Source organism: Megalobrama amblycephala, linkage group LG2, assembly GCF_018812025.1.
Source record: "Megalobrama amblycephala isolate DHTTF-2021 linkage group LG2, ASM1881202v1, whole genome shotgun sequence".
Classification (NCBI taxonomy): domain Eukaryota; kingdom Metazoa; phylum Chordata; class Actinopteri; order Cypriniformes; family Xenocyprididae; genus Megalobrama; species Megalobrama amblycephala.
In genome coordinates, this window is record NC_063045.1 from 3,139,149 (window position 1) to 3,275,468 (window position 136,320).

General features: G+C 36.5%; 7 protein-coding genes and 12 non-coding genes across 24 annotated transcripts; 11 read left to right on the forward strand and 8 right to left on the reverse strand.

The window, feature by feature from the left end:
- Positions 1 to 1,055: 1,055 nt before the first annotated feature.
- Positions 1,056 to 1,127, forward strand: trnac-gca. Its single transcript has one exon. It is a non-coding gene; the product is annotated as a tRNA-Cys (tRNA).
- Positions 1,128 to 1,289: 162 nt separating this feature from the next.
- trnac-gca lies at positions 1,290 to 1,361 on the forward strand. The gene has a single exon. It is a non-coding gene; the product is annotated as a tRNA-Cys (tRNA).
- A 293-nt stretch (positions 1,362 to 1,654) lies between these two features.
- Positions 1,655 to 1,726, forward strand: trnac-gca. Its single transcript has one exon. It is a non-coding gene; the product is annotated as a tRNA-Cys (tRNA).
- A 149-nt stretch (positions 1,727 to 1,875) lies between these two features.
- trnac-gca lies at positions 1,876 to 1,947 on the forward strand. The gene has a single exon. It is a non-coding gene; the product is annotated as a tRNA-Cys (tRNA).
- Positions 1,948 to 2,268: 321 nt separating this feature from the next.
- trnaq-uug lies at positions 2,269 to 2,340 on the reverse strand. Its single transcript has one exon. It is a non-coding gene; the product is annotated as a tRNA-Gln (tRNA).
- A 187-nt stretch (positions 2,341 to 2,527) lies between these two features.
- trnac-gca lies at positions 2,528 to 2,599 on the forward strand. Its single transcript has one exon. It is a non-coding gene; the product is annotated as a tRNA-Cys (tRNA).
- A 247-nt stretch (positions 2,600 to 2,846) lies between these two features.
- Positions 2,847 to 2,918, forward strand: trnac-gca. The gene has a single exon. It is a non-coding gene; the product is annotated as a tRNA-Cys (tRNA).
- Positions 2,919 to 3,066: 148 nt separating this feature from the next.
- On the forward strand, positions 3,067 to 3,138 carry trnac-gca. Its single transcript has one exon. It is a non-coding gene; the product is annotated as a tRNA-Cys (tRNA).
- A 17,752-nt stretch (positions 3,139 to 20,890) lies between these two features.
- On the reverse strand, positions 20,891 to 23,621 carry aqp12 (aquaporin 12). Its single transcript, XM_048182107.1, has 3 exons — positions 22,958 to 23,621; positions 21,687 to 21,803; positions 20,891 to 21,567 (listed from the first exon to the last, which is right to left on the reverse strand). Exons 1-3 carry the CDS (start codon positions 23,553 to 23,555, stop codon positions 21,440 to 21,442), a joined length of 843 nt encoding a protein of 280 aa, XP_048038064.1. The 5' UTR covers positions 23,556 to 23,621; the 3' UTR covers positions 20,891 to 21,439.
- A 356-nt stretch (positions 23,622 to 23,977) lies between these two features.
- trnam-cau lies at positions 23,978 to 24,050 on the forward strand. Its single transcript has one exon. It is a non-coding gene; the product is annotated as a tRNA-Met (tRNA).
- A 698-nt stretch (positions 24,051 to 24,748) lies between these two features.
- On the reverse strand, positions 24,749 to 24,822 carry trnai-aau. Its single transcript has one exon. It is a non-coding gene; the product is annotated as a tRNA-Ile (tRNA).
- Positions 24,823 to 25,159: 337 nt separating this feature from the next.
- Positions 25,160 to 25,231, reverse strand: trnad-guc. Its single transcript has one exon. It is a non-coding gene; the product is annotated as a tRNA-Asp (tRNA).
- Positions 25,232 to 25,734: 503 nt separating this feature from the next.
- On the reverse strand, positions 25,735 to 25,805 carry trnag-gcc. The gene has a single exon. It is a non-coding gene; the product is annotated as a tRNA-Gly (tRNA).
- Positions 25,806 to 28,194: 2,389 nt separating this feature from the next.
- On the reverse strand, positions 28,195 to 41,187 carry pak2b (p21 protein (Cdc42/Rac)-activated kinase 2b). Of its 2 annotated transcripts, none has more exons than XM_048182101.1 (15): positions 40,943 to 41,187; positions 38,330 to 38,492; positions 37,821 to 37,927; positions 36,218 to 36,365; positions 36,106 to 36,137; positions 33,460 to 33,579; positions 33,198 to 33,336; positions 33,052 to 33,115; positions 32,936 to 32,984; positions 32,743 to 32,855; positions 31,432 to 31,549; positions 31,191 to 31,290; positions 29,455 to 29,651; positions 29,224 to 29,361; positions 28,195 to 29,134 (listed from the first exon to the last, which is right to left on the reverse strand). In XM_048182101.1, exons 2-15 carry the CDS (start codon positions 38,463 to 38,465, stop codon positions 29,048 to 29,050), a joined length of 1,548 nt encoding a protein of 515 aa, XP_048038058.1. In that variant the 5' UTR covers positions 38,466 to 38,492; positions 40,943 to 41,187; the 3' UTR covers positions 28,195 to 29,047. The 2 variants fall into 2 exon arrangements, with proteins under 2 accessions (XP_048038058.1, XP_048038057.1); XM_048182100.1 differs by having other exon boundaries at positions 38,330 to 38,605.
- Positions 41,188 to 43,029: 1,842 nt separating this feature from the next.
- pigx (phosphatidylinositol glycan anchor biosynthesis, class X) lies at positions 43,030 to 46,785 on the reverse strand. Of its 2 annotated transcripts, none has more exons than XM_048182112.1 (6): positions 46,607 to 46,785; positions 46,443 to 46,515; positions 46,226 to 46,358; positions 45,938 to 46,133; positions 45,766 to 45,866; positions 43,030 to 43,333 (listed from the first exon to the last, which is right to left on the reverse strand). In XM_048182112.1, exons 1-6 carry the CDS (start codon positions 46,671 to 46,673, stop codon positions 43,196 to 43,198), a joined length of 708 nt encoding a protein of 235 aa, XP_048038069.1. In that variant the 5' UTR covers positions 46,674 to 46,785; the 3' UTR covers positions 43,030 to 43,195. The 2 variants fall into 2 exon arrangements, with proteins under 2 accessions (XP_048038069.1, XP_048038068.1); XM_048182111.1 differs by having other exon boundaries at positions 46,443 to 46,518; positions 46,607 to 46,782.
- cep19 (centrosomal protein 19) lies at positions 46,729 to 50,436 on the forward strand. The gene is made up of 3 exons (XM_048182118.1): positions 46,729 to 46,853; positions 47,307 to 47,460; positions 49,611 to 50,436. The coding sequence occupies exons 2-3, from the start codon at positions 47,331 to 47,333 to the stop codon at positions 49,967 to 49,969; spliced, it is 489 nt and encodes a 162-aa protein (XP_048038075.1). The 5' UTR covers positions 46,729 to 46,853; positions 47,307 to 47,330; the 3' UTR covers positions 49,970 to 50,436.
- ing5a (inhibitor of growth family, member 5a) lies at positions 50,314 to 58,803 on the reverse strand. 2 transcript variants are annotated; one of them, XM_048182109.1, is made up of 8 exons: positions 58,647 to 58,803; positions 58,088 to 58,159; positions 57,757 to 57,923; positions 52,714 to 52,825; positions 52,519 to 52,621; positions 51,770 to 51,905; positions 51,618 to 51,679; positions 50,314 to 51,525 (listed from the first exon to the last, which is right to left on the reverse strand). In XM_048182109.1, the coding sequence occupies exons 1-8, from the start codon at positions 58,681 to 58,683 to the stop codon at positions 51,486 to 51,488; spliced, it is 729 nt and encodes a 242-aa protein (XP_048038066.1). In that variant the 5' UTR covers positions 58,684 to 58,803; the 3' UTR covers positions 50,314 to 51,485. The 2 variants fall into 2 exon arrangements, with proteins under 2 accessions (XP_048038066.1, XP_048038067.1); XM_048182110.1 differs by lacking the exon at positions 58,647 to 58,803 and adding an exon at positions 58,500 to 58,580.
- A 1,038-nt stretch (positions 58,804 to 59,841) lies between these two features.
- impact (impact RWD domain protein) lies at positions 59,842 to 102,463 on the forward strand. Of its 3 annotated transcripts, none has more exons than XM_048182104.1 (12): positions 59,842 to 59,941; positions 60,104 to 60,175; positions 60,239 to 60,367; positions 60,449 to 60,501; positions 60,585 to 60,647; positions 60,737 to 60,816; positions 76,279 to 76,410; positions 78,330 to 78,424; positions 86,784 to 86,857; positions 92,840 to 92,930; positions 95,669 to 95,803; positions 102,209 to 102,463. In XM_048182104.1, exons 2-12 carry the CDS (start codon positions 60,134 to 60,136, stop codon positions 102,266 to 102,268), a joined length of 954 nt encoding a protein of 317 aa, XP_048038061.1. In that variant the 5' UTR covers positions 59,842 to 59,941; positions 60,104 to 60,133; the 3' UTR covers positions 102,269 to 102,463. The 3 variants fall into 3 exon arrangements, with proteins under 3 accessions (XP_048038061.1, XP_048038062.1, XP_048038063.1); XM_048182105.1 differs by having other exon boundaries at positions 59,843 to 59,929; XM_048182106.1 differs by having other exon boundaries at positions 59,844 to 59,941; positions 102,212 to 102,463.
- A 3,598-nt stretch (positions 102,464 to 106,061) lies between these two features.
- On the forward strand, positions 106,062 to 123,313 carry LOC125263181 (histamine H3 receptor). Its single transcript, XM_048182102.1, has 3 exons — positions 106,062 to 108,291; positions 111,744 to 111,910; positions 121,310 to 123,313. Exons 1-3 carry the CDS (start codon positions 107,970 to 107,972, stop codon positions 122,186 to 122,188), a joined length of 1,368 nt encoding a protein of 455 aa, XP_048038059.1. The 5' UTR covers positions 106,062 to 107,969; the 3' UTR covers positions 122,189 to 123,313.
- The last annotated feature ends 13,007 nt before the right edge of the window (positions 123,314 to 136,320 follow it).

Consider the following 136,320-nt stretch of genomic DNA (forward strand, 5'->3'; position numbering starts at 1 on the left):
AGGATATCCCGGTATATTTTTCTGTTGACATTTTTCGGATGGGATCCTGTGCAAATTCCAGCAAAAGCAGGCCCCACCAAGATTTGAACTCGGATCGGTGGATATAGTCTAAGTTGTTTTTTTTTTTTTTTTTTTTTTTTTTTTTTTTTTTAAAGAAAGAAAGGTTTACTGAAACGGGGTATAGCTCAGTGGTAGAGGATTTGACTGCAGATCAAGAGGTCCCTGGTTCAAATCTGGGTGCCCCCTTATCTTTGACAAAATACTAAAGAGTTTTAGGAACTACTTTGGAAGGTTACATCAAGTCAAACACTTCTTTGTTGTGTTACATTGTACTTATCTATTCAAGGAAATTGCTTGGGTTTTTTATTTTTTTACAGGAAAAACCGTCACCGTATGGGGGTATAGCTCAGTGGTAGAGCATTTGACTGCAGATCAAGAAGTTCCTTGTTTCAAATCTGGGTGCCCCCTCTGCCTTGACCAAATATTGACGTGTTCTTAGGAACTAATTTGGTAGCTTATGTCAACCCAAACACTTCTTTGTTATGTTGCATTAGCCGCATTTCCACTGACGGGCCAAATTCGGGCATGCTAGTGCGTGCCAGGGCCGGTCGCGTTTCCACTGTCACTTCCGGGGCTTGATCGTGCCTCTTCGGTGCTTCCTCGGTGCCAAAGGCATGGGTTTTTCGGCCCACTGAAGACCTTGGTCCAAAGCGGGCCAGCTGGGGCTTGAGGCGCGGTCGAGGTGAAAGGCGGAGCTAATCGTAGTCAGGTGATGGTCTACACGCTGAAATGGGTTGGGTTGTGTGATGTTTGATCAAGGGAGGTGTGTTTAAGGGCGGTTTTTAGATCAGCGCTGCGGAGCTAGCGGACCGACAGTGGAAACGCAACTTGATTTTGGCCTCGGTGCCTAAGGTCTGTGGCCATAGGCCCAGCCCGGCACGCTGTTAGCCCTGGCTCGCACTGGCCCGACAGTGGAAAAGCGGCTATTGTACTTATCTATTCAAGGAAATTGCTTGGGTTTTTTCATTTTTTTAGAGGAAAAACCACCACTGTAAGGGGGTATAGCTCAGCGGTAGAGCATTTGACTGCAGATCAAGAGGTCCCCGGTTCAAATCCGGGTGCCCCCTCAGCCTTGACCAAATACTGATGTGTTCTTATTCTTAAATGTTCCTAAGTTGGTAGGTTATGCCAACCCAAACACTTTTTTGTTGTGTTACATTGTACTTATCTATTCAAGGAAATTGCATGTTTTTTTTTTTTTTTTTTTAAAGGAAAAAGCCTACCTGTAAGGGGGTATAGCTCAGTGGTAGAGCATTTGACTGCAGATCAAGAGGTCCCCGGTTCAAATCCGGGTGCCCCCTTAGCTGTAAACAAATACTGCTATGTTCTTATGAACTAATTTGGTAGGTTATATCAACCCAAACACTTCTTTGTTGTATTAAATTGTTCTTATCTATTCAAGGAAATTGCTTGTGTTTTTTTATTTTTTAAAGGGTGCCCCCTTAGCTGTAAACAAATACTGCTATGTTCTTATAAACTAATTTGGTAGGTTACATCAACCCAAACACTTCTTTGTTGTATTAAATTTTTCTTATCTATTCAAGGAGATTGCTTGTGTTTTTTTATTTTTTTAAAGAAAGATTCATTACTCTAAGGGGGTATAGCTCAGTGGTAGAGCATTTGACTGCAGATCAAGAGGTCCCCGGTTCAAATCCGGGTGCCCCCTTAGCTTTGACCAAATACTAAAGTGTTTTTAGGAACTACTTTGGAAGGTTACATCAAGTCAAACACTTCTTTGTTGTGTTACATTGTACTTATCTATACAAGGAAATTGCTTGGGTTTTTTATTTTCTTAAAGGAAAACCATCACCATGTGGGGGTATAGCTCAGTGGTAGAGCATTTGACTGCAGATCAAGAGGTCCCCGGTTCAAATCCGGGTGCCCCCTTATCTTTGACCAAAATACTAAAGTGTTTTTAGGAACTACTTTGGAAGGTTACATCAAGTCAAACACTTCTTGTTGTGTACATTGTACTTATGTATTCAAGGAAATTGTTTGAATTCGTTGTGTGTGTTAACCATTACACCATAGAACCTTGGCACAGGCTGCTTTTGCTTGGCAAGTCACGAAAAGCCAGTGAAAGTTTTGCTTTTTAAGCCAATTTTTCCCCGACGAGTTTGAGACTGCCAATTTCACCGCCACTTTACAGGTACATCAGGAGTTGCGCAACACCTTTGTTTTCTCCCCCTGCCGCAAAAAGCTACAAAAATGTTCCACCGAGATTTGAACTCGGATCACTGGATTCAAAGTCCAGAGTGCTAACCATTACACCATGGAACCACCGATTCCTGAGAGATGGCAATCTGAGAGGCAAGGAAGCGATGTGTTTAGGTGGAGGCATTTGGTCATTGGAGGCCCTCGACCAAAAGCACACGGTCCGGTGCACATTCGAGAAATCTTTGTGTTGTTACATTGTACTTATGTATTCTAGGTTTTTTATTTTTTTAAGGAAAAACCATCACCGTAAGGGGGTATAGCTCAGTGGTAGAGCATTTGACTGCAGATCAAGAGGTCCCTGGTTCAAATCTGGGTGCCCCCTCATCCTTGACCAAATACTGATGTGTTCTTAGGAACTAATTTGGTAGGTTATGTTAACCCAAACACTTCTTTGTTGTGTTACATTGTACTTATCTATTCGTTGACGAAATACTAAAGTGTTTTTAGGAACTACTTTGGAAGGTTACATCAAGTCAAACACTTCTTTGTTGTGTTACATTGTACTTATCTATTCAAGGAAATTGCTTCTTTTTTTTTTAAATTTTTTAAAGGAGAAAGCATCACCGTTCGGGGGTATAGCTCAGTGGTAGAGCATTTGACTGCAGTTCAAGAGGTCCCCGGTTCAAATCCGGGTGCACCCTTAGCTTTGACCAAATACTAAAGTGTTTTTAGTAACTACTTTGGAAGGTTACATCAAGTCAAACACTTCTTTGTTGTGTTACATTGTACTTATCTATTCAAGGAAATTGCATTGGTTTTTTTTTTTTTAAAGGAAAACCATCACCGTGTGGGGGTATAGCTCAGTGGTAGAGCATTTGACTGCAGATCAAGAGGTCCCCGGTTCAAATCCGGGTGCCCCCTTATCTTTGAAACAAAATACTAAAGTGTTTTATAAACTAATTTGGAAGGTTACATCAAGTCAAACACTTCTTTGTTGTGTTACATTGTACTTATCTATTCAAGGAATTGCTTGTGTTTTTTTAAAAGGGTGCCCCCTTAGCTGTAAACAAATACTGCTATGTTCTTATAAACTAATTTGGTAGGTTACATCAACCCAAACACTTCTTTGTTGTATTAAATTTTTCTTATCTATTCAAGGAGATTGCTTGTGTTTTTTATTTTTTTAAAGAAAGATTCGGGGGTATAGCTCAGTGGTAGAGCATTTGACTGCAGATCAAGAGGTTTCAAATCCGCCATCTTTACTAAAGTGTTTTTACTACTCATCAAGGTTGTGTTACGTTGTACTTATGTATTCAACAACCATTACACCATAGAACCTTGGCACAGGCTGCTTTGCTTGGCAAGTCACGAAAAGCCAGTGAAAGTTTTGCTTTTTAAACCAACCGCTGCTGGACCATCTTTTGGGGGAAAATAAACTCCATAAGAGGAATTAACTGTGACAATAGGTGTGTATATTGAATGGATCATGAGATATTTATTAGAAACAAAATTAACTGTAAAACTGCTACATATCCAGTTAATACTGGACATGTCTTTTTTAATATACCTGCACATGTATTAGACACGTACATGTATAGTACAGTGCATTACTACACTGAAATATATCTTTCTGCTTTATGATATTCCAAGATAAGGCAATGTAAAAATCACTTGCAGTCATTAAATGAGATAAACTCACAAACTATTATGAGCTCTTCAAACATTTTACAAATCTTCTGTACTTCCCCAGTGAACTTAAAACTATGAGTATGAAATAACAGATGTATTTAAAAAGATAAGATTTTAACTGTTAAAAGTGAATGGATCTCCAATAGAAAAACAAAAACAGGTCATGAGAAAATCAGCTCAGTGTCACTGGGATAAACATGCTGATATCATTTAAACATAACCTGCTTTTAAACATAATGACTCACCATCAACAGTAACAGTGAAGATAATTTCTTTGTCGCTGATATTCAGGATCATTGATATATATTCTCCAAAGTCTGTGCTTCTGATGTTCATGATGGTCAGAGATCCAGTCTGATGATCCAGCTTCAGTCTGTGTTTGAATCTCTCATTACTTTCATTACACTGAACATCTGTACAAATATCACTGAGATTTCCATTGATGCGCGCGATGCGAATGTCATTAAAATACCAATGAATTCTCTCTTGTTGGTCTGTTTTAACTCCAGTCTTTAGAGTGACTGAATCTCCCTCCATCACAGACACTGACACTGAACCAACAGCAGACACACCTGAAGAAAGAGTGAACAGTTCATTATAAATCATGCCTGTGGATTGGAGTATGGGTTATTTAAAATAAAATATAATTATATTTTCAGAATATTTTCAATTTTTTTGTTTGTTTGTTTTTTGTAAAGTATTAAGCAAATGGTTTTGTCCGACTGGAGACATTTTATCGCACCTGTAGGGCAAAACGGCCTCTTGGTACAAGTGTAATTTTTGTTAAAAATCTAATAACATGAAAAGTACATCTGGTTTTAATTTTCTGCTTTGGCAGGGGAGTCATGTGACGTGATGCGAGAGGAGGCAGCTTAGTAGCGAGCTCCGCTTCAGTTTGCTACAATTATCCTGTTAATAATCTTGAACCGGTGAAAACTGTAATTACACGGTCACTTAAGCAATACTGATATTAAAGAATGTCTAAAACGTCGAATTCCTCAGCTTGTAGGGATATAAAAAGGCACTTACGTTCTCATACGCCCGACGCCACTCAGAATCAAGATGGCCGGGAGCTAACGTTAGCTGATCCCGAGACCGAGTCCACTGACGGGAGTCAAGACATCGCCAACATTTATACTATTCTGACAAAAATCTCAAGTGATATGGAGGGAATTGCGGAGACACGGAAAACTACCGCGTTGGTGGAGGCTAAACTATCCGCCCTGATTACAAGATTGGATGAGGTTGAAAAACGAGTGGAGTTTCTAGAAGGGGCCGAGAGAGAACTACAGGTCAATCCACCTGCCACCAAAGCCGAGCTGGAGCAAATATGGGATAAAATAGAAGACATGGAGAATCGGAACAGACGCAACAATGTCCGTATCGTCGGAATACCTGAAGGAAAAGACGGCCAGGACATGGTGAGGTTTCTGGATGGACTTATCCCTCAATTGATAGACTCGTCGGGCCGGCAACTTGAGATAGAGCGCGCACACAGATCTCCCGGTCAGCGCCTCAACTCGACAGGCTGATTTTGGCAAAATTCCTACGGTCTGCTGACAGGGACTTCGTGTTATGGGCGGCGAGAATTAAAGGTAAACTTTGCTGGGAGAACAATCATATTATGGTCTTTCCTGATTGGAAATATCTTAATTTCGGACCATGCTTGGGTATGTTTAGAGTTGAAGCCTTATATAGAGAGGAAAAAATCATATAGATGGCGTCTTAATACATCTCTCTTACAAAACCCAGTATTTCAACAAATGTTAAAAACAGAAATTAATGGGTACATAGAAACAAACTGGTCATCATTATCTTCGGTGGGAGTGGCTTGGGATGCTTTTAAGGCAGTTATTAGGGGACGTATCATTCAATTTGCGGCGCATTCCAAGAAACTTAAAGCACAAGAACTTTTGGAGTTGGAAAATGGCATTAAAAGGGCTGAAACAAAGATAAAACGTCAAGTGACATCTAGTGGTCTTCGAGAATTAACTCAGCTGAAATATAGATATAACACCATTCTGTCTCAAAAGATTGAATTTTTGCTATTGACAAGACAGACATATTTTGAGTCAGGAGATAAAGCAGGAAAACTTCTAGCTAATTATATCAAGCACAAGGAGTGTTCTTCCATTATTCCATCTGTTAGGTCCTGTTAGGGGAGATATATTTACTACTGCTACAGATATAAATAATACATTTAAAGAATTTTATATAGATCTTTACAAGTCAGCATCATCATCAACTGATGAGGATATTAGCAGATTCCTGGATCCGTTAGATCTCCCTAAACCATCAAATGAGCAGAAGCAACTTCTTGACTCCGATATAACTCTAGAGGAAGTGATTGAGGTGATCAGAGCATTGCCTACAGGAAAAGCTCCTGGTCCAGATGGTTTCCCCGCAGAATTTTTTAAGGAACACATTAAAGACCTTGCTCCTTTAATGCTAGAAGTTTTTATGGAGGCATTTCAGAGGGAGGAGTTACCACCAACAATGTCACAAGCTCTAATTAGTCTTATACTTAAAAAGGATAAGGATCCAAGTGATTGTAAAAATTACCGCCCAATATCACTGATTCAACTTGATATGAAAATCTTATCAAAAATCCTAACTAATCGTTTAAATAAAGTTATATCATGTGGATCAAGTAGGGTTCATTAGTGGCCGTAGCTCTTCTGATAATATTCGTCGGTTTATTGACATTATGTGGTCAGTAAGGGAGGAACAGACCCCAATTGCAGCCATCTCATTAGATGCAGAGAAGGCTTTTGACATGATGGAGTGGAGGTACCTTTTTAAAATTCTAGAAGTCTATGGGTTTGGAACCACGTTTATAAGATAGATTAAATTATTGTACAAGCAACCGGTAGCAGCGGTACAAACCAATGGATTAATTTCAGAGTATTTTGTACTAGGTAGAGGGAACACGGCAAGGCTCTCCACTCTCCCTGTTGCTGTTTTGTCTTGCTTTGGAACCTTTAGCTGCTGCAAAAACGAGGATTTTCCTGGCATTGTAGCAGGGAGACTAACACACAAGCTTATGCTTTATGCAGACGACATCTTACTATTTGTCTCTGAAATCGGAAGCCCTTGCACTGACTGCATTTTGCCCTGCCTCAGCTTTTCACCCTGGCATGTTCCAATGGCCTAAGCCAGGTATTAGATATTTAGGAATTCTATTTCCCCCAAATTTAAATGACTTAGTAAGAGCTAATTTCGACCCCTTAATGAAGAAGATTTCCTGCGATATGGATAGATGGGCTCCACTCCATATGTCTATGGCTGGAAAAGTCAATGTAATTAAAATGAGTTGTACACCAAAATTGAATTATTTATTACAGTCTCTCCCTATACAAATACCGCTTTACTACTTTAAACAGTTTGACAGAATATGTAAGGTTTTTATTTGGAATGGTAAGCGTCCTCGGATGCATTCTAATAAGTTGTAGAGACCTGTTGAGAAAGGTGGTTTAGGCCTGCCTAATGTTTTATTTTATTATTATGCTTTCAGTCTCAGACACCTGGCTAATTGGTCACTGCCGCCTGAGCGAGCTCCCCCTTGGTATACGATTGAACAATCTGTCTTGCCTTTGATTTCATTATTGCAGAGTCTGTTCATTAAACTGGATAGTGAGGTGAAAAAACATCCTATTATTTCGCATTTGCAAACAGTTTGGTTAAAGATTTTCTGTCTGCGTAGCTCTGACCCTTACCTAAATGCTTGTTCAAGTATATGGTTGAACCCTGAACTATGTATTAATAAAGCCCCTTTTCTATGGAGGGAATGGATTAAGAAAGGTGTCATTATATTAAGTGATCTTTATGAAAATGGTAGCCTGAAGTCATTTGAACATTTACGTCAGCAGTATGGTATATCTAGATCTCAGTTTTTTTTGGTATTTACAGTTACATTTACTTTGTACTACTTTTGGTTCTAGTACACAGCCTCCTAAGACAGCAGACATTCATTGTATGATAATTTCAGCATATGGGAAGGGTCATGAAGCATCAACATACTACTCCTGGCTGATTCAAAATCATGGTGATGGAGTGTTATTAGCTCTTAAGAAAATATGGGAAAGGGACTTGAATTTAACATTTGATGATGATGAGTGGTATAGAGTTTTAAAAAATGTCAAAACGGCGTCTAGGGATGCAAAAATACGCCTTATACAGTTTAAGATAGTGCACCGTTTTTACTGGACCCCTTCCAGACTGTTCAGGCTTGGGTTAAAAGACACACCCTATTGCTGGAGATGTAAGACTGAGGATGGATACTTAACTAATGCCCTCTGGTCCTGTACAAAAATTCAGGATTTCTGGATAAGGGTTCATGAACACATTTGCACTGTTTTGGATACTCAGGTTTCACCATGTCCTCAATTGTTTATATTAGGTGGATGGACAGACAGTGACATAAGAGACAAACACATAAGACACTGGGTACAAACCTGTTTAATGATTGGCAGACAAATTATTCTTAGGAGCTGGAAGTCAGAGGAGGCCCCTTCCTTTCAGGAATGGATAGCAGAACTAGGTAGAATGGCTACATTTGAAAATATGTCTTATAGACAGATGGATAAATTAAATTTATTTTATAAGAAATGGTCCAGATATTTATCTTATTTGGAAAAGGGGTAGTAATCACTCTGTGAGAGAACATGTTCACATGTTTTTTTTAATGGTTATTTATTTTTTATTGTGCTATTATTCTCCTTTTTTCACCAATATATCAAAAGATGTAATATAAGTCTTAGGTGTCCCCTGAATGTGTCTGTGAAGTTTCAGCTCAAAATACCCCATAGTTTTTTTTTTTATTACTTTTTTTAACTGCCTATTTTGGGGCATCATTATAAACGCGCCGATTTATGCAGCGCGGCCCCTTTAAATCTCATGCTCTCCACCCACGGAGCTCGTGCTTGCCTTAAACAGCTATAAACAAAGTTCACACAGCTAATATAACCCTCAAAATGGATCTTTACAAAGTGTTCGGCATGCAACATGTCAAATCACGTAAGTAGAGTATTTAATTGGATGTTTACATTTGATTCTGAATGAGTTTGAGGCTGTGCTCCGTGGCTAACTGCTAATGCTACACTGTTGGAGAGATTTATAAAGAATGAAGTTGTGTTTATGAATTATACAGACTGCAAGTGTTTAAAAATGAAAATAGCGACGGCTCTTGTCTCCGTGAATACAGTAAGAAACGATTGTAACTTTAACCACATTTAACAGTACATTAGCAACATGCTAACGAAACATTTAGAAAGACAATTTACAAATATCACTAAAAATATCATGATATCATGGATCATGTCAGTTATTATCGCTCCATCTGCCATTTTTTGCTATTGTTCTTGCTTGCTTACCTAGTCTGATGATTCAGCTGTGCACAGATCCAGACTGCCCTTGTCTAATGCCTTTCATAATGTTGGGAACATGGGCTGGCATATGCAAATATTGGAGGCGTGCATATTAATGATCCCGACTGTTACGTAACAGTCTGTGTTATGTTGAGATTCGCTAGTTCTTCGGAGGTCTTTTAAACAATTTAGGTTTATATAAGAAGGAGGAAACAATGGAGTTTGAGACTCACTGTGTGTCATTTCCATGTTCTGAACTCTTGTTATTCAACTATGCCAAGGTAAATTCAATTTTTGAATCTAGGGCACCTTTAAAAATCTTACAGTTTCCATACTTTTGACTGGTAGTAATATATATATATATATATTCATTTATTTGGTTTCAACCTGAAGAGAAATAAACAAATGTCTTACCGTGCAAGAATGCAGTAACTGCAAACAAACTAAGGAAAAACTTCTTTGTCTCCATGTTTCCTCTCATACCTGCTTTATTACTGTGAATGAATGGAGCTGCATTTATAGACGACTCAGATGTTACGTATCAGGGGTGTGTGTCCCTGTCAGAGATCATGTGATCATTTGAGATGCTAAACACCTCCACTGGAAAGTAGACGAGAGTACGTGGCGACCGTGACTCAAGCATAACCCAACCCAATGAGCATTAAACTGGGTGATCAGTAAGTCTTTTTCCATCATCAGTCAGCACAGCCGAGGAAGAGTTTGGCATCAGAAGAAGCTGGTCCACACTTAGTTAAGTGACTCATCATGAATGACTCATCACTAAAAGGCGGTGGTGGCTGGCTGGTAATGCAGAACCTAATGTAATGTCATGTACACACACTCTTGTGGCCAAGATTGCAAATGTGGGAATTTGGACAGGCCCATTAAATCCCAGTAAAGGTTGATTCGTCATTCAAAGCCCAGGTCTGTGCAGTCGTGACCCTGATGTCCCGCACACACTTCTGCTGTCAATCATGATGTTACACCCCATTTATATAGCATTAAATTACAAACTAAAACCAAACTCATTGGAAGAACTACAGCGATGTTGAGTATCGTGAGGTGGAAAAACAGTATGACAGTATGCAGATTCAGTGAGAGGAGTGAATATTTTGTTGCGTTAAATTATGATCAATAGACCAGGGGCCGTATTCACAAAACATTTTATCTTACCACTAAGAGTTCTGCTAAATATCAGTAAAAGTTCTTAGTTAAGAGTTTTCTCTTAAAACCTATTCACAAAGCTGCTGAGGCAAACTTTTACTAAGGAACAGATGCTGCGTCCCAATTCGCCTACTTATGCTACATCCTAAAAGTATGTACTGTTTTTGTAAAGAAAAAGTACATACTTTTGAGTGTGTAGCAGAAGAGTATGCAAGCTTTGGGACGTACTACCTTGTCATAATTGCGTCTTTAACGGATGTTCTGTCGCTTAGTTACGCAACCTGTAATTGTATAAACTGCCCTGTCACAGTTAAAATCCTCCACATTCTATTCAATTTAATTTCCTACCATTTCAGAGAGAAATGTAGTCGCACATTGATCTTCCAGTCGTGGGTCTTTCATGCAGAGAACTCTCCTCATCTTTGCATAATGATGTATTTAAAAGTTAATGACCAAACGCATCGTTATACAAGTTCACAATGCTGTTGCAGATGAAATATAATGTGTATAACTTTTAACAAATATCCTTTCCAATAAAGTAAACATGGAGATATTTCTCTTCAGAGTTTGACCTCTAACTTTTATTTAAAGGTACACTATGTAACTTTTGGCCCTCAAAAACATTGTTTTGTTTGTGTTTTGAATGCAGATGAATATGATTATCGTACTAATAAAACATTCACTACTATTCTTCAGAGATATAACCAGTTTAGATGGAAAGGATCTCAAGCTGACTAGCTGAAGATGTTTATGTATCTTTACCCATTAATAGACACAATACTTCCTTGAAAATAAATTCCAGCACAGCTACAGCAACCATAATGAAATGAGCTTCACAACAGTTAATGCTTTACAATCAACTCTGTTAGAGAGCTATGGCAATTTATCTATTCAATAAAACACCTAAAAACACCATCATCTCCCTGTCGCTTTTACAACATTTCAAATCCCTGTTCTGCTGCCAGTCATGACTCTACTCACCAGACTGACTTTATTTCTGTCCAAGTATGTCTGGCCGAGTAATTACGATGCTTCCTGTAGGAAAAAAACTTTTTTTGTCTGGAAATTTCAGTCATTTTTTTTTTTACAGAGGAAAAGGAAACAACATGGATGTACAGCATATATTATGCAGGAAAATGTAAAAATTAACATCAGAGTCTCCACAAAGGGAAACTCCCACCACTAACGCCTCAGGGTCAGGGGTCAATAAAGATCAGCATGTATTCTGAAATAGACTAATATGTAGATGGTGCAGACTTTTTTAATGTTGTGTGTAAACTATATATTTATTTCCTTGCATGTTAAAGAAATAAAAAATAAATAAATATATATATATACGGGGCTGCGTAATCTCTAGTTGGTGAAACAAGACACGAATTGCTTAGTTTTAATAGCCTATTTTGGTATTAGTTTTATTTTTTAAATTCACATTAAATAAAGTACTTTGATGATATTGCTTTTTACTTGACTTTATTTATAAACAGTATGTGACCTTGAAGTAATCCAAAAGTAATCAGATTACATTAATTTTGTGGTGTTTGGATTACGTTACTGAATACTTTTTTATTAAGTAATTTGTGACTGTGACAGAATACATCTGAAAAGTAACACTTCCAACTCTGATGACAACTAACCTCTGCCACTCCCACACCAGACACACATCAAAGGAGGACCAACTTTTCTCTATTTATGGATATTACGAGACACACACGGGCGAGTGATGGATGTATGCAATTTCACACAAAATGCATCCCACTTGTCTAAAATATAAACATAGCGGTCTATAGTACCATGAATATAATCCGGTGACCAATGTTCCTTCTAAGCTGCGCGCATGCGCGCACTTCTGAAGCCGTAGCCACGTAGAAAAAATAATTGCCGTGCAGAGAACAGACATGAAAATAATTGTGGTAGTTTAAATGAGAAATAATTGCAGTGCTCTGGACAACCGCTATAGAGTTATTGTCGCTATAGAGTTGGAACCGGTGAATGCGGGTTTACAGGTTTCATAGAAAGAGAACGACTTTGAGCGCGTGCGCTGGCTGGCCCTGAGCCAAATCAGTCGCGGTAAGAATACTGTCATGTTTGCGGACTAAATACATCAATACGAAGAGGCAACGCGAAATGAAAAGAAATGTGAAATAAAACGTCATGTTTTAATGAAAAGTGGTGGAAATAACGGATGATGGGCACAGAATGATAACAAAACTCTGAGACATTTACAATCACACCCACCACAGGTGAAGCGTGCAAACTCAAAATACATCAGTGATATACCTCAGTTTAAATAGATTATTGTGTGTGGTAGTGGTGTGGGTTTCAGGGATGTTTAAATAACTATAAACGAGTTAACGTTCACTTTTCTTAAAAATATTTAGCTATCAGTTTAAATGCTTCAGTTTGTTTTCACTTTATAATATATTAAAACAAATGGAAGCATTTAAACTGATATAATACTGTATATCAGTTTAAATACTTAAATATTATATTATATTTTATTATATCATAATGTAAGCCTAATAAAAAATTTATCTCACAAGGGGATTGTTTAGGGCTCCTTGCCACGAAAAATCTTAACGTCCTGGTATATAAAATCTTCGAAATTCATAAACAATAAACATGTAATTTTGATGGTTTAACACTGTCTGTTGCTAATAATTGACTGTACAAAAACACATTATGGTTGTCCAAACCATCATTGTAACTGCACATATTATATTATTATAAAGAATTGAACTGTCCTGCAGGAGAACAGAAATCATTTTTTAATAGAATTTCTTGGTAAAGACTGGTACAGTTAATACAGCAATGTGAAAAAATCTCAAGTAACCTAAAATGTGCTTAATTTAGTTTAGTTTTAGTTTAGTTATTTAGTTTTAACTGCTTGTTTTCAAACATATTATTTAATAAATCACTAAGTTACATCAAGGGTCAAATAAAATAGAAACGCCACATTAAAGTTAAATGTTACAGTTGCATGATAAAACCATTTTGTGTGTGTGTGTGTTTACGTTCATTGTACAGGTCTGATATAAAGTATGTTTTTGCTCAGGTGGCCAAAATGTGCACTCAACAGAGAAAAGTTTTGCTCAGCGAGAAAAAAAAATTAGAGGGAACATTGCCGGTGTCACAGATCCCTTGTCTCCTGGACTCCAATTCCCATCATCCTCCTGTTCTCCTCACCTGCACTCACTTCCCTCGTCATCTCCCCATCATCACTCATCATCATCACTTGGACTTCCTTGTTTGCACTCCCTTTATATTGGACTCACTCCCTTCACTCGTCTCTTCTTAATGTTATATTGTATGTGGTGTTATGCTTCGGCTCCGTGTTTCTTTATTAAATCCCCTGATTTGTGGATATCCGTTTGTGCTTCATCTCTATTGCATACACGTCACGTAACAGCCGGTGACGTAGGACTATATAAGCATATAAGCTAAATAAAGCCTGAACCTCATCGTCAGTGCATCCGTCGTATTTTTTAAACTCCATTGTTCATTCGAATAGCAAACAACTCTTACTGAACGCACCACAACAGACTTTTAAAAAGATGGTTGAAATAAAACCAATCAAAACGCTGAGTGAACTCAACCAATCAGCATGTTCAGAGCGAAAGTTCCGGAACATTGAAAAAGTACTACCTAGCGAGCAGATACTTTCAGAGGGGGATTTTTTTGGGAGGAACTTTATTTAGACCCTGGTTCCTGTGGTCGAAACACCAACTACCACCCCAAAGATCCTAGTTCTATCCGACTATAGTGAATCATGGTAAAACAAAAGAAAGTATTTATGGTGTATTGACTAAACTTGTTTTGATGGAGATGTTTTTTTTTTTCTGTTCTGTGAAGTCAGACTGTGATGTTCATAAATAGCAGGACAGGATGTTGATAAAAACAGGAAGATGATGACCTTCAAACATGCATATATGGTAATTCTTCTGTATAAGATGTTTTTCCAACAGAACGAATCATGTTTCTAAGGAAATAAAACCGCAGCAGGTTTCGGTTTCTCTCAGAAGCTGAACTCCAAATAATAATAGTCTGAATAATATTTATATATAGGCTATTACATCCGTTCAGTGTGTGTGTGTGTAGGAGGGTCAAACTCATGGGAGGATTCACACACATCAGATGAACAGCCCGATCGTTTTCAGCGGATGATCTCATTAGATCATTTTTACTGAACAACTGAAGAAAATGTTTCAAATGCTTGCTTTGTTCTGTTTGTGCTGTCGGCGTCTGATCTGTAAGTTAGAAAACATTTTCACGTCTTAAAATCAGTAACAAGCTAAGATGATTTTAACTTGCAGTTCTAAAACTGTAAATTAAATTTGAAATTAAACTTAAAATTACAATTGTGAGATCTGAATAATGGAAATTACAATAATGAATTTGCATTTCACTCTAAAAATTGCGGAGTTGTTTCAACCTATGTTTAGGTCGGGATTTTTTCATAAAATTCTCTTCACATTTTGTAACAGTTGACATTTAAACAAAACTGTAAACCAACAAAAGTCTTAATATGTTCCTGTTTGTGTTCTTCAGGTGTGTTTGGAGCTGAAACAAATGAAATACAGTCAGTGTCAGTGATGGAGGGAGATTCTGTGCTTCTTCACACTGATAATACTGAAATACATAAACATGATGACATACTGTGGAAATATGGAGCTGAAAAGTCTCTCATAGCTAAAATCAATAGAGAGGCAGGAATCTTCTCCACATATGATGTTCCTGATGGGAGATTCAGAGACAGACTGAAGCTGGACAATCAAACTGGATCTCTGACCATCACAAACATCACAATGAAACATGCTGGACTATATGAAGTAAAGAACATTGCAGCTAAACTGTCATCAAAAACATTCAATGTTTCTGTATACGGTGAGTAGGCAATCTTTGCGACTGAGTGACTCGCTCATAAATACAATCTAATGGTGTAATAAATGTAACTTCTGTTGCTGTTCACGGTCAGGGACTATTTCCTCCAGCGGAAGGAAGCCTTTTAATGATGTTACTTCATGAAAGTTGCATTGATACACAGTTTTTGGCTTTAATATTTGTATTGTTTGATAAACGTTTTATAAAAGCAATAATATTGCTTTAATTGGTTTTCCACAGAAGTCCACGCCTGTAGCTGTGGTTCTACTGAAGCTGTGATCCGATTGGTCGTCTCTGCTCTGGTGGGCGTGGCTACTGTTGGCGTTCTGGTTTATGACATCAGATCCACAAGAGGAGACGAGAAACAGATAACAGAATTATTGTGACTTATCTTGGAGTTTTAATCTGTAAATATAAACTTCATATTTACAGATTAAAACTTTATATTTACAGATTAAAACAGGGACTATTTCATAGTCACAATATTTCATATATGAAAGGGTTTGTATTTAAATGCAGTTAACATTTGCCACACTGTTTGATGAAAGATATATAATGTGTTGTAAGTATAATTTATCATGTAGGAGAAAGAGCCAGTGACTTCTGCCAAAATATTCATTTTAGTGTACAGGAAGTTCCTACAGGAAGTTACTTTGTTTGCATATTATTCTCATTATAGAGTCTTGTTTAGGGTTTATATATTTTATATAAATTGTGTTTAGAGTGGCAGATTAAATATTACAGTGTAATCTGTGATGGTGTGATTACCTCTAGTGATGAGTTTGAGGAACTGCAGATGCATTTACATAAGTTACATAAAAAATGCTGACACATGTTTAAAGACACACTGAAAGTTCACTGGGAATAAAAATTGTGTAACTGATGCCCATGATACTCTTCATTGAAAAAAGTATTTAACAGTATTTCTGCCAAAAGAAAAGCTTAAGGATTTGAAATGTTAAAATTTGAGGGTTTGAACGTTTCAAAGCGAATAATTTAAGACATAAATATTAATATTGGAATTTGTAATTTAAATCAGTATTATATTATAATATAAAATATAAAGTAGTATAAAAATTAAAATGACTAAAACAAACTAAAATGAAAATGAAAACAAGCAATATAAATATAAATCAAATGTATAATAGAATATTAAAGGGATAGTTCCCCCAAAAATGAAAATTTGATGTTTATCTGCTTACCCCAGGGCATCCAAGATGTAGGTGACTTTGTTTCTTCAGCAGAACACAAATGATGATTTTTAATCCAACCGTTGCCATCTGTCAGTATAATGCATCAATGGGAACTTTATCTATAAGAGTAAAAAAAACATGCACAGACAAATCCAAATAAACCCTGCGGCTCGTGACGACACATTGATGTCCTAAAACACAAAACGATCGGTTTGTGTGAGAAACTGAACAGTATTTATATCACTATTTCCAACTGCGTTCAGCGCTCGGTTAGTGAGGTCTGATCGCGCTCTGATGACGGAAGTGATGTCTTGCTCTCATTGAAGTATATGCACAAGACATCACTTCCGTTGTCAAAGCGATATCAGACCTCACTAAACGAGTGATGAACGCAGTTGGAAATAGTGGTGTATTAGAGGTAAAAAATGATATAAATACTGTTCAGTTTCTATGATGTCTTAGGACATCAATGTGTCGTCATGAGCCGCAGGGTTTAATTTGGATTTGTCTGTGCATGTTTTATTTACTCTTATAAAAGAAGTTCCCATTGACCCACATTATACGTCTGACAGACGGCAACGGTTGGAGTTAAAAGTCATCATTTGTGTTCTACTGAAGAAACAAAGTCACCTACATCTTGGATGCCCTGGGGTAAGCAGATAAACATCAACTTTTCATTTTTGGGTGAACTATCCCTTTAAGAATATTAAAATAACACTGACACATGCTTACCAAGCAATGTTTTCACTTAAAATATAATTTGCTAAAGTAATAAAAACATTTAATGCATTTAAAACAGTCTGTTACATTTATTCACACTTTTATTAAGTAACAGTAAAAATGATATACTCGCAATACAAACATGCAACTAGATTCATATACTATTTAAAGCGGAACTCAGTAAGATTTGCGAAGCTCCCCCTACAGTTTCCTTCAGTGAATCACACTGTCATAAATACTCCAAGCGCAGCTCTGGACTACAATGACTACAACGCTAACCAGCGCAGTAGTTTTGCAAATACAGTACAAGAAAGAGGAGGTGGGTAATTTGCAAATACAGTACACTCGATGGAGGTGGGTAATTTTCTAAATTGTCTTATAAAGTCATAATATATACATTGTGTTTGAATTACCGTAAAGCATTTTCTCACTCTCGCGTGAACGTGAACATGAGGCGAGATTGTGTCGGGTCGGCGCAGCTCAACTTGCAAGTGCTGTATTCTGGCGTAGACGTGCCAGAGGGGGTTAGTGCTCGCCTCAAACACACCACTACAAGTCAATTAACCATCATAAGGACTAAAAAAACTATTTATGAAGGTAAAACATAATTATCTCATTAACTTCAACACTGTTTCAGTGTTTATTTTAACATTGTGGAGTTTGGACTCATATAAACACTGAGCAGTGTTCACTGAGGATTTTGTTGTACATTTCAGCATCAATCCAAACAGAGTTTTGTATCTGTATTTATTTATTTCTTTTTTTACATATAAACATGGAAAAAGTCTGATATATATATATATATATCAATCCAAAGATGTGTGAATTACACATGCTAAGTTGTCTAAAGTGTGATTGTGTGTTTTACTGCCAGACAAAAAGTCTGAGAAATCAGACTGACATGAACCACAAGGGGGCAGAAAAGTTTAATTTGCACAGTCGAACGAGTCTGTCTAATGGACATGTTTCAAATAATAAGAGCTTATTTGGTTATGGAAAACTCGAAACATCCCGCTTAGTCTCTTAAAAATTGTATTCAGTGATCTCACATGCATATATATTCTTTTAGTGCAACAGGTTAGGTAAGTGGTTCTCAACCTTTTTGACTACAAAGCCAAAATTAGGCTTCCAAACATATCCAAGTTTATATATAAATAAAATAAAAATATCTTGATTTTGGAGCCAAGCAGCCACAATGATACACACATAAGATCTACAAATTGATGCTGATGCTTATTACACATTAAAACTCTTAACGTCTCTCTGATGGTAAAAGCTGATACTCAAAAGTTGTACACCAACTAGAAAACACTAAGGCGTGTGACTTTATGTCGCAGTTTAGCTGTGTGCTACTGTTGTTCACACTGTCCCAGAACCAAGAAAGTGTGTAATAATAACACAAAATCACTCTGCATGTTCGATTAGAAACTTCCTGGCGTCAACGAGTTCCTGTCTTGTTCAACTCCTCCGGATCTGGTGTCATAAAACAGTGCAGTGACAGTAGCCACACCCACCAGAGCAAAGACGACCAATTAGATCACAGCTTCAGTAGAACTGAACCGGCCTCCAACAGACTGAAACACAATTACCACTTTCAAGGCCCACAAAGGTATTAAAGACGTCGTTTAAATAGTCCATGTGACTACAGTGGTTCAACCTTAATGTTATGAAGCGAGGAGAATACTTTTTGTGTGCAAAACAAAACAAAAATATTGACTTTATTCAACAATTTCTTCTCTTCTATGTCAGTCTCATTGACATGCAGCATTTCCGGGTTCTATGTCAGAATGCTGGCTTATATTGAACTTTATTCTTGTACAGATGCTGTATTAAGCAATACAAAAAGTATTGAATGAAAACGCCTCTGAAACGTCTTTGTCTAAGTGTTTTGGTGCTTGGTCCGATCCACTTTCAACAGCGTTTCTCAGAAATCACTTATAAATAATTATATTGAAATAAACATTTTGAACTATTTGACCACATATTTATTGATTAAAAATTGTCTACAAACAATAAACAATAATTTACTAGTACTCACCATGTTGGATGGAAAAAAAGACATTTCTGATGACACTTTACACCATCACTTTTAAGCAGGGTTATCTTATGGCGCTTTTTCACTGGCTGGAACGACTCGGCTCTTCTCGCTTACTTTCGGTTTGCTTTTACACTGCAGTTTAGTACTGCTTCAAAGTGTGTGGGATTAGTGACTGATCGTTATGGTTACGCCGTCTTTACTGCCGTGGATCCGCTCCTCATCTACCAATGAGTCTGCACCTCATCTACTGACCACGATACAGACATTTCCTTTTTAAAGTTGCGTGCGACGGTCGTTTAAAGCGAGTCGCTTAAAAAAAAGTTGCGCAAACAAATGATACTGCGGTGGCTGTTACTATTTAAATCTAGCGGGTTTGGTGTCTCGTGTTTCAAATCTAATGACGCTGGTAGTGACGACTCTCTCTGACCAATCAATGATCTGCAGTGTTTACATCACCTTTAGTATCGGTTTGGCACGCTTAGTACTATTTAAGCGAGCCGTCCCTGTAAGGAACCCATAGCTGGAGACGGAGTTGAATCCATAATGCAGAGGTTGTTTATTGACAAAAACAAACTTAGAATGAACAATACAAGACGGCAGGCAAAAGACGTAGTCAAAGTCCAGGCAAGGTTCAAAAACACAGCAAGGCAAGCAGGCAACAGGCCAAATCCAAAACAGTAGACAAAAGGGTAAATCCAAAAACAGGCTAAATGGTCAAGACACATGGAATAGACAGAGATAAGATTAAAGGCTTGGTAAGGCAGAGTTAACATGCAATACGTCGCAAGGTATTCAGAGAAGCACATGGCTTATAAGGCTACAAACAGGAAGAACCGCTAAAACTCAGGTGACGGCTCCCTCTGCTGGAGGGATGAACTGTGCATGGGCTGAACTGTTACAGTCCCGTTACGTACCGAGCCGTCCCATGCAGTGGAAAAGCGCCAGTAGTTAACTGAAACTAAAACCTAAAATGTTATTAGACAGACTGAAACTCAAAGTATACTTCAGTTATGGCCGAAAAAATATCTTCTTTTAATCTAAAGTTGAGGCTATCTCATAATAACCCCCTCACACAAGCGCTTGTCAATGCGGGCCTCTGTTGTTGTTGCTGCAGTCTTTGGTATTTTCTTGATGCTATTCTGTCTCTTTAGTTTCATTTTCTACTGTGAAGCAATGGTCCAGGCCAGTGTCCACCTTATGGAACAACTGAGTCTGCAAAACAGATTCAATGCATATGTGCGACAAAGTACGTGCAGTTACAAAAATCGGGCGGTGCGCGGTCTGGTGACAAAATTTGCGTCACGCGTACTAAAACGCATAAAAATTATACTTTAAGATGGGCCTACCAACAGATGATTAATTCACAAGCCTAACTTAATAAAAAAGTTTGGTTAAAAATCACCCAAATTACAGAATAATAATTTTTGCAATTATTTTTGTAATCCGTAATCATAAATCAAGAGTGCTAGTTTATCAGTTGTTCTGGGCTGCACTCAAAACAGTGATACTGTTGTTTGAAGTGACAAATGTCAAATGTCATGTTTTGCAAATGCATTTTCTAATTGATAAGACATCTTGTTTATTCTATATTCTCTAAACAGGCCGGAATGAAGAAGACCAACAAATTATGGAAGACTAAAAAATGTACAAATGTTTTATTGTAGCTATTGTGACATTGTGGCACACTTGCAATGTTTTATGAGTGCCATTTATACACATACAACATATCACAATGTTCATACTTGTGATTTTATATGCTATTTCTCTTTTACCCTTTGTCTCTCTCTTTTTCATAAGCAAACCAGCCAATCAGGTACTAAATTTGACAACTTGAGTATAATGCCACCTGCTCATTAAATATTATTTGCTATTTATTAAATTAAATGTCTATATAACTTAAGGCAGCTTGTCTATTCTTTGGCTCATAGATGTTAGTAGAAAATTCACATCTGACAACTAGAACAAACTCAACATTTTTACTCTGTAACAGGATAGATTTAAGTAGACACCTGACGTGATGAACAAAGTGTTTTCGTAACTTAAGGTGTTTGTTGCAACTGGCTGCAGCTTAACCCAGTCGAAGAGATTTAACATTTAACCATATGTTTTGTGACAGTAAAATATGTTTTACAAAGAGACCACATAAGTACTGATTTTAATGTCTGTCAGTCATCTCAGTTTGTCTTGTCTTCAGAAGTTTTCCCTTTGGGCACCCGGAAACGTGCCTTCTTGGAGTAAAGTAGATTCCTGCTGAACAGAAGTGGGATGTTTCCCAAGTACAGGAAGAGCGCAAGACTCATGCCTGAAAAATACATGATGTAATTGTTTAAACAGTACAATTCTACACATTGACTTAAACTTTGGATGTATTATTTGAATACTTGGCATTAATGAATATTTCTGACAATTACAAGGACTTACCAATAAGAGGCCCGAGCCAGAAGACTAGAGAATATGTTAAGAAAGTGTGTCCAGGACAGGTGAATGTTAGCGCATAAGCGAGGGATGGATTCACATATCCAGATGTGTAGTTGTTTCCTAGTGCAACAGAGAAATTTGTGAGGATGAAGGCGTTAAAAATAATACATCACCACATCATTGCCAATAAAGAGTGATGTTCTCCAGAATAACACAGTGCAGCCCTTACAGGACATAACTTTAGTGTGTATTTTTAAATAAAGCTATTTATTTTGTATGTTATTAAGTTCACATACATGCTAGTTTACCTCTAAATAAATGCATTTGAAATCTACAATCCTTATAAAATCATGTTATACATGCACTCTAAATTTATATATACATATATATGTGCATTTGAATTGCAGTCATTGATGTATGCATTTGAAACCTACAATATTTAAACTTAATAGGTGCATTTGAAATCTAAAATCCTTGTTCAATATATGTATTTTAAATCTACAATCCTCATGTAAAATATGCATTTTAATTGCAGTCATTATTTTAAATATGTATTTTAAATGCAAAATCCTTATTTAATATATGCATTTGAAATATGAAATCCTGCTTCAGTACATGCATTTTAAATATATAATCTTTATTTAATATATGCATTTTAAATTTATAATCCTTGTGTAAAATATGCATTTTAATTTTAGTCTTTATTTTATATTATGCATTTGAACATTTGTAATACATGCATTTTAAATTTACAATCCTTGTGTAAAACAAGCATTTTAATTGCAGTCATTTTTAAATCTACAATTTTAATTTAGTTTAATATATGCATTTTAAATCTACAATTTGTATTTAATATATGCATTTAATTTAATATGTGCATTTGTAAACTCAATTTTAAATTTAATAAGCATTTGAAATACAGTCCTTATTTAATGCATTTTAAATATATAATCCTTATTTAATATAAGTAATTTAAAATTAGTATTTATTTAATATGCATTTGAAATCTACAATATTAATTTAATATATGCATAGTCTACAGTCCTTATTCAATATAAGCATTTTAAATGCATAATCCTTATTTAATATATGTATTTTAAATCTACAATCCCCTTGTGTAAAAAATGCCTTTTAGTTACAGTTATTATTTTATATCCATTTGAAATCTACAATCTTTATTTAATATATGCATTTTGAATCTACAATTTTTAATTTAATACATGCTTTTTAAATGTAAACTTCATTCTGCCAATCACTGTCCGCAGCAGACCCACCTGCATAGGCGATGAACGTCAGCAGCAGAGCGAAAATGGGAATCCTCAGCAGCTGTGACCGGTTCTTCAGGGCGAGGTAAACCAGGTGAAAGGTCATGGCGCCGAGGGCTTCAGCGAACACTCCCTGTAGTGGCGAGACCCGCAGCGACGTACTGCACTCGGCCATCATCAGATTCTTGATCATGTGCATGTCGGTCAGCTCCATCTCCCAGTACTTACCGGCAACTACGAGCGCAAAGTATGCACCGAGTAACTGCGCGGCGACACTGAGGACGCCTGCCACGGCGCTGATGTCTTTCTGGAGGAGTTCCATTAAAGTCACTGATGGATTTCCGCTTACGCCTTGCATGACGATGGCATGAACGGTGATGGATAGGAAAAGCATTGTGATGGCCACATCGGGCCCAAGCGCACCGGCCCACTGACCGACCTCCGCAATGGTGTCCACTTCAAGCCTACAGGCGGCGAGTGCAAAGGCGGCGATGAACTCTGTCAGGAAAGTCCATCGCGGCCTCCATCGGGCGAATAGCACCCTTCCGACCGCACTTACACCTACTATAGTTAAGAAGTAGCCCAGCGAGGCATTAAGCCCTGACATGATGTTCAAACGGCGTAGTGCACAGCTAGCTGTGCTGAACAGAAAGAAAGATATGAGCTGACCAACACTGTATTTGCTCACAGCATGTGATAACGTGGCACACGGAGATGCCGTGTTCTTATCAAAGGGGTTTTTTGACACAAACCTTAGGCCAAAAAAAACACACTGACCTATTCAAGGCCACCTTTCAAAGTGGCCATTCGCTTTGGCTCCCTCTAGTGGAAGAGCATGGATCTCATTGTTTAAACTGGTCTTTTGTTGCTCAATCATGTTTGCACAAACTAGCTTTTGTGATTGTAGTAGATACACACACAAACATGTCAAGTACAACTGCTACTGAAATGTAAACTCAGCCTTACCTGATGAGTTGGAAAAACAGCACCTCGTGTAACATAAGGAGCAACTGCACACATGCACATCAAGCCTCGTTGGCGCAGTAGGCAGCGCGTCAGTCTCATAATCTGAAGGTCGTGAGTTCGAGCCTCACACGGGGCAAAATTTTTCATTTTGCACGAGCAATGACGTTTATAAATGTTATTTAATGGTCTAGTCTGTGGAAACTTACTAGAGTGAAATTCAGACATTTCTACTTAAGCATTGGTATTTTTTTATATCAAGATTACTGATAAACACTGCCACCTAGTGAGTCTCTTACCTAAAACCATAAAAAAAAAAAAACATGTTACTTGAAATAAAAAATAATATAAAACTTATTTTATTTCAGCTAGTTGCCAAGGCAACATTTCTTAAAAATGTAAATAATTTCTCGAAAAATGTCTAAAAGTGAAATTAAAACTCAAATCAAAATATTAATAAAAACTATAATAGTACATGAATGAAACTAAAATAACTAAAAAATAAAGATTAATGAAAATATTAAAAAATAATAAAAAATAATATAAATGACAAAAACACACAACAAAATTACCTAACATGAACTAAAATTAAAACGGAAAATATAATATCTATATATTTAAATATAAATCAAAATTAGTAAATGATGTAAAAAAAAATTGCTCATGTTCAGCTAATGCATTAATTAATGTTAACAAATAAGACCTTTTAGTGTTACTGAATTTTTATTTCCTCAGTGCCAGCAAAATCACACATAACCTGTTCAATTATTCCTCTTATTATGAATGAGAATTTCAAAGCTAAAATATGAATAAAATGGTCGCAGAAACAAAAAGCGTTGGCCCGTACGGGGATCGAACCCGCGACCTTGGCGTTATTAGCACCACGCTCTAACCAACTGAGCTAACCGGCCTGGGAGAGCAGATTAAGAATTCAGTGTTTAAAAATAACACAATAGTGCTGATTTTAACTACTTATACCCAAATTGTTTTTGAAAAAGTAGTACATTTTGTCTTTAAAGTCAGTGAGACAACAAAATGGGACATTCAAGATCCTTGAAAACTAAGTCAAGTAAAAGAGTAGCAAAGATCTTTTTCTTTTCTTAAGTAAAATGATCTACAAGTGAGATTTTGTCTATTTTAAGAATTAAACAATTTGTTATTTCTCGGTGATCGTAGGTTTACATCTACAAAGGAGAGTCTAAAAATCAAAGTTCTCCAGTTAAAACACGTGGAGAAAAAAAGTGACATCTCCCCGTCGGGGAATCGAACCCCGGTCTCCCGCGTGACAGGCGGGGATACTTACCACTATACTAACGAGGAGTGATGGTATGCATATCGCAATGCCCATTTGCTTGATACAACGCTTGATATTAAGAATGAGGCAAACAGGTTTTGTAGTATTGCAGTGACAACATAACACCGTTTTAACTCAAATCTTACCTTGAACACTTCTTAAGTTGAGGTCTCCTGATGAATCTCTTACGTTGAAGCACTCCTTATTTCTAAACAAAAAATAAAATGAAATTTAAATAAACTGAAATGTGTTTAAATGTTTTTAATTAAAATTGGCAGATATAAAATCTGACTTGGCCACAATATCATAATTTGCACACAGTAATGCTTTCCCTCCTTTAAACTGGCATACATTTCCATACTAATATTGTCCCTCATGCTAACCAGTTTTACTGTACACTGTAACAAGCCTACAGACTGGCACACTAAAAAAATCAATCTGGACTCTGTTTTTAAGTCATAACACTACACACTTGAACAAAATAAAACCACTAATTTTACGTGTGTAAAAGATGTTCAAAAGAAGCTACTGCATTGGCCGGGAATCGAACCCGGGCCTCCCGCGTGGCAGGCGAGAATTCTACCACTGAACCACCAATGCTCGCATGAAAGTGTCTTTTGCTCGGAGCATTTTGTGTTGTCCAGTATCAGTACTGCATTACAAGTAAGCATGTGCATTAAGCATTTACTCATCACTATAAATCTCAGCAGTACACGGTTACACAAGAGGACTAACCCCAAAAATACTCACCTCCAACAGACGTCTCAATGTCCCAACAGGCTGCTTCCCCTTTGAGAAGAGAAATAACACATGAAAAACTTAGAAATAGCATTATGTGCCTACTGACTTTAAAGAATGGTGTCCCAAACCTATAAACAGTTGTTAAAACTGTTAAGAAAAACTAAAGTCAATCTATCTTTACAGAGAAACGTTTTTGGACTGAATTTGGTATTAATCAACCATTAGGTGGCGCTCCAAACCAAAGGTTTATATGCTACAGTCTACTTCTAATGCGTTTGGATTAAGGTTACTATTATACTTTGATCTCACATAATTAAATGACAACAGTGATTAATTTTTCACTTAATGTGAATGGTTTTCACAAACAGACCAAAGGTTTGACAGCTATAAACATCTAGAGATCTTAACTGAGATCAATATTTGCAATTTGATCTACTGAGCAAACTTAAGCTTTACTTAAACATGTATAAAAATGCCAATTTACCAAGAAAACCCGCTGTAATAATAAAAAAAAAGAGCAAAATAAAATATTTAATAAAAGAAAACACGTTATTTACGTTGATAGCTGCACTTCGGCTGATCTTGCAGGCTTGGAATAATACTAATAAATTTAAAACCCATCAATTTACATAAGAAAAAACAAAAGAAATAGAGATTTTTGTTGTTATGTTATTATTGCACTTGAAGGTGGGCCTAATGGGAGCGTTGAGATTGATCTAAGGACAATCTTAATCAAGAAACGTGTAATAAAGTATATTCAATCTGATCTGTCGAGCAAGAAATCTTAATAAAATTAAGAATATTGCCATTTACATCAAGAGTTCATTAAAGAATACTAAATAATTCTATTAAAAATAAGTCACGAGGCACGACCATGTTTAAACAGGCCATCTTTTTGCCTACGCACCATCGCTTTAAAACAAAACTGAATGACGTTTTTTTATTAAATGAAGATGAAAAGCAACCTTTGTCTTACAGAAACCCCTTTAACTACCGTAGCTAATAAGAAAACGTTGCCACTTTAGTTTTCGAACAAATGTAAACATTTTCAGGTACTCACCAAGCCGCCCGTGTTATTCATATATTTTTCATCTCCAACTAAATGCAGATTTCGACGACCAATTACTTGAATAACCTTATTGTTCCGTTCAGGAGTGAATTCGAGATAAGAATGGACAACTTTATACAGAAATAATCGATGATTTTCATCTTCGCCAGTCTTCGTGATGATGCTGCTGGTGGCCCTGACTGTGCGCGCGACCGTTGACGTTTGTATTTTTGTGGCGGGAAAGAAATTTAAATTGAACAGTAGCGCCAACAAAATCAACCCAAATTTACTTTTTTGTATATAATACTGCTTGACTTTTTATTTTATTATTATTTCTTGCAAGTGTAAAATGGATATTAAAAGTAACACGAAAATGTAAATTGGATATTAAAATGAAACACGTGACCTAAATGAATTGAATATTAACAAATAGATTGAGTCATTTAGTACCTTTTCATGACCCTATCACGTTTTAATAAATTGATAAAATATAATATTCATGTATATGAAAATCATATTATTTTTATTAATAAGTGAATTGAAAATATTTTTGTTTAGAGCAGATGTTTTTAACTAACAAAAGTCCCTTCATGTTATCAACTTCCAGAAAGTTTAGTAATTTTTGATGGGAAAACAACAGCACAAACATGAAGTATTGATTTTATCAACTTCCTTATGATGTGTGATATTAGTTTGTCCCACTAGCCCACACCCTGTTAGTTGAAATTACAGATATCAATATATCAAATTCAAAGAAAAGTCAACGTTAACATTTTTATATATATATATATATATATATATATATATATATATATATATTATATTATATATATATATATATATTTTTTTTTTTTTTTTTAAAGGTAAAAATAGCTTCAAGTTGACATTCCCCATGAAAATGAACTCTGAATCACTCACTAAGCAATCTGAAAATAATTGTTTAAACAACCAAACTATAATTAAGTTAATTAACATATCCCTGAAAGGCAACTAAGCCTCTTTAAAGAAAAAAATCCTTAAATTTAAACACATGCAAGGATATTAATTTAGTAGTACAAGTTAGAGAGCTCAAATGGTTTTGTATAACAGGAATGACCATGTTAACTCATGACGAGGTTTAAACAGACTATAAAAGTGCCCTAGAGAGAGTTTATTCTAATCTCAAGTTTCAAGTCCTCTTTTAATGAAGAACAAGAGATGTACACAATGTTGCAATGACTGTATTGATCACAGAATTTGCAGGAATCCGGCTTTTACTTGCAAAACAAGTGACTGAAAAGCATAAAAATAGTTATCAATTCTTACATCATGACTTATCGACAACTGCATTTACTTCATAATAAACTGTTAGTTACTAAAACAACAAGAAAAGTGTTCATGTACACACACATACACATCTAATCTACGTGTCCTGCTTTTGGTTAACTACATCAACTGAAATGCTACGCTTCTTCGAAGTACGTCATATACACATTTCATCACATGAAAGTTTCGTCTCAGGTTAGAGGAAGTTCAATGGCAAAAATCTGCCTTAGACAAAGTATAAAGGTGTTTGCTGGAATAACAACAAAGGCACAAGTGACTACAAAAATCATTCACTGCTCGCAGTTGGCGTGTATCAGTAAGGTGCTCTTCCCTTCGGGTCAAGAACAGGAGTAGGCTACACAGTTTTCAGTCATGATTCTGGCTACAGAAAGACTAACAAAAGGTCTCCAGCTGGATCTGAAATCACCATAATTGACTTTGGTCATCAATTATGGAGCATACGAGGTCTACAGAAGCCAAAGAGTGGAAGAGTTCATACATAAAACACAGACAAAGTCCCACAAGAATCTAATGAGCGCATGAGGACAAGGAGGACATCTAATTGTCCTCAATACCACAGCGGCCAATACAGGTTTAAAAACAGGCAAAGGCCCAAATGAAATGCTTGGAGTTTTGTTTTGGCAACATTGATATGTTGTTGACACACTGGTAAAAACACCTGGCACAGAGTTCGAGAGTGTTCAGCAGTCCGCTGCGCTCGCAGGCACAGCTCGTTCGGAGCGGGAGGCTAGCGGTTGTTCTTCATGGCGTCCTTGGCAGCCAAAATGAGAGGAGTGAGACTCGAGAGAGGTTTGGCCAACTTCAGGAAGGGATGCTGAAGACGACATCAGGTTTGATCAATGAACAAGTTCACACAAGTCATGCTATTCCTTAATCTCTAGTACTAGTTGCTGACTGGTTTACCTGCAAAAGCTCTTTGCTTCCACCCCTCTTTTCCACATCCATTTCCAGACAGCGACTTAGGAAGTCTCGGAAGATGGGCGACAACTTTTCAGGACTCTGCAACTCTGGAGTCCCATTGGTGGCAATCAGGTAGAGCGCCTGAGGAAGAAAGAGTTCGAGATTTCAGACGCTGTAAGTCGCAAATTGGCAATTAAAATTGAATTCGTTGGAGAATCAATGACACCAACATACCCTCAGTGGATTCTCATTGAGGTACGGCGGTTCTCCTTCCACCATCTCGATGGCCATGATGCCCAGGGACCAGATGTCGACTTTGGGTCCGTAGGCTTTGCGCGTCACGACCTCCGGAGCCATCCAATATGGCGTGCCCACCATAGTGCTCCTCTTACTCTGTTCAGGAGTGATCTGGGCACAAAATCCAAAGTCCGCTGCGAAGGAGACAAAATCACGTTAGAGACATTTCTAGACCTGGTTTGTGTAATTTCACTGATGAGTTAAGGTCTTGAGGACTTGAGCAAAATCCATTCATTCCAATAGGAATCCATGCAATCAGGAGTTTCATGTGAGGGAAACAGATTTTGTTTATGCACAAGTTGATACACAAATTTGCAGTGCATTCTGCATTCAACTTACAGAACGAACGCAGCGGCAATTCCATTTTTTCCGTAAGTAGAATAGGGAAGGCGTACGACATACAGCATAAGCTTTTTGAAGAATATGAATGTGAACCGCTTGGAAGGCGAACATTTGTTTATATAAAGCATATTTTTCAAAAATGACCGATCGTTTCACTAGAGAAGGCCCTTATTCCTCGTCTGGTGTCGTTTAAAGCTCTTTGAAGCTGCACTGAAACTGCAATTTTGACCTTCAACCGTCTGGAGTCCATTGAAGTCCACTATATGGAGAATAATCCTGGAATGTTTTCATCAAAAACCTTAATTTCTTTTCGACTGAAGAATGAAAAACATCAACATCTTGGATGACATGGGGGTGAGTAAATTATCAGGAAAATTTAATTTAAAAGTGGACTAATCCTTAAAGGTCTTGAGGACTTGAGTAAAATCCATTCATTCCAATAGGAATCCATGCAATCAGGAGTTTCATGTAAGGAAAACACAGATTTTGTTCATGTTCAAGTTGATACACAAATCTGCAGTGCTAAATAACAGAAAGCTGCTTGGTTTGAAAATGTCTTCAGTGTGAGCAGTGCTTAATACATCTCTAAGCTATTGATAATGGACCTTTTTTTTTGCACGCAAATTTGACCGTACCTTTAGATGAATCTTATAGACCTTAGTACTCAGTCTCTGTAGATGCCATATTTGACGCCAATGACAACAAGGATGTGATGGATTGAAGAACAGCTCGTTTACTAAGTCATACGTTTGCATAATTTGGTGTTGTTGATCAATCAAGATGGTGCAACACCGAAAATACTTAATTCCAAAACAATTCCAATGGACTTGGGGAAACTAGATGCAACCCAAGGCCACAAGAGATACACTATGGCCCCCATTAATGAAACAAGAGCAAATTGTTTGGAAAACCTGAAGTATGTAAATTAAATGGGACAACTGACAAAAATATTGTTTCATAACCAACTTATACACAGAAGTTTGCTTTGCTTGTTTCATGATTAAGGCCCATTCACAGTTTTGCCTTCATTGTAGTCTAAATGCCATCTACCTTGACTAAAGTCAATTATCGATTTTATTTTGGGCTAGTTTGATTCACACTGCAAGTCTAGGGTTTGCAGTTTCTTCATAGTCACCTAGTTTTGGCTCTACATTTCAGAGCAAGCTGCTAAACCAAACCAAACATGACGCTTTATGCGTCTAGGAAAACCAGGTGTGAAGGCACCACAATCAAACTCTTTGTTCTGTGATCTAACTGAACTTCATGCTTAATGCAAAGTCTGTTTCTACTCGTAAAAACCAGAGCGCTAGTGTGCAGAACCAAGAACATACTGAGCTTGACAGAACCGTCCATTCCTAGAAGCACGTTGTCACTCTTGATGTCTCGATGAATGACCTGATTAGCGTGCAGAAACTCCAGTGCCTGCAAACACTGTAAGATAACAGACAAGAGGAAGTTCATTAGTTAAGCGACTTGGTTATTTCCTGTTAACACATACTAGGCTTAATTTAGAGCAAAGTTGAGTTGTGCATTAATCAGGGTTTCCCCCTAAAAAAAAAAAATTCAACGCACCTCTCGGCACACAGCGGCGATCTGAGCCTCGTCCATGCATGTCTCGGTTACGACATCTGTGAGCGAGCCGCCAGCCAAGTACTCCATCACTACAAACAGCTCCTCACCCACCAGAAAACTGTAGCAGAGACACAATTAACACTCTTATAACTTCATGGCTGTTTCCATCCAAAGTTACGAATTAAATTTGTGCAAAAAAACTGAAATATCGCATAAAACATTCGTATCCCATCCCATGTGTTCAAAATGGTCACTCATTGGGAAACTGGTGTAAAGTATCAATAATAAAAATGGACGTTTCTGTGGCTCATTTTCTCCACATAATAAATTACGCATTAACAATAATGTTTTCCAACATAATAAATTAAACAATTAGAAATGCAGTTATCCAATTACATGATCTGTTGAGGTAAAAGACACAAAAGTATTTGTCGCGCAAGAAGGAATTTAGAAAATAGGGGTGTGAGGAGCTCTTGTGCCACAAGATCTCGCAATATTAAAATGGGACCGATTTCACACCTTTTCCAAGATGTAATATAAGTCTCTGGTGTCTCCAGAATGTGTCTGTGAAGTTTCAGCTCAAAATACCCCACAGATAATTTATTATAGCTTGTCAAATTTTTGTGTGTGTCCCTTTAAATGCAAATGATCTGCTGCTCCCCGCCCCCTTTCCAGAAGAGGGCGGAGCTTTAACAGCTCAATAACAACAAAGCTGGAGAATCTCACGCAGCCAAAACGGGGATTGTCAGTAACGGTGTTCAGCCTTACATTGTTCAAACCGGAGTCGACACTGATGGAGAGACTCAGGAAGAAGTTACAACTTTTAGAATGAAACTGGACGTTTCTGAATGGTTAGTGGATTTTTTCGTACATAAATTACACAATAGCACAATAATAATAATAAAAATTAAAAAAAAACGTTATCAAATACTGTCATGTTATCTAGCATTCAGGCATTTGAAATAGTGTGCAATGAGGTCGGTCCGCTGGTTAGTACAGTTATACATTCATATGAACCATTTTAAGTAAAAGTTTTTGTTGCACATCGAGAAAAATATGTTTGCAAAGCAGTTTAAGCGCATGTCTTATATCAAATAAAAAGGGTTTTAATGCACATTTTAAGCGCGTTTTGGCACTTCTGTGCAGCACTTTTTTTAATGCATATCTCAAAATTCACATAAAAATCCATTGATTGAAGCATAGCTATTGTTAAACAAAAACTTTTCAATTATTAAGGTGAACCCAAAACTTTTAGACAGGGACTGGAGGCCAAGTTCAAGGCGAATTTAATGTTACTTGACGAACGTTTACCTGTCTAAGAAGTTGACAATGTTTGGATTTTTCAGCTCCTTCATGACAAGAATTTCATTAATGATTAGCTCTTTCTTGGGCTGCTTCTGCAGGTTGATCTGTTTGATGGCCACCTAAAAGACAGAAACGCACTGCGATGACGAGAGTGTGGAAAAACAAAGAAAATCAAATCCATTCCTCTCTTTTGCATTACCTCCTGTCCAGTGGCAACGTCGATGGCGGTGAACACTGTTCCTGAAGCTCTGTGGAAAGACACAGTTATAGATCCTCATCCATCAACATGAACATGTGCAGAATTGTCAGACCTACCCTTGTCCGATCTTCTCGTATCGTGTGTATTTCTTTTTTGGATCTCCAATACTGACGATGGTTCCTGTCGGAGAACGAACGGAGGACAGGTTTGAGTCTCGCAAAAAAGTAAAATTGCACAAAGAACTACACATAAAGTGACATACTGAGCTTGTCCATGATCTCCTCGTCGGTCATCTTGCCCTTTTTGGGTCTCTGTCGGTCGGTGGCCTTCGACGCGACCTCGCTGTCCGGAGACGTCACGGGGGGAGGGAGGGGGTCGATGACCGATGGTCGAGTGTATACCTGAAATAATTTTAAACATTAATAAAAACTAAAACGGTATCTCAAAGATACTAAAATAACACTAGTTTATATAGAATGTACTTGTATTTTTTAGGTGAACTATGAACTCTAATGGCTTCTTACGCTCTTGGTGTGTTCTGGTCGGGGTGCGACAACAGGTGGTGGCGCCTCCTCATCGTCATCCTCATCATCATCATCCACTGTTTTGATTGGGGATGAAGGCTCTGGTGTTTTTTTGACAGGCTTAGGTTTAAGGGAAGGAAAGCAGCGTAATTATGACACGGAAAGAAGCTTGACGTGGTTTGGTCAGCGTTTCTGTTATTCATACAAGGGATGATATAGTTAACTAAAACTAAAATCATTAAAACAAACAAAAAAAACATTGTCGTCACCCGAAATAAAATAAACATTAACATAAAATAGAATAAGTTTAAGTTTATATCAGGGTTATTACAGTTAACTGAACCCCAAAAAACATTTCTTAAATAAATGTTAACAGAAATAAAATATGAAAAAAAAACTTAAACATACTTTATTTCAGTCAGTTGCTAACATTTTCATTATCATTTAGTTTAACTTAATGTAAAAAAAAAAATGTATATAAAAAAAAACTATAGACAAAAAAAAAAAATAACTTAAAACGCTATACTATACGTTAAACGTAAATAAATAAAGTTTATATCAGGGTTATTACAGTTAACTAAAACTAAACCATAAACATTTTTGTTGCTTTAAATAAAGTAAATGTTAACAGAAACAAAATAATAAATAATAAAATAACATAAAAATGACAAAAAACAACAAAATAATTCACTCTAACTAAAATGAAAATGGAAAATATACTAAAATAACACTGGGTTATATTTCAGCTGAAGCAATATTTCTCATAATTTAGTTTATCCTGATGTACTAAAAGAACTAAAACTGAAAAAAAAAAAAAATGAATAAAAGTAAAAACTAATAACAATAATATAAAAATATCAGTTACAACTTTCATGATCATTTAGTTTAATTTTATATGTACTAAAATAACTAAAACTGAAATAAAAAATACATTTTTTAAAAAAGGCAAAAACTTATAAAGATGAAAAAATGACTTTACATTACTTGAAATAAAATAAACATTAACTTAAAAGTTAAAGTTAAATTTATTAACTAAAACTAAAACATAAAAAAATTGTTTCTTAAACAGAAATAAGATATTTTTAAAAAAACAACGTACTTTATTTCAGCCAGTTGCTAACATTTTCATTATCATTTAGTTTAACTTAATGTACTTAAATAACTAAAACTGAAATAAATAAATAAATAAAACTTATAAAAATGACAAAAAACAACTAAATTAATCTACGTTACTTGAAATAAAATAAAGTTTATATCAGGGTTATTATAGTTAACTAAAACTAAACCATAAAAAAAGACATTTTTGTTGTTTTAAATAAAATAAATGTTAACAGAAACAAAACAACATAAAAATTTTAGCTAGTTGCCAATATTTCATGATCATTTAGTTTAAATTTTAAGTACTAAAATAACTAAAACTGAAATAAAAATGTATAAAACTAGACTACTTTTTTTTAAAAAGTAAAAACTTATAAAGATGAAAAAATTTAATATATATTACTTAAAATAAAATAAACATTAATTTAAAATTATTAAGTTAAACCATAAAAAAATTGTTTCTTAAAATAAAATAAACATTAACAGAAAATATTTTTAAAAACTTAACCATACTTTATTTCAGCCAGTTGCTAACATTTTCATTATCATTTAGTTTAACTTAATGTACTTAAATAACTAAAACTGAAATAAATAAATAAATAAATAAATAAATAAATAAATAAATAAATAAATAAAACTTATAAAAATGACAAAAAACAACTAAATTAATCTACGTTACTTGAAATAAAATAAAGTTTATATCAGGGTTATTATAGGTAACTAAAACTAAACCATAAAAAAAGACATTTTTGTTGTTTTAAATAAAATAAATGTTAACAGAAACAAAACAACAAAAATTTTAGCTAGTTGCCAATATTTCATAATCATTTAGTTTAAATTTTAAGTACTAAAATAACTAAAACTGAAATAAAAATGTATAAAACTAGACTACTTTTTATTAAAAAAGTAAAAACTTATAAAGATGAAAACATTTAATATATATTACTTAAAATAAAATAAACAACTTAAAATGAATACGTTAAATCATAAAAAAATTGTTTCTTAAAATAAAATAAACATTAACAGAAAATATTTTTAAAAACTTAACCATGCTTTATTTCAGCCAGTTGCTAACATTTTTCATTATCATTCAATTTAGCTTAATGTACTAAAATAACTAAAGCTGACATAAAAATGTATAAAAATGTATAAAAATTACTATACATTACTTGAAATAAAATTACCTTAAAATGAATATGTTAAATTTATTAACTGAAACAAAAACTAAAAAAAAAAAAGAAAAATATTTATGTTGCTTTAAATAAAATAACATAAAAATGACAAAAAAACAACAACAAAATAATTCAATCTAACTAAAATGAAAACGGAAAATATACTAAAATAACACGGGTTTATATTTCAGCCAAAGCAATATTTCTCATAATTTAGTTTATCCTGATGTGCTAAAATAACTAAAACTGAAATAAAAATGAATAAAAGTAAAAACTAATAACAAAAATAACTAAGTTACTAAAACTTTAACACAAAAATAAAAACCAATTATGAAATGAACTACAACAGCATCTCAACGACTGTAAAATAACATACCGATTGTTCACCAGAGGGAAATCCATCCTTCTCTGTGGATAAAGAAGCAGAGAGAAGCGGTCAGTACGACGTGACACTAACATCAGCATCAAACACTCGAGCTCCAGCAGACCTGAGGAGAAGCTGAGGTACTTCTGCCGGCCGTTGCCCGTGGAGTCGTAGAACTTGAGGACGTCGAGAACGGCCTGTGGGTTCTTCTTCTGCTCGGACTTGGTGATGTTGGAGGTCTGCAGTAATCTGGCCCACTGCTCCGGCATTCCCTGTGGGAAAACACACACCGTCTCCACTTACACCTCCAGAAGCAGGCCCGTATTTTAAGCAAATATTATCAGACTTTAGTTCAGCCAATTCAAATTGTGTAAACATAACATACATGATAAAATGTAATATTGTCGTTTTTATCCTGTTGTTTACTATATTTTAGGGCTGGGTATTGACACAATTTTCACGATTTAATTTGATTACTATTCACATGCTTTCAATTCGATTCGATTCGATTATTTTGGATGTAGTATTTCAGTTTCAGTTCATGCCAAATTTTCTAGAGGAAAAAAAATCAACTAATGCTGTAAACTACACATGAGAGTCAGTTGGTACTACTATAATAATATTGAAGGTTAAATTAACTTATTTATATACAAACACTTAAATTACACTCAATGACGTTTTTATTATAAATAAAGTTTAGAATTACATAATCATATTTCTACTCCGATTCGTTTTTTTGAAATATAAACATTTAAATCGTGGCTGTCATAACTGATTTATTCAAACATGCATTAAATATTGAAGAATAATAATGAATATGTAAACGGTGCATAGCTATATTTATCAGAATGTTGCTTTCTAGAGCACTTTTATAACTGACTAATGAGTTTATGGTCACTGAATATGTTTTTCTGAGGTAAATCTGACGTTACGTGACATCGTTTACAAGCTGTTTTATTGACGTCTTTCCGAGGTTGAAACACTGATTGAGCGATTACACGAGACATGATACGATTTCAGTAAGTTGTACTGTATATTTTAACATACCTTCAGATGTTCATGCATGTTTATTTCGCTGTAACTGGTATTAAAGCAGAGGAGAGGATGATCACATGCTTCTCTTTAACTGAGGTGCTAAAGCGATCTGTCACGCCACATTAAACAGCGCCAAAACGGTATTTATTTTTGGAATCTCATAATAAGATGGACGTCATTTGAAATCTGAGACTTTGCTTCATATCAAAAGTAACAAAGATTATTGCGATTTATTGGATGGGAGGCGCTACATATTCTGCTCATTCATCAACTGAAAACAGACTAGACTAATCGATTCTTGGGATTTAAGAATCAATATCGGTTCGTAAAAATGAGAATTGATTAAAATCAATATTTTTTACTCAGCCCTACTATATTTATCTGCATAATTGGTGTCGTTGTGTGTTTATGTTTCTTTCGCAGGCTGTAAGGACCTTTTGAAATCATTTGGCGTAGTGATATGGAACTGTAATGCGGTCAAAACCTGCCTGGAACTACTTTAGTCGTGCGTTTCCCTGAAAATAACTGCACATCTTAGAACGTTCGTCAACCAATCATATTCGAGCATTCAACAACCCTGTAAGTATAACTAGTAAAATATAATAAATACAATTACTATAAATCATTAATTATGCTATAACAACTTAATATCTCCTAGTAAAGCACTGATAACAGTATAGACGTATACCAACCGTAAACTCGCCAGTAACCGCGTCGAATCCCACGTGGATGGTGTGCTCGAAATCTGAGGGCGGCGAGATCTCCGGCCGCTCTTTATCTCGGTCTTTCCTTCGACCTCCTGTCAGGCGACACGCACATGAGAATGAACGAGATTCACACAGATCAGATCACACGTCTCTGAGATGCAATGCTATAAAAAAACCCAAAGTGTGATTCGAGGTGATGCATCTCCAGAGACAACAACATGTACAGTAAGATATGAAACACATCGCTGAGTGAAAGCGAAAGTGCTTAGATTCTATTGCAGATGTGAAAAATGGTTTATGTGAGAGGAGACACTAAAAAAATAAGCACACTGCACCCTGGAGAGGTGACAAATAATAAGTCTATCAACTTATTTCCAACATTCAATTAAAAAAAATGTTACTTTCTCATATTATTTTAGCCCAACAAGCGCGTTTCTGACACACAAATGCAGTTGAATGAGTGCGATGTGACCTGGACGTGTTTGCATACGCACCCTTCTCGGCTCCAGAGAAGATGGAGATGATCTTGTTGCGCTTGCGCTCCTCCGGCACAGAGGGGAGGGGCTTGGAGCTGTGATTGGCGGCGAGGGCGTGGTCCTTCCCGCCGCCGCTGAAGATCGTGCTGCTCATCCTCACGGGCGGAGCGGGCGGCTTGTCCTCCAGATCCCCATTATCACACATGGTCCAGGACGAGGAGAAGAGGAAAGAAAGGAGGAGTGGGTTGAAGGGGAACGTTTGCAGGTGGAGATAAAGAAAAGGAGGAGTTAGAGCTGGAAGAGCAGAGGGAAGCACAACGGAGAGATGAGCGACGCACACGCAACAGACACACAAAAACACATTCTGCAGAGCTGCCGTTTTATATATAATAATAATAAATAAATATTAAAAGGAATAATAAAAATTTTTTTATTTTATATAAAGAATATTCAGATGATTTTAGGACCATCAGAACTATTTTATACATATGAAAATAATGTTACATTTTTTTTTAATTGTTATAAAGTTAATAGAATAAAAAAAATAGATTAATATTAATGGGAAAAAAATGGAAAATAAATAATATTTTGCATAAACAATTTTCAGAGGATTTTTAGGACCATCAGAATCATTTCATGCTTGATATTTATAAAAAATAAATTGATTATTATATAACAATAATAGTAATAATATTACTATGTAAACCAACTTATAAAAAGTTAATTATTTATTTAAAAGTTTAATCTATGCAAAATACAATTCATTGTTTCTTTAACTAGTTTGCTTGAAAATAATAAAAAAAAATTTGCATAAACAATTTTCAGATGATTTTTAGGACGATCAGTTAATTATTTATTAATTAACTATTAATTCATGTATTAACTATTTATTAATTATTTTTAATTAACCATTTTATGCTTGATATTTATAAAAACCAAAGAAAAATTTCAATTATTAATTAATAATTATATAATAATATTACTATGTAAAATCAACTTTTAAAACACAAAAGAAGTTTAATTTATGCAAAATATAATTTATTTATTTAATCAGATTGCTTAAGAATTAAAACAAATGATATATTTTGCATAAATAAACTTTTTTAGGTCCATCAGAACTATTTTAAATAATGATGCCACAATAAATTAATAATTGTCCTGAAAATTAACAATAATTACTATTAAATAATAATAATAATAAATGAATATAAACAAGGAAAAAATAAAACAATTAATGTTCTGCATACAAAATGTCATGTTTATTTACCATGAAAATAATGCCACAATAAATTAACAGTCCTAAACATTAATTATTATCACTATTAAATAATAATAAGAATATTATATAAAACTTTTTTTTTTAATAAAAGCTTAATTTCTGAAAAATATAATTTATTTATTTAATTAGTTTGCTTGAAAATAGTAAATATTAAAGGAATAAGAATTAAAACAAATAATATTTTGCATAAAGAAACTTTTTTAGGTCCATCAGAACCTTTTTAAATAATAACGCCACAATAAATTAATAATTGTCCTAAAAATTAACAATAATTACTATTATATAATAATAAATTAATATAAATGAGGACAAAATAAAACAATTACTGTTCTGCATACAGAATTTTAGGCATTTTTATGTTTATTTACCATGAAAATAATGCCACAATAAATTAGTCCTAAAATTAATAATTATTAATTGTGCTAAAAATTAACAATAATTACTATTAAATAATAATAAGTTAATATAAATGAGGACAAAATAAATCAATTAATGTTCTGCATACAAAATTGTAGGCATTTTTATGTTTATTTGCCATGAAAATAATGCCACAATAAATTAGTCCTAAAAATTAATAATTATTAATTGTGCTAAAAAATTAACAATAATTACTATTAAATAATAATAAATGAATATAAACGAGAAAAAATAAATAAAACAACTAACAAAATTTTAGGCATTTTTAGAAACCATTTTACCATATTTACTTATTTACCATGAAAATAATGCCGCAATAAATTAACAGTCCTAAAAATTAATAATTATTACTATTAAATAATAACAATATTATGTAAAAAATTTATTTAAACAATCTTTTAAATAAAAGTTTTTTTTCTTTAACCAGTTTGCTTAATTATAAAGAAAATAATGAATTCTAACAGTCTAAAATTACTAATAATTATTCTATTAAATAATAGCAATGACAATAATTTTCCAAATGAAACACCCTCTTATTTACATGTATTTTTTTTATTTAAATCCTATCATTTAATGACATGAATCCAGAATTCCTCAAACCTTCAGCTCATTATCAGCACAGTTTAATAATTATATATTGCAGACACACTGGTGTTGTGTTTATGTTCAGACAGGATTTTCCCCAGTAAGCTGAAGCAGCACAGGCAGAGAGAAACCTGATCCAGAAGCAGAAGCTGCTATAAACACACAGACATATGCAGAATATAATAACAGAGTCTGTCTCAAACCCTAGAGCGCTCCCTACACGGACAGCAGCGAGCACCTCACCACGGGGCATTCGCACGCTCACATCGAGGCCACACATGCTGTCTATGTAGGCAGCACTCCAGGGTTTGAGACGCAGCCAGGGAATCTCGGGTTTTGTCGCGACTCACCTGTGAAACTGCAGTCAAACTTCACTCTGGAGCGCGCGAGCGCGTTAAACAGGAGCTGCTCTGTCCGCGGAGAGGCGCGAGGTCACGCGGGAGCCCCTCTGCTGCTTTCCAGGCTGTTATCGGCTGGATACGGGTGATTTTGTGTAGTTTTTTTGTGTTGGTTTGGGGAAGGGGAGGCGCCCAGCAGCGTCTCTTTCTGCCCTCGCCTGCAGCAAACAGCCAGCGACTGCTTCCGGTGCGATGGGATTGTGGGGAAACGACCGACAAAATAAAAGTCAAGCTTCAATTAAATCAGATTTAATGATACTTTTTAATGTTATATAACTAATATATTGCTATTAGGAAGTTTTCCATATTTTTCAGAATTATGTTTATTATAATAATTGATTTATTCGATCAGATGACTTAAAGGATTAGTTCACTTTCAAATTAAAGTTTCCTGATAATTTACTCACCCCCATGTCATCCAAGATGTTCATGTCTTTCTTTCTTCAGTCGAAAAGAAATGAAGGTTTTTGATGAAAACATTCCAGGATTATTCTCCTTATAGTGGACTTCAATGGACTCCAAACGGTTGAAGGTAAAAATTAGTTTCAGTGCAGCTTCAAAGAGCTTTAAACGATACCAGACGAGGAATAAGGGTCTTATCTAGAGAAACCATCACTCATTTTCTACAAAAAATAAATAAAAATTGTATACATTTTAACCATAAATGCTCATCTTGAACTAGCTCTCTTCTTCTTCTTCTCTAATAGAATTCCAGCAGTGTAGACACTGCTAAGTGTATTACTGCCCTCCGCAGGTCAAAGTTTGAACTAATTGTTATATACAATATGCTAGTGCAAGTATAAAACAATTAGTTCAAGTATATAACAATTAATACACTTAGCAGTGTCCTTGCCACTGTCGCCTTTGGCTTGCTTAGTTGGGGACACTTGACATTTGATATTCAACATCTGCCTGCATTGACACTATTCTTTAAGAGCTGCTGTGCAGCCAAAATTATATACCAGTTATCAATGTAAAGCTGCTTTGACACAATCTACATTGTAAAAAGTGCTATATAAATAAAGGTGACTTGACTTGACTGTTTGAAATTGTGTGTGTGTGTGTGTGTGTATATATATATATATACACATTACCAGTCAAAAGTTTGGAAACATTACTATTTTTAATGTTTTCGAAAGAAGTCTCTTATGCTCATCAAGCCTGCATTTATTTGATCAAAAAACAATAATATAGTAAAACATTATTACAATTTAAAATTATGGTTTTCTATTTTAATATACTTTAAAATATAATTTATGTCTGTGATGCAAAGCTGCATCATTACTCCAGTCTTCAGTGTCACATGATCCTTCAGAAATCATTCTAATATGATTTATTACAAATGTTGCGCTGCTTAATATTTTTTTATAATGTGATACTTTTTCAGGATTCTTTGATGAACAAAAAGTTAAAAAATATCAGCATTTATTTAAATTAAATCTTTTGTAACAATATACACGACTGTTCAAAAGTTTGGTGTCAGTATTTTTTCTTTCTTTTTTTCGAAAGAAATTAATACTTTTATTCAGCACGAATGTGTTAAATTGATAAAAAGTGATAGTAAAGATTTATATTGTTAGAAATTATTTATATTTTGAATAAATGCTGTTTTTTTAACCTTTAATTCATCAATGAATCGTGAAAAAAGTATCACAGTTTCCAAAAAATATTAAGCAGCATGTTTCCAACATTGATAATAACTGAGTATCAAATCATCATATTAGAATGATTTCTGAAGGATCATGTGACTCTGAAGACTGGAGTAATGATGCTGAAAATTCAGCTTTGAATTACAGAAAAAAATATATTTTAAAGTATATTAAAATAGAAAACCATAATTTTAAATTGTAATAATATTTCACAATATTATTGTTTTTTTTATGTATTTTTGATCAAATAAATGCAGCCTTAATGAGCATAAGAGACTTTTCAAAAACATTCAAAATACGGTAGTAATGTTTCCAAACTTTTGAATGGCAGTGTATATATGCACATTTATTTCTCAAAATATTGATGTAATAACAGACGGAAACAAAGTCTTTTTTTAAACAAAGTAATATTCAGTTTTATTTACAATTGCAATAACACATTTTGCTGTAACAAAACATTAATAATCCACTATGACTATATACTCCTCATTCCAGAGGAAAGAAAGTCCGGATCATATCGTTACGTATATACATAGCGCGTCACATGACGGTGTGATTAAAAGGTGCCGTGTTTCCAGATGGATCTGAGCAGGTAAATGCAGCTCAGCGCGGCGGTCAGAACGGTCCCGACACACACACTGAGGATCATGGAGGAATCACCGACCGGGATCTCCAGACTCACCGCTCCAGTGTCCTGCAAGAGACGCAGACATCACATCAACTTATATGTTATATAAATATTAGTATTATAAATAATACATTCAATTAAAATACAGTTTAATATTATTATTGTTGTTACTATATTAAATAATATATTGTTGTTATAACATTAAAATAACATTATTTACTATATTATATATTTTGTAATATTATAAATATTACATTATATATTAAAATGTCATTTATTATTTACTACTGTTATTATAATTACATTATGTTTATACTGTTATAAATATTACATTAAATTAAAATACAATTTAATATTATTATTGTTGTTATTACATAATATTAAAATAACTTATTTATTATTATAACTATTACTATATTATATATATTTATAATATAAATATTACATTAAAATATTATTTACTATTATTATTAGAATATTATATAATAACATTGTTAAATATTTATTATTTACTTTTATAATTATATTACTTTATATTATTAATATTGCATATATTAAAATTGTATTATTTACTTATTTACTATTATTAGAATTATATTATATAATGTTATAAAAATGACATTATATTAAAATGACTTAATATTATTGTTATTATTACTACATTATATATTATATTTACTATTACTATTATAATTATAGAATATAATTATTACATTATATTAAAATGGTACTATTCACTACTATTATCATTATTATATTATAAATATTACATTAAAATGATTTCATGATATTGTTATTATTAAGTTATATATTAGTATAAACATTACATGATATTAAATTGTATATATTATTTTATAAATATCACATTATTTACTATTATTATTATTATTATTATTATCACAGTACATAATATTATTAATTTTACATTATAGTAAAATTGTATTTATTTACTACTATTGTTATAATTGCATTATATATTTTATATTTATTATTTACTATTATTGTTATAATTACATTTTAATAAAATATTACTTATTAATATTACATTATATACCATTATATTACGATATTACTTATTGTTACATTATATATCATTATATTACGATATGTTACATTATATACCATTATATTACAATATTACTTATTAATGTTTCATTATATACCATTATATTACGATATTACTTATTATTTTACATTATATAACGATATTACTTATTAATTTTACATTATATAACGATATTACTTATTAATTTTACATTATATACCATTATATTACGATATTACTTATTAATTTTACATTATATACCATTATATTACGATATTACTTATTATTGTTACATTATATATCATTATATTACAATATTACTTATTATTGTTACATTATATAACGATATTACTTATTAATTTTACATTATATACCATTATATTACGATATTACTTATTAATTTTACATTATATACCATTATATTACGATATTACTTATTATTGTTACATTATATAACGATATTACTTATTAATTTTACATTATATACCATTATATTACGATATTACTTATTAATTTTACATTATATACCATTATATTACGATATTACTTATTATTGTTACATTATATAACGATATTACTTATTAATTTTACATTATATACCATTATATTACGATATTACTTATTATTGTTACATTATATAACGATATTACTTATTAATTTTACATTATATACCATTATATTACGATATTACTTATTAATTTTACATTATATACCATTATATTACAATATTACTTATTATTGTTACATTATATAACGATATTACTTATTAATTTTACATTATATACCATTATATTACGATATTACTTATTAATTTTACATTATATACCATTATATTACAATATTACTTATTAATTTTACATTATATAACGATATTACTTATTAATTTTACATTACATACCATTATATTACGATATTACTTATTATTGTTACATTATATATCATTATATTACAATATTACTTATTATTGTTACATTATATAACGATATTACTTATTAATTTTACATTATATATCATTATATTACGATATTACTTATTAATTTTACATTACATACCATTATATTACGATATTACTTATTATTGTTACATTATATACCATTATATTACAATATTACTTATTATTGTTACATTATATAACGATATTACTTATTAATTTTACATTATATACCATTATATTACGATATTACTTATTATTGTTACATTATATACCATTATATTACAATATTACTTATTATTGTTACATTATATACCATTATATTACGATATTACTTATTATTGTTACATTATATAACATTATTACTTATTAATTTTACATTATATACCATTATATTACGATATTACTTATTAATGTTACATTATAAACCATTATATTACGATTTTACTTATTAATATTACATTATATATTATTATATCACTTATATGATATTGTCATATAAACATGTGCAACAGTTTATACCTTCAAATCCCGGATCTCCAGCCATGAGCAGAAGCTGTGGTTCCTGACGGTACAGGGAACGTCGGTCACTGCATGATGGACACGGGCTCTCGGTGTCTCGCCTTTATAATGAAACACAGATGAGCTTGAGTTCATGTCAGTGTGTTTATCTGCTCGTGTCCAGCTAACTTACACTGATCTGATCTGAGTAACAGCCTCGGTGATTCGATATCTACTGTCACCCATTTCTGGCTGGAGTTGGAGGGTCTGTGATATCGGCCGTGAACGGGGACCGTCGCCTCGTGTTTTCCAGAGAGAAAAACCAGTGCGGTGAAACCAGAAGACAGATATTCTGGAGCTTCCAGATCAACCTTTGAATCCAGAAGAACCTACAAAACATGTTCAAGTTCATCTCAATTAAAAGGTAAAGTCAATAAATATTCATATGCAAAACATTTAGCATGATATGGAAACCGCTCACCTCCAAACCGGTGTCTTGTTTTAGAGTTTCCAGCTGATATTCATCCATATAAACTCCACTTGGCAGCTTCTGGACCAGTAAAGCTTTCACATCATGATCTACTTTTCCCCACTGAACCTTGTATTGGAGATCCCTATAAACCAAACGACACATTTAACCATTTAAAACATCAATGAACTGCATAAACAAATGAATAGACCTAAAAGTAAGAGGAGACCTGTGAAATCCTGCTTTGGTAATCTTCACAGACATCGACAATGACTCCAAGAATTCAGATGGAAAACAATAATCTGCTGAATGGGGAAAATACAGAAATTTAGTTTAGTACAAGGTTTTATTTTCATTTCTGATAACTAATAAATTAACCAGCTTTATAAATACCTTTTTGCGAGTTTCCATGGTGAATAAAATACAACAGAGTTGCTAATAAATAATAAAAATTACACATTGTCGATCAGCGCTCATGCTGTAATCCCGATTTGTCCATTTACTTCCGTGTTTAGTACATCTCCGTCCGGCAGATGGCGCTAATGAGCGTCTCGTGCGCGAAACTCCCTCATCATCAGAAGAAAGGAATAAAGCAGTGAAGAGGAAGCATGGAAATGTTGATCAAATAACCAAAACAAAGGTATGATTTTGCGTTATACTTAATTGCTGGTTTATTTACGAGTTCATGTATCGCGTATTAAATGTGAGCCTGTGCCTTTAATTAAATCCGTCTCGATAGATTCAGCGTCAATCAAACGATAAATATTGCGGTAGAGTCTGTTACTATGGTTACTAATACTAATATCAGATAGATAGATTGAACTGTAATCATATTTTACTAACACACATAATATTAATAAGCAAATATAGTATCTAGCGCAGCAATAATTTAATATAGCTGCAACAATAAATATATTGATTTAATAGTAAATAAAACAGTAATAATTTTAAAGCATTATTCAAATAAACATTAACATTACTATTTATTCTACTGTCTATAAGATTTGGGTGCATACACATTTTTTTATAATACTATTTATGGATAACTATTGGTTGACCCTTCATGGACAATATTTCTCATTTGATTTTGCAGCTGGAAATGCAAGCATGAGTGAAAATGTCCATAGTGGCAAAGCAATGTGGAGTGAAATTTATTCCACCTTCAATCGTCCTCATTTATAAGAACAAGAACACCAGCAAGATGCGAAAAAGGATCATACCCGTGAGGAACTTCTCTCAGTATTCAGGTAAGTCTGTCTGAAATATGAGCTAGGCTTGTTCTTGACAGATTTTTTGAGATTCACCCAAATACATTTCTCTCAGAACAAAAGTGAATCCTCAGCTAGAACCCCGAGGGATGCCCAAAAGAATTGAAGTTCGAAATATGATCTATTCATTTTATTGAGGAGTTTTGAGAGATTCGCATACAAACATTTCTCTAAAAACAAGAACGGAAGTGGCCCTCAACTAGAACCCTGAGGGATGCCCCAAAGAAATGAAGTTTGAAATATGACCTAGATGTTTTATTGAGGGGTTTTGTGAGATTCGCCCACATCCATTTCTCTTAAAACAAGAACAAAAGTGGCCCTCAACTATAACCCTGAGGGATGCCCCAAAGAAATGAAGTTTGAAATATGACGTAAATGTTTTATTGAGGGGTTTTGTGAGATTCGCCCACATACATTTCTCTTAAAACATGAAAAAAGTGGCCCTCAACTATAACCCTGAGGAGCACCCCAAAGAAATGAAGTTTGAAATATGACGTAAATGTTTTATTGAGGGGTTTTGTGAGATTCGCCCACATACATTTCTCTTAAAACAAGAACAAAAGTGGCCCTCAACTATAACCCTGAGGAGCACCCCAAATAAATGAAGCTTGAAATATGACCTAGATGTTTTATTGAGGAGTTTTGTGAGATTCGCATACAAACATTTATATAAAAACATGAACAAAACTAGTCCTCAACTATAACCCTGAGGGACGCCTCAGAGAAACAACGTTCGAAATATGACCTAGACCAGTGGTTCCCAACCACGTTCCTTGAGGCCCCCCAACACTGCATTTTCCATGTCTCCTTAGTCTGACATTCCCATTTCTGGTCTTGGAGTCTCTGCTAATAAGCTGATGACTTGATTCAGGTGTGCTTGATCAAGGAGACATACAAAATGTGCAGTGTTGGGGGGCCTCCAGGTCCCCCAATATGGTTGGGAACCACTGGCCTAGTCATTTTATTGAGGGGTTTTATCAGACTTGCCCAAATACATTTCTCTAAAAACAAGAACGAAAGTGGCCCTCAACTATAACCCTGAGGGATGCCCCAAATAAATGAAGTTCGAAATATGACCTAGTCATTTTATTGAAGGGTTTTGTGAGATTCGGCCACATACATTTCTCTAAAAACAAGAACAAAATTGGTCCTTAACTATAACCCTGAGGGATGCCACAAAAAAACTGAAGTTCGAAATATGACCTAGATGTTTTATTGAGGGGTTCTGTGAGATTCACCCACATACATTTCTCTAAAAACGAGAATGAAAGTGGTCCTCAACTATAACCCTGAGGGATGCCCCCAAAAAAGTTCGAAATATGACATTTTATTGAGAGGTTTTGAAAGATTCGCATACAAACATTTCTCTAAAAACATGAACAAAAGTGGTCCTCAACTATAACCCTGAGAGGCGCCCCAAAGAAATGAAGTTCGAAATATGGCCTAGATGTTTTATTGAGGGGTTTTGTGAGATTCACTCACAAACATTTGTCTAAAAACATGAACAAGACTGGTCCTTACCTAGAAACCTGAGGGATGCCCCCAAAAAATGAAGCTCGAAATATGATCTAGTCATTTTATTGAGGAGTTTTGAGAGATTCGCATGCAAACATTTATCTAAAAACATGAACAAAAGTGGCCCTCAACAATAACCCTGAGGGACGCCTCAGAGAAACAACGTTCAAAATATGGCCAAGTCATTTCATTGAGGGGTTTTGTCAGACTTGTCCACATACATTTCTCTAAAAACAAGAACAAAATTGGCCCTCAACTAGAACCCTGCGTGATGCCCCAAAGAAATGAAGTTCGAAATATGACCTAGTCATTTTATTGAAGGGTTTTGTGAGATTCGCCCACATACATTTCTCTAAAAACAAGAATGGAAGTGGTCCTCAACTACCACTTGGACGCCCCAAAGAAATAGAGTGTGGCAGTTCTCAAATCACAGATTACAATAATCTACCAAAAGACTACACGTGTAGGCAAATCCACTTATCTGTCAGAGACTATCAAAGAAATTTTTGAGATTGTAACATTATGTAATGCATGAACAAACCATTATACTTTCATCCACATGAAATACTGACTTAATGTACATTGTCATAAAAGTGTTGCTACCTTCTTTCCAGACTGCAACCAGGCAGCAGAGAGGATGAAGCATCATGTCCGTCACAGCGTCTATCTGGAGTCCGTGTCTTTGGCTCAGCTGGAGAGACTTCATCTCATCCTCCGCGATCATCTGCAGGGCCTCAGCCTGGACCAGAGTCTCGCCGCCCACCGGGGGTCCGACCCCAACGATGAGGACCTGAATAAACTGAGCGATGAAGAGCTGAACCGCAGGAAGGCCCAGATGGACGAGCTGTTCGAGCGCAACCGTAGACGCAAAGAGGATCCAGACTTTGTGTACGATCTGGAAGTGGAGTTTCCAGAGAACAGCGTGCGAGAGACGTGCAGCTGGGACGAAGAGCAGTCCGATGATGAGTTTTAGAAGATCGCGGACACTGGGATGGATTTAGAAGTGGAAACACGTGGAGAACTGGTGCATCATGGGGATGATGAACATGCTTTTTGGTCTATTCATTTCCATATTGTTTTAAGGCCACTGTAACAGTTATACCCCTTTGGATCTTTGACATCACAAACTTCTAAATATTGAATTCTGTAAATATAAAAATTGAGGACATGGAAACCCTGATGATGATAAACACACATTTTTTATCATCTATTATCAACATATAAACATGGGTTTCCTCTACTGCTACAATATGAATACTAAAAAGTAATGACACTAAAGCATCATTACTGTTCAATATCATCACAATACTTGACACATTTGAGTTTTAATGGTAAATATTTATTTGTTTTTATGAAAAGCTGTACGGAACGTCTAGTCCATATATCCAGGGACAGTTAAACATGAAAAAATAAAACGCTACTTGATTGTCACACTTTCAACCCTGTGGATTCTACCCACTACTGATGACACGATATAAAGACGTACATGTACTTGTGTTCAATAAGGTAGTCTCACGTCAATATAATAGAAGTAATATCTCATGTTTTATATTTGGATCACATATAGAATCATAAAACAACACATGAGCAGCGTTGACACTGCTTAATCTCACTTTGGTAGATCCTCTGACATTTTGTTTGGGTCGCCGACCTTTACAGCAATAAAAACGGCTTTGAATCCGAAAGCGAGTGCAGATTGCTTAGTCCGGTCGATTAAAAAGTGCATCAAAGCTGCTGGAGAAAAGACGGCAGATACTGCCAAAATCGTGCATTTAAAACATTCAACAACGAGACGTCGCACGTGCACTGTTGCTTTCTTGGAGATGGAGTTTGAAACGCAGTGGTTATCGCTTTGATTTCTGCAAAAGATTCATGGAAACAAAGCAAAAAATGAAGCGGAATTCGATTGTCCAACTCGAGCGGAAGAGCCTCAAATGATGCCACTTATACCTCTTGTGATTTTGGGGTATTGTCTGCAATTACACAATTAGGAACAATAAAACCCCACACTTGCACCTCAAAGTTTCTCTCTAACAACAGGGAGAGTTTCAAAGCAAATCGGTATTTGCAGGAAAAGTAGTCGCATTGTACTTTAAGTGCAAGAGCAGGAAATACAATCGTACGTTGGCTGCGAAATCGAGCCAAACGACTAAAAACATTTCATGAGCAAAGCACAAGAGTGATAGTTTGGATGCTTGAAGCTTCATAAAAATAATCAGTAAGTAAAGAGAGGGGGAAAAAATATAGCCTATATCATATATAATATATCCGAGATTGCCTAAAAAAGACAATTTGACAACACAGAATGAAACTTAAACAAATGGAAACATTTCAAGTACTTTGAAAAATAAAAACTTTGTTTCCTCGTGACCCTCATATATTTCATCATGGCCATATAAAGGAGTATATATTATCCTATTTTACCACAAAATACATATATATGCATACGTATATATATATTCATATAGAAATGTAATCTTCTCAACGTCTCATTTTTTCTTTCGATCCTGGGTGCATCGTGGACAGAACCTGGAAGAAAGAAAAGAAAAGCTGGTTGTTGATATTCCTTAACAAATATATTGACGGTTCCTCATTGAGCAACTCTGAACAGACCGACATACCATTTCCCTTTGGGTTTTGTTGTAAGATCAACACAGGCGAAGTGAAACCACTCAATGGGACACTGTTAGGAAAAGCATGTTTTGTTAAATAATTACACTGAGGAAAGGCTAAAAAACAGTTTAACGTGAATGCACATGAGATCCGCTCCTACATCCGGGTTGTCGCATCCGATCATTTCTCCATATGACACTTGGTGACACAGGCAGTATGTGGGTTCGTTGGGATCCACGGGCATGTCTAAGACGTCTGACGGATGAACTGGTAAGATGGATTCAGAGAACTCAGGGCTGCGGAAAACAAAGTGTAAATAGTTATCGTGTCCGTCGAATTTAACTTATGTGGAAAATTGGAATATTGCATAAAACATTTGCAGCGTTTCCATCCAATGTGTTCAAGAGAACAAAATCATCACTTCCTGAGAAATTCCTGCAAAATATCCGCAAAATATCATAAATGATGAACACAATAAACACCGTCATGTTCTCTTGCGTTCGGATGCTGGTGTTTGGGAACGCAATCATGTGAGACGCTTCTGGAGGGAATTAAACCAAATCATTCTGATGACAGACTTTGACTTTCAGAACGACGAACCCAACATTTGAGATGCTGCGATGCGATTGGTCCGCTGATTAGTCCAGTTATCCAATCAAAGCCTCTGCTGGGGCAAAGTCACCTATAAATTGGTTGCAATTTATTCATTGTTTTTATCGTAGTTTATGCGCTGTCTTTTTATCGCATAAAAAAAAAACTATCCACCTCAATTGCATTTGTGCATTTTTATAATTTATGCACATCTTTGGGTTCCCATACGGCTTTGTTTTATGTGATATCCCAAAATGGATGGAAACATAGCAACTATGGGTCAACTATTTCTTAAAGTTCACGCAATGTGTCTCTCACCTGTTCTTCATTTTCTTTTTCCGTGGCGAGTCGTCGTCTGAAGATTTCCGTCCTCTTCCTTTAGGGCGTCGTTTTTCCTTCAGGCTTCCTCTACCACTTACCTCTACGGATGACAGCAGTTCGTATTTATTTTATCATGTACAGTGTGACATGCATACATTGTATTTGGCTAAAACTAGCCACGTTCAGTCTTACTCTTGGGCGTTCTGCTGTCTGGACTTTCATAGCCGCTGACGTCCAACTTCTCCTTCAACTCGTTCTCAAAGCGAGCGAGGTCAGCATCGAGCCTTCGGATGTGTTTGTCCACCTAGTGAGAAGAAGCTTGGATTTATTTTTAATAATAATAGCTAAAAAAAATAAAAAAATAATGCAGTTTCCATGAAAAAAAAAACGATTTAAATCAAGCTATTCAAAGTGATCTAAACTATTAAAATTTCCTGATAATTTACTCACCCCCATGTCATCCAAGATGTTCATGTCCTTCTTTCTTCAGTCGAAAATAAATGAAGGTTTTTGATGAAAACATTCCAGGATTATTCTCCATATAGTGGACTTCAATGGCCTCCAAACGGTTGAAGATCAAAATTACAGTTTCAGTGCAGCTTCAAAGAGCTTTAAATGATCCCAGACGAGGAATAAGGGTCTTATCTAGAGAAACCATTGGACATTTTCTACAAAAATGTAAATGTATATGCTTTATATAACCAAAACCGCACTTTCGTATTCTTCAAAAAGTTTACGCTGTATGTCCTACACCTTCCCTATTTTACTTACGGAAACTGTAATTTTGACCTTCAACCATTTGGTGCCCATTGAAGTCCACTATAAGGAGAATAATCCTGGAATGTTTTCATCAAAAACCTTAATTTCTTTTCCACTGAAGAAAGAAAGACATGGACATCTTGGATGACATGGAGGTGAGTAAATTATCAGGAAAATTTCATTTGAAAGTGAACTAATCCTTTAACTAAAATGATTAAAAACATTTCTGTTTATTTAACTAAAGCTGAAATAAAGTAAAATATAAATATTAGTTGAAAAACTTAAAGTAAATGAAAATTACAAATGTTGCCCGGGCAATAAACTGAAATAAGTTTAACCCTCAATTGGACCTTGGGGTATATATGACCCCAATGGACATTTCATTAGTTAAAAAAAAGGGTTCCCTTAATCTCAGAGGATTAAAATTTTGTGACTTTTCCTGAATTGTCTAGCTATACATCCACAAAAAAACTGGGATTGATTCGGTCGTTCTGAAGGTATGCAAAAAAATTTTTTATTAATCTGGTCTTTGGGGTCAATATGACCCCAATTGAAAATGAATGGGAAATGCAAAAAATGTAATTTTTTTTTTCAATTTGTCAAAAAAAAAAACAATAAATGCAACATAAATCTGAAAATTTTCACACCGAAATGAAGGCCTGGTACTTGAGCACAAATTCAATGTGGAAAACACATGCTCACACAAACACACACAGAAATACACACACCTAAACACACACAGGTATGACTGCCACAGAGAGCATTTGTATAGAATTTGGCAAATAAAATCAGTCACAAATGCAGAAAAAAAGATATAAAGGGGTGAGACCTAATGCACGCACACACACACATACACACACACACACACACACACACACACACACACACTCTCTCTCTCTCTCTCACACACACACACACACACACACACAAACACAAAAAGACACTTACACACAAAGACAAACACACACAGAGACAAACACAGAGACACGCACACATGCTATCTCTCTCTCATACACTCACACTCTCACTCACACTCTCACACACACACACTCTCTCTCTCTCACACACACACACACACACACACACACACACACAAAGACAAACACAAAGACACGAACACATGCTATCTCTCTCTCATACACTCACACTCTCACTCACACTCTCACACACACTCACACACACACACACTCACACACACACACACACACACACACACACACACACACACACACACACACACACACACACACACACACACACACACACACACACAGACAGCCACAGAGAGCATTTGTATAGACTTTGTATAGAGAGAGGGGTATGATTGCCACAGAAAGCATTTTCAAATTAGGCAAAGGTAATCAGCCATACATGCAGAACACGTGTGTGTGCGGCCTAATGCATGCACACACATTTAGAAAGAGCTAGAGAGAGATCAAACAGAGATGAAAGACAAATAACCTTTTCCACTTCGAGAAAGTTTATGTTGAGATGTAAGGGCTGCATCTGTGTTTTGAAAACAAAAAAGTAGTTCCCACGCAAAAGGTATAAAAGAGTGCCTTTGGTGTCCTGCACATGGATCATTCTGTGCTGGCAGCATGGCAAAGAGGTACACTCTTCATGAGACCGTGGAGTTTCTGCTGGATTCCAGCGAAAATGAAAACCTAGAAGACTCTGAGCCTGAGGACTCTGAGCCAGAGGACTGCAATCCCCCTGAAGAAGAGGATGAGGATAACCAGGAATCGGAGGATGACTTTGAGGAGGCAGATGCAGACCAAACCTTAATTTCTAAAAATGGGCAAATAACCTGGTCTACCATTCCACCTCCACAGAGGCCAGGGAGATCACCAGCTGCACAAGTTATAAAGTTGACACCTGGACCAACTAGGTATGCTTGTTCTCGTGTAGAGGACATAAAGTCCAGTTTTTTATTATTTTTTCCATCATGCATCCAAAGCATCTTGGTGGAGATGACTAATCTTGAAGGAAGGCGTGTTTATGGAGCTGACTGGAGGGATGTGGACTGGACAGATATGGAAGCATATATCGGTCTGATACTTCTTGCAGGAGTTTATCGCTCCAAAAATGAAAACCTGGAAAGTTTGTGGGATGCTCAAACTGGGCGTGCGATTTTTGGTGCAGTCATGCCGCTGAAAAAATTTAAAATTTTTTCAAGAGTCATCCGTTTCGATGACAAGGCCACAAGACCTGCCCGACGAGAGAATGACAAGCTGGCACCAATTCGGGACCTGTGGAATTCATGGGTGGAGCGCCTTCCAATGATGTTCAACCCTGGTCCAAACATAACAGTGGACGAGTGCCTGGTGTCATTCAGAGGTCGTTGCATGTTCAAACAGTACATGCCTAATAAGCCGGCAAAATACGGTATCAAAATCTGGGCAGCATGTGATGCCAAGACAAGCTATGCTTGGAGCATGCAGATTTACACCGGCAAGCCTCGTGATGGACCACCTGAGAGAAATCAAGGCATGCGTGTGGTCCTTGATTTGACCACTGGACTCCAGGGACACACTGTTACGTGTGACAATTTCTTCACTTCCTATGCCCTTGGACAGGAGCTCCTGAAAAGGAAAATGACCATGGTCGGAACTGTTCGCAGAAACAAGCCGGAACTCCCATCAGCACTTTTGACAACGAGAGACAGAGCTGTGCATTCCTCTCTTTTTGCATTCACGGAGACGCACAGTCTTGTCTCATATTGCCCCAAAAGGCATAGAAATGTGCTGCTCATGAGCACCTGTCACAAGGATGCAAAAATCAGTGACCGGGAGGACAGGAAGCCAGAGGTCATCTTGGACTACAACCGCTGTAAAGGCGGAGTTGACAACCTTGACAAGGTATTTACAAATTTCATGATTTGATGCATTATTTTGATAGTGAGTGGTATTTCTTTTGCCAGCAGATTTACTGATATATGTGTGTGTTTGCAATATTACAGATGGTTGCAAGTTACAGCTGCAAGCGTAAGACTAATCGTTGGCCAATGGTTGTCTTCTCTACCATCCTTGATGTCTCGGCCATAAATGCCTTCGTGGTGTGGAGAGAAATCAATCCATCTTGGGAGAGAGGGAAGAGCACGCAAAGGAGGATCTTTCTCGAGCAGCTGGGCAAAGCTCTGGTGTCCCCTCTTATGGAGCGACGGCAACACCTGCCTCGTGCACCAGCATCTGCATCAATCCTAAAACGACAATGGGATTCTTCCAATGCTCCAGGGCCCTCCACTGAACCACAACCAAAGCGAACAAGGTGTCAGGTTTGTCCACGGGCTAAAGATGCAAAAACTGACAAGCAGTGCGTGATCTGCAAAAGAGCCATTTGTGCTGCTCACACAGTGTTCTTTTGCCAGAAGTGCGTGGAATGATTACTTTATCATGTGTTTTACACCATGTATTTTAGAAATTTTTGGTAGTTTGTTATTGCTTTTATGTTCAATGTTAAGAATGTGATTGTACAAAAATAATTTGTTGTCCACTTTTACTTCTGTTCATGTCTAGATATTGCTGTTGGTTATTTACACTTTTTTTTATTTTGTTTACATTCTAAAGTTAATTATTCTATTTTTTTTACACTTGATTCATTAAAATGTTCAATAATATGCAACTAAAGTCTGAATCTGTTTTTTTTTCCTTTAGGTGTGACTTATGTGGCATTTATTAGTAGTTGACCACATCCAGTAAAATGAATGGCTTTCAATGGCCCTCTGCTGGTCAAAACAATTTACTGCTTAAACTGTAATCCCCTTAGGTTTTTCATTAACCAACAGATGGCAGCATTCTACTTCTAACACCTAGATGAATATCCAGAAACAATTTAAATTAAATTTTGATAATAATTTAAGTGATTTTTTCATAAAAAAATGATATTTCATGTGCTAGCTAATTGTGTTGTTGCAGATTTTTGTGGTAAATGGGTACAAAAGTCCTTCAAATCTCCCAAAACACAGTATTAATGCATAGATGAGAAGTAAACAAAAAAAATGATATATTATTTGTATTATTGAAAATGTATATTTTTTCCACAATTATGCTTTCAATTTTGGGGTCATATTGACCCCAAAGACCAGATTAATAAACAGGAAACGAGGTCCATTTGAAGGTTAAGTTGACCTGCTAAAAATTAGCAAATAAAAATGTAGAACTGCTACTAAAAATTTAACTAAAATTACCGTATACAAATAAAATTCAAAATATTAATAAAAAGTCAAATAAAAAAAAACATTAAATGACGAAATACATGCATAACACAAAGAGATAAATACAGAAAAATTAAATGAATTAATAAATTTCAATGTTTAAGCCATATTGCGTTTACAAATTGCAAAATCTACTTAATAATTAAAATACAGAATATTATAGAGCATAGAAATTTCCATGTTAATCCACAAATTTAAAATTCCCAGATATTTCCAGGTTTGCACCCAGAATGTGATGAAAGTCTCGGATCAGCGGCACTGACCATTTCGTACGTCTGCATGGCGAGCTGCACTTTGTCGTCGCTGTATTCTTTGCATTTGCTGAATCCGTTCTGAATCTTTTGCAGGTGCTCCACCCTCTGATCGGGGGCCAGATTTCGGACGTTAGTGATGTATTCCTCTGCGAGCTTGTCGATTTCGCATTTCTTTTCTGCAAAAGAAGCAGAAAAAGAGTTTTAAATATTAATTAAAAAAAAAAAAGCATCTATTTTAATGCCACTTCTCCAGGACCGGGTCATGATGCTGAATGTTCCTATGATGCCCAGAAATGCTCCCTAGGTAGACAGCACAGTATGTTTTAAGATGTCATCTCACCCTCCGCTCTGTTGTCGAGTTCCCGCATGAGTGTGAAGTTTCTCTGGAGCTCACAGGGCAGGTTTTCAATGCCTAGGGTCATAAAAAGATTTAAATTAAAATAAAGTATTGACTTTTACTGGAGAAAACTTCTACATTGAGTCTACAATCATCCTCTATTTATCTTTGGCTAGAAAGTGCACAGATACCAGACTACAAATACATATGCACACATAAAATCTCATTAAAGAAGAAAAATAACATGACTTTGTTTACTTAGCATGTTGTTAGCATGCTGGCTAACTACTTTCTGTACTGCATTTACGACCTGATTTGGTTTCACAATACATGTTTACAAAATGATTTAAACAACAAAATACAAGAATAAAATAGATTTACGCAGTGTTGTTCAGTAGAAATGAAGCTAATCAACCTGTTGGCTTACTAGCTGAAGCTGCTAATGCTAATCTGACATTAGCCACCAAAACATCCTCAAACTGGACCTCTTAAAACACCTTCATCCCGCATACATAAAAAACGCTAAATCCAACGTATTTTTTCGTAAATTAATTGTACTCACTATCGAGATAATGTTCGAGATAAATCGCTGTCGCCATGGTGACGATCTTCACTCGTTTCCAGTATGTTTTTCTCCTCCGCGAGCCCGCGTGAGGTGGAACAACATTGGCATGTCATGAATAATTAATGAGGCAGCTCTCTGCTAGTGGTTGAGAGGCGACGTTTTTGAATGCCGTGGTTTGATTGGATGGCAATGGGGCTTGGCTCATTAGTGCTCTTTCGACGTCGATCCATCTTAGATAGATAGATAGATAGATAGATAGATAGATAGATAGATAGATAGATAGATAGATAGATATTGTAATAATATTTTACATTTAAATATGTAATAAAAATAAATATTCATTCTAAATATATATAATATTCTATTAAATTAATGACCAAATATATAAAGTATTTATTTATTTACACTTCGGTAATATAATACTATTCAATATTTAAATTGAATGGAGTTTAAACATTTATATTAGTAATATAAGAGCTTTTTAAATAAATATTATTAATATAATATTTATTCCATATAATATGGACCTTTTATTATATCATATTAATGTTTTATTATATGCAATATTTTATTATATAATATTAATGATCAATTTTTTTAGAATACGTCAGTAATGTACTATAGCATATTATATTTAATACATTAATTTAATGTACATTAATATTAATATTTAAAACATTAAAAAACAAATACATTAATATGTATTTAATTCGTTATGATAGTATATATATATATATATATATATATATATATATATATATATATATATATATATATATATATATATATATATATACTTTTATTCTGCACTTTTCATTTCCAAATACATATGTACAATAAATTTTTTTTTTTAAAAATGACAAAAATGCAATCTCAGGTGCCAAACTGCACCCCAGTTTAATATATTTAGAAAAAAGCTAACCCTATATACTGATGCCTTAAAAATTATGAGAACATATAAAGCCAAATTACTTGATTTGTTTAATCAATATGACCTTATTACCAATTTGAATTAATCCCCACAGTGTTTTTTTGTAGTTAATTTAATTTTCTTTTATGTTTTTATTTGGTTTTGTTGTGATATTATGTATTACAATTTGTTATTTCTCAGTCTGTGAAGATTTATAATTTAAATTATGTTGGCCTGTAATGTTATTGTTCATATGCAAATTATTATTATTTTTTTTTTTTTAAATCTCAGGTGCCCACGTGATCACTATGCTCTAACCCGGAAGTACTGTGAATGGCTTTCACTTGTGTTGTTTTGAGACTTTCCTACAGTAAGATCACATGTGCGTTTTATCTGTAACTTTAAAATATATATAAATGTACTTCTCACTGTTTCAGTCGATCGTTACGTTATATTAATATACATATGAATGAGTTTTATACATATTCATAAGGCATATATACATACTAAGTCCGACTTTAAGAGTGACATTTGTGCTCAACAGGAAGTTTTCTGCAGTGATGTGTTGAATTAGATGGACTCATCAGAGGAGAATGACGCTGACCTGCAGTCTCAGGTATGACACGTGTTTCTCTGTCATGATGACGTGATGAGCTGAGCTTATGTTTCTCTGACACAGATAGAGGAGATTGAAGCTCTTTCCTCCATCTATGGTGATGAATGGTGTGTGATTGATGAAGCTTCGAGAGTTTTCTGCATCAGAATATCAGATGACACCCATCAGCCCAAATGGACGGTCTGTTTACAGGTATATGATTAATAAATTAAACTTATTAGAATATGCTAAACACGCTCATGAATATTAATGACTGTCACTGTTTGTTTGAAGATCATACTTCCTCCGGATTATCCGAGCTCAGCACCTCCAATATATCAAATCAAGTATGTTTAATTCCACTCAGTTTAGAGCCACATAGAGATATTAGCTAAATATCCTCAGATTGGTGTTGGTTTTCTCCTGACAGCGCTGCCTGGCTCCGGGGACGAGACCGAATGACTCTGTCCAACAGTTTAGAGGAGCTGTATGTGTGAGTATGTGTAATGTCAGTGTAATCTATGACTGGATCCACAGTGTTATGAAATGTGCATCATGTTTATGAGAGATTTTCTTGTTCAGGGAGAACACTGGGGAGAGTATCCTGTACCTCTGGGTGGAGAAAATAAGGGAATTCCTCATGGAAAAATCACAAAGTGCAGGTAAGATTGGAAAATCTGTCTGGATGTGTGCGCTACCATTCAAAAGTTAAATGTTTTTGAAAGAAGTCTCTTTTGCGCACACTTTTTTTGTTTAAAAATACAGTAAAAAAAAACAACGAATATTAATACAATGTAAAATAGCTGTTTTCTATGTGAATATATTGTAAAATGTAATTAGGGGCCAAGCACCGAAGGTGTGTAGGCAACTATTGTAATCGTTGGCGTTCTTATTATTATTCTTCCGTTTCTGCTCTGGAAGTCTATGGTAGCCCATAGAACCGCTTGGGGGAAAGTTATGAAATTTGGCACACAGTTAGAGGACAGTCTGACCTTTGTCCATAGCAAATTTGGAGTCTCTAACTCAATCCCTCTAGCACCACCAGCTGTCCAAAATTTGCACTCACGTTTATGCTAATAACTTCCTTGGCACTAGTCGAATCGATTGCACGTTTGCGTCATTTTGAATTTTCTGAAAAACCTACTTTTTTAAACCTAGGCCTTTTCTGCGATTTTCACGAAAATTTAACCAGATCATCTTCAGACCATGCCGACAAAAAGTTAAGGAATTCAAGTCGATTTCTCAAACTGTTTTCGAAAAACACGCAAACTAATTTTACGTAGCTTTTGCGTAAGGATATATCTCCGCAACGCTTTATCGTATTCAGACCAAACTTGGTACATGTCATCACAAGCATGGCCTGAGGCAACATGCAGTGTTTCGGCGCAGCGCCACCTACTGGTGCGGAGATATGAAAATATATTTTTGCTTATAACTTCTGAAGGCTTTGTCCAAAAATCTTAAATTTGGTCTCTTTACATTCGGGGCATCATGCTGAGTCGAATGATATCTAATGTTCCCATGTCAGCCATTTTGAATTTTGTATTTTATGAACACATTAGCGTATCGTTACGGAACTCGGTATGGGACTTTGGCACCATGCCCTGACAGTACTCAAAAGTTTCTGCATAGCGCCACATTGTGGTCAAAAGTTATAGCAAAATTTACAAAAATACTAATAACTTTGGACTATATTAACCTATTGTAATGAAAATCTCAGTAGATTCCTTGGGTCATGCTGAGAACACGGATATCAAATTTGCCATAGTCGGCTGAACTTCCTGTCCGCCATATTGTTTCTCTTTAAAAACCTACTTTTTCAAACTCATCCTAGACCGTTGCTCCGATTTTCACAAAAATCGAACTGTATCATCTTCAGACCATGCTGACAAAAAGTTATGGATTTCAAGTCGATACGTCAAACCGTTTTCGTATACCAGAGCAACGAATTTGAACTCTTGAATCTGTATCTCTGAAATGCTTTGGCATATCGACACCAAACTTTGCATGAGTCACTGTCACCTTACTTTGACCATACCACAACAATTTGGTCACAGCGCCACCTATTGGTTGAAAGTGATGAATCATTAAATCATTATTATTAAAGGTATTTATGATTTTTCTGTCATTTTGCCTAAATATGTCTTTAATTGCTCAATGTTGCAGTAAGTCTGATGCTGGGATGACTTGTTGTGCCTTCTTTGTGCTTGGCCCCAATAATTGCTGCTTGCAGCTATATTTTATTCCTGTGATCAAAGCTGAATTTTCAGCATCATTACTCCAGTCTTCAGTGTCACATGATCCTTAAGAAATCTAATATGCTGATTTGATGCTCAAGACACATTTCTGATTATTATTAAAAATGTTTTTGTAGAAACTGTGACACAATTTGTTTCTTAGGATTTTTTGATGAATAAAAAGTTAAGAATAATATTTATTCGAAATAGAAATCTTTTGTAACATTATTAATGTCTTTACTGTCACTTTTGTTAATGTGTCCTTTCTGAATAAAAGTATTAATGACTTACATCCCAAACATTTGAACAGTAAATTAAATATATTATTTAATTTGTTTCAAAAACTAACACTTTAGTTTACAGTCCAGTTAACACTATTAACTATGACTTTTGCCTCAATAAACCCATAATTATTACTCAATAATAGTAAGTAATGTAGTTGTTAAGTTTAGGTATAGGGTAGGATTTAGGTATGTAGAATATGATCATGCAGAATAAGGCATTAATATGTGCTTTATAAGTACTAATAAACAGCCAATATCCTAGTAATATGCATGCTAATAAGCAACTAGTTAATAGTGAGAATTGGACCCTAAACTAAAGTCCCTAATGTAAAAGACCCTAATACCACAATGATAATTAGCCTGGACAAATAACTTAGTTTAGTTATCTTTAATGTAACTTTAAAAATGATCATTCAGTATTCGAAGTGGCTTTTCTGAAGCGTGGGTTGATGTGTGCTTGAGTAACATCCAAGCCCTTGACACATAAACCATTTTTTATCTGGTTTATTTAAACTCATCCGTGTCATACCATGTGTATAAAGTCTGTTTCCCTTGCACATAATTGTGAGTTGAAGGAGCCTGATTGATAGTTTCATGTCTGTGATAATATGTTGTTTTACACTAGAGGGCAGTAGATGGCCACACCATTTGTCTCCTATGAAATGTTTTATGAGAATGCTCAAAATCATTATTGATGCATATCTAGTCTGTATAAATAGGTCCATGTCTAGGGTTAGAAATTAGACCGTAAAGTCAAGAATATACTCGGAGTATTAAACTCACCTGTTGCACAAGTGCCCCATACGCAAGTCAATATTCGTTATCTTCCTCTAGACTCTTAATTATTAATGTGGCATGTGTATGAATTTGGTGGGAAACACCATTGCTTCTTGCATGTCTCGTAAACCAAGTGTTGATTTAGATGTTGTAAGTAGCTAGAAAGCAGATATTGTTACAAAAAGTCAAAACCAGACAGGGAGAGGTCAACTAAAGTTGTCTTTTCCCAGACAGTACAAGCCGTCTGCTCATTAAAGGCACAGACTGGAATGTATTTCAGCTTTTGGCTGCAGACGCTCTTTCTGTGGGCTAATTGTCCTTTGTGTTAAAGCCCCACTAGGGTTTTGTTGTGTTTCCTGGGCTTTTTGTTTTGAGCGGCCTCGCTGGAAACATGCTCATTTGTGTAAAAAGTGAACTCTGGAATGGAGGGAATTACAGTCAGGAAGGGTATCATGCTGTCCTTTATTCCCTCTGGCTTTTAAAGAACACAGCGTTCCATCAGCAGATGGAAATTACACATGACCATTTTTGTACCCAGAAAAGCCAGATGCGAAAAAAAAGCCTCGCTGATGTAGGTGCTAGATGTAGAGAAATCAAGCAAATGTTCAGATCTGTGGTTTCATCAGCCCTTTGAAAAGAATAGGAGGCATACGGCGTTCTCTGTGGAAATATACAGGAAGGAGGCACAATTGAAACAGGTGCACGGGGCCTGCCGGCAATCAGGTACACGGCCTGTCATTAACCTAGAAGTAATAGACCCTTCAGCTTGCGGAAAGCAGCCTCTTTTTTCATTGTTCAAAACTGGTAGGTGGAGAGAAGAATCTCAAATAACCAGGAAGTTATAAAAACTCGACATAATCATGCTGTGAAAAATGCTGGCAGAGTCAAGAGAGCGTGGTGTTTAGTTGCTGCGGCTTGGATTGGATTTCAACAACATTCACACATTTACAATTATTTATTTAGCTGGCGCTTTTATCGAAAGCAGCTTCCAGATAGGAACATCCCAACATTTTGAGAAATGTTTATTTTGTCCAGATCCTCCTGAGACCCAGAAAAAAAAAAACGTTTTTTGAATTTTTCTCGGCATTATATTGTTTAGAGCATAAGAAACAAATTAAAAAATAACGTTTTTGAAAAATTATATTTTATTCATGTTATGCTATGTCCTCTGTAGTGGACACCAGGACTACGTTGTTTAAAGGTGCCGTAGAACATCTTTTTAAAAGATGTAATATAAGTCTAAGGTGTCCCCTGAATGTGTCTGTGAAGTTTCAGCTCAAAATACCCCATAGATTTTTTTAAATTCATTTCTTTAACTGCCTATTTTGGGGCATCATTAAATATGCGCCGATTCAGGCTGCGGCCCCTTTAAATCTCTCATGCTCTCCACCCCCGGAGCTCGCGCTTGCCTTAAACAGCATAAACAAAGTTCACACAGCTAATAAAACCCTCAAAATGGATCTTTACAAAGTGTTCATCATGCAGCATGTCTAATCGCATAAGTACAGTGTTTATTTTGATGTTTACATTTGGTTATGAATGCGTTTGATAGTGCTCCGTGGCTAAAGCTAACATTACACACTGTTGGAGAGATTTATAAAGAATGAAGTTGTGTTTATGAATTATACAGACTGCAAGTGTTTAAAAATTGAAAATAACGACAGTCTTGTCTCCGTGAATACAGTAAGAAACGATGGTAACTTTAACCACATTTAACAGTACATTAGCAACATGCTAACGAAACATTTAGAAAGACAATTTACAAATATCACTAAAAATATCAGTTATTATTGCTCCATCTGCCATTTTTCGCTATTGTCCTTGCTTGCTTACCTAGTCTGTTGATTCACCTGTGCAGATCCAGACATTAATACTGGCTGCCCTTGTCTAATGCCTTTTGAACATGGGCTGGCATATGAAAATATTGGGGTCATACATATTAATGATCCCGACTGTTACGTAACAGTCGGTGTTATGTTGAGATTCGCCTGTTCTTCGGAGGTCTTTTAAACAAATGAGATTTATATAAGAAGGAGTAAACAATGGAGTTTGAGACTCACTGTATGTCATTTACATGTACTGAACTCTTGTTATTTAACTATGCCAAGATAAATTCAATTTTTCATTCGAGGGCACCTTTAAGTCCTCTACAGAAGTCATGTATGAAATCAATGTCCTGTTTCATAACAGAAAGTCATATTTTGATTTAAAACCCCATAACATTTTCCTAGATGTTGATTTATAACAAACAATTTTAAAGTTAGTCCGATTTAAATGATAATTACAAAATATTATAATTTTCCATAACAGTGCTAATTTTCATTTTCAGTCATATTTAAAGACAAGAAGTTCAAAATTAGAAAAGGTTAAAATTTGGTATCTCTGCAAAGCCCTGAATGTGCTCTTTACAGGACATCCAGACTTAAAACTGTGACATGTATGATGTCTGATGAGGACAGAAGTCTATTCCCGGGTCCCAGGAGGATATAATGAAAGTTAATGGTGTCTAAAGTCGTTCGGTTTCCAAAATGTCTTCTTTTGTGTTCTGCAGAAGAACGTCATACAGGTTTGGAACATAATTTATTTATTTCGCTGATGCTTTTATTAAAAGTAGATTTTAAATTGGAACATCCCATGCAATTTATCATATACCACAAAAGAAGATGTCTTGAAAAATGTCTCTGTGTTTATTTCGTCCAGTGGGGTCCAAAGTCATTCGGTTCCCAATGTTCTACAAAATGTCTTCTTTTGTGTTCAGCAGAAGAACGTCATACAAGTTTGGAACTACACTGCCCTCCAAAAGTTTGGAAACACCCTATAAAAGTGGGGTTTTGGACAATATTGTCATGAATCCTTTTTAATTTGTGATAATTTTGCACTGATAAGGGACAACACAAACTACGAAAACATATTTTATTACATATACAGTTTAAAAAACTTAAATTTTCAATTCATCAAAATATCCAGCATTAGCAGCTATCTGACCTAAACTGGGTTCTGATTGGTTCATTGTATTCTAAACTTAATTGGCAATCAATTGTTGAAGCTATTAAGGTGTGCTGACCCAAACATCTTCTACAAACCTGGACCAAGTTTAAACCAGTAAACAGCATCACAGCTGGCAAAGGGACATGTCTGACTTTGACATGTATATATTGCCATTATTATGTAATCAAAAAAAATCTGGTCTTCAATGATAATGTCAAGTTACTGTAATGTATTTGCACCAAAAAATGATAAAGATTTATGCTGATATCGTCCAAAACCACACTTTGCCAGGGATGTTTCCAAACATGTGGAGGGCAGTGTACATGCCAAATGAATGTGACACCTGCTACTCACAACCTACTGATGTGAGGTTCACTGAAGTCACGCTAAAAATAACCCTGGAGATACCAGAAGTGTGGGCGCTTGACAGGACCTCCACACCTGACAGGATACCTAATAATAATATCCCATGAGTCGAAGGCCACAAGTCCGATCTTTATCCTCTCTGGACGACTAGTTTCTGCGCTTGCACATTTTCCAGCATATTGAAATTCTTGCGAATCATCTCACGCTGGCAAAATGTTGGGATGCTTTTCACATGAGTAGCCCAGTCGCTCGTTCCCCGAGTCATTTCTCCTGATTATCCGCCTCAAATCTCTCTTGCCTTTGAACATAATGTTTGCCAAAATTATTGCATGCCGGATATTGGATCCATGCCTTTGATCTAGCCATCTCGATAAAGTCGAATTGTTTGGATAAAATGAACCGAGCAGCCTGCCACGGCAGAGGTAGATGGTTTTTTAAGAGCGCTCCTTCTCCCTCGCTGTCACAGACCTCGGCGTTGGGGAGATCTAATCGTAATCGATGAAAAGACTCGCACTGCCTTGACAGAACCTGTTAATCTTTTTCACCGGCGCTCTTAAAGGCCCCATGAGGTCAGTGCCAAGTCCAGAATTGACCCTGATGGGTTTTGACACTCAGCCTGTTCTCTCGGTTCTTTTAAGAAGATGGAGAAAATCTTATTTTGAAACCTTCTTAAAGGAGGAAATTTGCTTCGTCTTGCTTTGTTAGCCTCCATCGATAACACTCTAGAGGTTGGACGTGTTTATCTGTCTTTTTTGGCACTTAAAATATCAGTATTACCTGATATCAAAGGGTGTCCTGAGAAATCACACTCGTTCCATGACATCCTTCGGCTCTGTAAAGAGCACTGAGTGCTGGCCGTGCTGTTTTATTCAAGAATCAAGAATTGTGGAGGCGGTGTCTGCCTGTCAATCATCTTTGCATGTTCAGGATTGGCTTTTGTGTTTTGGAAGGAGGAGTTAGACCTAAAAGTCTGAAAGTGGAGAATTTTTTTGGTCTTTTTCTGTTGTTTTTCAGTGCATGTCTGACACTTCACATACTTCCCATAATAAGCCCATAATTGCAACGTTTACGTCTGTGATTTGTAGTTCTATCTCCCAGTAACATGTTTCAATAGAAACTAATTACCTATTGGTGATATGCAATGCAAAACAATTCTTGCAATCTACAAATAGCGTTAATTGGTTATCAATTTTAAGTAGTACTTGTTGCCTGTTGTTCCACACTAGTACGATCAGTGTGTAATTCACTCTAGGCTTATCACGAGATATTACAGTCAGGCCATAGTCCACTTCTAAACCCTGCCGTTACAAATCCTTAAAAGCTATTGTTTTTGAAAGACAGCTCTCCCACGCCTTTCGCTGAATGTGATAATTGCGTTTGGAATTATGTATGTATGTCAATGGTTTTAATATGCAAATGCGTTTCCATGAATGGCACGCTCAAGAGGGAAATGGAGCTCCAACTGAATGGAGGGGAAAAAATGGAAATGGGCGCGTGACTAGCCGTCTTGTTCATTAGCCAAGTCCCGTTAATTATTTTAAGTCCCGCACTGCCACGAGCCCTTCGTAAGGTGCCACACTCCATAAACTCAGATGTGGTTAACGGGTAGAAGGAAGGACACTCAATTACAAGCATGTGGGTTGGCGACAGTACCAGATCTCGCTTCATTAGAACCTTTTAATAGAAATGAAATTACATGTTTGTAGAAAGAACGATGAAGACGTTCAAGTGATGAGTCTAAAGGCTGAGTGGTACTGTCAAAGGTTCAAGGTGACAAAATTAAAGGATGGTAATCAGGATGTAATCACAGCATTGGCAGGCCTAAATAGACCTTCTGATTTGACCTTCACCCATCAGTAACCATTCTGCACGTTGAGTCTTGACATCCTATCAGGACAGCTACACCAACAAGACACATCCCTGCTGGCAAAATCAATCTGAAGGTGCAGCGGCAGTAATCCACTGCATGAGCGCCGATGAGAAACCATCAGGACAGAAACTCTGTAACCTCAGGCAGTTTAATCGTTGTAAGTATGAGGGTTGCAGTTCTTAGCTGGTCTAAAGCGTTTTTTCCTGTGCAATTTGGTTGTTGTAAATTTGCCGATTTTCAACCACCTTTATATTGTTACAATAGCTATGTGTCCATCCAAAGTTGAGAACTTAAAGGGATAGTTCACCCAAAAATGAGAATTCTGTCATTACTCATCCTCATGTTGTTCCAAAACCATACTTTCATTCATCTTCAGAACTCAAATGAAGATCTTTTTGATGAAATCTGAGAGCTTTCTGTCCCTCCATAGACAGCTACGAGATCGTAAAACTAATCCATATGAATTGGACGGTTTAGTCCAACATTTTCTGAAGAGAATCGATTGCTTTATATGATTTAATTTTGACTTTCATTCACATAAAACATTCATCCACTCACACATCATTTGTGGTAAATGGAAACTCAAGCATGTTTGCTTGACGTGTACCAGAACCAATAAGGTTCATTGTTTTGTGTTATGGAGCACGTTTGAGCTTCAGCAAGAACCAATGAGGTTCATTCTCATGTTACGCAGCATGTTTAATTTTCTGCAAGAGGTTTGTTCTCGCACATCAAGCAGTTTGAGCTTGTTTATGTTCGCTGATCAATGTTTATTTTTGAATAAAAGCCTAAATTCAATCTGTTCATCATATAATGGCACCTGCGAGGACTTCAGTACAGTTAAAGTACAGTTTCCATCCCATGTGTTCAATAGAACAAAATCGTCACTTCCTGGGAAACTGGTGCAAAATATCAATAATAAAAATGGAAGTTGCTGCTGTAGCTTTTTTCCCCACATGCGAGAACAAAGGGGTGGAGCCAAAATCAAAAGTGCATTATAGGTGTCGTTTTTGGCAAAAGGGAATGCCACAGCCCTATTTCTCCATTTTCTCTAGTCACGTAGCACCAACTTCATACATTATTTGCAATTCTTTGCGTAGATTTCAGAAAAAATGTAGACAGTCAAGACATTCAAGTTTTATTAAGAGTCCATTGTGAATGGCCCCTTTAAACATGAAGACAAACACTAAATAAATAACTGGATGTAATGTTGCTAAATATTGATCTGTTTCTCACACATATTATTTGCTATGCTCCTTTTGGCTCTTTATTAGGTCACTGCAGGGCCATGACACAATTTCACGACACAAAACTTTGTTATAAGATTCATTGGAAAGGTCACACTAATTGATCAAAGACCTCTTCATATTGGCTTCAAAGTTGGCCAAATCGTAGTATGAACCAGGCTCAAGTTTGGTTAGCAATGACATTTCCTCTCTCAAGAATCCATTAATGTACTAAAAACATATTTAAATCAGTTCATGTGAGTACAGTGGTTCAATATTAATATTATAAAGTGACGAGAATATTTTTGGTGCACCAAAAAAACCAAAATAACTTATATAGTGATGGCCGATTTCAAAACACTGCTTCAGGAAGCTTCGGAGCACAAATGAATCAGTGTATTGAATCATGATTCGGATCGTGTGTCAAACCGCCAAACTGCTGAAATCACATGACTTTGGTGCTCCAAACAGCTGATTCGACACGCTGATTCATAACACTCCGAAGCTTCCTGAAGCAGTGTTTTGAAATCGGCATGAACTGATTTATATATATTTTTAGTACATTAATGGATCTCGAGAGGGGAAATGTCATTGCTGGCTATGCAGGCCTCACTGAGCCATCGGATCGGCATGAGGGTGAGTAATTAATGACATTATTTTCATTTTTGGGTGAACTAACCCTTTAAGATTCATTTTGGTCACAAGTATAGACAACACTAAATATACAGGTGTAAACAGGGTCTAAAATGTTTTGAGCTTGTCCACTTTCGAGCACTTCCAGACACAGTCGAAAAATGCAATCGACTGTATTGCTTTGGTAGTGTAAACGCTCATGTGGTCAAATGTGTTCAAACAGCCATTAAAGGCCGCCTACTCTCCTCCTACTGACCTAATGCATAAACATTATGGGAAGCGCTCTAGTCAGATGGGATTTAAACTCTGTCGGCTGAAGACCCAAGTTTGGTTTGAAGATGAAAAATGTACCAAGCACAATGTTCTCTCCATTCCTGATTTCTAACACTCACAGCGTTCGGTCGGTCTTGCGGCTGTCAAAGCAGAAACGAAAGCTCTCCGTATGTTCTTTATTTGTTTGGGTTTTTGGGGTCATCTCCAGGCCCTTGTCTTTATATGTAAATTTATTTTGTCCATTAAATAGGAAAGATCCAGAAAAAAAAAAAAACATACATTTACCCACCCATAGCCCCTCCCCTTGAAGTAATCAGGACAGAAGTGGTTGAAAGTGGACAAAAGAGACCAGGTGTAAACGAGGATGTGTCTCCCTCATCTACTTGTGATCCAATCGACCAAAATGCATCTTAATACCAGGTGTAAACATCGCCATAGATGACTACCTAAGGCTGGTTTAGACTGTTCTTCAGAAGGTATTTTATGCAGGATATCAAGTCCCATGAATTCAAGTTCTGATATAACCAGTGTGTGCAGAAATAAAAAGGTTTGGCAAAGAACCTGCATTCAGTATGTCATGCTAATTGAAAGCAATTGACGACAGCGAGCTTGTGTTGTTTACTACATCTTTTGTTTAACTCCCAATCTCGAGATCACGACTTCGACAAGTTGCTTGTGCCCTACAGAGAATCTGTCTTTTGAATGATTCATTAGTGTTTTGAATGCCAAAGTTAAATCAAGCCCCTGATTACCTGTTTTGAACATCTGTTTCGTTCGAACTTGATTTCCTTTGTTTTCAAATGAACGTTTTGGATTTGACGACTCTGTGTGCGATTCCGAAACCCCATTGTTTCGCTGTGATGTGCTCAGTATGCATGCAGTTGTTTCTTTTTTGTAGTGCGAATATTACATTAGCGATGCTAATTTGTTCCCCCCACACATTTTGGTAAACAAACAGGCCTAAATACACTCGGTTCCCGATACACGGCTCTCGTGCTTGTTGGTGACGTAACTTCGGAAGAAGTAACTTAATCTAATATCAAACTTCAGAGGGAAGGTAATTAGTGTCTTCCCTCATCAACGAAATGATTACAGGCCTAATACTCGACGGTGTCATGAAAAGCGCCGCCTCCCTTCACACTCTGCAAACATCAGCTCTGTTTTTACAGTAATTATGTAGATGAGATGCTAGTTACAGCAGGTTGTGCGGTGAAGGCCCCTCAGAGAGATCAAAAGGTTGTTTTTTTTATATTTCCGTGGGGCATGAATATTTACGTCTGACACTGAGAGGTGGGGGCGGTTGGGGAGAAATGGAAAGCAGTCAAAGGTCGTTAAAGCTTTGGAACCAGTTTAATTTCTTGACAAGCTATAATTAATTTCCCAAACTGATTTGCCTCAGTTTTGCTGAACTAAATGGGAAAGGAAAAGCCAAGCGCACCTCAACGGTTTCAGAGGTATTTTCTGATGAGCTTCATTATGTGTTGTTTAAAGATGGTTCATATTGTGGTCAGCAGGGCAGAGGCGCTAATATGTGCTTATCCATGTTGACTAGGGTATGTCGACCCAAGTGGGCATGCTTTGATTCATTAAGTGCTTAATTTGGCTTGATTTCACCCCAGTTCTTCCTAACATTTCCTGTTTTTCAAGGTTTCCACAGTGATGGAAAACCTGTAGATATTAGGGAATTTGGGATTTCTAGAAAAGGATTGAAATCCTTAAATTCGTTGTCATTTTCAAGGTGCTTGCAATCCCAGAAAACCGTTTCCCCCTTTTAGAATTCACTCTCAGGATATTTTTGACATTTGTACGTTGGCATTTAATCGCAACCACTTGAACTTTCAGAGACTGGTCGCCCTCCCACATTTTGGGGCATTGCACTGATATTTTAAAGAGGTTTTTTTTTTTTTGGCTAGATGTAAAACGTCAACTTTATGATCAAGCAGAAACCTCGGCCAACCATCACAGAATGCGATTAATATTCATTATCTGAGGCGCATCTGGCACAGAGTTTGTGCGCTCAACAAACTTCTCGAGGACACGAAAATGTGATCAACAGCTGTGAAGAAAAGTGAGTCTTCTGCAAGATATGTATTTTTATATTCATAAAGCTTTAAGACATAATCATTCAACTTATTTAGTGTTTATGCTTTCAAATAGTGTCTCATGTGAATGTTAACAAGGCATTTGAAACCATGTCGTGCTTCTGAAGAGAGGCTGATGAGATTTATAATTGTCTTCCTCCCACTTTTCACATTGTTCCAATGCCCCTGATGCCAAGACCTTACACCTGACAGGGCATACAAATGAAATCTGCCTCAGTGTCCTCTACAAAGGGATGTTGAAACATCTTTATCCAGTATAAGCCTGTATAATGGGGACGTCAAGGAAAATCCTTGGTCAGAATGTGTGGGAAAGCTGTTTTTTCACTGAATATTAATGCTGTACTTCAGAACAGCTGGAACGGCTGATTGCAACTTCATTTAGTTCTCATTTAGTTTCTCGTTTCAAGATTCCAAACGACACATGGAAAATGAATGCCAGTGATTTGAGTCGAAATGTTTCGTTCTCTGCTTTTACTGGCATGTAAAACTGTTTTTTATACACTTTTAAAAATAAAAGTTTCAAAACTGATGTCATAGAAGACTGTGAATGTGTGTGCGTGGGGGGGCCTAGTGTACTTCAGATTATAAATAAAAGTTTAGACACTGGCACATTTCCCGACATCCTGAAACAGGCATCGGTGCAGCCCTTGCTAAAGAAACCAAACTTAGACCTGACAGTCCTGGCTAATTTCAGCCCAGTATCCCATTTTCATTAATGTCAAATTTTTTTTTTTTAGAAAAAGTAGTTTTCTACCAATTACACAATTTCTTAGAAGGAAATAAAATTTTCTAAACTTACCAGTCTGGTTTTAGAAAATAATATTTGCCTTAGGCATGAAAGTTGTTGACCGTAGATGCTGGAATTTCTGCAGTGTTCATTTTATTAGATTTAACTGCTGCTTTTGATACAATCGATCACACTGTTCTGCTCTCACGGTAGGAGCAGTATGTGGGGATCCAGGGAAGTCTTATCTGATTGATAGAAGTGTGGTAGTGAGTATTGGTGTGTCTAAATCAGCACCTCTTACATACGGTGTGCCTCAAGATTCGATCCTTGCCCCTACTTTGTTCTCACTTTATATGCTCCCTCTGGGCTCTATTTTAAGGAATACAACATCGTGTTTCACTGTTATGCAGACAATATACAGCTTTATTTTTGCAGCTGATGCATAAAAATGGCTTAGAACATTTCCTGGATGGCTTCAAATTTCTTACATCTAAATGAAAGTGAGGTTTGGTTTGGAGTGTCTGAAATGCATCTTTACGCACAACTGCTAGCCAGCATGGAGAGCTTCTTGAGACTCCAAAGACTCCAGCAGCTTCAAATACCTGTTTGCTGCTCAACACTGGCTTTTTTTTTATAGCTGCCCTTTAATACAATTAATTTATTTGACAGGAACTTTCATTAATTAGCCTTTATCTGACCGAGTTCTGCTGTGCTCTAAATCACTCACAAATCTTATGATATTTCGATAATCTCCATTTAGTTTTCACACAGTATTAGTTGTTTTCATGCCTTTTGCACAACATTGGACCATTTCATGCTTTTCATCTTCAGAAAGATCTTTCTTCCTCTCCATATTGCACAAGAACTGTGACTTGCTTAATAATGTGGAACAACCTCTAAGTAGGGTTTCCATAGATCTGGCAAATTATTTTGTCTGAGATTGATACCAGTTATCTAAAAAGACATGGATAAATAAACAAACATTTTCTTAGAAAAACTAAAATCTGAATGTTTATTGTACTGAAATCTTACTGATATGTCACTTGCATAATAATTTGGAACGCGGTGTAGATCAGCACCTCTTACATATGGTGTGCCTCAAGGCTCAATCCTTGCCCCTACTTTGTTCTCACTTTATATGTTCCCACTGGGCTCTATTTTTAAGGAGTACAACATCGTGTTTCACTATTATGCAAACAATATACAAGCTTTATTATTGCCGCTGATGCATAAAAATGGCTTAGAATATTTCCTGGATGTCTTAAAATTTCTTACATCTAAATGAAAGTAAGAGAAATAGGGCCCTAGTAAAGACAGGGGTATTGGACATAGATTTTGACCTCTTGTCACCAATGTCAAAACAGGTCAAAATTTGGGTGTGCATATTAATAGTTCCCTCATGTTTGAATAAACAGGTTAATTCCATTGTAAAATCAAGTTTTTTCCAAGATGAAATGTTTGACACTTATTAATCTTGAAATTGTGATCCATGTTTTGATCTCCTCAAGACCTGATTATCGCAATGTAAACGTAAGTTAACGTAAACGTAAGTTAAATCGCAAGTTAAAAAATAAACTCTTGATGGATATTAAAAAAATATAAGCACATCTCCCCCACCTTGGTTTCACTGCACTTGCTTCTGGTGCATTACAGAATTGATTTTATTTATGAAGATGAGACCATTCAAGGATTTGTATACTATTTTTTAAAAAACATTTTAAGTTTTTTTTAAATCTCTTGACTAAATATCAGTTTGGAAGAATGTTGATATAAGCAACCCTTAACTTACTAAAAATTCCAAGGTCTAAACTAAATCAAAGAGAGGATTGTGCTTTTGCTGTAGCTGCCCAAAACTCTGGAATAGCTTGCCTCATTATTTCTGTATATGAATTGAAATCACAGCTTAAAACTCACTTGCTTTTTATGTCTTTTAACCATTGACTGGCTGTTTTATGTGTCTTACTGTGGTGTGATGTATGTTATTTTACAAATGTTGTAAAGCACATTGGTCAGCATGTGTTATTTTAATTGCGCTATTCAAATAAAGTGACATTAAAAGAATAATTTTTCTTAATGTGAAGAACATTTTAATAATCTAAAGAACCAGTGGAAAGGTTCCATGGATGTTCTTCATGAAACCACATATGCCAATAAAGAACCTTTATTTAACACATTAGCCTAACACATTCATATATTTATGTTCAACTTACATAGAAATTCTGCTCATGTTTCATAAATGAGGCTCATTTGGGTGTTTCCATGCAATATTTATGTTATTAGTTATTTTGCTCTTGATAGAAGCGCTTGAACGTGCCCTTTTACCCCCTTTAGATTCTATTATGGGGAGATAAAGTGCAAGTACGTGCTGTATCAAAAGAGATGTTAAGGATTATTTGCATTCAATTATGTCTGTTGATTAATTTAGGAAACTTGTGGGAGGATGTCACTGACCTTTCTTTATTTACATCTTGAACACTCATCTCAAAACATCTTTATTTTAATCATTAAACATGATTTTCTTAGAATGAAATGTCTTGCATGCTGCAGCGCGTGTCCTTGTGGAATTGAATGAAATGTGCAATGATTTGTTAAATTATTAGGTTCTGCCGCTCGTAATCCGTCTGCTCTTGTCTGTTTTTAGAAGGACCAGAAACGGGCAAGACAATGACGACAGAGGAAGAAGGTCACGACTACGACGAGGACGATCTTCCAGACTACAGCGTGCTCAAACTCGCCAACCAGTCAGCTCAGCTCTTCTCCGACGCTTCAGATGGTACGTCCCAGTATACCGCTGTTCCTAACGAGACTGCCAATAAACACTGTTCTCATTCACTAATAAATTTGTTCTTAACCTTGTTCTAATTTTAATGAATTTAAGTATTCTAAATAAGAGACTGCATGCCCAAGGTTAGTCATTTGCATACAACACTCTATAAGGACTTTCCAAACAACCTTTTCTTTAAAGCCTTTCATCAGTCTCAGCAAACATATGAGTCTCTCTAAAGACAACCAACAAAATCATTGATCAATGCCACGTGTGCCATCCTCAGAACTTGTTCAAACTCAGTTTCAGACCTCTTATACATAAGCACATTTGTGTTGTTATACAGAGAAACCCTGCAGATCGAGTTAGAAAGCTTGTCTCTTTCACTGTTAATGATGGAATAAAATATCTCTGTATAAAATTTTGTACATTTATAAGGCCACTTACAGTGATACAAACAGAGATCACAATTCTCCAATGATTCTGAATAGACAACAAAACAAAATATCATGTAATTTTCTAGACGTTCTGACAAATGTTAATTGCTGCGGTCTATTTAAAATGTTTAATTAATTTGAATTATTTAAAAAAAAAAACTTGGTTTGAGTGAATGATTCAATGACTCACTTGACTTCATTACTGGATGAATCAGTGTTTTTGAACAAATCTCTTGAATCTCATTTGAGATATTTTATATGTTTTGTCTTATGTTTAAAAGCAATTAATAAAACATAAATTAAACAATCAACATTTTATTTTTACATGTTTCAAGGAAATCAGCCAGCTTATTGCATAAACTCTTTCCCCGCATTTTATGTGTTATTCGATAGGGGGCGCTATTACACATCTTCTGAAAGAGTACAGAATCTCCGGATGAAAACACATTTTTAAAAAGGAGCAGAAATAAGCGATAAAAGCATTGCTTTTGCACATTATAGTCGTTGAAAAAACTTGCTTTTCTCAGCTTTTTGTTCAAAATGTTGCTTTTTTAAAGTGTTGTCGATAAAAAAGGATGCATGAAGCTAGAATAGAAAATTTTTTGTTTGTGGTTCTGTTCTTTCTTTTGATATATTTCATTTTCAGATATTCATACAAACAAAATATTCTGATTCTTGCCTATGTGTGGTAGAGCTGCACGATTCTAGATAAACAGAGAATCACGTTTTTTTGCTTCAAACAGAGATCACGATTCTTCAATGATTCTGAACAGACAACAAAACAAAATATGTGATTTACTAGACGTTCTGACAAATGTTAATTGCTGCGGTCTATTTAAAATGTTTAATTAATTCGAGTGAATGATTCAATGACTCACTTCATTTGTTTCATTACTGGATGAATCCGTGTTTTTGAACAACACTTTTGAATGAATGATTCATTGATAAATACATTTTTAACAGTCACTTGTCGCCACCTACTGGTGTAACGATGTAATCGATACAATCGGTATTCGAAGTGCGAAGTTACTTTTAAAGGGTGATTTACTCTATTCCCTTACCATGGACATCAGTGTTTATACGCGAACTATAAACTATAGTACTTCTGTGATATGAATATTTGTAACACAGAAATAATAATACTGTGTGGTTGTTTATTTAGCTGTTTCATGCATGATAACTGTTCAGCGGCAGCGCCAACGCAGATCTGAATGTTCCGGTGTGATTTTGTCAAAGGTTTAAAAGGTGAATCTTTTAGGAATAAGATCACATGTGTGTTTGAATCGAGATCATGGTCTTTTAACGATTAATCATGCAGCTCTCGTTTGTTCCTAAATAGAATGAATTTTAGTGCGTTATTGAAGTTTTGACTTTTAAAATCCCTTCAAAGCACCGTTGACATGGGCGTCTTGTGTAAAGCAATCCCAGTTAATTGGTAATTAGCGGCTGACCATTCATTCAAAGGACTGATGTTGTTTGTTTTTGTTGTAGATGAAGAGCTGCCACCGATTAAACACGGAGAGACAATCACGGATAGACGGAGCACGTTCCAGCCTCATTTAGCCCCAGTGGTGACTCCGAAACAGGTGTGACTCATTACCCGTTTTATCAGACTATGTGTTCCAAACAAACTTTTTTCTTGCCAAAGATATGAGGCTTGTAGAATTTGTGTTTGATAGCAGCCGTCTCGTGTGAAAGCAGATATCAGCGTTTGACATTGTTTTTGAAATGCCTATCAGTCTAGTCTCTAGTGTCCTCAGCGCTCGCTCTCGGCTCTTTTTAACTTCTGGAATTCACTGTCGAATCCCTGCCCACGCGCTCCCCCGTGTCAGTACAAACAGACACTTGACGGTGTCACGGAAGCGCCGCTGTTCACCGTGCCCAGCTGGATGGATGGCACATGACTCACGCGCACCTGCCCCTGATGAGGCGGCTCTTGCCGCATTATTATAAACCCTCTCTTCCCCAACCCCCTGCGAACTTCATTGTCTTCTACATCCAAGCTCGTGTGCGATCTTGACAGAGTCGTTTTACAGAAATTGACTGCACAGGTGTTGGCATTGTGTGTCAGCACGGGGACGTTGCAATGCGCATGATATTGAGATTGCTACGCGGTAGAAGAGCAGCCGTCGTGAATGACACCCTGCCCTTAAGCAAGACGTTGACATTTCCGCCACTTGTTCATACATAAACCAATTTCCTTCAAGTGATTGACAGCTTGAAGCTGACTATTTACATTTTCAACCTGGGGTCCTTCATTCATTCCGCCAGCTTAATATAAAAACAAGAGTCGAAATGCATTCGTGAGGCACACAATGGGTTTATAAACTCATACAGCTGAGATTTCAAGATGCTTTCTGCAGTATTTGAGGTTTTATTCATGGTCATAGCACAAATGATGCATTGATAACTTTCCATCTGATGTTTACTTAATATGAGCAATAGTAATAGTGATCTCTAACTGTAATGTAGTCATTTAACATGTTAATGTGGAGAAGGTGGTACATTTTATTCAACAATTAGCTTTTTGTATTGAAATGTGCTTTTTTTTTCGAAGAGGTTTCCTCGCCAACCCCTTAATGCTGTTTAGCTAGTCAAGATATTTTTTTTTACCGGTAACATTTTACAATAAGGTTCATTAGTTAAGTACATTAGTTAACATGAACTAATAATGAACTGCACGTATACAGCATTTAATAATCTTTGTTAATGTTAATTTCAACATTTACTAATACATTATTAAAATCAAGAGTTGTATTTGTTAATATTAGTTAATGCACTGTGCACTAACATGAACAAACTATGAACTGCTGTATGTTATTAAAGGGTTGGTTCACCCGGATGAGCCTGTGTTATCTGTTTTCAGTGGTTGTTACCGGGGAATAACATACCGCTGGATGTCGCAATTGACCAATCAGAATCAAGTATTCCACAGAACAGTGTAATAATCTTTGTTAACATTAGTTAAAAATGAGAATTTCTGTCATTTATTTCGCACCCTCATGTCATTCCACACCTGTAAGACCTTCGTTCATCTTCATCTTCACACAAATGAAGACATATTTAAAACATATTTAAATACTTTTTGTGCACCAAAAAAACAAAATAACAGAGCGTGTTATTTTAGAGCATGTATCAAACTGCCAAAGTCACGCCCCCAGTGGTGAACCATTGAAATTTCGAAACACTTATGATGTAACGAAGCCTCGTTCACTGAAATCACGTGACTTTGGCAGTTTGATACACGCTCCGAATCACTGATTCGAAACAAAAGATCTGTAAAGCTTCAAAGCTTCATGAAGCAGTGTTTTGAAATCGTCCATCACTAGATATTGTTGAATAAAGTCGTTATTTTGTTTTTTTTGGTGCACAAAAAGTATTCTGATCACTTCATAACATTAAGGTTGAACTGTAGTCACATGACTGTTTTAAGTACCTTTCTGGGCTTTGAAAGTTTAAATTAACTTGCTGTCAATGGAGGCCTCACTGAGCCATCTGATTTTATGATTTTCTGAATGACATGAGGGAGAGTAATTAATGACAGAAATTTTCATTTTCGGGTGAACTAACCCTTTAACTAAAGTTAACAAAGATTATTACTCGGCTCTGTGGAATACTTGATTCTAATTGGTCAATCGCGCCATCCAGTGGTGTATTATTCCTTGATAACAACCACTGAAAACGGATAACTCGCGCTCATCCGGATTACTGAAGTCTGCAGCGCTATTCGCTTGCTAGGAATGTTTTTTTATTCTCATTTGTTGAGCTAATAAAATATTAAAACACAGTCAAATCATTATCATGGATACTGGATGACATAATTAAATAACACTCTCTCTTCTTTCATTCAAACGCAGCTGCTGGCATTTTGTGGCTATTGTTTTGTTCACTGTAATGGATTAAGAGAACACACAGGTGCGACTTTAAATCAGTTTAATCTCAGATCAATATCTCTTGTCCTCATAATTATTTATGTGGCGAAATGCTGTGCAATATGTGCTATGACTGTACCGCATCTCTTAAATGTCCATCTAGTTCATAGCAACCGCTCTCTCCGTGGAAGCTAATTATTTACTTATGTGGCAGTAGCTGTGTAAGAAGTGGGATAATGTAAATCCAGCCAGTTGTTAGCACAGAATAAATCCTTTCAGGATGATGCAAGACCGGCTGGATGTACATTATCCCTTCCCTAACAAATACAATAACAAATGTATTGCTCATGCTTAGTTCATGTTACATTAACTAATTTTAACAAATGAAACCTTATTGTAAAGTGTTACCTTTTTACCAATATTCACACTTTTCAACTCACACCTTTCTGATCATTTAGATGCTTAAATAATAATAATAATAGTAATTATGAATACTTTTTATCAGTATTAAAATATTCATAATTAATATGTTATGTTTAAAAGCAATTAATAAAACATAAACAATCAGCATTTTATTTTTGCACATTTCAAGGAAATCAGCCAGCTTATTGCATAAACTCTTTCCCCGCTTTTTTCCGTATTTCTGTATTATTCGGTAGGGGGCGCTATTACACATCTTCTAAAAGAGTACAGAATCTCCGCATGAAAACACATTTAAAAAAGAAGCAGAAACAAACAATAAAAGCATTGCTTTTGCACATTGCTTTTCTCAGCTTTTTGTTCAAAATGTTGCTTTTTTTAAGTGTTGTCTAGATGCATGAAGCTAGAATCGAATGTTTTTTGTTTGTTTAAAAACTCTGGCTCTGTTCTTTCTTTTGTTATATTGCATTTTCAGATATTCATACAAACAAAATATTCTGGGGAACTACATTTTTGTGAAAATTAACAAAAATGCTGGCCATGGCTGGCAACGCTGGTCTGAAAAGAGTTAAGATAGAGATGAAACATACCTAAAAGTTCCTGAAAATGTCTTTTTATTCATGGAGTGGCATGAGGCATAATTATGTCTCGATATAAAGTTAATCTGTCACACTGTATTTTGTTCACATTGTAAGTGTGGTGAGCGCCGAATCTTGTTCTTTTCTTTAATGCTGCGTTTTTATGCGCAGGTGTGTTTAAAGCATTTGCAGTTCCGAACCTGAGATCATTTTCAGTATAATACAGCTAAATGCAAATGAGGAGCTTTATAAAAACTCAATTGAAATCCCCCAGACAAGTGAGGAATTAAATTACAGTTCTTTTTGTGAAATTAGATGGTAGATGATGTTTCAGACAGACTGAGTACTTGATTAACGTCATCTGCTGTAGATGTGTTTATGCTTTATAATCCGTTCAGATAGAATGCCATTGGTATTCCTCATTATCTTTCCTTTTCGTACATTTTTTTTTTATTTCCTTGTTGTCTTTTTCTGATTAGGTTTTTCCCTCCCGGGGCCAGATGTGTTATTAATGTGGTAGCTTTAAAGGTGATTTATTTATTTTTTTCATGCCGTAAATTCACAAAGTGTTCAGCCTTACAATTTGGAGCATATCTAGCAAGCAGAAGATCACAGAGTCTTCTCTCTTTTCACATGAGAGGACATGTAAAAGTGTAGTTTATCATCTTTTTTCTGTACGAGTCCTATGGATTCTTGGTTGACAATCAAAAGTGTTATGGTGCATCGCATCAACAGATGCCCTGAGGCGAACCAAACAACCTTATCAGTCCAAAATTAGCTAGACAAGGTTGATATAAAATCAATGGATATGTTTAGTTCAGGCGAACAGCTGAGGGGTTCTGTCTGAGTGCATTAGGACGCACTTGTTCCATACAAACAAGGCCATGAAAAAGGGGGGGGAAGCATTCACAGGCATATCTCTTACTCACTTTGTAGTTCTATTGGGATTTCAGAGGCCATTTTGATGCTTTTTGATCTTTGCTTGCTTGATATTGTGTTATCAGCAGGAACTTCAAAGTTTGGCTGTGCTCTAATTTTCATAAAAGGTTATTGTTGACAGAAGTTTGTAAATGAGTTTGTCTATGAACCGAAGACGTCAGGGTTCTGCTGGGAACACGCACCTGTTTGTTCAGGAAAAACTTCAAGCATCTTCACAAGCTATAGATCTGAAAACATTTAATTAGATTTCCGTTCCTCACAAAGACGTTTGCACAATAGGCGAACCAAAAACCACAAGCAACCTCAGAGGAACTATCAATGGGGTTTTTACCTTTTAAAGGATGTTGCTTTGTGTTTTTTGCTATTTGGTTTAGATCAGCGCTGATAAAAAAGGCAACATTTGCACACAGCATTGAAAAGATATCTCATTAGCCTCAGCCTGACACAGGTGTTCAGAGAGAGAGTATTAGCCGGAGAGGAAACAGACGCCGTCAACAGCGCTCAGATGAATCGTGCTGATAGGGGCTTCAATTCCTGAAGACTTTTTCTTTGGGGAAGTGCGCCGTCTTACATATTCATTAACATTGGTCTTGGTGTTTTCTTGATTTGTGAATGAAACTGCTGTCATAATACGAGAGATAATACCAAGGAGGACGGTGGTTTCAGACCTGCAGTACGAAAAAGCACTCTGGACCTATTTTGACTCTCTTTCTTGGTAAATAATGGAGGGACACTCAGCACAAATAGGCTGAAACCCATTTTGATGGACAGAATAAACTGACGGAGTCCTTCCCAAGGGTCTTACAGCAATATTTGAAGTCCTTGGTGTTGTGTACAAAACAGATTTACACTCAATATCTGGTCGCTCCTGCCCAGCTGGTTCTTGAAGCAAAGCCAGATATTGCCTGTAAATCCATGAAAAGTCCACTGTGAATGTCACGCGAGTGTGTTTTTTGACTTGTATTGCGTCAGGGATGTGTTGCTTCTTTCATAAGATTTATACGGTGCAATGAATTCTCCGACTCATCGCTTAGCACAGTGTTAGATTTAAGGAGAACTTTGAAGAAGATTTGTCCTAAACAGACATGACAATATTGCAGTTTTTCCTGTTCACACTGAAAGGCCAAAATCACCGCCAAAGAGAAGAGATGTTGGTGTATAATCAATTTTCACTCTGAAATTGCTAGTAAATTTCACAATAATCACAGAGAAATGGCAAGTAATTTAGTAAGGATTAGTTCACTTTCAAATGAAATTTTCCTGATAATTTGCTCACCCTAATGTCATCCAAGATGTTTAAGTCTTTCTTTCTTCATTCGAAAAGAAATTAAGGTTTTTGGTGAAAACATTCCAGGATTTTTCTCCATATAGTGGACTTCAATGGCGTCCAAACGGTTTTCCGTTATTCTCCAAAACGTTTACGCTGTATGTCCTACGCTTTCCCTATTCTATTTACAGAATGAACGCAGCGCCATTTCCATTTTTTCCGTAAGTAAAATAGGGAAGGCGTAGGACATACAGCGTAAGCTTTTGGAAGAATACGAAAGTGCGATTTTGGCGGAAGCACTTGGAAGGCGATCATTTGTTTTTATAAAGCATATACATTTACATTTTTTTTTTTTTAGAAAATGAATGATGGTTTCTCTAGATAAGACTCGTCTGGTATCGTTTAAAGCCCTTTGAAGCTGCACTGAAACTGTAATTTTGACCTTCAACCATTTGGAGTGCATTAAAGTTCACTATAAGGAGAATAATCCGGGAATGTTTTCATCATTTCTTTTCGACTGAAGAAAGAAAGACATGAAAATCTTGGATGACATGGAGGTGAGTAAATTATCAGGAAAATTTTATTTGAAAGTGAACTACTCCTTTAAGCATGAAATTTTTGAAGTAGAAAGACGTGTAAAACGCACTACATTAATATATTTTTTTTTACAATGCATAACTAAAAATGCATACTGTAATTTCATGATTTCTTTGCTTCGCTCCTTTTTATGGCCTTTTTTAACCCTTAAATGCATACCTCGGGTCGTTAGTGACCCGGGACGTCATTCACTACCCTCCTCCTCGATCATTTTTTCAACCTTCTTGGTATTCCTCAATCAAATTCATTATAAAGAATATAACAAGAAAAAAATCATACAATTATAAAAGAATGCCTATTTTTGTATTCATTTTTTGTAAAGATTGTATAGGGTCGCTAACGACCCGAGGTGTGTATGAGTGTATGTATATTTTTTCTGCACAACAATAATTGAATCTTAGAAGTGCAATTCACCTTTATTCCACAAGGTGGCAATGTCTGATACACAATGCTGAAGTGACGACTCATTCAGACAGAAAACGAAATAATAAGAAAAACATGAAATGGCTCAGCGATTTACTGCAGAACAAGTACTGAACGCAATCAAATATGTCTGTAAATGTTACTGGATGGATCTGGTGAAGCTGTTAGCGAGTGAAATATTGATTCTGAAGATGTTGAAAATTATATAGTTTTGAGAATATGTATGATATCGCGTATGGGCTCATATTCGTGACCTCAAACATAAAACTAGCCCATTATTTGCTGAATTTACTGGGAAATGAGCTCTGTCGAGGACAGTGATGATGGCATAAAACATCTGCTCAAACGGAGCCCTTTCAAGCTCCAAAAGGTAACAAAATATGCTTTATTTTATTCTTCTGTAATTGCTACTCTAATATCAGAGGAGTTTTATATTATCGCGACAGGTAGAGATCCTTCCGTGTTAGATATAGATCCGGGTCGTTAAAGACCCGAAAATGTAAGAAAGATTGGCGAAACAGTCATGCATTTAAGGGTTAATGAAAAATGTGCTATTTGATGTTTTTCATTTTCTGCAATCATTCGCTCCTCATCCATGTTTAATTTTAAATATACATGAGCTGCATGATTTTGGACCAATCAGGTTTTACTGTGGGCGGGGTCACGCGGCACAAGGCTACAACCAATTTTAGTGTTGGATGCCAAGTAGTCAAGTACGCCTACTAATTTGTTGCAAGTAGGACACATATTAGCAAATCTTCAAGCGCATTTCAAATAATAATGTAACGACCTCTCTTGTGAAGCATATTTGTTTATTGAGTTGCAATAACTAGTGGTTCTGACATCCAATATCAGTTTAATGTCAGCTGGTTTCAGTGATGGGGAAAGTTACTTTTAAATGTAACATGTTACAAGATTGCTTTACTCCCTAAAAATGTAACTAATTCCATTACTTTCCATTAGTAATCTGTAAAGTTACTTTTGCAATATTTTTTTTTCTCACCTGGGCTTTGCTTGCTTGTTTGTTTCTTAATAACAACAAAAACTAAAGATCTATTTTTGGCGAGTGAAGTGAAATGAATACGCCTCAGGCTGAACGAAATGCAAAATCAGTCAATAAACGGGAAAACAAAGTAACTTGCAGTACTTATTTAAAAAAGTAACTCCAATATTTTGTTGTAAATTTAAAAGTAATGTGTTACTATACTTGTTACTTGAAAAGTAATCTGATTACAGCGGCGTTACCCCAACACTGGCAAACATTAACACAAACAGTGCTTTCAGTTATACCTGTACACATATGTGAATAAATGTATTTATCATCCTTATTGAAACAGTCTTGCATTTAATATAACTCTAGTTTGTTCTACGCTGCTATATTTAATTAAATATTTCGTAGTTGTACCATACGCTCAGATTCAGCCAGACCTGCTGCGGCAGGAATTGGTCGGCGACGCAGTAATAAGTTGCGTTTCAAGTCCGCTCGTGTCTTTTGAAACAGTGTTTTATTAGCGTCAATATGTTATGCACACACCCATCTAACACATACATTCTCGTCGTAATGTCACCTCCTGTTTATGAAACAACCCTGCAGACCTGTAAAGATGAGCAGGGACTGAAAAATAAGCCTGTGCAGGTGAGTGAGTGTTTGTGTGCGTGTTCATGCTGGAGCTTTGTATCGGCGGTCGGTGTTGCATCACTGTGAAATGTTCTGTTGCTTGCAGCCTCTTTCCAGCAGTCAGCGTGTGAATATTTTTATATTCTGACTCCAGTGATGTTAGAACAGTGTCTGGTTTGGTATGCTCATATGTTGTTGGACATGTTTTTATATTTATTTATTTTCCTACAGGTTCAGAGGGTTCTGAATAATTTATACGAAAACAAGAAGATTGCAAGTGCCACTCACAATATCTATGCATACAGGTATTTCTGTTTTTAGTTCATTAAAAAAAATCACCTGCTAAGCAAACATTTTCTTTCTTTTACACTGATTAGTTCAACCCTAACTTTATACTCCATTTAGTCATTTGAACAGTTTGTTTTATGTACAAAATGTCTGCCTTAGATTGCATCGCTCTTGTCATGTATTTCTATAGCTACTTTTTAAGATATTTAAAGAAATCTTGCATTTATAAAACACTCTTTGTAATATTTACATACTAATAGAAGCATATGTTGTAAATTGTGTGAGGTTTACACATGAAAAAAAAAAAAAAACGTAATTCAGGATAAATTATAGGAATATCTTGCGATGCGATTGTGCTTATCAAGTAAATGCATCTTGTTTTAAGGATGTTGAGATGTTTCGCCACTAAAAACATCTTTAGAACAAGATCAACTCAAAAAATCTCACAGTTCAGGGGCCGTATTCACAAAACATCTTAAGGCTAAAAGTAGCTCCTAAATTGCCGATTTAGGAGAAACTCTTAAAAATAATGGGCATGTCAGTCCTAATTTTTTGCTCTAAGAGTATTTCACAAAGCATTTTAGTGCTAAAACTAGCTCCTAAATCTGTGAAACGTTAGGAGTAGTCAAGAGGACTCCTAAATCACTAAGACCAAATCACAGACAGTCCTAATCCACCCAAAGACACTGTACACCATTGAGGCAATAGCGATAGAGCCTTGGGTGCTGAACCTTTTCTTCATAAATGCACTACATTTTTATTTATAGATTTGAATCTACGATGAGATGCCAAAAATAGGCCTAAATCTTTAACAAATAAATATAAATTGTCAGATTACCTTTGGCAGTGGTTTTCATGACCTCACATTTACAAATGATTGAATAGAGTAAAACAAAAAAATAATAATAATATGCTAAGTGTATTTGGTGTGCTGTCAAAGGGGATCGAGGGCTCTGAGATTGGAATTTAGCCCAAATTTCTCCCTGTATCCTCAGCCGAGAGTGAGGAGCGGGTTGGCGGAGGGATGCAGGAAACTGTTGAAGTAACTATAGGCGAGTCGGCTCTCGTCTGTGTATATATTCCTCCTCTCGAGCTGATTAGAAAGACCTTTTGAATGTGTTTCTTCCAAACTTTGTTTATAAAACATAATTTGTCGCTTGAATTTTGCATTCTCTTGAAATGCCGACATCCAAGAGGACAATTACTAGTTTAATTAGTGACACTTAGCCTACTTTTTAAAACCTTTATTTGAATATGGTAACATTTTATTAAAAAATATTTATTTGAATAGGGCAATATTTGTGTTTTAAAACCTTTATTTTAATATGGTAACATGACACCTCATTCTACAATATTTCTCTGATTAAATCGCTGACTCCTCAGCCATCAGCCAATCACTGTGTGTTTACTCCATAGCAACGAGGTCAACCCCGCCCTTACTCTTAGCTTAAGACTTCAGTCTATTCCTTAGTAAAAGTTGGTCTCAGCAGATTTGTGAATAGGTTTTAAGAGAAAACTCTTAGCTAAGAACTTTTACTGCTATTTAGGAGAACACTTAGTGGTAAGATAAAATGTTTTGTGAATACGGCCCCAGATTTACAGCAGATGTTCTGCATTCAACTATGGAACTTTTTTCATAGTTTGTTAATAAATTGCAGCTAGCATTTTCAATCAGTATGCATTTAGAGTTATGCATTGATGAAATAAGAAAAGTGTGTGTGTGTGTTTACGTGAGCGTAGCCCCGGGCGGTTCCTCAGGACATGATTAGTGACATATAGTAGGGGAGGAGTGGGTGTCATTTGGACGAGATTAAACCGCAGGTGATATTGACATTCAGCATGTTTCCGAAGCCCCCGGTGTATGAAGAGGCAATGGTTTTCAGTTCACAACCCTGTTTGGTTAGGTGAAGCCTGCAGCTGCCCAAAACCTCAAAGTATAGCTGATGTTTTATAAATTTATGATTAAATATTGACTGCTGTCATGCACTGGTCAGTTTTGAGATTTTGGGCTGTTTGGCTTTTGATAATGTGTTGTTTCAGACCAGTGGAAAGATTCAAAATACACATTTAAGTGTTTATTTTATGACACTTTATCTATTTATCTAAGGTCTTTACTGAGGGTTTGTTCATATATTATTTGCCTGATTTTATACATTATACATTTATTCCTAAAAACATGATGAAAATGTATTTTTTTTCTGTTCTGGCTGGTAATGGTATTTTCTGTTTTTATGGAGTGATAAAAAGACAAACCCAAAATCCCCTTTGTGAAAACCTTTAACTCTAAAGACCCGTTCACACTAAAGACAATAACAATAAAGATAGTGGAGCTGCACAATTAATCAATAAAAGATTGCAATCTTGATTCAAACACCCAAGCGATCTTTTTCCTAAATGACAATGATTGGCCTCTATCCCTATTAAAACTTTGACAAGTGCGATCGCAGTGAACATTTAGATCTGCGTTCTGATCCAGAGAGAGCAGTTGTCATGTATAAGCATGAAACAGCTTCACAAACTGTCTTTTGAAAGTAACTTGGCACTTCAAGTGACTGTTAAAAAATGTATTTGTCATTGAATCATTAATTCAAGTGTTTTGTTCTGAAACGCTGATTCATCCAGTAATGAAACAAGTGAAGTATTTATGAGTGAGTCATTGAATCATTCATTCAAACCGATTTTTAGCAGAGTCCACACGAATTTTGAACCTGGTTGTTCAGATTTCTGTTCAGGAAATGTATGCAAATTTGTGCAAATTTAATTAAATAATGCCTCACTCATTATTTTATGAAAAAAAAAAAAAAACATAATGATCTGATGTCCATTATTTACCCTATTCACCCTTGGTGTCTTGCCTTAAAGGCACACTATGGAAATTTTCGCCACTAGAGGTCGCTTATTCAAAACAAAGGTGTAGCTTGATTTCACAGGATGTGTTGTTTTCACGCATACAGCTGGTGGAAAAGAATCAGCACGGGAAGAAATCATGTTCATGGATGAGATTATTAACAATACTGTAGTATGAAGTAGAGCAGAGCGAGTGTTGTGCGAGCAGAAACGAGAGACGAGTGCAACACACGTCTCGAGAGCAGCGGGACTTTTATTATGCCGCAGTCACAACTTCCGCTTTATCTGGTCGAGTTTATGTGGGGTAACACAGCGCTGTTTATTAGGGCTGGGTATTGACGCAATTTTCACGATTCGATTCGATTTCTACTAACATGCTTGAGATTCGTTTCGATATCGATTATTTTGGATGTAGTATTTCAGTTACAGTACATGGCAAATTTTCTAGAGGAAAAAAAGCAATTAATGCTGTAAACTACACATGGGAGTCAGTTGGTACTACTATAATAATATTGAAGGTTAAATTAACTTATTTATATACAAACACTTAAATTACACTCAATGATGTTTTTATAATAAATAAAGTTTAGATTTACATAATCATATTTCTACTCCAATTAATTTTTTTTTAAATATAAACATTTAAATCGCGGCTGTAATAACTGATTTATTCAAACATGCATTAAATATTGAAGAACAATAAAATTATAATGAATATGTAACGGTGCATAGCTATATTTAACAGAATGTTACTTTCTAGAGCATTTTTCTAGCTGATTAATGAGTTTATTGTCACCGAATATGTTTTTCTGAGGTAAATGTGACGTTACGTGACATTGTTTACAAGCTGTTTTATTGACGTCTTTCCGAGGTTGAAGCACTGATTGAGCGATTACACGAGACATGATACGGATTTCAGTAAGTTGTACTGTATATTTTAACATACCTTCAGATGTTCATGCATGTTTATTTCGCTGTAACTGGCATTAAAGCGGAGGAGAGGATGATCACATGCTTCTCTTTAACTGAGGCGCTAAAGCGATCTGTCACGCCACATTAAACAGCGCCAAAACGGTATTTATTTTTTGAATCTCATAATAAGATGGACGTCATTTGAAATCTGAGACTTTGCTTCATATTAAAAGTAACAAAGCACAAAGATTATTGCGATTTATTGGATGGGAGGTGCTACATATTCTGCTGAACTGAAAACAGACTAGACTAATCGATTCTTGGGATTTAAGAATCGATATCGGTTCATAAAAATAAGAATTGATTAAAATCAAGAAATCGATATTTTTTACCCAGCCCTACTGTTTATCATATTAGATACATTTGTGTGTTGAAAGTTAATAATTATAAAGTTAATAATGCTACTCTGTGCATTGTGTATGAGACACTGCAGTAAGCTAGATCGATATTAGTCATGGTAAAACATGGTACTCGCGGTAAATCAAGAAAACAAGATTTAAACAATAAGACTTACTGTGTTGAGTTATGTAACATAATTAGTTTTCTGTAGATGAATGTATCCAAACAGTTGCTCACCTGTCTAATAAAACACATAATATATTAAAGTGTCTTTGGTGTTTCCATGGTTTCTACAAAATAAAAAATCGAAGGTAACGCGGGTATGATGTCATTGGTAATGATGTCCTGGTTGAAATTGCTTATTTCTCTGGATTTAAACACTCTTTGATGATAATGTAAGTACATATACAAGTCAACAAAATATTTAACATTGTTCTAGTGGTTTTTGGATATTTTAATCCAAAAATCTTATATATTGTGCCTTTATATTTTCTCTCTATCAGCCACAATGAAAGTTTTGTACCACCACATTAAGTATGTTAAGGAACACTCCACTTTTTTTGAAAATAGGTTAATTTTTCAACTCCCCTAGAGTTTTACCGTTTCCGAATCCATTCAGCCGATCTCCGGGTGTGGCGGTAGCACTTTTAGCATAGCTTAGCATAGTTCATTGAATCTGATTAGACCGTTAGCATCTCGCTTAAAAAAATGACTAAAGAGTTTCAATAATTTTCCTATTTAAAACTTGACTCTTCTGTAGTTACATTGTGTACTAAGACCGACGGAAAATGAAAAGTTGCGATTTTCTAGGCCGATATGGCTAGGAACTATACTCTCATTCCGGCGTAATAATCAAGGAACAATCAAGGAATAATATCATTGCGCCTGCTATACTTCTTAAACTTATCCTTATTACGCTGGAATGCAAGTTTTAAATAGGTAAAACATTGATACTCGTTGGTAATTTTTGAGCAAGATGCTAACTGTCTAATCAGATTCAAAGACCTATGCTAAGCTATGCTAAAAGTGCTACCGCCAGACCCGGAGATTGGCTGAATGGATTCAGAAACGGTAAAACTCAACTATTTAACTCTAGGGGAGTTGGAAAATGAGCCTATTTTCAAAAAAAGTGGAGTGTTCCTTTAAATACATACAGTGAGACTACATTATTTGTGCTATGGACCTGAATGATAACACCCATACTTAGAGGAGCTTAGCAACCATTATCTCATGAAAGGTCTTGTTGATTTGTCACAACGTGCCTCCATTAATAGGAGACGTGATTTCAACTGTGAAGTCTGTGACTTAGCACCGATTGGCCGCTTTATTCACATCAGATTCCCAAAGAAAGCGTTGAAATGACCGTCATTCCCGTCTATGACACATATGATGAGCCATATGTGGTGAAAGGTCTCTTTGGGCAGCGATGTGTCTCTTGGCTGTTAGCGAACTGACTGTCAACACTGTGCTCATCTGCTGCCGGCATCTGTTAGGTTTCAGTCACTCAAAACAACTATTCCCGAAAAGATGGACTTTGTGGTCTCAATTCCCTTGCAACTATGTCAAGACGAAAAACCTCAGCGGGGTGTCCTATTTTCCCACACTCCTCTCTGTGTCTGATATTATGCCTCATCCAAATCCTTTCCCAATTTCGCTCTGAAGTACACCCACAACTACAAAACCCCAGACGCCTCGCAAACACGGCATAATGCGAGCGCAAGTCGCTGCCACCACTGCGGGCTGTTTGGAAAGTGGCCACTGAGGGTTCGCGGAGCAAAGAGCTATGATTCTGGCCAAGTTTTTCTGGCATTTATTTAACAATACCTTCATGTTTTCATCAGGATCTACTTTGAGGATAAAAACTCTTTCCTGCAGGACTGTGAGGATGATGGGGAAACCGCTGCGGGTGGCCGATTGCTGCATCTTTTGCAGGTAAAAGTGTGTTAGTGTCAGGTGAGATATTGGACAGTGGATGTTATTCAAGATATGTGATGATTTCAATATTTGTGGAGTATGGATTCTATTGGGTTTCTGTATTCTCTGTTCAGTTCTTTACTTATTAAAGGTTTCACCCAAAAAAATGTCTTTCAAAAGGAGAATTGTTAAGCAATGTTCAAAAAACAACAACAACAAAAGCATAAGAACCAACCCAGGGGAAAAAATACTATAGTGTTTTTGAACCATACTATAGTAAAGTATTTGAATAATTTTTTATGGTAATTCTATTGCTACTGTGATAATATAACAACTATAGTAATATAAACAAATTACTTTACCCAATACTGTATTAAGTTTTCTACAACTATAGGGTATATTATACTACAATATACACTACAGTTTACTGTAGTAAAACTAAAGTATACAGTATTTATTACAGTTTATCAGTTAGTTAATACTACAGTACACTGTAGCATTCATTAACAAAGTGTTGTAAATACTATCATACAGTATACTACAATTTACAATAGTATGGTATAGTATTTACTATAGTATTTTTTCACCTGGGAATATACAACCAAAGAACAGGAATTGTCCAGTTCAAAAAGATATTTTATAATGTATAAAATTTTCATTTATTTGATGTAAAATGCGGTAAAAACAGTAATGTTGTGAAATATTTTTACAATTTTTATTTTAATTTGTTGTAAATGTAATTTTTCCTGTGATGCAAAGCTGAAATTTCATAAGAATGAATCGTCATATTAGAATGATTTCTGAAGGATCGTGTTACATGAAGACTGGAGTAATGATGCTGAAAATTCAGCTTTGATCACAGGAATAAATTAGATTTTACAATATACTCACATAGAAAACAGATATCTCAAAATGTAAAAATATTTCACTGTTCTTACTGTGTTTTTAATCAAATAAATGCAGCCTTGATGAGTAGAAGAGACTTCTCTCAAAAGTATTAAAATAATCTAAACTTTTGACCAGTAGGGTATATCATCTATTTATTTATTTATTTGATAAAAGATGTGCCTACGGCACTCAGTAAAGGCATCATTGCCTTTAAAGTGTGGTTTAAAGCACCTGATCTTGAAGCAATCTGCAAGCTGTGCACGTATTAAACATCAATGGATCATTTTAGCAGGCTTGTTGATATGCTGCTAGGATTATCCATCCGCTTCTCCTGTCTTGATCCCAATTCCATTCTTGCTATGTCAGATATTTGCACATGGATGTGTCATTCATCCATAATCTTTTCTCTTATCTCCACTTCTCTGATTAAAGCCCCACGAGCGGCGGCGTCAACACCCTCCAGTGTGAAACACGACATGACACTGTAATCTCTATCCACTTTAAAAAAAAGATACAGCAATTCCGTCAATAACCTCCGCGAAAAACAAGCCCGCAGTCTGCCGTGACATTTGTTAAATTTATCAGGGAACAGAGCATCTGTGGTATTGTTTTTCAAATGATCTTCAATGAAGTTGATGTATTATGAAGCGTCGCAGTTGCGGTGCTGACATGAGTTTCGTTGTGCCTTCAGTTGACGGACGCTTCATTTTTAAGTTTGGTACACTGCACAGCTACTTCAGCAACTTTATTTTTTATTTACAATATATAAGAAATATCTGCTCATGAAGCGGCCTCGTCAAATTTTGAAATGATTCGATGGGGAAATAAACAACACAGGCTCATTGGAAAAACGTACCCGTGTCAATATTTTTGCAAAATGCAAAATACGTACCAATACTTAGCAGAAATGAACACTAGAGGCAGTAAAATAGCAAGCACTTTTAATCTTTTTCAACATAATAAATGCCACTCACTGGATATTTCACTTTGAAACTGTTGCGAAACATGCACGACGCAACGTATTTTGCGAAAATGCTGACACGGGTGCGTTTTTCTAATGCTTAAAAAAATGCTATAAAATACAGAACATGGCCTGTTCAAGAGCTTTGTTGACCTCTTTCTTGGTGAATGAATGAAAATATTCCAGTGAATACTAACAGCCGTTCACATGCGATCATTTAGCCTTTTGGAGTTCATCCCACTATTTCCTGTTTTCCGAGTGTGACGGCATGTTTGAAAGAGAAACGACTATTAATAGAGGTGGCATGTGCAGATGGCTGTGATTTCCCCTCCCCTCCGGCGGGCAGCCAGCTACATCCCTGCGGTGCTGTGGGAAAAAATAAAACAAGCGAGTACTGTAAAGACACTTGAGAGCTGTCATTCTTCACAAAGGCCATATTTTGTCTATTCTGCGCCTTTGAAGCGTCTCCTTTCCCAAACAGGGACTGACAGGCTACGTGCCGTCTTGGGGAAATATGTGGCATGAAGGAAACATTTGTGAATCTGTGCATCAGTGATGCGACATTGAATTTTTGCTTTTTACTTTTCAAATTAATTCATTGACAAGCATTGACACGGCTTTGACCTAGATGCACTGGTGTCAATGAAATGTTTATTCGCTGACATGCAACAGCAGGTTTTCCACTACAATCAAAACCAGGATTGAATTTGATCTATCGACGTCTAACTTTTCTGGACGCAAAAATTGTGTCAAAGACTAATTGGTTAACATTTAGATCCTAAATTTTGTGCTATATTGGACCGGTTGTATAAGCAACACACAGTCAACATTGTAATCCATTGGCAAACACCATTCACATTTGCTTCAGACATGTTAAAGAGGGTTTCTTGTCAATTCTGTCTCACAGATCCTGGATGTGCGTAACGTGCTGGTGGTGGTCTCTCGATGGTACGGTGGGATTCTGCTGGGCCCCGACCGCTTCAAACACATCAACAACTGCGCCAGGAACATCCTCATTCAAGAGGGCTACACGGACACTTCAGTAAGACTGCTGAACAAATATGTACAATGCAGACATTTAAGGAATACAACGTTCTGTCATGAAACTCTAGAGGCCCAGGCTAATACGCTAAGCAGTCACATCATTCTCTATAGGCCACAGCTGATTGGTTCCTGCTGTGTCAGTAGCCAATGAGCTTGCATGCTCAACCTTCAAATTCTTGGTAGCGTTTGCCTTAGCAGTGCAGCATGCTTTCAGAAGGCCTCCACCTTCCCCAGCTCCACCTGTATAGATCTGCTATGAGTAATTCATGTACACTATATTGTACATCAGCAGCATTTCTTACTTGCTCACAGCAGCATGTCATATATTGGCAGTAGCAAGTCCCGTACTTGCTCTGCAGCAGCAGCTATAACTGCAGCAGCCATAGTAGCAGAAATACCAACAGCAGCAGCACCAATAAGAGCAGCAGTCGTAGCAACAGCAGCAATAACTGCATTAGCAGGAGCGATACCAACAGCAGCAGCAGCAATATCCGCAGCAGTAATAACAGAAGAAGTAATAACAGCAGTAGCAGCAGAAATAACTGCAGCAGCAGTCGTAGCAGCAGCAGCAATAACAGCAGCAATATCTCCAGCAGAAGCAGCAATAACTGCATTAGCAGGAGCAATACCAGCAGCAGCAGCAATAACTGCAGCAGTAATAACAGAAGAAGTAATAACAGCAGTAGCAGCAGAAATAACTGCAGCAGCAATAACAGAAGCAGTCATAGCAGCAGCAGCAATAACAGCAGCAATAAGTGCATCAGCAGGAGCAATACCAGCAGCAGCAGCAATAACCGCAACAGTAATAATAGAAGAAGTAATAACAGCAGTAGCAGCAGAAATAAATGCAGTAGCAATAACAGCAGCAGTTATAGCAGCAGCAGCAATAACCGCAGCAATAACAGCAGCAATATCCCCAGCAGCAGCAGCAATAACTGCATTAGCAGGAGCAATACCACCACCAGCAGCAGCAGCAGCAATAACAGCAACAGTAATAACAGAAGTAATAACAGCAGTAGCAGCAATAACCGCAGTAATAACAGCAGCAATATCCCCAGCAGCAACAACCGCAGCAGCAGCAGCAATAACTGCATTAGCAGGAGCGATACCAACAGCAGCAGCAGCAATAACCACAGCAGTAATAACAGAAGAAGTAATAACAGCAGTAGCAGCAGAAATAACTGCAGTAGCAATAACAGCAGCAGTTATAGCAGCAGCAGCAATAACCGCAGCAATAACAGCAGCAATATCCCCAGCAGCAGCAGCAATAACTGCATTAGCAGGAGCAATACCACCAGCAGCAGCAGCAGCAGCAATAACAGCAACAGTAATAACAGAAGTAATAACAGCAGTAGCAGCAATAACCGCAGTAATAACAGCAGCAATATCCCCAGCAGCAACAACCGCAGCAGCAGCAGCAATAAATGCATTAGCAGGAGCGATACCAACAGCAGCAGCAGCAATAACCACAGCAGTAATAACAGAAGAAGTAATAACAGCAGTAGCAGCAGAAATAACTGCATCAGCAGCAATAACCGCAGCAATAACAGCAGCAATAACCCCAGCAGCAGCAGCAATAACTGCATTAGCAGGAGCAATACCAGCAGCAGCAATAACTGCAGCAGTAATAACAGAAGAAGTAATAACAGCAGTAGCAGCAGAAATAACTGCAGCAGCAGCAATAACCGCAGCAATAACCCCAGCAGCAGCAGCAATAACTGCATTAGCAGGAGCAATACCAGCAGCAGCAATAACTGCAGCAGTAATAACAGAAGAAGTAATAACAGCAGTAGCAGCAGAAATAACTGCAGCAGCAGCAATAACCGCAGCAATAACAGCAGCAATAACCCCAGCAGAAGCAGCAATAACTGCATTAGCAGGAGCAATACCAGCAGCAGCAATAACTGCAGCAGTAATAACAGAAGAAGTAATAACAGCAGTAGCAGCAGAAATAACTGCAGCAGCAGCAGAAATAACTGCAGCAGCAGCAATAACCGCAGCAATAACCCCATCAGCAGCAGCAATAACTGCATTAGCAGGAGCAATACCAGCAGCAGCAGCAATAACCGCAACAGTAATAACAGAAGAAGTAATAACAGCAGTAGCAGCAGAAATAACTGCAACAGCAGCAGCAGCAATAACTACATTGGCAGGAGCAATACCAACAGCAGCAATAACCAATGGCAGTAGCAGCAGAAATAACAGCAGTAGCAGCAGAAATAACTGCAGCAGCAGCAGCAATAAGTGCATTAGCAGGAGCAATACCAGCAGCAGCAATAACTAACGGCAGCAGCAGCAGTAATAACAGCAGTAGCAGAAGAAATAACTGCAGCAGCAATAACTAACGGCAGCAGCAGCAGTAATAACAGCAGTAGCAGAAGAAATAACTGCAGCAGCAATAACAGCAGCACCAGCATAGCAGATCTAATCCACCAAGACCAAATATATCAACACTGTCATAGCAGCAGAAATAAATGCAGTAGCAATAACAGCAGCAGTTATAGCAGCAGCAGCAATAACCGCAGCAATAACAGCAGCAATATCCCCAGCAGCAGCAGCAATAACTGCATTAGCAGGAGCAATACCACCAGCAGCAGCAGCAGCAGCAATAACAGCAACAGTAATAACAGAAGTAATAACAGCAGTAGCAGCAATAACCGCAGTAATAACAGCAGCAATATCCCAGCAGCAACAACCGCAGCAGCAGCAGCAATAACTGCATTAGCAGGAGCGATACCAACAGCAGCAGCAGCAATAACCACAGCAGTAATAACAGAAGAAGTAATAACAGCAGTAGCAGCAGAAATAACTGCAGTAGCAATAACAGCAGCAGTTATAGCAGCAGCAGCAATAACCGCAGCAATAACAGCAGCAATATCCCCAGCAGCAGCAGCAATAACTGCATTAGCAGGAGCAATACCACCAGCAGCAGCAGCAGCAGCAATAACAGCAACAGTAATAACAGAAGTAATAACAGCAGTAGCAGCAATAACCGCAGTAATAACAGCAGCAATATCCCCAGCAGCAACAACCGCAGCAGCAGCAGCAATAACTGCATTAGCAGGAGCGATACCAACAGCAGCAGCAGCAATAACCACAGCAGTAATAACAGAAGAAGTAATAACAGCAGTAGCAGCAGAAATAACTGCATCAGCAGCAATAACCGCAGCAATAACAGCAGCAATAACCCCAGCAGCAGCAGTAATAACAGAAGAAGTAATAACAGCAGTAGCAGCAGAAATAACTGCAGCAGCAGCAATAACCGCAGCAATAACCCCAGCAGCAGCAGCAATAACTGCATTAGCAGGAGCAATACCAGCAGCAGCAATAACTGCAGCAGTAATAACAGAAGAAGTAATAACAGCAGTAGCAGCAGAAATAACTGCAGCAGCAGCAATAACCGCAATAACAGCAGCAATAACCCCAGCAGAAGCAGCAATAACTGCATTAGCAGGAGCAATACCAGCAGCAGCAATAACTGCAGCAGTAATAACAGAAGAAGTAATAACAGCAGTAGCAGCAGAAATAACTGCAGCAGCAGCAGAAATAACTGCAGCAGCAGCAGAAATAACTGCAGCAGCAGCAATAACCGCAGCAATAACCCCATCAGCAGCAGCAATAACTGCATTAGCAGGAGCAATACCAGCAGCAGCAGCAATAACCGCAACAGTAATAACAGAAGAAGTAATAACAGCAGTAGCAGCAGAAATAACTGCAACAGCAGCAGCAGCAATAACTACATTGGCAGGAGCAATACCAACAGCAGCAATAACCAATGGCAGTAGCAGCAGAAATAACAGCAGTAGCAGCAGAAATAACTGCAGCAGCAGCAGCAATAAGTGCATTAGCAGGAGCAATACCAGCAGCAGCAATAACTAACGGCAGCAGCAGCAGTAATAACAGCAGTAGCAGAAGAAATAACTGCAGCAGCAATAACAGCAGCACCAGCATAGCAGATCTAATCCACCAAGACCAAATATATCAACACTGTCATACCTATTACCATGCCAAACACTCAGAGAGTAGTCTTGACAGAACTTTTAACAAAACCAAACATCATCATGAAAATCTTTTTTTTTTTTTTTTTTAAATGGAAAGGTTCTGCCACCTTTTCTTGCAAAGGTCTTCTGTTGACACATTTGTATTTTTCTTTCTGAGATTTGTCGGTGCCGTTTTTGATTAGTAAATGTTCAGTATTCCATTTTTGGTTACTTCTGTGCATTTGTATGAAGAGAAGCTCTCCTCTTGAGTGTCCGCCACTTACTCATCCAACAATCACGGTGATAAGGTCACACAAAAACAAGTTCTGAGGAGATTTGCTGGCATGTGCCTGACTTCTTCTGAGGATTCATTTGTTTGTTGTTTTCTTTCATTTCTGTGCAAATGAGGACGCGTGCACAGCTGCAGGGCTGCTATGGTTACCTGGATAATAGGGGCGCATCGGTTTATATGCAGACGTACAATTACACGCATGTGTGATATGATTGTTTAAGATTTTGCTAGAATTCATTTCCAAAACCTCAACTCAATTAAAGCAGCATGGGCGTTTTCATCACTCGGCTGTGGAAATCACAAGGCCTAATACCAAAGCTGTCACATTTCGTGAGAGCGAACGCAGGCCCTCAGATCCTATTTTGTGGCACACACCGTTACGATGATTGCCGTTAAAGCAGCTAAAAGAACACCACAGCACACATTTCTTCTATTTTAAGCTGTGGATTTCTTTGATTATGGACTGGATGAGTTTGTTTGCGAATTCGACAGCCTCAGAAGTTGTTTAGTTGACTATCTCGTACCACCAAAGAGCCCATTACGCCAACCTGCTTATTAAAGACTAGTGTGTCTTTTGTAAAAATCGTAATTACTGTAATTTGAGCTTTTCACTAATTAGTTTTGTTATTCCACTCCAGAACTATAAGTGTAAATGAATGAGTCAAACCACTGCTTCAATGCATTAGCAAAGAGAAAAACTGTCCATGCAGCACTAACCATAGTGAATGCATTAAAATCTTCTCTGTAATGTCAGTTCATCTGTAAAGGCTCAAAAACTCCTCCTCACTGCCGTAATTTGCAGTTAGTGCATTTTGTAGTTCTTCATTGTATCGTGCACATTTTGGCTTCAAGAAGAATGCAAGAACCCGTCTTTGTGATTCTTGGAAAATTGCACATTGAAATTTGTAGTTTTAGCCTAAGTAATACACATCTGATTGGAGACGTCAGCTCTCATTGATTTCCTGACACTGTGCATGTCTCAGGCTCGGATACATCACGCTGTTCTTTCAGGGTGAGGATGAATGTTGTGTTATCTTCGCAGTTTGAGCTGCCTGACTCATTGTGTTCGCACTCTGTCCACTGCGGCTCAAGAGTAATTAACATACAATGCATAATAAGGACCACCGCCAGGCAGAGTAGCCGGGGAGCGAGACCGTCATGTGTGGAATCATAAATATAGACTTATTTAAAAAAACATTCATTTGGACACTATTGGGTCCCTAGAGACATTATCTAAATAATAAAACTGTCTGAGGAATCGGAGCAAGTTAACAAGCCTTCTACTCATGTATGTTGAGGACGAACTGGTAAAAATGACAAACACATTATTTACGGCACAGTTGCTTTATATTGCATCAGGCATGCTAGTTTCATTTCCCATCCTCATACTGGCAAATTTGTACCTTGAATGAATTTGATTCACAGGACATGATGAAGGGGTGAAAATTGTTTATTTTCATGGAGTTTTGTGAAGGCATTTTTTCCTCTAACCATATTAAAACACACTCTCACATTTTTATGTCAGACCCATGAGTTTAATCAAGTAAATTCGTAACATGAATGTTTAATTATATAATTATGATTTATACATTATTTAATCAAATAGATGATAGCGTCACATTCATCAAGACTCGCTTCAGAAACAATGACAACTAATCTCAGATACTTGATATCTACATTGCCACTTTTTTATGTGATTCCCGTATGACGAGATATATAATCAATTTAATGAAATATCAGTTAAATTACTAATAAATAAATAAATTATTCTCATTCTTTGCCCCAAAAATAAAATATTGTTCAGTATTACAGCTCAACGTAGGCTAGTTTTTGTTCATACTGAACATTCATGGTTGACATGAGCATTTTTTTTCACCCTCAGTATGGGTTTTTGTCACAAAAACCATAAACGCAACATTCAGGCCAATATTGAGGCCACAGCCAAACAATGTGATGTACAGTAGCACCATAATATAATTTAAGGTTGAATTCAAATGTATGTTTTGACTCTAATATAAATATTATTTATAACGTTATAGATTTCTCAGTTTCTTTTAGCGGCAAACGTTTCAGATTTCCTTTTTACACAAGTTTTATCACTTCTCTTTTATGTTTTCTTTTTCTCTTTCACGAGGAAACATCCAAAGCTGGAGGGAAGAACAAAAGATCCAAGGGCAAGAAGGCAAAGTGAAAAGAATAACATCTACATTGAACATACGAGGACTGGCAACTGACTAATAAAGTACATGGAAAATTCCTATAATGGTGATGTGTACGGGTTAAACAACAGCTAAAATGGTTTGTGTATGCAACTGAGTTTACACATTATCTCACACTAAGTGCTCTGTGCTTTGTCTTATAAATAAAGATTTTTATGAATCACAAATTGATTTACAAATGAGAGTTTGAGGCTTGCCTGAAGTCACAAGGACAAACGAGTGTGAAACAGGTAATAAATACCCCTGACATTCATCAGCGACCTTTGATCCTTTCTCCGGTTTAATGATGCTCTAATAATGTAATTTGATAAAGCCTGACAAAAGCAATTTAAGCTTTTCCAGGAGTGTCATACCGGCATGTCCGTTTTAAATTGACTAACTTTTTTTTACGGCAAATGTCAATGCAAAACAGGCCCTGAAAGTGCTTTGATTGTCAAACGTCCATTATGGCCGTCTATTTAATTCCTTGATTATTGCTCCCCAGTATTGCGTTTTCACTCATACTTAACCTTTTGAATATTGAATGCCGTTGTTTTACGAATCAAACTTTGCAGGGCCAGAGTCCACCGCCACCTGGTGAGTTTCCTACGCGACGACTCGCATGCTAATAGTCCTTAATGAGCTCATGTGAGAATATCTTGATCGCTTTGGTGCTCAATGTCCTAATAAGCAGATGCTAGGTCACGGGAGAACCATATGAATACTAAGTTGGAATTGGAGGCACTTGCATGACCGTTTGGTGGTGTGTGTTGGAAAGCAACTTGTTGGTTTGCATTCTAGCATCCCTGAATGATTTCAAGTCTTGGCTCAACCTGTGGACCTCAGAAAGGTTTGCAGCCGGTGAATTCTTCTGTGGGAATGAGTCATCCAGAAAATGTACTCAAGTGCTTTTTGAAGTCTTTCCTTAGTTCCACTCTTTCTCCAAGGTGCACACACATATCGTCACTGTCTTCCCTCTTAAATACCTTTGGGCATTTGACATTCTGGCCTCTTTCCTCTCTGCAGCGCAAGTCGTAGTCTTCTCACTTCCATCCTCCCTGCATGCATCTATTCCCTTTTCTCTGGACTATTCTTTCATGCCTGCCTCTCTCTCTCCCTGTATTCCACAATTTCCTTTCAATGAATATTAATGCACCTTTTGACTGTCAGCACCTACCCTTTCAGATTCAATTGCTTGCTTCGACTCAAGGGGCATTGCTAAATGCTTTGGTGGGCTTTTGCTGTGACATGTTTTCAGTGTATAAGGCAAAATCTGCTTTGAATGCAAAACTTGCTGAGGGTCTGTTTGGCACCCTGATTAATAGATGCCTTTTATTTGGTCCACGGAATCATGGCAGCAAATGTGAAAACTGTTTCCCCAAAGGACAGCTCTGTTACTAGCAACGAATCAAGACATGCTGTGCTTTGATACTTCTTAAATTGACTAAACCAACTTGCTGTCTGAGCAAAACTTTCTCAGGGGTCTCGTCTGAACTGTAACCAACAGTTATCTTTTATTTTGGGATATGACATCTACTGAGGAACTGTGCTGTATTTGGCTAGAAATAACATCAGAAAATACCATGCTGTGCATTGGTGCTTTTTTAACTGCCAATAGCAGATCTGTGACATGCTAATTGCCAATTTAATGGAGAAAAGTTTAATTGTGACATGAAAGGATTAATGCCACTTAGATTTCTGCCAAGGAATCAAGCTTTGGTACAAATATTTGAACAGTACACTTGAAAATGCAATGCTGTGTTTTGGCAGCCTAAACCCATACCAACATGCTAATCGTTGATTTGACTGGACAAAACTTGCTTAGGGTCTGTTTGGCTTCCTATGTCTTTTATTTCCTCCACTGACGAAGGCGAAGAGTCGAAACGTTTGTCATCTTATCTCCTGTGCATCTCAATTAAAGTTTTTTTAGAGTGCAGACCTCTTTGGTATTCTTAATTTCCTCTACTGTAAGAATGGTTTGCCCAAAGTGCAATTATGTAACGTTACGGCTAATAACATCTCAAGCAAGATTTTGAGCTAACATTTAAATAACTTTAGAGTACATTAGAAAATACCATGCTTTGTTCTGGTACTTTTTAAGTTGCCTGTAAGGCAGATCTCCGACATGCTAATCGTCCAATTGATGCAACCGACTGTGAGAGTAAATGCAATATTGAACTTTGCACCTAGACTTGACCAGAAAATATCCCTCCAAACATAGACACCAAGAGAGAGCCATTAGCATTGCATGAAAGTGGCTAATTTGCATGGAGGATAAGAAACCATTCCCTTTTGTATACTGGCTGACAACAGTATCAATGAATAATATTAATCGTGGGAGAAATCAAATCAGCACATTAGCTGTCCTCCGTTGAGGCCTTGAGGAGCAAGAAGACCAGAGTAGAATGGTAATTCATGTTGTTTTATCATCTGAAGTGGCTTTGGGAGATGGCCGTTGTTGTTTGTTCAAATGAGGGTCAGGGCTCTTCATCTCCAGAGATCAAACATCAGAAGGGTGCAGCCGAAAGCTTGTCTCATAAGAGTCTCTCCTACTTCTTTAGAAGGTGAGAGAGCAGATCCCTGTTGAAATGAGTTGTGGCTCTCGCTCTGGGCCTTTGGAATACACGGAATAATTCTTCCGCTGCAAGAATAATGCAACAAAGAGCTTGATTGCTAAAAAAGGCACTTAGCTGCTTTTCCATGTTATCTTCTTCTGGCACCTGCCTCTTTGCTGCAAGTCCAAATGCTTTAATGTCTGAAATCCCTGCTCATTAACAACATGAAACATGACAACCTGAAACAAGACTATCAAGGCTTTAACCCTTTCAGTACCACAACCAAAAAGGTGTGGGTTGGAGTACTAGCATGGTTATTGGACTTGGTTCCTATGTTTTATTTTGAAGAATGTTGGTAAATAAATGGTTTTGGTTACCATTGACTTACCAATTGTATAGACAAAAAACACAGACATTTCTCAAGATACACTGATTAGGCATAACATTCACTGCACTGACAGGTGAAGTGAATAACACTGATCATCTCTTCATCACGGCACCTGTTAGTGGTTGGATATATTAGGCAGCAAGTGAACATTTTGTCCTCAAAGTTGATGTGTTAGAAGCAGGAAAAATGGGCAAGCGTAAGGATTTGAGTGAGTTTGACAAGGACCAAATTGTGATGGCTAGACGACTGGGTCAGAGCATCTCCAAAACTGCAGCTCTTGTGGGGTGTTCCCGGTCTGCAGTGGTCAGTATCTATCAAAAGTGCTCCAAGGAAGGAACAGTGGTGAACCGGAGACAGAGTCATGGGCGGCCGAGACTCATTGATGGCTGGCCTGTGTGGTCCGATCCAACAGACGAGTTACTGTAGCTCAAACTGCTCAAGAAGTTAATGCTGGTTCTGATAGAAAGGTGTCAGAATACACAGTGCATCAGTTTGTTGCGTATGGAGCAGTATAGCCACAGACCAGTCAGGGTGCCCATGCTGACCCCTGTCCACCGCCGAAAGAGCCAACAGTGGACACGTGAGCATCAGAACTGGACCTGATGCTTTGGGCAATGTTCTGCTGGGAAACCTTGGGTCCTGCCATCCATGTGGATGTTACTTTGACACGTACCACCTACCTAAGCATTGTTGAGACCATAAATACCCTTTCATGGAAACAGTATTTTCTGGTGGCTGTGACTCTTTCAGCAGGATAATGCTCCTGCCACAAAGCAAAAATGGTTCAGGAATGGTTTGAGGAGCACAACAACAAGTTTGAGGTGTTGACTTGGCCTTCAAGTTCCCCCGATCTCAATCCAATCGAGCATCTGTGGGATGTGCTGAACAAACAAGTCCGACCCATGGAGGCTCCACCTCGCAGGACTTAAAGGATCTGCTGCTAACATCTTGGTATAACTCCATGTTGACTTTCATGTCGTTTAAAAAACAATTGGATGCTTGTATCAAGTGCTACAGAGAGTTCTTCAATGCCTGAGATCCATTTACATGATTGAAACATTTGTTTCACTGTGCTTTTATCACATTTTAAAGCCACACTTATGCTAATCGAATTGCTTTCCGGCCTCTCAAGTGACCCTCTTTGGAAGCTGTTTGTATAGCTGTCGGGGCCTAGACAAGAAATCCTGGTTTAAGAGCCCAAGGGTTAATTTGCACTTCATAATTAAAGAATGACAAATATAAAGGGGTTTTAGAGGAATTTACCAGCACAACTGCTGGAACTAATGGAAGCTAAAGGAGCTGCACCATGCAGTGCCACTAAATTGGATTTCACAGATGCACCATTATTTCAGTATCAATGTCATGCATGTGTGTGTGAAACACAGGGGCAAAGTGACTGCTATCGTCTTGCTCTGGTGCACAGCTGAGAAAGTGCTCACAGGGCTAAAGTTGGTCTTTTGTGTCAGTAGGGAAATGACTCACGCAGGAAAAGAAGACCACGTCTCTGACAGTGAGTGTAATTAAGAATTTTTTTAAACCCAGAACGCGGACTTGGTAAGTGTGTTTAGGAAGAGGAGGCGTACTGTACATGATGTGCAATTTAAAAAAACTGTAGTGTAATTAGGGTGTTTATTCGTAATGCCTTTAACGTCATGTTCTTGGCTGATAGAGGCATTCACAATGGTCTCTCTTTGCTTGTAGAAAATCATGCCTCATAAAAGGAGACAGTATATAATGTATATATGTGAGGCACAGCCACTGGGTAGGATAGGAAAGCTTTGAAGAATAACGTGCTTGATCTTTGCCTAGAGTGGATAGCAATAGATGCTGTCCATGGTTCTGAAACCACCGAACAGTGCAAGTGCACAGTACTATAGTCAAAAATTGTGAACAGAATTCCTATTGAAATTCATCAGTCGATGTCAGTCCTGAAGAACCTTAATGAGAATTTACTCATAGTATAACAAAAACTAAATCTTTTAGAACAGAGAACTGACTTATTTTAATCTGGGGTCCAAACGACATTGGATCCCATTGGCACAAACACTGCAACATTTTTCAAAATATCTTTTATGTTCCAAAGACAATCAAACAGATTTGCAGATTTGAGAATGTCTAACCATTCTTAAAACAAGTTAATTTGCAAAATTAATTTTACGCTTAAAAAAACCTGCCAATGGAACCAAAAATACTTGTATTCAAGATGGATTCTCTGAAATCAAGTAATAATGCTTTATGCAGTTTTGATTCTTGAGTAAATGTATCTTGCTTCTCATTGGTTAGATCATTTGCGCATTTGAAAACAACTATTCAAGCAGAGCATATACAGAATCGTATGATTGCCTAAAATAATAAGACAATATTATTTGTACTTGCACAGACGGACAGAGAAAATGATTTATTGCACAATGTATGCAATTGTTGATATACTTCAGTTAGATTCTCACAAAGGTAAGTTCTCATATCTGTTTATCTGTGCGAGGCCAGCGCGAGTGCGCAACAGTTGACGTGCGCGCCTGACGGGGACGCGCCGTTCGTTTGGAAAGTCATAGAACAGAAACTCTGCGCGCTCAGTCTCAGTGCAAGGACTTGACTTAACATCTTCATGGAGTTCCCCACAGGAAGAAGTCATTTCATGCGTTTCAGGTATTGCACGGGAAGCTTCAAAGATGAGCGCACTCCTCCGGCGTTTGGAGACTCCAATGGGAAGGTTATTCTGCCGCGCGCTGAAGTTAACGCGACCCTAAAGGGATGAAAACTCACTTGTCGTCATCGTCAGCGGGAGAGGGTTCACATGATGACTTCAGACCTGTTGCTGGATCTCCAAATGTCCTCGATCTGACAATGGTTACCTGCTTCAACTCCTCTAGCTCCAACAGCACGACCGTCAGCTCGGATGTGGCTCCGTTCCCCGGGTACACGATGGTCATTCTGGCGATCCTAATGACTACCCTGGTGGTCGTGGTGGTGGTCGGGAACGCGTTGGTTATTCTCGCTTTCGTCGTGGACAAGAGCCTCAGAAATCAATGCAATTACTTCTTCCTCAATTTGGCTATATCAGACTTCCTTGTTGGTATGTATAAACGTGCATTTTATTTAATTTCAACTCGCAATGCTTCATATACATTCTTTTTTGCATTGCAATTGTGCATATGAGTATAAAATATTCCATCACTTAAAAATCAAATGCATGTCATCGAGAATTGGGAACTCCTTTGTTCTACAGTATCAAAGCTTACTGTAAATCCGATGTACTGTACATCTTATGAGATCTGTGGGAATATTGACACCCGAATGAGAGTGCAAAGAAAAGTTGCATTGATTAGACTACACCTTGCTTGATTCTCATGCCAGATCGATCAAACAGATGTAGTGGGCGATGAAAACACTGGTAATCGAGATTGCAGCGTGGCTCAGTTTCAGCAAATCAGATATGCACAAAATCAAGCATTAGTTTTGCACAATATTTACTCAGAATTTACAAAAATAAAGTTTTTATTATTCATATACAACCAAGGTTATCAGTATATTTTGAAAGTAGCACTTCCATTAATTGGCCAATTTATCATTCAATGGTCAAACAACAGCCAATATATTATTCTGGTTATTGTGCATTGCAACCACATTACTGCTTTGTAGGAAATGGATTCCGAGTGAATTATTAATTAAACCACATTTCTCCGGCTTTGGCTGCTTTGACCTCATCTTGAAAGCTCAAAGAGTGATTGGACCACTCTCAACGAAAAAAAAATTAAAGCTTATTTCTTGCAAGGAATACAAGACCAGTAGGTCAAACCTCTCAAATCCACAGAGATAGCCATGCATACTTATTTAAATTGAGTTATTTATTTTTTAAGTTTTTTGCAATTTTGTCATTTAGTGCACTTGTCTGATAACTGTGTGAGTGTGTCGGTCTACTCACATATATAAATGCATATACATTTTGAGTAAATATTGTGTGAAATATGTGTTTGTCTGCTTTGCTTTTGAATACTATCATCATATTGGGCACAATGGTTGACCTAAAGCTAACTAAATTTCTCAAAGGGCCATGCATTTTGTCATTTATATTTGTTCTTGCAATGCTTTCTTAGCCTGGGGTTGAAAAAAGAACAATTACACCCATCCATCTGCACTACTGAGACCTTTAGTTCTCTGCTGTTCTGTTGTGTGCTGGCACCACAAATTATTGGCTTGGATTAAGAGTGCATTAAGAGACGAGATCCTGTCTGCAGTTCATTTCAAGATCTGCACGGCCTCTCTGTCTTCACCAAACCCTCTGTGTCTGCTTGAGTGTTTATTTGCGGCTCACAGGCATTAATGCTCAACCGAAGTAGTGCTTATGGCTTTACAGTGGAAGTTGCTTGAACTACTTGGTTATATCTTCATTGGCGAGAGAGAAGTGTGCGACTTTACCTGAAAACATGCCCACAAAGATAAAGAGCCCAACCGAGCGCTGCTTTTTCTTCTTAACCCTTATAGGGTCTTTGGGGTCTTTTTAGACCCCAAATGACGTTTGCTAAAATAAAAATAAAAAGTTCTCTTTGTCCAAATGACATGAAACTTTGTACAGTTGTTAACACTTTCTAGATCTACAAATCTTGTTTTTATATTAGTGTAGAAAAAAAAAGTCAGGCAACAAAGGCAACAAAACGTAATTTTGTAACAAAAAAAAGTTTTTTAAAAGACAAATGTAATTTTACTCTGTTTATTAATGTTTTTACTTCATATTTGTGCAGTTTCTGGAGGATTTATCATATTTTTTAAATTTATATAAATAAATAAATATTTTGTTGAGTAGGTTCTTATACAAAAACAGCTTTTTATGTAAAATTTTTGCCCATCTTTTGGAAAATGCAGTTTTAAAAGTAATAAATGATCACTTTATCCTGTAGATGCTGCAGAGCTCCACTACACTCTAAAAAATGCTGGGTTAAAAACAACCCAAGTTGGGTTGAAAATGGACAAACCCAGCGATTGGGTTGTTTTAACCCAGCGGTTGGGTTAAATGTTTGCCCAACATGCTGGGCAGTTTTATTTAAACCAACTATTGTTTAAAAATTACTATATGGCTGGCTTAAAATGAACCCAAAATAGTTGGGAAATTAAAAACCAGATGCAATTAGAGGCAACAATAATAGTCAAAAGGTGATCAATTATTAATAAGCAATTTAATAAATGTTTATTGTTTAATAATTATTAATTGAACATTAATAAATGTTCATTTCCAACATACTTTGGGTTAATTTTAATTAAGCAATACAGTCATTTTTAAACAATAGTTGAGTTAAATAAAACTACCCAGCAGGTTGGGCAAACATTTAACCCTACCGCTGGGTTAAAACAACCCAATTGCTGGGTTTGTCCATTTTCAACCCAACTTGGGTTGTTTTTAACCCAGCATTTTTTAGAGTGTATATGCTACTTGACTGATTGAAAGACATCTTTTCACAAGTATTTTTTAGTTGGGTTTATATTTAAATATAATGAAATCACCATTATCACAATAAAAAATACTTTTTGTCAAAGTTTAGCTTTTTTTTGTAATGAAAAAAAAGTTTTTCAAAAATGTTGATTTTGAGGATGAATTCTGTCCATTTTCTAAGTGGGGTCTCATAATTTAACAATATTGAAAAATACGAGAAAAATGATTTTATTCACTACAAAAAAATACTAAACTTTGACAAAAAGTTGCTTTTATTTTTATAATTGTGATTTCATAATATTATTAGTTTTTTACTTTTAAAACTGCATTTTCCAAAAGATGGGCAAAAATCTTACACTAAACCATGTCAAATTATTCATGTTTTCCCCATTAATAAAATTTAGAAATGTGGGTCTTTTATAAAGTGAATTTTGCATAAAAAGCTATTTTTGTATAAAAAAAAATATTTTTTAATTTATTTATATAAATTTAAATTTAAAAAAATATGATAAATCTTCCAAACACTGCACAAATGTGGAGTAAAAACATTAATAAACAAACTAAAATAAATTTTGTTTAAAAAAAAACAAAAAAAAAACAAATTATTTTGTTATAAAATTAAATTTTGTTGCCTGGGGTCTGTGGAGACCCCAAAGACCCTGAGTGTACTTCCCAAACGAAGACCGCACAAGGGTTAAATGCCAGCCAGCTCAAAAGCTCTCTATAATAGAGCCATGGCTGTGTTTTTGACTGTACGATAGATGTGAAATCTCAGCGTCCTTCAAAGACTAGGCAGTGATGAGATTGCTGCTTTGTATGCCTTTGTGAAAAAGATTTCTCTTGATGCTTCCAGGTACAGAAAAGAAAAAGAAAGAGGAAGAGAGGGAGTCACCATTCCCTATGCTGCTCGATGGCTTTTTGATAATGGCTCGAGGTTTATCGGTCATATTGTGAAGAGACTCCTTCATGACATGATCCATTGATTTTGTGCTCTGAAGGGCCTATTATATCCTGTCCAGGAGAAGCGTGTGGCTATTGATGCAAGCCTTATTATAACCAGCCGACATCCGTATAATACAGGCAAATGTGTCTCTTTCCAGGGGCTTTTTGCATCCCGGTCTATATGCCCTATATCCTGACGGGCAGGTGGATGCTGGGCCGTGGACTCTGCAAGCTGTGGCTTGTGATGGACTACTTGTTGTGCACGGCTTCCGTCTTCAATATCGTTTTAATCAGCTATGATCGATTCCTGTCTGTTACCAGAGCTGTAAGTATCAACACCCAATTAGCCTACTAAAATAATAGTTCACCCAAAAAGGAAAATTCATTTCAATACAAACCAGAATGTTGTTATTTACATGTACTGGCCTCTTTTTTAATCAGAAGTCGAAGGTGAATCAAGTGTGTTAAGCTCCAGACTCTAGATTAGACTGAACTTTTTTTCAGTATTGCATTAATATCGTGTTGTCACTCGATTGAAACACTGATCAAACAATTTATTTCTTCTTGAAATTTTGCGACTTTTATAGGGTATCATGGATGTGCATGCAAAGTTTCCACACATAGATGTGTTTTGGAAAGTCTAGGGTTAGATCGGTTGTGATAATCAACGCTGGAAAACAGCGAAGAGTCAAAACAGAAAACCTTTATTGTAGCTTGTCAAAGACTAAAATATGAAGTTGAACTTATGAAATTCACTCGTAATTTAAGACTTGTCATCCAATGGGATTTCACTGTTTCATAGGGAGTTTAACAAAAAAGTCTGTGAAATGATGATTTTGATTGTTAGGGTTTTTTTTTTTTCTTCTTTTCATTTTCTAGTCTTTTGAAAATAACTTTGAGAAATCCATTTTACCCTCACAAGGTACTGAGAAACAGACACAAAAGAGGTGGAAGCTATTTACAACAGCATTTTTTTAGAACCACAATGGGTTCCTCATTTCCCATATTTTATATTTTTTTAGATTCCAAAAAGCTACAAGGCAGTTTATCTGTATTTCCATGAATATTAAGTTGTTGTTTTTTTTCGTAGTGATTAATTTTGGGCGAACTGCTTAGGAACCAGTTGGGTAAAACAAAAGGTGTATTTCTCATCAAAAATCCAGTTTCGCTTTTACCTTGTGAGTTTTGTGAACAACTCATTTGTTTCAAACAAAGGGAAATTTGCAGTGCATCATTTGAGCCACCAGGCAAAACTTCTGTGTGCATGTTGAAGTAATTGCAATATTTAAAGTGTTTGTAACCCATTTTATGTTCTTCAAATATGGCAGTTTCACACACACACACCTGTTTTGCTTGATGCATCAGATGATGCACTGCAAATGTCCCTTTGTTTGAAACAAATGAGTTGTTCAGAAAACCCACAAGACGCTGAAGACAGTGTTATTGCAATTAGATGAATAATAAGCAAATGAGTCGCTGCCCCAGTGACGGATCATAGATAAGAGCGGCCCACCAGACGGATGAGGCCTGCATCTTCTGTGGATCAGCGTTCAGCCGCTCTATGGTCATGAATTTTTCAGTGCAATTTACTGCAAATATCCGCTATGTTAGTCACAGACAGCATCATCAATTTATATTCATACTTCATAGTGACTCAACCTTAAGACCAGTAGATTATTAAAAATCCAAACTTGGGCTCTGTTCCAAAACCAATTGAGCTGATTTGCTGTCTACATCCAAACTGAAATGAACCTCATTACTGACCACTTTACAGCGTTTTACAGTATATATCCAATGCCATTTTGACCATTTCATGGAAGTATAATTACATAGCCCTGCATCTTGAAAAAAAAAAAACTGCTAATTTGCTCAAAAAAGACCTATTATAAAACATATTTGATGACAGTGAGTTCAAAAATATAATTAAAAACTTTCTGTATAATCCATACAAAATACATTTAATGTCAAAGAATTTTAGATAAGCACAAGTTTATAATTTTTTTTTTTTTTTTTTTTTTTCTGTGGCTGTTTAGATGTAGTAAAACCCCTAATAAATAGAGCCTTCCATTGATGTATGGTTTGTTAGGACAGGACAATATTTGGCCGAGATGCATCTCTTTGAAAATCTGGAATATGAGGGTGCAAAAAAATCAAAATATTGAAAGTTCTTAGAAATGCATATATTTATGCTAGGAAATTTACAAGATATCTTCATGGAACATGATCTTTACTTAATATCCTAATGATTTTTGGCATAAAAGAAAAATCGATAATTTCGACCCATACAATGCTATTACTACAAATATACCTGTGTGACTTATGACTGGTTTTGTGGTCCAGGGTCACATTTCTTAATTTTATGCCTACAAAGTGTTTTAATATCACTATTAATATGGATTGTATGATCTTTGTATAATATCAGTCTTTAAATGCAAGATATTTAAAGTGTACCTGGGTCAATCTCACGAAACCATTAAAACACCACGGCACTAATGATTTTAAATATTAAACATTTTAGTAATATATAAAAACATCATAATAAAGACAATATTGTTCTCTACACTGGACAGAGTAATTTCAACAAATAAATGATTTTTTTTTTTGTATTTTACTATAGTTTCAGCAGTGCGTCCAGGTATGTCTGAATGTATGTTTTGTTCTAATTTAAACAGAATGAAAATAAAAATATTCTAAAAACAAATTATATACGAATGTTCTAACAGATGTTTTCAAATGACAGAAAAAATATGAATATATAATATATAATAATAATAATAATGAAATAATAGTGGAAAAATGAAGTGTCCATGACTGATATTCTCATCCTCCACAACATTTTTTAAGGACTCTTTACACACACACAAAAGTTTAAAATAAAAATATTGATTTTGCATTAAGCAACACATGTGCTAGAACCTCAAAGATGGCTACCAAGTAGGCAGATCTCTTTATATTTATCCAGTTAGAAGTTAAAAAGTCTCTTATCAGACCATGTACACAACATTTTGATTATCATTACCGTAACAGGAAATTTTCCTAATTTGGAAAAACTTTAAATTAGTAATTTTCTGTGAAAAATGTACTTCATTAATGTCTAATTATGTACATTAAATAAAAATTGTCTAAAATCATCATGGCTTCTCTGAAATTAATAAAATATGCTAAGGTACCTCATCCTCCGCAACACCATTCTCACTTACCGCAACTATTTAAGGCCAATTGCAGTAGACAGAACTTGAGAACAGTGATGGGCACGTTACTTTAAAAAAGTAATTAGTTATAGTTACTAATTACTTCTCACAAATAGTAATGGAGTTAGTAACTGAGTTACATCATTATAAAAGTAACTAATTACCAGGGAAAGTAACTATTGCGTTACTTTATTATTTTTTTTTTTTAAATATGTCACATAACTTGAATGCCCCCATTATTAAATATAAGTCTAAGAATAAATTATTCTTGATCCGACTCGTGACTCATGATCCGCTCTTGCTTATGAAATTTCTCTGTACTGTAATACGTGTTGGTAGCCATTAAAGAAAATGTAGTTTCATATATATGTTTAAATATTCATATGTTATGTTTTAAATTCATTTACTTGATTATGAAAAGTGAACAGCATGAGTAAGATGCATCATAAGATGCGCAATATATCGGGAGACATTGAGTGGGTCAGACATGATTTTGACCACTTCATTAAGTTTTGTTTTATAGAAAGCCTCTCTTTAAAGTGAATTTCGTTTTGTAAAAATTGTATCTTAATTTTAATCAGTGTTTCATCAATCAATTGCCTGGATTTAATAAATAAGAAGCAAATATAGTAGACTCATGGCAGGCGCGGGCGCGATCACTGACGCGTGAACTGGAGCACGTCGCTACAGAACCGAAACAAAGAGGCTGCTTGCCTCGCAGACATGAGAAATATATCTATAGAAAGCTTGAAATATCTAAAAACGAAAAGAAATAGGCTACTCTGATTATGTAGCCTAATCCGAATGAAATGTGCATTTTCTCTCTAGGCGCGTCCAGTATATGCAGAGATGATGAGAATCAGCAATGTCAACTTCATCTTCGCAGCAGACACTGATTCAGAAAACATTACTTTATTAATAAACAATTAAAATGTCTCCTTGCTGTTTTGGTCACATTCATAATTATTACTTTTGCCGGTTCTTTATGGCAAGCTTTATGCATGCGCTTGAGTTCTATATAGCCTATATTACATAAACGCTCATTATTATGGTTTATTCTCTCTAGTACTTAAGAAATTAAATTAATATAAATGTGATTAGTCAACTAATGGCTTAAATGTATAGCTACTAGTCGACTAGAACAACTTATTTCCCATTTTTTCGATCCAGCATGTCACAAAGGGTATTCTGGTTTGAGCTTGCATGCTCATAGACACACACACAGAGCATCGAACATTATTATCAGATTAAAATTATATTTGAGTATGACTAACCCCAACACACACCAGAGAAAAAACCTTGCAGGTCCTGTGGCTAAGAGAGAGCTTACTCGGATGAAAACCGCTTCAGTGAGCTCAATTATAGTAACGCGGCATTTTTTTTGCCATTAACGGTAACGGCGTTGTAACGGGAGAAAAAGTAATTCGTTTGATTACTCGTTACTGAAAAAAGTAACAGCGTTATTTATAACGCCGTTATTCCCATCACTGCTTGAGAATAATGAGAATTTGATCATACAGGCTATTTTTAAATATATATTATGAGGTATTAAGTTAAATAATATTCACAACAACATCAAAAGCTCAGCCGAACAGCTGATCATAGCTGTACAGGGCAGGTTTTTATTTCTCATCTCCATAACTGCAAGGGCTAGAAATCAATTAATCCTTTGCTGATACTTCCTCGTCATCATGGAGAGCGCAGTTCATGGTTTGCATAGCAACGACAGATGCCACGGGAGCACAAACGCTTGAGGAGAAAGACACGGTTTTAGACTCGATATGTGAACAGCCCCTTATTCTATTTACAATGCGTTTTGCTGCATTGAGCTCAGTAGCTACAGACATATCTGTTGCTTTCTTGAACGCAATGGCCAATCAGAGGTGTTTAAGTTAGAATCCACTCACTGCTTGGTTTTGTGTTCTGTGTGCTCACAATGTGAATTTCAACTTCATTCACATTTATTCGTATAGCGCTTGTCACAATACCAATCGTTTCAAATCAGCTTTACAGAAAATGCATGCATCTACATTACAATTGAATTATTCCGAATTTTAATAAAAGCCTTGTTTTTCATGCTGCTGAGAAGATTGATGAGGACTGAATTGCATACTGCATCCCCATATTAATGCGGAATGTTTGAGCTCTTTAAATTTGGTCAAATCTGAATGTTTGTTGTTCATCAGCTGGAAGAAAATTGTTTCGAAAGTGATTCCAGCAATATTGTTTTCTTTGCCATTATCGTTGTGGTGTGGACTCTACCATTCTCTTCAAATTTGAGTATTTTTTCAAACTAATCTGGTAAATGGGTGGTGTATGTGATATTGTTAAATGCACATTTTTAGCCTATGTAAGCCTATATTTTTGAAGCACTGCAAAATCAAACTGACTTAAATCCATGATTGTGCCAATATTATCTAATAGATTTCTTGCAGTAGTTCCACTTTAACACAATCAAATATACTTAAATGTATATCTTTAGTTGGATCTCAGCACTACTTCCACACAATTAAAGTGCATTAAAGGATTAGTTCACCCAAAAATGAAAATTCTATCATCATTTACTATATTTAAGAATGTTTGTAATGTAACCAAGCAGATCTCGCCCCACCATATTTTTCAATGAGGGGCGATATCTGCTTGGTTACAAACATCCTTTGATATGTATACAGAAATGTATACAACTTGAGGGGGAGTAAATGATGACAGAATTTTCATTTTTGGGTAAACTATCCCTTTAAGTGCAAAATTACTTGTTCCAATTTAGCAGATTTTAAGTATACCAGTTTAGTGTATCAAAAGTAAAATTGCTTGGTATTTTTATTTAACAAATAAATATGTAAATGTATTTATAGTTTACTTATCACAAAATAAATGTATTTCAAATATTTTTTTTTTTTTTCCCCACTAGGGATATTTGCATTTTCTTCTAGTTCTAACCCTGAAATCTGGCTGAGAATTGAACAAATAGGTCAAAAAAAGTACTGGATATGATGCATGGCGGTGTAATGCTTCCTAAATTTTAGCACAGCTTTTTTGTCATGAGTGCACATACAATACCTTAAAATGCTTCCTACGTGGGTAGCTCACTAGGTTTGTTTTGTCAAGAGTGTAAAAGTGCAGGAAGTACTTGTTAGTGCTGCATTGCATAGCACCGCTCTATTGTTGCATAAGTAGGGGTTTTTTTTTTTTTTGTAAGCTGCTTGACACTCATTTTACTGCATATCTGTAGTGGCTTTGATTGAATTCAGGTTTACAACTGGCACACTGCACATCACATAGGCAGCTGCCCAGCAACTCTATGGACCGTAATGACTCACGGTGAGCGACTATAACAAGACTGCCCCCATTCCTGACCTTTACATCCTGAGAGAGGCCTCTGATGAAAACCACACGGCTAAAAGTCATGTCTAAAACAGGCACCTATTCACCAAACTGGCTACTGTAAGGAATCTAAATATAGTACGTCTTTGTGCCACGGTTTAATTGGTGAAACAGGGTTGGGGAGTATTAACTACCTTTTTTATCCTAAGTAGCTTTGTTTTTATGTCCGTAACCAGAAATAATTAAACATGTCTCTAATATATAGCTTTGGCAAGTCTGATTCGTTGAAGTGAATCGGTTCGTTCAGATGTTGTATTTAGTGTAAATATATGTCACTCTAATCAAAATTCATTGATTCCTTGTTTTAGAGCAAGATAAATACTGCTCTGATTGAATTATGAATTGCTTTAATGTAGTTGTGTACTTTTTGTTTGTAGCTTGTTGTTTATCGAACTAGTTTTTAAGGAGTAGCTGCCCATCGATTAATTACTTTAAATCACGAGTTGCTTGTAGAGTTTTAAAGTAGCTGATCTGAAGTGGCTGTAAGCTTTGAAAACCACGCGGCTGCACATCTCGTGGAATCATAAAAGGAAGGAAGGGGAAGGAAGTTCAATATTTTTTTCATTCAGTGTGTGCATTTATCTCCACTGCAAACAGCAAAACGATGTTGAATTTGGGTTCTCGAGGTCCCTTAAAAAACCTCTCTTCACATTCACAGAAACCATTGAGCAAAATAAGCTAAGAAAACATGCCCTACTGTGAAAGACTAAAGCGGCGAGCGAAAAAATATGTGGTTTCAAACGGCTTTTGACATTCCCAAGCAGGGTTTGAGAGAATTATGAAATGCAAATATTGATTTCCTGCATAGAATATAGTATCAGAATTGGTAAAAAACATTAAGGCATAGATATGCGCTACAATAATAAATGCACGAGATCTTGCAGATGTGTTGAAAGGTAATTTAGCTGCTTGTGACTGGAGTACAGTGAGCAGCATAACTTTTAATATGCAATGACATCTAAGGAGTTTATTCTGTGGCTTCATGCATAATGCATTGAAATTTACGAATAAATTTCAAAGTACTCATTGTTTAACATTAATGTCGCTACTTCCTGTTGACAACATGTCTATGGGCTTTATCAGTAATGGCTTTTGAAAGAGTAACGATCCATCATGCAAATGACAAAGTGAAATGCTTTTCAAATTCCAATTGACATTTCAAAAAGACTTGTCAGTAATTGAAAGTAGCGGTTTATGTGACAGTATCAGTTTGGCATTTGACAAGCATGTCAGACTTCGTTTGTCTTTAATTATTATCCTTGGTGGTGAATTAAGTCAAAAATAGGTATGTCCTATACAGGATATGGTAGTGTGTTTTCCAAGACAATATCATGTACTGCATGGGCATTAACATCCCTAATTATTGGGGAGTGAAATACAGCCTGGATTAATTGGCATGTGATTCACCCATGTTTTTACCAAAGCTTTGCCTCTATTAAAACAGTAGTACTTGTTGAGGGGGCGGCACATCAAAACTGAAATGAGCATTGTGTCAACAAAACTTATTTGCCAGCTCTGATGCCCCATACTCCAGTTCAAGGGCAATAGAAGGTGTGAAATGCTGTGATGTTTGTCATGTGATGCTGTTGCCATCATGTTCCTCACTCCCTAAAGACAACTATTATTTGCAGTAATTTCAGAGCTGAAATGGCATTAGTTCATAACAAGACACCCTTGAGGGCTCCTGTCTTTTACGAATAGATGATTCCTTTCTCTGGTTGTCATCTTTCCAATTGTCATTTTAAATTACTGAAATGAAAAGTGTTTCAGGCTGGACTCTAGAGAGTGAGGTGCTATGGCGAAGACAGCCTTATTGTCACACTGTCCATCATTTGAGAAAATTATGCTTATGCCAAAAGATATACAGCCTACAATATCGTATTTGATGTGCAATTTCTGAGGCTTGAGAAAAAGTTTGAAAAACTTACATTTCTGTTGTCTGATTGATAGTTTTTAGCAAGTAAAAGGCCTTTTAGTATAACTGTACAAACGTGCACCTTTAGCTCATGGTTCACATGTCTTTACTGATTTTTGTCAAGTAAATATAAGAATAACTTTGATGTTGTTAGTAATATTTCAAGATTAACACTTAGTGGACTGAAACAACTTGACAGTATAAAAATCATGTTCAAATGTGAGTATCAAATATGATCTTCAGGCTTTATTTGTACATCGCTCAATCATCATTGTATTTCATTGCATTATATGTTTTAAAACTTACAGAGCTTTGATAATAAAATTAAGCATTTTAAATATAATCTTACTAAGACACATTATCGGCAGATATTGACATTCATATGCATTTTATGTAAGTATCTGATGTACTGTTATAAAAATCTCAATGATTTCCATTACAAGCATCAGAATTTCATATTTTTGTCCATATAAATATCAGCATCTGCACCAAATTACATATTATCTAAGCCATAAAACCCTGATTTATAAAAATGACACTCGACAAAAACGTATACACATGCATCTTTTGAAGGTTCAATAAATAGTTCAATTTAAATAAAAATAGATTTATCAGGCTATTATTTTATATGCCAGGCTTTACGGGATTAAAAAGCTTCATTCTCTTTTATGAATGCAGTCGGTGGCATGGCAGCTTGCTAGGTTTTGAATTAGAGCCAGAGCTAGTTATTAGTCATCTCATATTTACCTGTATACACTATTTACAATACACATCGTTTCAAAGCAGCTTTACAGGAAGTTGTTGCTTCAGACACAATTTGAACAGGGCAGAAAAAAAGGTATCCGGGGCTCAAAGTGATTTAGTCACTCGTCTTGATCTTTCTTTGACTGTAAATTGTAATTTCACATCATCAGATTAATAAGACACACTGATTAACTTATAATAGCTACATTAGTTCAACTGGTCCAAATCATTAACTCGCAGTATAACTGATCAGTTCGGCAGTGCCAAGATAGGCTAGATTTGTACTTTTCCACGCTGTGCTCAGACTTCTAGGCTGCGAATTGAATAAATCATGAAAAAAGAAGACGCAGTCACACTGTGAATAGACTTTATTGAGTGCAATAGCTGCCAGGGATTGCTCCCATGCCAAATTATGACTGCACTATGGTTATTTTATGTGTCTCTCTCATTAGAATTCAATCTATCGCCTCCTATGTGCCTTATTCTGTAGGTGAGGTACCGAGCCCAGCAAGGTGTCACTCGTCTGGCAGTGGTCAAGATGTTGGCGGTGTGGGTTTTGGCATTCCTCCTCTATGGTCCAGCTATCATCTTCTGGGAACTGATGGTCGGAGAAAGCATTGTTCCAGAGGACGAATGTTTCGCCGAGTTCTACTGCACCTGGTACTTCCTGCTCTCCGCATCTACCTTCGAGTTCTTCTCACCTTTCATCTCCGTGGCCTTCTTCAACTTCAGCATCTATCTCAACATTCAGCGGCGGAACCGGAGTCGCATGGCACACGTGGAGGCTGAGAAGGAGGACGGCTGGAGGGTCATCGACGGACAGGCCTCGTCCGTCTTCTTCGTCAAAACGCGCAAGGTGTCCTCCAGCGGGCCGGCGGCTGTTTCGGCCGTGATCGAAGACGACGAGGAGGTTTCACCGTCATCCAGTGGAGATCCCAGCAGCACCCACTCCGTGTCTTTGACAATGAAGACGACCATTAAGAAACGAGGACTCTTGAGCCGTTGGGTAAGGACGCGCATAATACGAGCGCAGGAAGCATCAAATGCATGCGCGCCTTGCAAAAGCGGAGGACAAGCACGCCTCTCTCGAGATAAGAAGATTGCCAAGTCCTTGGCAGTCATAGTGTGTGTTTTTGGGGTGTGTTGGGCACCGTACACCCTCCTTATGATCATACGGGCTGCCTGCAGTGGCACTTGTGTGGAACATCATTGGTACGAAGTCACTTTCTGGCTCCTTTGGCTCAACTCGGCCATCAACCCTTTCCTCTACCCACTTTGCCATAGTAGCTTTCGTCGGGCCTTCGCCAAGATTTTGTGCCCCAAGCGGCAGTCTGTTCGACCACATGAGGAAAGCCCTTCCTGCCAATGATAATCTGACAGCAACAGAAGGGATTTAACAGTTTCACACTGAATACTGTAGGATTACATAAAAGCACCAAGGCAAGAAAGCGAAAAACATTTACGCCCAAGCAATTCAGCAATGGAAATCCATGTCATTACTTGATGGAGTAGCATGTTTTATTCTTCTTTGATGAAACTTCCATAAGAAAAATAAATGAATTGTGAAGAACTGCATGAACAATTGACCTTTAATTGATTGATATGAACAGTGCAACCAAGCTGTTGTTATACGTTCATCTCTTGTCTTGAAGTAACATAGGAACAGAGATGTTTCACTCTTGTTAGCTAATGTAAGTTGCATGTTTTGGGACATCTGTGGTGAAAAGTGATGCAGATTGTTTTCAGAACATATTCAGTTGACTGTTTTGCCCATATCAACATTATTTATTGACTTCTGTAAATTCCACTCCATTGACTCACATGGTTCAGCGGAGAAGAGCTGATCTACGTGAGATGCATTACAACTCAAGAAAAATACAAGGTGTGCTCCTCTGCTAGATATGTGAGCTTCACAGTCAGGTCTATATTACCTGCTATGGACAAGACTGAAACTAATAATGTTTTATAATGGAAGTTTTGTGGAATTTTTGTGAAATGTGATTTAAGTTATTTATATATCTGTTTACAATACAGAAAGCAAGGAATTTTAAAGGGTTAATTTACTCGAAAATGTGATCTAAAGATTTATTGCAGATTTTCCATGGTATTTTTTCTCAAGTCTTCAATTCCCATCATTTTTATAAGATGAAAATCAATTCATATATGATGAGAACTGGAATGTAGCACAAGAGTCATATGGAAAAATTTTTATGGTGCTTTTTTGTGAAATATAGATTGTAGCCCTAATCCCCATTATGAAAAATGAACTCTCTAGACATTCTGCAATGTCTCTCTTTGTGTTTCATGGAAGAAATAAAGTCATTCAGCTTTGGAACGACATAAGAGTGAGCTAGTGATGAAACAATTTCAATGTTTGGGTGTACTATCCCTTTAAGATGTGTTTTTGTTTTTTTTTATTTTAAAAAACAGATTTTTTTACGAGTATACAGGTGCTGGTCATATAATTAGAATATGGGGTAACACTTTACTTGAAGGGGTGTGCATAAGACTGACATGACACCTTCATAATCATGACATGACACATGTCATGAATATGAAGGAGGTTTTATGAATGTTTATGACAACTGTCATTAAGTGTCATTCGCTCAGTTATGTCATTTTTAATGCAAAGATGACATTGTTTGAGATGTCCGAGTTATGACAACTTGACATAAACCAATACATCATAACCTGTCAGTGTCTTTGTCATGACAACTTGACATTATTTAGCTTTATGGGTTAACATTACATTAAACTGTCATGTGGTTGGTTTTGACATTGGCTGTCATGAGGCCATTATAATAGTGTCATGAATATGTATCTTGAGCTCAAGTACAGTGGTACAAATTGAACTTGTCATTAAAATGTCATTAAGTGACAATACTCTGACAAATAATTTTATAACAGCGTCATGACTATTTTTCATTTCATGTTTTTTTTGTTTTTGTTTTTTGTTTTTTTAAGTTTCCTCCAACAGAAGGTCGGATAATAGACAATTTCAAATTTCGTAAAAAAGATGACACTGTTATAAAATAATGGTAACACTTTATTTTAGGGTCTTTTAACTAGTTGCTTATTACTGTTAGCATTCATATGGCTAAAATATTGGCTATTTATTAGTACTTATAAAGCACATATTAATGCCTTATTCTGCATGACCTTATTCTACATTCTTAATCCTACCCAATACCTAAACTTAACAATTAACTATAATAAGCAGTAAATTACGAGTTTATTGAGGGAAAAGTCATAGTTAATCGTTTATATATGTGTTCCCTATACTGAAGTGTTACCAAAATAATGTAATGTAATGTTAACCCATAAAGCTAAGTAGTTTTTTAAGTTTGATAATTAATCTGCTATGTCATGTTTATGACAGGTTATGATGTTTTGCTAATGTCAAGTTGTCATGACAAAGACACTGACAGGTTATGTTGTATTGGTTTATGTCAAGTTGTCGTAACAAAGACATCTCAAACAATGTCATCTTTGCATTAAAAATGACATAATTGAGCGGATGACATTTAATGACAGTTGTCATAAACATGCATAAAACCTCCTTCATATTCATGACATGTGTCATGTCAAGATTATGAAGGTGTCATGTCAGTCTTATGCACACCCCTTCAAGTAAAGTGTTACCGAATAGGGTGAAAAAGTTTTTTTTTTTGTAAATTTTTTTTTTTTTAAATGAAACTTTCATTTATACTAGATTCCCTACATGTAAAGTAAAACATTTCAAAAGTTTTTTTTTTTTTATTTGTTGATTAGAGCATACAGCTAATGAAAGTCCAAAATCCAGTATCTCAAAATATTAGAATTTCATTAAGTGACCATCCCTACAGTATAAATTCCAGGTATCTTTTGTTCTTTGAAGCCACACTAATGGGGAAGACTGCTGACTTGGCAATGGTCCAGGAGACAATCATTGACACCCTCCACAAAGAGAGTAAGTCACAGATGGTCATTACTGAATGTGGTGGCTGTTTACAGAGTGATGTATCAAAGCATATTAAATGCAAAGTTGACTAGAAGGAAGAAATTGGGTAGGCAAAGGTGCACAAGCAACAGGGATGACCACAAGCTTGAGAATACTGTCAAGTAAAGCCGATTCAAACACTTGGGAGAGCTTCACAATGAGTCAAATGAAGCCGGAGTCAGTGCATCAAGAGTCACCACACTCAGACATCTTCAGGAAAAGGACTACCAAGCCACTTCTGAAACAGAAACAACATCAGAAGCATCTTACCTGGGCTAAGGAGAAAAAGAACTGGACAGTGAACAGTGGTCGAAAGTCCTCTTTTCAGATAAAAGTAAATTTTGCATTTCATGTTGAAATCATGGTCCCAGAGTCTGAAGGAAGACTGGAGAGGCACAGAATCCAAGCTGCTTGAAGTCTAGTGTGAAGTTTCTGAAGTCAGTAATGATTTGGGGGGGCCGTGACATCTGCTGGTGTTGGTCCATTGTGTTTTATCAAGTGCAAAGTCAATGCAGCCATCTTCCAGGAGATTTTGGAGCACTTTATGCTTACATCTGCTGACAAGCTTTATGGAGATGCTGATTTCCTTTTCCAGCAGGACTTTAGCACCTGCCCACAGTGCAAAAACCACTTCCAAGTGGTTTGCTGACCATGATATTACTGTGTTTTATTGGCCAGCCAACATGCCTGATCCCTGAATCTATGGGATATTTTCAAGAGAAAGATGAGAAACAGTCGATCCAACAATATACAGATGATCTGAAGGCTCAATAGTGCCTCAGCAGTGCCACAGGCTGATCACTTCCATGCCACACTTCACTGATGCTGTAATTTGTGCTAGGAGCAAGTCACTTGCTGTAATATGTGCTGCCGACCAAGTATTGAGTGTACAAATTAACATACTTTAAAGAACTTGAACTTTTTTGTTTTGAAAATCCATTTTTTGATTGATCTTAGGAAATATTCTAATATTTTGAGATACTGGATTTTGGACTTTCATGAGCTATACGCTCTAATCATCAAAATTTAAAAAAAAATTTAAAAAAAACTTTTGAAATGTTTTACTTTACATGTAGGGAATCTAGAATATATGAAAGTTTCATTTTTAAAAAATAATTTACAATAAAAAAATGAACTTTTTCACGATATTCTAATTATATGACCAGCACCTGTACATGTATAACTCAGAATGTTTTGAAACCTTTTCTATTATAATTTCAATGCTTTTTTAAAGCATAAATCCTTATAAACACAACACAAAAATACACTTTATTGTGTTGTGCGTGTCAAGTTTTCATCTTGGATCAGTCAGACTGTGTGAATTTAATTTCAAAGTAGTCGAGACTTTATAATTTGTGTTCTTTATGGATTTAACCAGGTTCTCCAACTGAGACCAATTTCATATTTGTAGCTACAATTCAGTACCTCCCAAGTTCTTTGAGATTAATTTTACTGAATTTGTTTATATCACTGAGGGAAACATGGGTAATATCCCAAAAGCTCTAGAAATAATTTTTTAACAAGGTTCAAAAGCAAGGTTTTAGTTTCCCCCAGAAAAGGGCACATGATGATCTTTTGTTTGATATTCAAACCATATTGGCCAATAATGATAATCTGAATTTAAAAGTCCCAAAACACCTAGCAATCACAGTAATATTTTGCATACACCTCTAAAAATCAGATCATATCCCTGGAGAAGTCGCTATGCTTCTACAGCTCTGGTCTGCTTTTTGCTTCAGTGAATTAGTAAATGGCTTTTTTTCCAGATGGCTTTGAGAGCACTCCATTTATCAGTGCTGTTTGGAGCTCAAGTTAATTAAACCCCTTTGACAAGCATCCTCATCAGATCCTTGAATTTGAAAATCTAGAATCTCTAAACCAGGTGATGCTGTTGCACTATATGGTGTCTAATGTAAAGTGAACAAGGAGATAGACATGGTTATTTACATGATCAATGGTTCCAGCATTTAGAGAGCAGCGTTTGAAGTGACTTCTTGATATTTTCTACTTGATACTTCAAAAAAAAAGATGTGGTTTAATGTCTCTTGCTTACATGTTTTCTTTTGTACTGTAGTTGTGCAGTAAATAGAAAAGCAGAAAATCATGATGACGGTTGGGGAGCGGGAATGTTAGATTTAGATTATTAGGCATTGTGCATATGCACACAACTCTACAAAAACTATCAAAGGAAAGTGCTGGGAACAGGTCATACCACCACTGAATCGGATCAGCGTGAACCTTCCCTCTAAGCATCTCATTGCCTACGGATGATAACCTCCCACATAAATGTGTGGATGTCAGGCTGTCCTGAATTTACGCTGATAGAATACGATGCACGGAAATAAATCTGTGGCCAAATTCCTTTGAAGATGTTCCACTGAATTGTGACTCAATCTGTTTGCAAGAACCAAGCTTAAGGGTTTACCATTACAATACAGTGTTGGGGACAAGTTTGATTAGGAGCTTATATCATCACTTTCTTTATGATTAACACTCTAAGAAGGTAATTTACCCCACTGAAAATAAAAAAAAAACAGCTTAGACCAGCATGACCATGAATTCCCTTTCAGGTCCAGGCTGATTAATGCTGGTTTGTTGTTGGTCTAGATCAGTGGTGGCGAACTCCGGTCCTGGAGAGCCACAGTCCTGCACAGTTTGGCTCCAACTCTGATAAAAATTCACCTGCCTGTAGCTTCCTAGTAACCTTTCAGACCTTGATTAGCTTGTTCAAGTGTGTTTGATTAGGGTTGAAGCAAAACTCTGCAGGACTGTGGCTCTCCAGGGCCGACGTTCGCCACCCCTGGTCTAGATTTCGGAACAACAACAACAACAACCATGTTGATCACCTGGAAATTTCATCTACCAGCATGGTTTTTCTGATGATGCTGGATGACCATGGAAATTTTGCTGACTTTGCTAGTTGGTGGTAAGTTTTTCCGGAAGAGGAATATGTTTGCATACATTCAGAAGTAGATTAGTTCAAATTAAGCTAGTTGACCATGGAAGTTTGCTGACAATGCTAGTTAAACATCTGATTGTGTAGAGGAATGCATGCGCATACAGTCACCAGACAGAAGTAGATGAGTTAAAAGGAACCTGTTTACTGATTAGTGTTTGGATATACTTGAGCCTTAGTTGATGAGGTTTTGGGGATACACAGATCTAGATCTCCTTTCTCAGATTACTAATATGAAATCTCTTGGTTCCTAACCTTCCGCAATCCCAAAGATTTTAACACCTAATTACCGACAGCACCTGCGGCTCCAGGATTATGACCCAGATTTTGCACGACCTTTGCAGTTAATGTCACAAGCGTTCACCCTATTGTTCACCTTCCGGCACAGCAGGCACCACAACAGTCATTAAGGCTAACATATAGTGGAATGATAAAGTCAGAGGCATGATAGGGCAGTAGAGGACACAGTTTGTGCCAATTTAAAATCATACAAGCACAACAAACCCCACGGGGGGGAAGTTGTCCTGCATAGCGGCGTGCTGTGCTTAATGTCCTATGTGTTATGTTCATACCACTACATTATGCATCGTATTTTGTCAAGATTAAGATGTTTTGATTGTTTTTATCTTGCATTAGAGGTCTGGAGCAGACATGAGTATTAGTTTGGTGCCAGTTTGATTTTCTTCAGTCACACAGCCTTTGCTGTCTTTTCTGTGGCAAAATGCAAGCTTGATTAGATTCATAGTGGGCAATCGATTTTTGCAAGTCCACATTTTTCAATTTTATCCCCCCTAAAACCCATCTAACCAGTGTGGTTGTTGACAATGTGTAGCCATGTTTCCCATTGAGAAAGAAGGTGTGAAATTTTTCTCTATTTTCTGAATACATACTACAGCTTTATGGCAACGCATCGCACCAGGTTCATTAACATTTACCCCTAGACAAAATGTCTTGACATTGTATTGGAATGTAAGCTAACAAAAAACACTTACAAAGGTAAGTAAATAATAGAATTTGCTTTTTTTCCCACAGGATTGTCACTATGATTAGTATGCTGTGGATAAAGACTAGTAAATCTACCAAAAAATTAACTAAATGGCTGCGTGCTTACAACTGTTAAGCGAATATTTATACTTTTATTTATGTTTATGAATGATGGTCACTTATTCAGGCACCAGATTGTCTACACATCCAACCACCCTCCCACACACACTCTGCTGTAACAAATAAAAAAGAAAGCTTTTCTTTAGACAGATGGACAGTAATTTCATCTGTGACTCTTTTGTTCTCTATTAGTTGCAAGTGTCAGGCTAATTTGACTATCTATTAAAAGATAAGAATATTTTAGCTCTGTTTTCATATTGTAAATCAGTGCTTGTCAGTCCTTTAAGGTAAAGTGCCACCTTTGATCAAATCAGAAAATCTAAGTTTCCTTTCATTTTTTCATCATTGAATCAATTGTCATCTCTTTGAGTGCAAGCTTAAAGCTGATGCAATTCTTTTTGTTAAAATATTCTCTTGTAACCCTACTTAATATACAGAGAAAACTATAAGTAAGGCATTCGTAGGTGTATTTCCTCTTAAGTGTAAAAACTGTGGCTCTATCAATATATCAGTAAATGGGTTTTAGGGGAACTGTTTGTCCAACCAATGGAAAACAGGAGGAGCTCTGTTTGAAAACAGCCATTATTTATGCATTATTTTCAGACCAGGCCTTAATGTTGACATCCTCTGTGTCCTCGTGTAGTTGAAGATAAGCTTCTAAAAGATCTAAAAAGTATAAAATTAAGACTACACTATAAATTCTGTTGTGTATGGATGAGAAATGTGTGTTATCTGAAGATGTTTTATAAAAATAGATAGAAATACTAGTATACTGCATCTAAGTTGTTGCTGCAATGTACAGGCAAAACCTGTTGAAACAAAAATCAGAGTTCGTTTACTTCATCGTTAAGACTTGGCCAGACATAACCTCTTTAACTTTGACTGTCATACAGATTCAGTCTCTACGGGTTTTACATCTAGAGATTCTCTCTCGCAAGGTTGAAAAACTTGAGACTTGACTCCTGCCGACAAGGTGAAGATTTGTTGTCTTAACTGAGGACGAGGTCGGCTTTACTGTGCAATGGAGCAGAACGTGGTTAAGTGCCACGCTCAAGAATACAAGGGAAATGAAGGAAATATGAATCTAGGTTATGGGGATTCGTTTAAGAGTTCTTGCCACAGCAGCAAGTTACAAGGGCATGTATCTGCATGCTGAAAAAGGTTAGCGCACTGTTGTGTTGTATGTCAACACTAAACTTTCTCAACAGGAGAAATGTCCACAGTGACAATGACACGATTCGCCCCATGCTCTCAAGTCAAGTTATTTTTGGCACCGGTGCTGCTGCACTGAATTTTAAAATGGTCTTGACTGGATTGTGTGCAAATGGTTGAATAACCAATGCATTTATATTCATGGTCCTAAATTAATTCCCAGTCCTCTTCTGCAAGATTATCGGATCCCAATTTTAAGTTCATATTTAGATTTGAAAGAAATTGGTCTTTTTTGATATGGAGCTTTTAAGAGATATGCTGCCTGAAATTGGACCTTTGGGAACAAAATGCAATCTGTGAGAGGCATTTGACAGAGCAATGCTCTTCTCAGGATATAAAAAAAATGGCATGATTGTGTAAAAAATGCCTATTAGATGACCTTTACTGAGGAAATACATAATTAACAGTTACTTGTCAATTGCTCTGAAGGTTAGAGAGCACCAGATGAATTGGAAGAGGGCAAAATAACGAATGGGATTGTAAATGGGTGTATTGCTGTGTTGGTAAACAGCAGGTGAAAGATTCCCCATTTTCACTCGCAATGGGGGTGCTGTCAGTTGGTTGGTGGGCGTTCAAACTGGACATTTGTAGGAATGTGACAAAAAAGACAACACAATAGCATTCGGCTGGACTTTGAATGTAATTTATGGCAAGACGCTGGCAGTCAACAAAAGGCTGTTATGTTCTTTCGCTTCAGCTGGCATTAACAAGTAATTGGACATTGGATGTGCACTCACAGCTAAAACAAGCACAGTGCCACTATGGATTAACCCTTTCAACACCACAATCTACTAGGGCTGGATGAAACATCTTTGCAGATGATATAAAATTAGGGAATGTCGTGTATATCACAATAATGTTAAGTTCTGTTTAAAGGCAGTAAGACAATTTCACTCCCTTTAATGTCTCACAACTATGACAAATGATGCTTTCAATTGCTACCGTACATATTTGTGTAAGGACTCTGTCAAGAGCATCAGATGTTTCTATTTACCAAGCCAATCAAATCAGAGTCTGTTGAGCGTGTGAACGAAATGGCCAGACACTGCCATTGTCAAGTTTTCATTAAAGCCCAAAGTATACTTCAGCCATCCATGTAGGCGTATACTGTGCGTGTGACGCATTTTTCATCATCAGGATGGTCTGTGGGCGTCCACGCACAGTGTCCACGTTGATGGTGTGTGTATAACAGCACGTGTGACTTGAGCAAATGCCCGGTTTCACAGACAAGGATTAAAGGGTTAGTTCACCCAAAAATGTTCATCTTTGGAAACCAAATTATTATTATTTTTTTTAATGATTTTTTTTTATCTCCCATAGAAAGCAATGAAATTACCACAATCAAGGTCCAGAGAAGTAGTAAAGACATGGTTAAAATAGTCAATGTGACTTCAGTGGTAAAAATCCAACCACTCCTTTGTTTTTATCCCTATAAATCATAAGCAGTGCCTCAGAACAAGCCATTTCCAGATCACTGACAGTGTGATGTCAAAAAAGCCATAGGCCCCGCCCACGAATGTTGACAGACACTGCCGTTTTAACATAGAACCGCCCCGAGCGAGTTCACAGAGTTGTACACAGGCCGCCATTGCTGCACTGATGAGAATGTCTCCCAAGAGTTTTAGGTGTTCTGTAGCTGGATGGATTAATCCACATAGCTCTCTCCATTTACTCCCTAAATCTGAACCGCTGAAGACGAGGTGGATTCATTTTGTTTTTGAAGAAAATGCTCCCCCAACTCTGCCAAAATTAGTTTATGTCTGCGTGAATCATTTCACACTGGACTGCTTTGTGAACGAATGTCAATACAAAGGGACAATACAAAACATACAGTCTCCGACTGAATATGGCAGTAATGAAGGTGAGAGCACTTTATTACAGTTCATCGGAGTTGATTTACGGATATAAAGTTTATCAGATTATTAAGTACCACCCGAAAAGGCATAATGTCTTTATATATTTGTTTACTGTTAGTTGTAACGAGTGTTTCTGTGTTCTTCGCTGTGTATGTTGATGATAATGCAAGGGAGAGAGAGAGTTTATGGATAATATTTTAATGCACACTTGCACTGTTTTATTAAGCTCTTACTGTGATTTTCTAGTGTGAAGACAGACACTTCGTATTTTGTGTAAAGTACAATAAATGTTATAAATCTCATTGGTAAACTGGCTTGTACTAATATTGTCCTCTTGTTTTTATCCACTATGTAAGTTGTAACCGTAATTGAACTAAACTATACCTGTTCTATCTCCATGCAGCATATATTCTCAGTTTCTGACATTATAGTGCGTCCTGACTGAATCCTGTCACCGGAGAATCAGCTCTTGACTCTGCCCTCTTAGGACAGCGCAGCAGCTCATTTGCATTTAAAGGGCACACACTGAATGGCGCGTTTTTGCTAAACCCCAAAAAGTGGCAATTTTAACAGGCTATAAAAATTATCTGTGGGGTATTATACTTCACATACACACTCTGGGGACATCAGAGACTTATTTTACATCTTGTAAATGGGGGCATAATAGGTCCCCTTTAATGTTATGAAGAGATGAGAATACTTTTTGTGAGCAAAAACAAAACAAAAATAACTTTATTCAACAATTTTTCCTCTTCCCTGTCAGTCTGTTATGCAGTTGATGAGTGCAGAGCTTCAGTGTTTACGTCCGAACGCCGGCTCAGTATTGGCCGAGGCTGTTTAAAGATTTAGATTTTAGATTTATATTTGATTTTCTCACAGAAATCATTAAAGATTTACGACAGTTCAAATTGGAAATTTAATTTTTCAGGTCTACGCTCAAAAAGTGAATAAATGGATTATAAGTACTGCATAAATATAATTTAGTACTATAAAATCCCCTAAAAATACAAAATATTAAATAAAAAACATTATCAAACTAAACCATAGTACATTAATTTAATTGAAATAAAACGAGCACCTGAGGGTAAAGAGTTACATTTTTAGCAATCCACTAATATCATGGTACTAATTAGTACAGTAGTACTACTATGGCAATTGGACACGTTACCACAGTACAACAATGATATTAAACGATGATACCCCAACAGTAGGAAGGGTTTATTAGAGACTTAGTACATATTGTTTGTGTATAACATTTGATATTCTTCATCTCATGCACGCAGTGATGAATGGTACACGCGCCTCCATTTATTTGTTTACTTATATGAGCCAGAGTCGTCGTCCAGTGCAGAGTACTTAACACGCTCTGGCTATCAGCGCACAGCGTGGGTGTTGAAATAGTGGGTGTGTGGGAGACACGGCCAGCTTTTGTGTGATTGGGGGTGGGTGGGAGGAAGAAAGAGAGAATGAAAGACGGGGAGCGAGAAAAAGGCACAACAGAGAGGGCTAGACGATCGGGTTCCCACTGTAGGCAGTGGCACAGCACGCTAATGACTGAGAGACAGTGGGAAGAGCAGAAATTGAGGCGGGCGTGGGCGGTCTGGTACAAGCACACCACGCTCTGCACCGAAAGCCCTTTCTATCTGTTGATCTCCTTTCTATCGCTGGCTGTGAGAAGAACATAATATTACAGTTTTCAGAGGCGTTACAGAAAAGAGCCCCAAACACATAGAGGTCACAAGTGAAAACTGAATGAAAAACAGCCAGAGAACCGCTCTATGTCATCAATCGAGAGATCAAACGATGCAAAAACTGTACTTTGGGGTCATGGCGCCCTCTAGTGGTGAAATGGGTTGGTGTTTTAACCCCATGCGAACTTCCTAACAAGTTGAAACACTAAAATATGAGCAATTTAAAAGCCTACACAAGGCTTGCTTTAGATAAAAACTTTAAAATTGATTCAGTGTTCAAAGTTTCTTCGAAAGTGTTTGCAGAGTAATATAATGTCCTAAGAATTGGGTTGTAGGTAATGAGTTCAAAAGTGATGCATGCACAATATATTAGCGAACCATAAGTGATTGAGACTCATAAGTATGATGCAATGCTGTTTGAGGTACAAAGCTGCAATGCCTTAATTTAACAGCGTTTTAGTTGTTTTTGGTGTATCTGTATTTCAAATGAATATTACAATTTGTTGAATTATTCATATTTGCAACATACTTATTATTTCAAATGTATACACAGGTGAATCATTCATGAATCAAGCTTAAACTGAATATCAGAGAGCCTGTAGACCCTGTGCCATGTATCAGCCAAACTGATGCTTTTACACATTAAAACTGAGTTTCATCTCTAAATACTAATTTGAAAACTTTCCAGCTGTTGCTGCCAATTTATGAAAGTAAAAACCAAAAAAGTCACCTGAGGCTGTTGATTTTACCATGGCTAATGAGTCTTCTTTGGCTCAACATGAAGCAAAGAGCTCAAAAACCCTTAAAGGATTAGTTCACTTCAGAATTAAAATTTCCTGATAATTTACTCGCCCCCATGACATCCAAGATGTTTATGCCTTACTTTCTTCAGTGGAAAAGAAATTAAGGTTTTTGATGAAAACATTCCAGGATTTTTCTCCATATAGTGGACTTCACTGGGGTTCAACGGGTTGAAGGTCCAAATGTCAGTTTCAGTGCAGCTTCAAAGAGCTCTACATGATCCCAGACGAGGAATAAGAGTCTTATCTAGAGAAACCATCAGTCTTTTTTTATTAACCACAAATGCTCATCTTGCACTGCTCTGCGATGTGCCACGCATTAAGTAATCATGTTGGAAAGATCACGCTTGTACGGATCCAATGTCTACAAAGCAAACGTGCAAAGACTAACGCTGCATCCGAAAATGGGAAAACACTGCCATCGGAGGACACATTTCAAAGTAGGAAGGCATCAAGGCACATCCGAATCCATTATTAGCTTCACTTCCTGTATCCTGAGATGCCTCCATCTCATCGATTTTTGAAGGCAGCATAGATGTATCCTTCGCTGCCTTTGATATCCCACAATCCTGTGGGATCCTGTGTTCATTTTGTGACAATTGAGCTGGAAAATAAAGATGGCATCCAAAAGTTGTGTTTGCTGGTCAGTTTGTGTGCAAGGGCTGCGTTCCACTCCGCTTTTAGACACGCACTTGCAAACTTCCCTAAGCACTTCTACTTGAAGGAATCCCTGCCGCCATTTTGAAGTGCATTCCACTTAGTTAAGTGGATGTGGGACGTTTATATGGACAGACCCTCTCTCCCTCAATTTTGACGAGTCTACTTCACACGTACACTGGTATATGGCTGCTCCATATACCATGTACCTACGTAAGCAATGACGTACATCCGAGTCAACGAGACTGAGGGAAGTTAGCAAGGGAAGGGCAAAAAAAAAAAACACGAACACGAACCGGAACGCAGCCTAAATGTACGTTTTATACCAATATTTTCCACTTTTGATGTCACTTCTATTGAGAAATTACTACTGTAGTAATTAAATGTTGGTTTAGTTTTCACTAAAGCTCATGTTATTATCATCAAACTGTTACGCTGCCTCAGAAGTCTGATGTCTGAAGATGTCTGAAATCAGTTATGTGCCTTCATGCAGAAATGCTGCCTTACAAGTCTGCCTGATAAGGCAGTGAGGCAACAAGTCAGCTGCCTAGGTTTTCGGATGCAGACTAAAGGCTGGTTCACACTGTGCGATTTATAACAGTCCTTTATGATTGTTGCTTGTCAGACTGTACGAACATGATCTTCATGTCACACTGTGGGATCTCAGCTGTCATTTAATGTCAGACTGTACGACAGTCAAGACGCATTAAAAACGGACGCGCACATGAAAACTTGTCTGGAGTTTTACATCATCAAAACATACACATTCGTTGACAGTGAGCTGCGTTACACACGGGACTGAAATGGTGGCTAACAAACACATCTATCATTAATTTTGATCACGGCTTGTCTTGAAAAAACGAAGACAATTTGACGTTCGTCGTAGGAGAAGTCAAACTGGAGGATTGTGCGCCAAATCTTCTGACACTGACAGAATTTCATCAGAGGTAAAATTTGATCGCAACGGTGATTAACCAGCTGTCTGTGAACATGTCAAACTAGCGATCAAAGACTACAGATTTTAGGCGACGATTATAAGAATCTTTTAGGATTTGCAAAATTTGTCTCAGACGACCAAATCGTGGCCAAAATCACAGTGTGAAAGCAAAAGTTAAAACGATGGAGAAAATGAGATTTTTCACCATACTTCCACCTACATCTCACGTGAATATGATTTTATAATGCATGGCTCGTCGCCATGTAGTATACCTTTTTTGTTTTTTTAAGAAAACGACCAATCGTTTCT

Excerpts from the sequence above, each read along its gene's own strand:
- aqp12 (XM_048182107.1), bottom strand. The coding sequence starts at position 23,555 with ATGTCAGGGCTTAATGCCTCGCTGGGCTACTTCTTAACTATAGTAGGT. Across the intron at positions 21,804-22,957 it reads GACGTTCATCGCCTATGCAG|GAAACAACTACACATCTGGA; the intron begins GTGGGTCTGCTG and ends CTGTTGCACTAG. Across the intron at positions 21,568-21,686 it reads CTGGCTCGGGCCTCTTATTG|GCATGAGTCTTGCGCTCTTC; the intron begins GTAAGTCCTTGT and ends TGTATTTTTCAG.
- pak2b (XM_048182100.1), bottom strand. The coding sequence starts at position 38,516 with ATGTGTGATAATGGGGATCTGGAGGACAAGCCGCCCGCTCCGCCCGTG. Across the intron at positions 33,116-33,197 it reads GGAGATCATGGACAAGCTCA|GAACCATCGTCAGTATTGGA; the intron begins GTATGTCACTTT and ends GTTCTCCGACAG. Across the intron at positions 29,362-29,454 it reads TCAATGAGAATCCACTGAGG|GCGCTCTACCTGATTGCCAC; the intron begins GTATGTTGGTGT and ends TTTCTTCCTCAG.
- pigx (XM_048182111.1), bottom strand. The coding sequence starts at position 46,673 with ATGTGTAATTTTTATTATTTATTAGCAACTCTGTTGTATTTTATTCAC. Across the intron at positions 46,134-46,225 it reads AACAAGACACCGGTTTGGAG|GTTCTTCTGGATTCAAAGGT; the intron begins GTGAGCGGTTTC and ends CATGTTTTGTAG. Across the intron at positions 43,334-45,765 it reads TGGAGATCCGGGATTTGAAG|GACACTGGAGCGGTGAGTCT; the intron begins GTATAAACTGTT and ends CGTCTCTTGCAG.
- cep19 (XM_048182118.1), top strand. The coding sequence starts at position 47,331 with ATGTCCATAGTGGCAAAGCAATGTGGAGTGAAATTTATTCCACCTTCA. Across the intron at positions 47,461-49,610 it reads GAACTTCTCTCAGTATTCAG|ACTGCAACCAGGCAGCAGAG; the intron begins GTAAGTCTGTCT and ends CCTTCTTTCCAG.
- ing5a (XM_048182109.1), bottom strand. The coding sequence starts at position 58,683 with ATGGCGACAGCGATTTATCTCGAACATTATCTCGATA. Across the intron at positions 57,924-58,087 it reads ACTCGACAACAGAGCGGAGG|AAAAGAAATGCGAAATCGAC; the intron begins GTGAGATGACAT and ends CTTCTTTTGCAG. Across the intron at positions 52,622-52,713 it reads AGACAGCAGAACGCCCAAGA|AGGTAAGTGGTAGAGGAAGC; the intron begins GTAAGACTGAAC and ends TGTCATCCGTAG.
- impact (XM_048182104.1), top strand. The coding sequence starts at position 60,134 with ATGGACTCATCAGAGGAGAATGACGCTGACCTGCAGTCTCAG. Across the intron at positions 60,648-60,736 it reads AGTTTAGAGGAGCTGTATGT|GGAGAACACTGGGGAGAGTA; the intron begins GTGAGTATGTGT and ends TTTCTTGTTCAG. Across the intron at positions 78,425-86,783 it reads CAGTGGTGACTCCGAAACAG|GTTCAGAGGGTTCTGAATAA; the intron begins GTGTGACTCATT and ends ATTTTCCTACAG.
- LOC125263181 (XM_048182102.1), top strand. The coding sequence starts at position 107,970 with ATGAAAACTCACTTGTCGTCATCGTCAGCGGGAGAGGGTTCACATGAT. Across the intron at positions 108,292-111,743 it reads TATATCAGACTTCCTTGTTG|GGGCTTTTTGCATCCCGGTC; the intron begins GTATGTATAAAC and ends GTCTCTTTCCAG. Across the intron at positions 111,911-121,309 it reads TCCTGTCTGTTACCAGAGCT|GTGAGGTACCGAGCCCAGCA; the intron begins GTAAGTATCAAC and ends CTTATTCTGTAG.